This window comes from Scardinius erythrophthalmus (assembly GCF_964197995.2).
Source record: "Scardinius erythrophthalmus genome assembly, chromosome: 22".
NCBI classification, from domain to species: domain Eukaryota; kingdom Metazoa; phylum Chordata; class Actinopteri; order Cypriniformes; family Leuciscidae; genus Scardinius; species Scardinius erythrophthalmus.
The window spans coordinates 9,275,170-9,419,348 of NC_138242.1; the positions used below are offsets into that span (position 1 = coordinate 9,275,170).

The 144,179-nt window shown below is 39.0% G+C and overlaps 3 protein-coding genes and 1 pseudogene across 5 annotated transcripts; 2 read left to right on the forward strand and 2 right to left on the reverse strand.

Annotated features, from left to right (window-relative positions):
• Window positions 1-3,518: 3,518 nt before the first annotated feature.
• On the reverse strand, window positions 3,519-10,034 carry LOC308682815 (baculoviral IAP repeat-containing protein 2-like; annotated as a pseudogene). Its single transcript has 2 exons — window positions 9,980-10,034; window positions 3,519-5,137 (listed from the first exon to the last, which is right to left on the reverse strand). The product of its transcript is annotated as a baculoviral IAP repeat-containing protein 2-like (transcript).
• A 1,652-nt stretch (window positions 10,035-11,686) lies between these two features.
• LOC308683142 (enoyl-CoA hydratase EchA19) lies at window positions 11,687-39,355 on the forward strand. Of its 2 annotated transcripts, none has more exons than XM_081353440.1 (6): window positions 11,687-11,890; window positions 12,764-12,934; window positions 15,578-15,675; window positions 16,076-16,220; window positions 35,551-35,700; window positions 38,807-39,355. In XM_081353440.1, exons 1-6 carry the CDS (start codon window positions 11,755-11,757, stop codon window positions 39,040-39,042), a joined length of 936 nt encoding a protein of 311 aa, XP_081209566.1. In that variant the 5' UTR covers window positions 11,687-11,754; the 3' UTR covers window positions 39,043-39,355. The 2 variants fall into 2 exon arrangements, with proteins under 2 accessions (XP_081209566.1, XP_081209567.1); XM_081353441.1 differs by lacking the exon at window positions 11,687-11,890 and adding an exon at window positions 11,939-12,044.
• Window positions 39,356-43,464: 4,109 nt separating this feature from the next.
• bmp6 (bone morphogenetic protein 6) lies at window positions 43,465-101,846 on the forward strand. The gene is made up of 7 exons (XM_081353438.1): window positions 43,465-44,531; window positions 79,552-79,744; window positions 84,378-84,526; window positions 85,184-85,378; window positions 99,223-99,299; window positions 99,465-99,575; window positions 99,686-101,846. Exons 1-7 carry the CDS (start codon window positions 44,156-44,158, stop codon window positions 99,833-99,835), a joined length of 1,251 nt encoding a protein of 416 aa, XP_081209564.1. The 5' UTR covers window positions 43,465-44,155; the 3' UTR covers window positions 99,836-101,846.
• Window positions 101,130-117,248, reverse strand: txndc5 (thioredoxin domain containing 5). Its single transcript, XM_081353439.1, has 10 exons — window positions 116,892-117,248; window positions 115,630-115,782; window positions 114,741-114,846; window positions 112,808-112,904; window positions 109,854-109,969; window positions 109,681-109,767; window positions 107,785-107,934; window positions 106,992-107,074; window positions 104,892-105,021; window positions 101,130-102,795 (listed from the first exon to the last, which is right to left on the reverse strand). Exons 1-10 carry the CDS (start codon window positions 117,062-117,064, stop codon window positions 102,673-102,675), a joined length of 1,218 nt encoding a protein of 405 aa, XP_081209565.1. The 5' UTR covers window positions 117,065-117,248; the 3' UTR covers window positions 101,130-102,672.
• Between the last annotated feature and the right edge of the window lie 26,931 nt (window positions 117,249-144,179).

Below are 144,179 nucleotides of genomic sequence, written 5' to 3' on the forward strand. Positions count from 1 at the left end.
CGCCAACGGACAAAAACAGTGAGAAATATACGTACGCCAGACATGAAATTGGCGTGGAGGAACGCACATTCTCGCGTTAATTTCACTGTTAGTACATACGACCGTGAGCGTGAAAGCTGCCGTACGCAAAGTTTTTGTGCGTACGCAAGATTGATACATGAGGTCCCTGGACCTGTTTAACGCGATTTCTTCACGAGCCGGCGGATCGTGTGGAATATACGTTTCACTTGTCTGAAGGACGCGCGTATACATATGTTTATGACAAAATCAACAGAGAAGTCAGACTAGTTAACGTGGATAACGACGAACGATAGGCTACACCATAAATTCAACGGAGGACCCTGATTGGATTTTATTGTATACAGAGTATGGAGAGATTTAAAAGATGATGGAAGTGAACCGGTTTTCATAGCAGAGTGGGCTGGATTAACCACGGGTACAAGATAGCCTACCGACTTCTTGCGGATTATATATATAAAAAAAAACACCCAGAGGATTACGTTTACATACTTTGCAGTGATTTTGGAATGGATGTACCCGAATGTTCGTGACCTATTTCTGAGGATGAGCATTTAAAATAGCCCACTACGATTTAAAATTCATGTTTCAATTAATGGAAGGTTTTGGAACAGATTTTTTCTAAAATCACGTAGCTTTTTTAAATGGAGCGACGCATTTGGATCTGTTGATGGATATACGCACCAATAGGATTAACGGCTGCAGCGAATGGATACCCAAAGAAAAGCATCGATTGGCTGAATACATTTTTGTGATTATTTAATCCTTTCTACTTTGAATTGCCAGTGTATAAATTGTGTTATATAAATAAATTTGCTATGCTTTGCTTCGTCTATGTCACAGGAGAAATTATATTTAATTTACAACTCTGTACACTCAAACACCCACCTCACCTCACCTCACCCCACCCCACCCCACCTCACCCCACCTCACCCCACCCCACCTCACCTCACCCCACCTCACCTCACCCCACCTCACCTCACTTTTGGACTGAGCCCTCCAATGTGGGAAAATTCCCATGGTCCACATTTAAAGTTGTACTTTTCACAATCACATACAAAAAAGACATTAAAACAATGTTTATCACTAAAATACAAAGGGTGGTAAACACACATTTGTAAAATGTTAAAAAAGTTTGAATTGCAAACATGTTCTAGAATTAAAACATCTAAAACAACATGTATTAAAATTATATCAAGCAAATAGTTCTATTTTCTAACATACATTTGAAGAAAAGTTGTACTTTCACAATTACATAGTGTTTAAAGTCATTAAAACGTTGTATAAGTTGAAAATACATTTGTAAAATGTTAAAACGTTAAAAACTATGTGCTTTAAACTTTTTTTTTAAAAAAAGCAATGTATTGGGTAACAGATCAGCGACTTGTTTTTAATTAAAGAAAAGTTTTGTTTTCCATATATATGTAAAACTTTTTTAAAAACACTGTTTAAAGTTAAAATGCAATTGTTTAGTATTTGTACATTTTACAGCGTTATCTGAAAAAAGTTACAATGTGGTCCTTCACATACAGATTTAAAACCTGTTAAAAACTAAAAAAGTCAACGTTAAATCATTTAAAACAAGTTATAGAATGTCTTTCACGAATGACTTTTAAAGATAGCCTACCAGAAAAAATGGAAAATTATGTTCTTAAGCAATGTTTCAAATGTGAGCATTTAACATATCAGACAACAACAGTTAAAAAATACGTAAAACGAATAGTTTTTAAGCAAAACCTTTTAACATTACAAATCACACTAAACTTTTGGCATTAAACATGCAAAAGTAGTTAAAATATGTCTCAAACTATTTTTAAAAACATTAATACAACTCTTGCTTTACAAAAACTGGTATTACACTAAAACAAGGCACACAATTTAATATTTCATTTACCCCTAAAGTGGGCATAGTTATTTATTTATTTTTACAGACCTAAAATCATGATGCTTCAAAGTATGGATTGGAAGTAAATTACCAAAGACACAAACGACTTAAACATTTGTGTGTTGCAAAAGCAGAAGCCTATCTTCTTTAAATAAAGATTCACCTTTATTTATACTTTAATTTCTTAAAACAATCTGGTGACCTGCATTATTTCTGTGATTACTTGATTAGTAATATTGCGAGAGGTTTCCTAACACGTATAAAAACTCAGATGTGTTTGTGACAAACACGTCATCTTCACTTAGAAGACTTTTTTTTTTTAAATGTATGACTGAACCCATTTTTCTTCTGAACAACTTACATTTCATATGAATTACCTGAGCCATTTAACAACCACAGGAAATGCATGTTGATTTCTAAGTTTCAGACATAATGCAAACATCCAATGTTCGAGAAAGCTAATATTGGTGTAATCTTTGTGAGATCTCACTCACAAACGCAAAACTTTGTGTCGGGTGATCCACACATAGCTTTACTAAAAGAAAATATTATGGAAGTCATTTTCAAACTGTGAGGGGGCTATGCTTCAACATGTAATTATACCATATTTTATATATTAATATCATGGTTCCATGTTGTTTTAATGTTTGTTTGTTTGTTATTAACTAATACCTTTTTTAACTAACACTTCAACATCCTGCACAAATTAAAGAAACGTATGAGCTAAGGATGTTCTCTGACCCCAAATAAACGGGTAATAGAGTGTTCACAATCTACAATATACAGTTAGATATTCTCCTACTTCGTATGTGTGTAAATAGTTGTGCTTATGGACTAACTTTAAAACATAATCTTTATACAGAGTCACACGTGTCCAAAACATCCATGTAAGATTCAAAAGACCCAAACCTCTAAGAAAAGAGGCTTTTATAAATTCACAAAAGCATGCAAATGATGACCCTGTTTTACATTTTGTATGTTGGACCGTATGTTTTAGGTGAAGACTTTTCATTGAGAGCTGTCTATAGAAATAAATGACAATTAAGAATTTAAGTGATAGTCTTTCTGTTTGACTAAATTGATACTTCATTTAGTGCAACTTTTCCCTCTATGAATTACACAAAGTGCATGCTGTTTTACACTTAAACTATTACAACAGAATCACATCTGACTATTGCACTGAGAGAGGCATATTCATCCAAGCTCGAGGCTGTTAAACAAAGTTCCACACTTTGGTAAAACCTAAATTCTAGAGGTCAACTGGGTTAAAAGTAAATGCATCATGAGTCATTTAAAACAAATACAGAAAAGCCACTATAGTGATCAGTTTTAGCGTTTGAATTGACATTTTACACATTACACTGTTTACATCTTGTTTTTGTACTGTTTTTGCAAAAAGTGTATAGTCACAGAGCGTGGTCAAACATGTTCATATAGGAATGTATGAAAAACATGAACAAATATTGCATAAAGAGAATTAAATGACGGTCCTTCTAGTATGAGAGTGTTTAAGACTAAACAAATCATATTTATTTTAGAACATCTTTCTGCTATATACAAAACATTGACGTGAAAGTTGAGTATTACACTTTAAACTTGTCTAACTATTACACTTATTTTGTTATTATTACACAGTTATTTTGTGTGTGTCACTAAACAACATGGTTAAGCTAATGAATTACAGATGATACGTGGTATTTTTACGTGAAAGGAGGGAAAGGAATATTTAACATATAAAAATAAAAATATTTTAACCTATCGTCAATTTCAATTGTTAGATAAATCATCTAACAATCAACAGTTATATGTGAAACAATTAGAGTTGGTGTAAATTTGAACATCCAAAAACTGTTGTTACTTGGATGATAAATATCTTCACTTTATGATAGGAAAGTACGGACAGCGCCTTTGACCAATCCTCTACATATGGGGCACTTGCGCAGAGAAGGTGCACATTCTTTGCACACAACTAGGTGACCACAGGGGATGAAGACAATGTTCACTTCCTTATCCGTGCAAACTTTGCATGTGCGCTCCTCTTGAAGTCTTCTTAACTGTTCCTCCATAGGCAAGTCTGTAAGATCTTGACTCGGGGATGCAGCTTCACTTGTCTGGGCCATCAGTTCTCTCAGCAGGCAGACATCATTCTTCTTGATCCAGTTGCGGAAGACCTCTGCTGCTGTATTTCCTTTCGACAGGACTAACTCAATGAGCTGCCCTGTCTGCTGCTTGACTGTAGTGCAGTTACGAATAATGTCATACTCTTTCTGTGAGATGATGTTCTCCTCTAGAAGATGGTCCATTAAGCTCTGCACGCTTTTTAGCTGCTGTGACATGGCAAGATGATGTTTCTTAAGAAAAGTAAGAAACTCACTTTCTCGCTCCTCCTCTCTCTTCTCATCTTCAGCACTTAGTAAATCAGACATCAACTCTTGAGCGGTTTTGTAATTTTCTCCACTTGCGAGAATTTTGCTTTGAATGGTTTGCTTCACCAGGCCGCGCTCAAATCCCATCTCTAAACCAGACTTCACCACAGGATTGTTCATCATCACTGCATCCTCTGAACGGTCTTCTCCAGGACCCAGGTGTACAACAGGTGGATCAACAAATTCTCTTGAGTTGCTGTCTCCATTAGTCAATAGATGTTCAAATAGTCTTGGAAATCTTGCTTGAATCTGATGAACAAACTCTTGGCCCTTTTCTTCCAACAGGTATTCACATCTTGGAAACCACTTGGCATGTTCTACCCATGGATCATCACCAGGCTCCCAACATCTGAGTCCACCACCACAACAAAAGCACTTCACGTCATCACGACGACCAACATAGTAAAAACCAGCCTTAGCCAATTGGTCTGGTCGAACACTTATTCTTGAGGGCCAGTAGACAAATGTGTGCAACCTTTCTTCACACTGTTGCATTGCCGCGTTAGATACATTGGAAAGTTCGGATGGAGTTACTGTAGCAAGAGTCCAATTCTGAAAGGTGTCAAGGAGTTCCTGTTCCCAACGCATGTCAGGACTGTGACAAGCCGGAGGTTGCTGGTGAGACATATCCTGGTGAGACATATCCAGGTTAAAGTATACCCACCCCTGCTCCTCCGTTTGGCCTGAAACGGATGGCGTGGTGGTCGATGTTACGGGTGTCGCAGGGGCTGTAGGATGGCTACGTTGCGAAGCGGGGAAAAGGCAGAGTGAGAGGACGACAGGAGGTTGGCGGTGGGTGGGGTAAACTCTGGATGAAGACATAAAAATGTGACCACAGGGCGTGTCCACTCAAGCCCTTCTCTCTGCGGGACATCCCATGACTAGTAGTCATCCATGACAGAACACATAATCTTATTAAAAAAATGTAATGAACTCCTGAACAGATAGAAGGTCGACGTAGGGGGTATGTGGTTCCTCCCCCTATGAAGCAGGAACCGATGCTATAAGAACAAAAACGAATTTTGTTGAACACTACAAAATGTCCTTTCTTCTGTTCTGTTCTGTACACAGAGGGCAAATTAGTTGTATCATTTGAAAAATCACCACACATTTTTCAGAGACGCAATGTGCCTTGGTGGTCCGTGACACAGCGCATCCAGGCGTGGTATGGAAATGGTTGCCACCTCAGGAATACAGTAATTAAAATGCAGAAAACATTCCGCAACTCTTTACAAGGATCTCTGAAATATTTTATAAATATTTTTAATTATTCTAAATATTATTATTATGTATACTATTATAATAATATTTTTATGAGCTCAGACACAACAGAAAAGTTTGTCATTTTTTATTTATTTATTTATTTTTATTTCAACATTATACAATCGAGTATACATTGAAGTAGTGAAGAAAATGATAGACCGGCAAACCGGGGTTGTGTGCGAAGTCCTGAAATATTTATCAGGACAACAGCTCATCCCGCCCCGCTGGAGGGGTTGTCATCATGATGCCGTAAACAGCTGTATAGGATTACATATAATGCCACATTGAATCAGAAGTAGCGTCATGGAGAAGTTATGCATATGCCACCGAGAGATGTCTATAATTACACCAAAAATTTACATATATAAATATACATATATTTTTAAACATATGCATGGGTGAATTGTACGCCATAAGTTCTGTAACAAGCATGTAGAAACTAGTTAGGATGTATTTCATTTTGCCTAGGCTTTAAGTTCATTTTACCAACTATTAAGATGTTAAAGTTTATAGACCTTTAGCGCATTCAAATGAATTGAGTTAAAATTAAAACGTGATATCAGTATAGCATTACCGAATTCAGGGGTGTTTAGCTTCAATAGTTATCAACCACCTGCTGATTTTAATTTTTTTCTTCAAATAAAAGTAATTTCCTGATAAATCATTGTACACATACATGTGTTTTGTTGTATGCACAGATTTTGAGGGTCGCTTATAGAAAGATGTGCCCTTGTGTTTGTTTCGCGGTATTTTTAAAAACATAGCCTAGCTAGATCTACATAGATGTTTTACACGATAAGATATGTCAGAGAACCGTGTGCGGCATTCTATATCCGCATAAAGGGTTCAAATGTAAAATATACATTTTAGCGCTATTTAAAAACTAAGACGGTAGCCTATAATAATATAATGTAAATGTCTCACGTCAAGATGATGGTTTAAACCATAATTTTATCAAATCAAGTCAATTCATGTGAATACTGTCGTATATGAACAAAGAGAAGACCTAGAGTTCACTAACATTAGGCCTACAGCTAACCCAGCTAGCAAAAAGTCGTCTATTAGACGTTGAATAGACGTAAATCTTCAACGTCTAATTACGGTCCGCTGAAGGATGAAAATGAAAATTGAAAAGACGTCAAATTTGTCCGACTTTTCAACGTTGAAAACAGGTCAATCTTCAACGTCTAATTACGGTCCACTGAAGGTTGAAAATGAAAATTGAAAAGACGTCAAATTTGTCCGACTTTTCAACATTGAAAACAGGTCAATGTTCAACGTTTACTCGATGCCTATTGACAATTGTCAATTCTCAAGTCCCAACACATTACAGATTTACATTTGGCAGACGCTTTTATCCAAAGCAACTTACATTGCATTCAAGATACACATTTTGTCAGTTCTTGCTTTCCCTGGGAAACGAACCCATGACCTTGGCATTGCTAGCGCCAACACTCTACTGTTTGAGCTACAGGAAAGCTACATTAACATGCCATTAACCTGACATTAACATGCCAATTAACATTTTACATTTAAACAAATAAGAGCGAATAGCTTTATTATACTTAAAACAGCACATTTTAAATAAAATATAGTGCAATAAAACACAGATTTCACATTCCAAAAGCACATTCCAAGAGTCAACACAAAACACAACTCAGAAAATTTACAATACAAATGTTCACACTTTGCGACCTCCACCTCCAACTCTCCCGGGAGCATGTTTAAGTTTCTCAGCCATAGCAGCCCTGATTTCAACTTCTGTGGCAGTTTTACTCCACTTCACTTTAATGGTCCATTACTGCCGCCAGCTGGGGTGTGGTAATTCTTTCCAAGTATGAATCCTCATTGCACGTACAGTTTCAATGTATTTTTTTATAACTTTGACGGAATATGTAAAACTCTTTAAATTTATTTGAGATAATAATGCACATGGTTTGGTAATTTGTTTTCTCCGTTGTTTTAGCATGTAGGCCTATAACAGACTATCCTAGCTGTCTTAGATCAGTTGATAACACGTAGTCAAACAGTCCGGCCGAAACTACTTAGTTGAAATCACGTCGTAAACCAGTCCAAGGCGGACCGACTTATTTTCAACCATATTTCAACGTTGAAAGACGGTAATTGTTTACTGGGAACTGTAGGAAACAGATACGCCTCAGGTAATATGAAATGTAAGTTGGTCAGAAGAAAAAAGGATCAGTAATACATTCAAAAAGTCTAAGTGAATACAATGTTTTGTCACAAACACATCTAAAGCATTTTTTACTCGTATGAGGAAACCTCTCGCAACATTACTAATCAATTAACCACAGAAATATTGCATGTCATCAGACTGTTTTAAAGAAATTAAAGCATGAATAAAGATGAATCTTTATTTAAAGAATATAGAATTCTGATTAGCAACACACTGATGTATAAATGTTCAAAGTCGTTTGTGTCTTTGGTAATTTACTTCCAATCCATAGCCTACTTTGAAGCATCTTGATTTTAGGTCTGTAAAAATAGAGAATAAAAAAGAAATAACTATATGACTAACTGAAAAAACTAAGGACACAAAATTGTAGATTTAGTTTACCCTGTTTTAATACCAGTTTTTGTAAAGCAAGAGTTGTATTAATGTTTTTAAAAATAGTTTGAGACATTTTAACTACTGTTGCATGATATGTTAATGCATACACATTGTAGCGGTCACTTGGAGGATTTACGGCAATTTGAGGTAGAATGACAACTGCTCATGTACGTAGAGGGTATGTCCGTATGAGATGCGTGAGCTGTGCAGAAGAGATATAACGCTATACCGACTTTTGGTCTCTTCCTATTATTCGCCTTTGTGAACAGAGTTGGATGTTTATTTGTGTACTTGTATACGAATAAAACCCCACGCATGTTGACGACAGACGGCTCGTGCACCTAGAGTTATTATGTTTAATCATTTACCAACATTTAAATCTGTAGCTACCTCTGCACACGTGAATTCTGATGCGCTCGCGTTGGGGAGAGTGTTAGGTGGGCGGAGACTCGCTTCACAGGCCAGTCTATTTCTCATTCGTGTTGTGCTTTCGGAGCGCAAAGAGATATTTTAGCTAAAAACTAAACAAAACTTAGCAGCAAATCGTATTGTTAAAAAGTTTTACTTAAAAACGTTGTTTGATATATATTAAATGCTCACGTTTGAAACATTGCTTAAAAAACATAATTTTAAAATTTTCTGGTATTTAAAAGTCGTTCGTGAAAGACATTCTATAACTTGTTTTAAATGATTTAACGTTGACTTTTTAGTTTTTAACAGGTTTTAAAATCTGTATGTGAAGGAAAACATTCTAACTTGTTTTACATTTTTCTGATAGGCTACGTTTTAAATACCACACCTTTGTATTTTAACGGTTTGTACCATTTTAAAAAGTTGTATGTGAAAGTGTTACATGTCTGTGAAAAAAACTGTTTGCCTATCGCTTACGTTTCACGGTTTTAAAGTTTAAAGCACAGTTTTGAACAGATTCATTATTTTTTACTCCAAAACGCATTCTTAAACAATGATCAGATTTCTCCATTGGGAGATGTGGATTATCCTATCGAAGAGAGAATAAATCAGTAAGTTAGTGAATATTTGTTAACTTCACTAAAAGTCCAAAATGAACTAAAACATGAGTTTTTATTTTTTTATAAATGTTATTTAGTGTAATTATAAACAAATCTAGTGTAAGGCTCGGCTTCACACATGATCTATACTCATTCATGTTTCTAGCGTCGATGAGTGATGTATAATACGGAACTTAAAACTAAACGTTAGTAGCATATTGTATTTTAGTTGATGTTGTTTTGAACACTTTTTTAAATCTGTATGTGAAGGACCACATTCTAACTTTTTTCAGATAACGTTGTAAAATGTACGAATACTAAACCAATGCATTTTAACTTTATACAGTGTTTTTAAAAAGTTTTAAATATATATGGAAAACAAAACTTTTGTTTAATTAAAAACAACTCGCTGATCTGTTACCCAATAGGCCTACATTGCTTCACTTTTTAAAAAGTTTAAAGCACGTTGTTTTTAACGTTTTAACAGACAAGTGAAAACTATATATCACAGAATCTTCCGGCTCGTGAAGAAATTGTGTTAAGCATGGCCCGTGCGTTCCTCGTTTTTTTCGTGGAGCTAAAGTCAAATCTTCCATAGCTTCAGCAATGTTTCTCTCTGGAGTTTTCGGAGGGGCAGCCATTGCCATTGTAGATTATCTTGTAAGATCACAGGTAGTATTTCACTGTAAGTTTGCGCTCCTTTTTAAACATCTCATGTGACTGTGACGTTGTGGGGAGGGAGGGAGGGAGGGAGGAATTCCCACGTGACGTCATTTTTTACACACACCCTTAAATCAAAATTGACCTCTCAGCTTTGAGAGGGGTGTGTTAGGGGGTGTGGTCTCTTCGAGCCGTTGCATCGGTTTTCTTTGGTCATTTAAGTTCGGCCACCAAGATGACCGGATGTGTTTTCAATTTGGGAGCTTGAAGGGAGTGTGGGAGATTCCCACGATGACATCTGTTGTGGGTGGGATAGGGGCGGAGTTTGGGTCTGTCTCTCTGGAAGGGTCAGAGAGCTTCATTTCTGACTGGGCTCCGGAGTGAGAGGACGCTGTCCACTCTGCTCCACTACAACAAAACACTTTTGTATCTTTTAAACTCTGACTCCTTTAACAATTGGTATGTAAAAACGTAACACTTTTTAACAGTGTTTGTGTTTTATGTAAAAAGTTTTACAAAATACTGTGTGAAAGTTAAATGCTTACAAGTCAACATTTTAAAAATTATCTTTTTGTCAATGTTGTTTTAATGTTTTAACATCTCATTTTTTAATAACTATTTTTAGAGAAAAAATGCAATTTCAACTCATTTCATTAATGTTTTAATGTTTTTTAACCTTAAAAGTTTAACGTTTAAAGTGATGAATGTACATCTGTCTTCTTTAATAAAAAACACTGATCTCACACTCTTGACTATGTTTTTATTTCTTAAAAAAGTTTTAAATATACACTGTTTAGAACTACTGAGCGTGGGAAATTTCTCACGCTTCAGATGTTCAACCCATAAGGAGGTGTGGCGTAAGTCCGATTTTCCCACGGTGTGTACGTACAGCCCATAAGTGGGAGGAGCTAGCGTGGGAAATTCCCACGGTCAAAGGGGGCGGGGCTTAGAGGGTCATAAAGCAATAAACCTGTCAAAAGTTTGATTGAAAGGACCCTCCATTCTCTCTCACAGCTTGTGCAATATATTATTTACTTGTGTTTTAAAAACCAAATCAAAAACTTTGATTCACGCTTATTTTTATTTTTTTTATCCTTGACTACAATAATTTTGACAGGAAATGAATCCCATACACATTCTTAAATTACATACTTCATACACAGTAGTTTTTTTTTTTTAGTTTTGTTATATTACAAATTAATTTTCAATGCTGTGTTTATTCATGTGTTTCTCTGTTAAACCTGTCACAAAAATGTTCCATATTTTAATTAAATTTCATTTTAATTAAGTTATATATGTTATATTTTCACAGTTATATTATATCACAGTTATATTTTGCATATAGAAAGCCGTAAACTGTAAAGCATTTATACACATAATGGTAACATTTCTGTACTGCTTTTCTTTAATTTTTTTTTATATAATTTCAGAAAAGTAGTATCATCTTCAGATGGGTGTTTCTATATGACTGATTTTTATTTTTTTTTCTTATGGTAGATTTCATTTAATTGGTTTATTTAAAATATTTAATTTAACCAAGTATATATGTGAGTTTGTAATATAGGCTACCTCATAACAGACTGATTTTCTTTGGAAACAGAGAAATAATGTTTCTCTCATTTGTAGATATTAATGCTACCATATTTGGAATAAGAAGTGCAAGATTTTAGATTTAGATCTATTTAGATGCAGTGGAAGGTCTGTCATTTAATGTTTTGGAAACCTTTGGTGTCATTTCTTGGTAATTTTGGCAGTAAAATATAGGATGTGTGTGTTACTACAGTATGTGATTTATGAGTGACTTTTACTTTGGTAATCCGCAATACTGATTATTTTTACGTCAACGTAAAACAGTGAAGTTTGACACAATAAACTTTGCAAAACACAGATTAAAAGTGCTTTCAGCATTTTCCCGAAATTATGGCTTTAACTTTAGCGAAAAGGTCAGTCGATAAAGGCTTTTGGAGGGTAATCCACCACACGTGTTTCAACTCAGTGAAAAGACAAAGACTGTATAGCACCGTTTTAAAAGAAGAGAGAAACAGCGGTAACTCAGGTAAAGTTATAACCGTGTTTCCGTTTCTTAACAGTAGAGGTCAGTATAAATTTACTACACTTTACACTTGAAGTTGTTTTACAAAACTCTCTCTGTCATCATTGCCAGTCTGGCAGAGATTTTGTGATGCCAAAATCAGAGATTCTACACCTTGGTGTGTGTAAGAAAGCTACGGACTGAATTTGGAATAGTATACTATTTTAACGGCCACTTAAGAAGTAACGTTAGGCCTTGTTGTTGTCGCAGTAATGTTATTCTGATTTAGCTAAATTTTTGTTAAAACGAATATCACCTGTTACAAAATTGCCTGTGACTGCTCTAGCCTACTCTATTCTTGTGGAAGACCACAAATATAACTTAGCTCACTTCAAAGTGAGTATATGTCATGTTGAAGATTAGCAGACAGGAGATTTTGTAACCTCTAAAATTGACTTCCATTATTTTATTTTAATTTACCTACTATGTCTGTGGGTAGATATATAAATAAATCAAGTCATTATTTATGAGAGAATAGTTGTGGATAGTTATGAAAAAATAATAAAATTTTCTCTTGTAGGAAGCAGTTTTGTGGCACCTATATGTTGGCCTTAAAAAGCATTTGTACACATAAAATATGTGAATGTCATTGCATTGCATACATACAGAACAAAGAAAGTTAGCACATGCCCCACTTTTCTAGCAAGACATTTCACAAAAGAATGTTTCTTAGGTTTTAAAATGATAAAATCGTAGACATTTAAAATGAAACTTGTTTTAATATTTTGTTATCTAATATCTTAAGTGTCCAAATTTTTTTTTTTATCTACTGTATGTGCCTGCAGACAGATTCATTCTGCTCAAATGTTCATGTGTTTTCTCCCGTGATTAATGCAGGTACAGGTGGGACGGTGGTTTCTGAAAGGAGGGGTGCGGTGATGGTCATTGGGATTAACCGTCCTGAAGCGCGTAATGCAGTAAATCAAGAGACTGCTCAGAGACTGACCGAGGAGCTGACAGCCTTTGACCAGGACAACAACCTTAATGTGGCAGTGCTTTATGGAGTCGGTAAGTTCAGTTACACACAACTGTGACACACTGTGGAAAAAGTGGGCTGACTTCAGTTCAGTTTGATGGTCAGTGGAAAGAATGAAGAATGTCGTCTGATTGAGCAGTAAAGCAAAGAATAGTTTATAAATGCACTTTACCCGCATTTTACCCGCCAACTTTTGCTGTGAAATTTGTATAGACTTTATGGGGCACTGTTTGTTTTCTGTCTTCTGGTTTGTATTTCCACATCATGAAGGTCAGATCTTACGGCTTTATGAATGAACCGTTCCCGGTCTACTGACATTTGTTATGACATCCGCTTCAAACATTACAATGCTCATGATAAATATATCCACTTCACCAGCTAATTACTCTTCGACAGCGATTCCATTGGGTGCGTCTCATTTAGGTCCCTAGCTCGTGAATCAGTATATCGGGTTCACGAATTCAGGCACTGGTAAGGACAGTAAGGACCCTGGCTCTCTCACTACACATTGGGCCACTGTTGACTCTATTTCCGGCGACATGAGAACATCCTCATTGTACAATATCACAACTGTTTTTTTATGAGCAGCAGCAGAGCTGATATATTTCTAGCATTACTTGTAATGTTATTTAAGTTACATTATGATAAATACTTGACTTGTTAAATATACGTGCAACATTTCAGCTGTAAATAAAGTGTAAATTCTAGCAAGATGAATGTTTATGCTGAAATATAATAAAATAATGTTTTTTATTTTTTAAAAACATCTATCACGTGTCATTTTGTAGTAGGTTTGCTCACAGGATTTAAGTTTTGTACTTCAAAACTTCCGTTTAGGGGAACATAGTGAGCATCGATGCTGCCGGTTTTCACGGTGCATTGTGGGACTTTTTAGGGAGCAAATGTTTCAGTGCACTGGAAGGATTCTGCGATTGAGACAGCCTTTAAAATGGTTGACTCCCTGATCAGTGCCCTGACTACTGAACTAGGGAGCTGATTGAGACGCACCTATAGAAATAGAGATACTGCAAAAACTGAAGTTTAAAGACCAAATTCTAAGGATGGCACATAAGATCTAATGTAGATATTAAATGTTTACTTGGATATGTCTTAAACATATTAACATTGCTTTGCAATTTGCTGCCTTCATATGTTAAAAGACATGCACATGGCTGTAAGAGTCCTGTGTTATGTCAAAGTCTGTGATGAAAATATTACCACGTTGAAAACAATTATCTCAGGGCGTCAAATTGGACACGCTAAATAGAAATAATTTGTTCAACCTGGATCGACCATCCCTACTCAAATTTCCTCAGTCACCTTTATCACGAGTTAAACGAGAGGTTTTGATTTCTCTCACACTCTAAACCTGGATCCCAGCCAGAGGACCATCTGCAGGTGAACTGACCACAGCAGATAACATTACATTGACAACACATGTAAAGAATGTGTGATGACAGTAATTGCTTGAGTTTTTGAAGAAGTGTCAGAGTTAATGTTGGCCACACAAGAATTCCCTTATTTGTGTTAACATCTACTGTATTTCAAGACATTTAAATGAACATTAAAATGCAATTGAGCACATTACACAAGCTGACTTACTGGTCTAGATTTTACAAGTCCATTAGGAAGCCATTAGGAAAATTGTCCATGGCATGTTCGCATTTCAGCTAAATTATGAATAATTGCTGGTTCGAGCAATGATTTGTTCAAGTACACTGAAGGACTGTTTTAACTGGTAACTTTTTACTGAAGTGAAAATGACTTGTAATTAGCATGTGTTTCCCTGAAGAAGAGCGCTTAATTATTTTGAATGTGCATTTGTAGTGTACTTAAAATCTTTTAAAGTATATTTTAAAAAAAAAACTACTTGTCTTGCAGATAATATTATATTAATAAAATAAAAGGGTAAGTGTACTTAAAGGGAGTACATTTTGCAGTGTAATTATACAAATAAGAACTGAGTTAACAACATGTACTTACTATTTAGTTAAGGGTTAGGATTTGGTTTAGTGTTAGTACTTGTAATTATGAATAGTTTACCATAATAAATACATGTAACAATGACACATTAAAATAAAGTGTTACTTAAAGTGAATATTTTTTTAAATGTACTAAATGCAACTTAATCATTACAAATGTGTATGTACAAGTTTCAATAGAAATGACATTAAAGTATACTTAAGTTTACCTTATCAGAACAGTCAGCAGTACACTTTAACCATATTTGAAAACAACAGAAGTAATTATGAAATGAGTCATACTTTATAGGGTCAGCTAATTGCAATTAATATAAATTTAACCTATAATACATTTTCATTTAATTGAAATTAACTTGCAGTGATGTGTCTGAAAACAGAACATTCAGTTTGTACTTAAAGTTCTTATTATTGAAATTATATACTTCAAATGATTAAGTATGCTAAAGTGTACTTCTTTTTCACAAGGGTTGCTTTGTCTTTACCAAAGTGTATGCCATCGCATTGGTCATTCTTTCTAATGTGTTTTTTTCATATGTAATTTAGCACCTGAATACATGTCAAAATATTAATATAAGAATAGAGTGTGTAGGCCTGAACACATGAAAGGGATACTCATGCTATTAAATTATGTTATGCTGTCTGACATTCATGGTTTAATCTACTTTGTTGTATAATGGAGTTTGTTTGATTCAGGAGGGAATTTCTGTGCTGGATTTGATCTGAAGGAGTTGGCCCAGAGCCCTGGTTCCTTCAAACTGGAGCAAGATGTCCGCCGTGCTCCTGGTCCCATGGTATGGAGTGGTCCTTCACAGATGCAGTATTGCATATTAATACTAAAGGAGTCATATAATGCATTCCTTTTAATTCAGCTTGTAATATTATAACCAATGAATGTTTCTTGCAGCAAAAATAGTTTTACATGACCATTTTCCACCCTCTCTGAGCCTTAAGGCCTGTTCTGACAGAGACCATCGACAACTACCAAGAGTAGTGCAGACTGTGAAACTCACGCAATCTTCTGAATCATGTAATACTGTTGGAAACACTTACTAGTAAAAGCGAGTTAGCGGCTTCTGATGATTAAAAACTGTCACTGTAAATGTCATTCATAGTGGAGGGTTGAGTCTATAAACCTTGGTTTGCAGGATATTTAGAACAGAAATAAACTGATGTGTGTTGTTTGCTGTATAGGGTCCGTCTCGTATGAGGCTTTCAAAACCCTTGATCGCAGCAGTCGGTGGGCACGCTGTGGCTGGAGGTCTGGAGCTGGCCCTGCTGGCTGACCTGAGGGTGGTGGAGGAGAGCTCCATCATGGGCATTTTCTCCCGCAGATTTGGTAGGTATTGTTGTTTGTTATTGTTATTTCACATTGAGGTGTTATTTTGCTTAAGGTTGAGGTATGCAGTCATATCTAACGGAATTGCTCTGTTTATTAACTGCATTAAGCCTCAATTATTTTAGAGTTTTTTTTATTTGAACATTTATCAATGTACAATAACAAGAAAGCTTGGTAAAACCATGTTTTTTATTTAGACCAGCACTATTGTGATATATACCATGGTACTAAATTGGAGTGTACAAGATGTATAGTTTAACAGTGTTAAAGCTGGTGTTATTGAGTACGTCACTCACTTTGCAAACAAACAATATAAAAAACTTGCTTTGAGAGTGCCAGCTTACAATGCAGTTCGAATGACCCCAAAATTCGATATAGCGCAAAAATGCCCATGGTTTAGTTACTGTGCTTATGCTGTTTTTCCCCAAATCTCAGCACAATTGCAAAAGTGATATTGATTTTATACAGCATTTCAATATTTTTTGTAAAATGCAATAAAATCAAGAATCTGTGATTTTTGTTTATTCTCTTTAACCTTTATTTAACTTACAAAAGTATAAAGAAAAGATTTTCAAAGTTTTCACTGACCAACTTAAGTGTATTTAGTAAATATTAACAAATTTTGATTTTGGCTGCAGGCCTGCAGCACACTCCAAAAAAGTTGGGACAGAGGTATGTTTACCACTCTCACATCACCTTTCCATTTAATTACACTTTTTAATCCTTTGGGAATAGAAGATACTACTTGTTGCAGTTTTTCAAGCGGAATATTTGCCCAGTCTTATCTGAAACAAGACTGCTCGCTCAACAGTCTGTGGTCGTCACTGTCCGATTGTCCTTTTCATGATGGGCCTTACATTTTCATAAGAGACAGATCTGGACTGCAGTCAGGCACATCCCTTCTATGGTGCAGAGTGTCTAGAAACCACTCAGTTTTAGCATGTGCAGAATGAGGCCTGGCATTGTCTTGCTTCCCAGAAAAGATGCCATCTTGATGCCATTAAATGTTTCTGTATATTCCCAATATATGCCTCCATGTCAATAGTACCTTCAGACAAATGCAAGTCACCCATGCCGTTTGCTCTGATGCCCCCCTATACCAGGACAGATGTTTGCTTTTGCACCTGTCGCTGATGAAAGTCTGGATGGTCCCTTTCGTCTTTGGGACTGAGAACTCGTTGTCTGTTTTTCCCAAAAACAAGCTGAAACATTGACTCATCTGACCACAGCACACATTTCCACAGTCTTCTAGACCATCTGAGATAAGCTCGGGCCAGAGAACTTGCCGTCATCTCTGCATAGAACTGATATATAGCTTTCTCCTTGCATAACAGATTCAAGTGGCATTTCTTGATGTAATGTCAGACTGTATTCAGCGAAAATGGTTTCCCAAAGTACTCTTTGAGCACATGTGGCTGTATTTAAGAGAGTTGCATGATGGTTTCTCATGCAATGCCGTCGGAGGGCTCAAAGGTCACGCACATTCAACATAAGTCTCCTGCCTTGCCCTACACAGACTGAGATTTCTCTGGATTCCCTGAATCTTTTTACAATATTTTTTTATGATAAATGGTGAAAGACATCAATTCTTTGCAATGTTGCATTTAGATATGTGATTTTTGAATTGTTTGACAATTCTCTCATGATATTTGGCACAAAGTGATGAGCCATGACCCATCTTTGCTTACACTAAATCACGAGACTTAACAGTTCACCTGGTCATTGTGAACTGTTTCAAAACAGTTTAAATTATATATTCTGTAAGCTTTTCACTTTTATTTTGCCTTTGTCCCAACTTTTTTGGAGTGTGTTGCAGCCATCAAAATTCAATTAAAATTGAAAATCTTTTCTTTGTACATTTGTCAGTTAAATAAAGGTTAAAGAGAATTAACAAATAACAGATTCTTGATTTTTTTTTTTTTTGCATTTTACAAAACATCCCAGCTTTTCTGGAAATGGGTTTGTACATATACATGGTGCTTTAGATGCACATTCTGTGTCACTTATGCAGTGCAAAAAATGGATTTTGTTACTTTTGATTAAATGTAATAGGTAAGACTATGGTGTCTTATTCTAATAGATTTTTTCGATTTAAATGTGAGCATTTGACATATACGATGATGCAGAAATCTAACAAGGTTAGAAAAAATTGCCCTTATAAAGGTAAATTTGAGGTGGCAAATATCACCCCTTAATTAAAAAAGTAACCACCACACAGAATATGAAGAATATTAAAAGCTTTGAGAGTCAACTGTCCACGACAGACCTAAACCAGCCAATAAACAAGCACAGAGACACATTCAGTGAAGTATTGTCTAATTATCATTACAGACAAAATTCCAGAAAATATTGAGATATAATTTTTTCGTCAGTATTACCCTATTCATGAAGCTTGATATATCTGATACATTACTGTACAGTGATCCCACCAGAGTACTGTTTTGACGTCTACTGATTACTGTAAATGGCTCTATTACGACGGATAAAATATCAATTTCAACCCCAAAAATGTTGGTAAATTAAATCCTGGGCTGCAAAAATATTGCAGACAGACTAGAAACTACCTAGAAAGAAAAATTTGATGCAGTTTCATTCTGAGTGTACTAGTTTCTCTATGCTACAGATACAGTATGACCACAGTGTGTATAAATATGCCAGCAGTGCTATAATTTACTGCCAGGAACTGATTTTTCCAGCTGCTCATTTAAAACATAGAGCCATCATCATGACCCTCTCTCTTTCATTAAACCAAGCATCCGGGCATTGCCCGCATGTGCCTGTGAACCCGTTCCTCAGACTGTCTGCCTCTACTGCACTCGCGCCACCCAGAAAGGCGTGACGTCTGCTGTCTAGAAGTCTTTAATGGCACTCTACAGTAATGATTAGTGAAAATGTTTGTGTAATTTTTAGTGCTACTGAGCATTTTACTGTTTTTATTTAGAAATTTTACCAAACCTTTAACCCATAGTCATCTTGTGTTCAGGCCATTTCAAGTTTATTTTGATGTGATATAGAGGAGTGATAACTTGTGATAACAGAGGTGATAACTCTGGCAAACTTGATATCGAAGTGGGTGAGTTGTTTACTTACTTTTTAATTAGTCTTCCCATTAACGCCATCATTTTGTTCATTCAGACCGATTTGCGAACCTGCACGAAAAAAGAGGCAGGTTTTATTGCGTGAACCAATCATATCCAGTCATAACCAATCATATCCAATCATAGCATGATGGAGGTATTGTCTCCTCTCATGCAACTTTCTCACATTCAGTCTATTAACCCCCACCAAACACCCTGGCAGGCTTTAAAGCAACACTAAAGAACTTTTCCTCTTCCGTCCCCCTACAGGTTGTAAGCGGAATTGTCCATTACCGCTGTCGTAAATAATTTTGCCTACCGCAGCCTACTGTCGCACGCACACTTGCTGTTTTTCCAGCACCGGCTTTAGAATGAACGATGTCCACAGACAAGGTAGAGTATGTTGCATGATTCTATGAAAGTATGATGTATTGCGACATCAGAAACGAAGAAAAACTAAATAATGACTATTGTAACGCTTGCCGTAAAGCAAGTCAAATTTGTAGTTTCTTATGTCTCATTCGAACTACAGAAACGCTACCCGATCTCTGCATAGTGTGGTTATAGCAGAGATAGGGCTGCAAAGCGAATCCAGAAGTGCCTTTCACCCTGTTACGACTTGATGAACCACTGTAATGATTTTGGAAACATTATTTTAAGGTAAAAAAAGTTATTTAGTGTTGCTTTAAGGGGCCTGGTAAAACTCAATGGGCTGCTGGTGTTGCTGTTGGATAGTGTTACTTTAGAAAAACTAGTGATTTATATGCTTTTTATGTCACGTTTTATAATATTTGCATTGTTTTAATTTTGTAATATGGATTATTTTCTCATCCAATTTTTTTTGAGGAGGCTCTGCCTCCAATGCCTCCTCTGAGGAGGAAACGCCCCTTTCTACTATATAGTAGGGAAATATGCGATTTCGGATGCAGCCATTGTCCTTGAACACTCGAGAGCAAGTTGACTGCGTCCACTTGGGCTGTCAGACTGAAGGAATTTCTATTCCCTTGCGGTGAATTTGAGTTGCTCAATATCACGATCTGCAATGTTTGATATACACATGATATTTATTTATTTATTTAGTGCTATATAAATACTTGTTACGATGTGTTACAATGTGGTCAGCATGCATGAAGATGGAGATTTTGGCTTTATTAATAATTCAAACACACACAGAAAAATAATGCAAACCACACATGAGCTGACAAAGAACAACTGAAACACGGGGCTATATAAACAGGGATAGAGCAATGGAGAGTAAACTAGACATGTGAAACCAATACTACGAAAGCAAACAAGGATGTAATTAGTAACCAATGAAACTAAACAGAGCGAGGAAACAGGAAATAAAGGAAACAGAATAGAGTGTCAAAATAAAGGTCCACATAACGGAACATAAACCTGACAATAAGCTCATTGGGCTATTGTTTGTATCATGGTATTACAATATTGCGGTTATTGCGACAGCTCTAGCATCTACAATCACAGTTATTTGCATGTATGAATTTCTATATCTGCAATAGACTTCAGCAGATGATTTTCATAGGATTTAGTTTATCTTTAGCACAATACAACAAGACGAAGGCGTTAGCTAACACGACATTAAAAAGTTACCATAGTTTAAAAACCTGTAACATTGAGTTAACATATATAAAAAGACGCAAACCAACACATCCTCACTTGTGAAAGGTTGTCCCATTTCTTTGGGAATTTAAATCTCTGCAGTCAACCAGAAGCTGCACAATGTTGTGGCATCTTGGAAAACTCATTGATTTTCACTCAGAGGGGTTTGAACTTAACCAAGGGCTCGATTGCTGAAATTGACAGCTCACATCCTTGTTGAACTTGTAATTACAACTCTGAGAGCTCCGACTTGTACCACCTCACCTCTGCAACATTATGCAAATTTTGCGAAAACACTCAAATGCATTAAAATATAGTGTGTGTGTATATATATATATATATATATATATATATACACACACACACACACACACACACACACACACACACACACACACACACACACACACACACACACACACACACACACACACACACACACACACCACAGAGCTGTTGAATGCTTGATTCTGATTGGTTGACAAACCAATAGTATGAAGCTATGAAGTAGTTCCAGTTCTGTAGAACGCATTGCAGTCATATAACTTTATTATTTAAGTTAATTCAAAGATCCTTACAGTCTACATTACAACAGAAAATGGACCTAAGCAAACAAAAGGATAAAAATAAAAACAATTTCCATGCTTTTCCCACCAAATTTCCTTTTATTATTTATGGAAAGCATGCTTTGTCCCTCTCTCTCTCGCTCTCTCATGCACACGTACTGTACTGACACACTCAAAAACATACTTGTGCACAGAAATTTATTGTCAGCGCTGCCCTGCGATCGACTTTTTCTATAAAATTGTTCACAACTGAAAAGTTAGATGACATTTCTAAGTAGTGTGGTGGCAACGTCGTTGTTTTTGAAGCAGTTAAACGAACAGTTTAGCTATTAGTGGAGACACTGCTGCCGAACACTTTTGAGAGCCACACATACTTATGTTATGACACACTAGTTCTAAAATGGAGTTAACAATGGAGGCTTGGGATGAGATGCATAAGAAATTTGTTATGCGTACAACCGTTTTAATGACAAAAAACCTGACTAATATCTTGAAATAAAACATCTGAACAATGGGTCTCATCCACATAGCACGCGTATGCATCGTGAAATCTGCGTACAAAAGTTTTTTCACAAACAAATCATGATTCACCAATAACTTTCTTTCTAAAATATATTCTGAATTTACGTAAAAATCGTACGCAAAAATCACACAAATAAAATATAAATACGAATAGTGAACGCAATTATTAGTGAATAAATCCCAATATCTTGAGCTGTGGTAACCTGGATATAAGCAGTGTAAATGATTGTGGTCTGTTTAGCCTAATTATTGAAAAATGATTCACTCTGCTTTGGATCATGAACGCATTAGCACCTCGAGTGTGCATTATTTTTTAATTAATCAACGGCCCCATGTAAATTATTGCTTGCATATTTCTGTTTAACAATTGGTAAAATTGGCAACTGTTAATGTTCCCCTGTGGTGAAAATCATGTTTTTAATGTTGTTAATATATATCTATGTCAAGTCAAGTCAAGTTTATTTATATAGCGCTTTTCACAACATAGGTTGTATCAAAGCAGCTTCACAGTAATAAATTAAAACAATACATCAATGTTTGTTTCTAGTGGAACGTCCACGTTTGGTAATGCTGATCAATAGTATCGTTGATTGATTAATTCAATTAAATATCCTCAAATATCCCCAACTGAGCAAGCCAAAGGCAACAGTGGCAAGGAACCGAAAAACTCCATCAGGTGACCTAATGGAGAAAAAAAAACCTTGGGAGAACCCATGCTCAGTCGGGGGCCAGTTCTCCTCTGGCGTTTATGAACTAGAGACCGGATTTAACTGTAAGATTAAAAGTATTATATAAATGCCTGGCTGAAGAGATGCGTCTTTAATCTAGTTTTAAACTGGGAGAGCGAGTCTGAGCAACGAACAGTATCAGGAAGGCTATTCCAGAGTTTTGGAGCTAAATGTGAAAATGCTCTCCCTCCTTTGGTGGATCTGGATATCCTAGGTATGACCAAAAGCCTCGAATTTAGTGATCTTAAAGAGCGCGGTGGATTATAGGGCGATAGAAGATCGGTTAAATAGACTGGAGCTAAGCCGTTTAGGGCTTTATAAGTCAGTAGCAATACCTTGTAATTAATACGTGACTTTATAGGTTAACCAATGTAGTGATGATAAAATTGGTGTTATATGATCATATTTTCTTGATCTAGTAAGAACTCTAGCGGCGGCATTTTGAACTAACTGTAGCTTGTTTATTGAGGATGCAGGAAACCAGCTAATAAAGCATTACAGTAATCTAGTCTCAAGGTCATGAATGCATGAACTAACTGTTCTGCATCAGAAACAGATAGCATATTACGTAGCTTAGCAATGTTTCTAAGGTGGAAAAAGGCTGTTTTTGTAACATATGAAATGATTTTCAAAAGACAGGTTGCAGTCTAGTATAACACCCAGGTCTTTTACTGTAGAGGATGAAGTAACAGGACATCCTACTATGTTAAAGTTGTATTGTGAGAGGTTTTGTGGGTGGTTTTTTGAACCGATAAGTATTACCTCTGTCTTGTCTGGATTCAATAAAAGGAAATTGCGCGTCATCTAATCTTTTATATCTTTAACACACTCTGTCAATTTGGATAATTTAGCGTTTTCATCCGGCCGTGATGAAATATATATTTGAGTGTCATCAGCATAACAATGGAAACTAATTCCATGTTTCCTTATAATATTTCCAAGTGGCAGCATATATATTGAGAATAATAGAGGGCCTAACACAGATCCCTGCGGCACTCCATAGTTTACTGGAGTTATGATCGATTTTTCTCCATTTAAATAAACAAAATGGTAGCGGTCAGATAAATACGATCTAAATGTGGCGTTTTTAATATGCTTTAAGACAAACTATGTGCATATTCATAAGTCAACACCATTACTGAGCATTTTCTCCTTAAAACTCCAGTGAACCAAAGATAGTCACAAAAACGCGGTTTGAAATCGGTGTTGTTTCTTACGTCACAAACTACCTTGAAACCAATCACGTCAATGTGGGGGCTGGGTTTTTGCATATCATTAACTGGGAAGCAGTGGAGTCTCAAGAGAAGCCAGGTTATCCTGGTATTTTTTTTTTGTTCATGAAAAATCAGGTAGTTTAGCAATATAGCGGGTGAATTATGTATATGATGTATATTACAAAGTTATGATGAACTATATGCCTTTCTCCACTGATGTTTAAAGTTGTTCAGTGCGTTTCTAGGGATGCTGATTATTAGAAGGCAGACTGAGAAAGTGAATGGGAACATGGTTTGTGTAACATTAGCAACAAATTAGTAGCTATTTGAATACGTAGTCAAGCCAAAAGTCTCAGTTTTGGTCCGTTTACACTGAAACACAACCCCGGAGATTTCAAACGAAATCAGGATCTGTAGCATTTTTGTAAGTCTCCATTTTCGAGGGTCGAAAACGCTGGAGTAGTGTAGACGACAGGCGTAACCGTAGCAAAAGTGATGCATTTTAAAATGTTGAGTTAAGCGAGTGGATCTCTGAGCTGGAGTGAGTGAGTGGAGGTGGGGCTAATTTGAATATTCATGGTTCCGTATATACTAAATGAGGCATGGGTGTTGAGTTACATTCAAACTTTTTTTAAGGCATAAAGAACTTGCTCTCAAGTGCAAATGAACCTGATTTGACCATTCCAGTATGGCGGAAGGCTTACACATAGCTGCCCATAGAAGCAGTCCCTAATAAGGCATCTACATATACATATCTATGCTCAGAAGAGATATGCAAGCACATATCAACCCACAACACCCTAGCAACTGCACAGCAATATGCTAGCCTACATACCACTCGGCACATCGAAGTAACTGCATAGCAACTCCTTTGAAACCACCAATATAACCCTATCAACCACAAAGCAACTTGTTCAAACATACTCAGTACAGCTGAGCAACCACTAGCAACACCCTGACATTGTTGTAGTGACTTTTCCATGGACAGAAACCACACATTTTCCCCCCAGAAAATCTTATCTATCCACTACATTACATCTCTATAGTCGCATTACACTTCTGATTGGAGCATGTAGCATGTAACCATTCACTCAACTTACCAAAATGTTTTGTCAACAAATTTTATGTGTTGTTTTTGCCGCACATTGGTTCCTGTGGCCATTCTGCTATGATCGAGCTTAAATGAGAACTATCATTTGGAGACTATTTCACCCAGAACAAGGCTAAGCACTCTGACACTACCCACTTATTTCCTCTGCATTTTCCTCACTCTCTCCTGTACTTACCCTACAGTGCACAGTAGGCCCTTAAACACCATTCATCTCACATAATAGACGTCTTGGCCACCATCAGTGGAAAAGGGTTTATTTTAACATCCTGCTTGTCGGTTTTATTTTACCTAATCTTGTTTTGGCAGGTTTTAAGGCTTTATTTTTGGGCTGTATTTGGGAGACCAAGATGGGAACAGCCTAGGGGAATCCCTCATGGTGAGAGATGAAGAGAAATAAATGAGAAAGAGACGCGGGTGGGGGAGGCAACACTGGGAAAGGAAAATATGCTACCAAAACTCACTGAAATCTGTCTGATGTGGCCAAATACTTCCTGTTGTGTCTTCAGAATACTACATTGAACCAGTAAACTAAAAAAAAAAAGCCCTGAAAAGAATGTGGGCAAGCCATTTAAGTTAAGTTTATATTCCAAGGGAAATATTGTTTGACAGAGTACAGTTACTCAGTTTTTATCATATTGTCCCTATTTAATTTATTAATACACCTTCCTGGTCTTATTGTGCACTAGTGGTGTGCGGTGGTGTTTTAAAATGAGGCAAAGTCCTCTCTGTATATCAAATGTACATTTATGCCAATTACACTTAATTTTCCTGGTTAAATAAACATTACATTAAAAAAGAGAGACCAAATACAATTCTATTTAGTATTTTTTTGCAATATCTTTGAAGTATGATGAAATTTATACTTGGTTTTAATAAATAGAAAAATAGTTATTTTACTAATTTCTACATTTGTTCCAAAATAATAGCTAAAGGCAGTAACAATTTAAACTACATATATATTATTTGTGAACTAATGTTCAGCTGTTCTTTTTGATAGCCAACTTATTTTCAGCAGCCATCAAGCTTGTACACACTGGTCACAGACATGAAGATGTACCTTAATTTCCCCAAGCTGAATGCTCACTAAAACCCCTACACAGTCATCATGTTTTCAGGCCATTTCAAGTTTGATTTTGACGTGACATAAAGCGGTGATCTCTAAGTTGTTTACTTATTTTTAATTAGTCTTCCCATTAACGCCATAATTTTCTTCATTCAGGCCGATGAGAACACGCACAATAACAAGAGGTGGGATTTATCACATGAACCAATCATATCCAATCATAACCGATCATATCCAATCATAGTGCGATGGAGGCACTGCCTCCTCTCACGTGACTTTCCCCCTTTCGTTCTCAATTAACCCCATAAAATGCACTGCACGCATTAGGGTGTCTGTTTTAAGTCTGTTGTGCACAATTCATCAGTGCATGTTATACCAAAGAAAAGCTAAATATATTTTTGTGATAACTTTTCTTTTAAATGTAATAACTTTCTATGCCTTTAGTTTGACCTTTCTTTTTTGTTGACATCATCTATAGCTATTCAGGCATTGCAGGTAATTTGATAAAAAGTGTTACCATTGGGATGTATCAAAATGTCATGACCTGACTTTCAGCCTCCACGTCAAATAGTGGGCTACGGCAGAGTCTTGGATGGGAACTTCACATGAACTTTACATTCAGGTCTCATTCCTTTCTTGTAGAGGAGAACGCCCACTTTCCATGTTCCAATTATTTTTCCCTCTTTGAATATTCTGTTTCTCTTGGATAGTTTGTTCCCAGCTCAAATGAAATGCAGTACATTTATCAGAGACCAGAAGATCTGTGAAATCTGAGTTTATCATTTTTAAGAGGCCCTAACTGCACACATTGTATCTTATCCAACAGCCCAGGTGGTCAAAGCCACTTGTTCTGAATGCAATTTCCATTTGTTCACCTCAGCCACCGGAGCAGCTGCCAACAACTGAAATGACTCGACCTTTCTCCGATTTTACAGACATTCTCTTTCAACCGTCAGATCCTTCCTTGGCTTATAATGCTTGGACTCAGAGGTGAAATTTTCATAAAATACATTGATGGATTTGACTGATCTTGAGAATGAAAGACTTATACTCATTTCTTGAGCATCTTCATTTGTTCTAAGTTAAATAGCTTAAACTGAAATTAACTCAGGTTTAACCCTTAGGGATTTAGAAATATAATTAATAAGGCTTTGTATCAAGGCTTTGTCTTATTGGTTCTGATTTCACAGACATGTAGATCAGAACTTAAAGTTTAGTGTCCTCATTTAGCTGTTGTTAAGTTTGTGTAACTGAATATGTGTGTGTACGTGTAAAGGTTTTTTCCTGAGCTCTAGTGTGGTAACAGCATTAGGCCTACCCCAGCACCATTGTGTGTGCAAGCTTGCATCATAGGCTTTGTTGGGACTTTGATGTTCTGTGGATACCAGTATCACCAGCATGAACTCACACAGGAAGACATAAAAGTTCAACCGCAGGCTCAGGCTTACACAGACAGATCCATTCATTCAGTCGAACACCTGAGGTGAACTGAAATCACCCAGGTGCTAATGCTGGACTACTGACATGGAGTCATGCAGGGATTTCTGTAAAACCATTGTACAACTCCAATGTCGTGTGTGTGTGTGTGTGTGTGCGTGCACGTCTTTGCACAATAGTGAAAGTCTGAGCATGAAGGTAGTGGATTGACTTGATGAGATGTACGGGCTACTTTACCTAACTCTTCCCTCTGATGCATATTAAATGTGTTGGCTGAGATATTGACCAATCTATGTGCTTGCGTTTAAATGCAACTTAATTAATTTTATAACTGACCTATCATAAGTAAGACCCTTTTGTTACTATTGCTAACTCGGACAAACAAACAGAATTGCTAACTTGCTAAACCTTGTCCCAAGATGTTTTGATACATTTTGGACAAAGAAGGACCACCTCTCGTTGAGGAGCATGTGGGACTTAAATATGCCATGGAGGGATATATTAAAGATTTTAAAATAAATATGGTGGGTAACCAGATTAATTTGAAAGTGATCACACAAGTTTCACACAAGTGGGAGAAGCCCTTATGTTACGGTTGTCACGATCGCAGATGACAACGTCCAGGATCAACACTGTTCATGTACCACAGGGTAAATTAAATTAATTTACGTTTAACCAGTTTAATATGGAGAGGCATTAAATTGTACACCAGTCTGTACATGACGTGAGAACAGTTAGCTATTCAGGTTTGTACGTTAGCATGGACTCACTAACTTTATTTGTAACTGAATGAGAGTATGACAATCAGAAAATGAACATTTTCATTTCGTCTTCATTGGGATTGGGGTTGAATCCTTAAGGACTAGGTTACTGCTCCCACATCATTGGATTAATACACAGCTTAATCCAAAGCAGACATTTTGCTCTGTCTTGTTTGGGTTTAGGAAATGGAATAAAATAAATTCCATTGCCTATCCTCTCAGGATACCTAGAATCAGTGTTACAAGTACACATCGTTTTACCATTTTTGTAGCATAAACACCATCAAACCGATGAGAGCTTCGGATCGTCCAATGTTTCTCTATGGCGCTGAAACCTAAAGATGTCCGAGTTTGAGTTTATCATTTTTAAGAGGCCCTAACTGCACACGTTGTATCTTATCCAACAGCCCAGGTGGTCAATTGATACTCAACTGACATTGGCTCATCTGCGTTCGAGGGGAGGGGCTAATCACCTCCTTCAATCCGATTGAGCTCAATCCATCTGTTAGTCTACATAAGACCAGCAGTTTTATGTTTGGTGATGGGGATATGCTTATCCCAAGAACCACCATGAATGGATGGCCAGTCCATCACAGGGCTAACACACACAGACATGGCATTGACTTCCATAGTAGGAAAAAAAAATACTATGGAAGTCAATGGGACCCAGAAACTGCCTGGTTACTGACATTCTTCTAAATATCTTCCTTTGTGTTCAGCAGAAGAAAGAAATTCATACAGGTTTGAAACAACATGAGGGTGAGTATATGATGACAGAATTTTTATTTTTAAGTGAACTATTCCTTTAATCCATTTAACAAAAATAATTTAAGCCATGGAAACACTTGGATCTAACAACTTTCTCAATCGGATTCAACAATCTCACATGCAGTGCTGTGATGTTTACATATGGTACTTATGGATGGTTTATATTTTAATAGTTTTAGAGGGCATTATATATATCACAATTAATTCAGATAGAGGAGAAGATTCACATGAGCTGTGTCTTGTATTGGCTGTCACTCCCAAAAGTCGCTGTGCATTTGTATAAAGTTAAACATTTGTCAACTTTGTCTCGTCACTGGACATGCCCACATCCTGTCATCAGCGGTCACTGTCTGTCACCGGAAGTCGCCAGCTCTCCATTGAAAATGAATGGGATCCAATCATTTTGTCACTGCATGTCGCTGGTGGTGTGAGCAGGGCCTATGTTTAATGAATGTGCACTGGTCTAGGGAACATGGAGCTTTCAGAATCTGAAATCGGTTTATTTGGATTGGATTTGTTGGAAAAAAATGTGTATATAAACATGCCTGTTGTAAAACAAAATTTTGCAAAAATATATCACTGGGGCACTACCATCATGGGTGCACCTTTGTTCCTTATTTACCCTTAAAGGTGCACTAAGTAACTTTTTTACCTTAACCGAACAGCTTTGGAGTCATTGGAATAGTTATATGACTTTTTTCGGGTTGAATGGTGGTCGTCTCGCATCCCCCAAGCGCCTGTGAGCCGAAAAACCACACTTGCAACTTTGGGCCGACGGGCCGCCGGCCTCAGGGTCAGGAAGTATCGCGTGATATCAGGTCTCGCGATGTAACGAATTGCTTTACGGCACCGCACACAAAGCTAGGAAAGCTTTGTCGGAGGACGAAAGAAAGAGGAAACGGCAGACTGACCGAGCAAGGAGTCAGACTCGAGTAAATATCGTTCTTGTTGATGGACTAGTAGACATCTTCAGAGGTTATCTGTGCCTGTTCGATGTCCGACGCTTTGTAACGCGTTCTGTCAGGAGGAGAAATAGGGATAGCTCACAGATGAAGTTATTACAGAGGCCAGACAGACTCACGGAGGCGATTGGCATCTCACAACTTGCACTTTATTCCCCAGTCGAACTCGTGTAACTGTCTGTCACCCGTTCTACCATCCACATCTTTACTTGATAAACAAAAGTACAGTAGGATAAGAATGAGCATCAAACTGAAATAACCCGCATATGGGTGTTCGAGGTGCACATACAACACAGACTGCCGACGACAGTTCAACAGGGCGCGCGCAGCTCTTAAAGGGGCCACACCTTATTTCCACTCATTACAGCTTCCATCCTATTGAACAGGTACCGGTATAGAGGGCGGAAGGGATCAGGCCGTGAGTGCAGAGACGGCTCTGCGCGAGTGGTATTTACGACAGTAACGTTAAATACAAGTACTCCACAGCGACTCTAGGGGTTGCTGTTTGACAAAAACGGAAAGCTGCATAGTGTGCCTTTAAAGATAGCATCTGTACCCGGTTTATACTTCTTAACCCTCTGAGGTCGACAAACGCGCCGGCGCGTTTTGCTGGATTTTCTCCACATTGTAGCACTTTAAACTTAAATTTCTCCGTCATTTATGGTCATACAGAAAAAATAAATATAAAAAAAGAATCTGTGGTATTTCTACTTTTGTATGTGTCCACTTCCAATCAAATCAAAACATTGTGCTTTTGTAAAATAAGGAAAAAAAACAGTGTGTGCGTTCTGCCTCTCCGTCGCGGTGAACTTTTTTTTCTTGAGCACGTCTATAAACTGAAACAAAACTCAGCGAATACTTGTTACACATTTATGAGCCATACACCTTTATAAACATTTAAGTGTGTACTTTTAAATGATCGGATTCAAAACGAAAACAAATATTCTCTGTTTAAGTAATTTGTATAAAACCAACAAGATTTCCAGCTTCTCAAACGCTTCCTAATTATTTTTAATTCGGCCACGCCCACTCGCGCAAAAGATATTCACATGCAAATCTCCACATGGAACGCGATCGCCCTCATTACCTCAACAACAAAACACTTCACTTCACTTTTCGTCGAGTTTGAAAGACGTGCCTGAGCTTACATTGGATTTACATCAGAAGAAGAAGAACGATATTTGAAGACAAGAAAGATAAGGTAAGAAATTCTTACATATTAGTTTGCTATTGTTGCATAAATTTCACATTGCAGTTGAACTGTTGCTAGATATATGGTGAATATTATAATATTTAGACCCGTGTTTACTGTTACTGTGTTTGTGGATATCTGCTCAAACGTAGATAGGCTATGTATATGGTAGGCCTAACCATAGGTACTAATATGTACTCTTGAGGTATTAATATGCACCCTGTTGTAGGGGTAACAGGTACATATACCTTTGAGGGTACTGCCCCACTGACCCATAAACATTAATGTTTTTCTGATCTTGTATGTCATAGTCACTTGGAAGCATTGATTAAAATGGAGCAAGGACATAGAGGAACAATGCAAGGTTTGTGAAAGTGCACTGTATCTTACGACTAAAACTTTTGCTGGATAATGCTCTGACATTGACATCCACTGACTAATGAGAATTTCAGATCCAATTATGCTTTCCAAAGTCCACTTTGCTGTATTTCCGCTAGATTTCTAATGGACCTGGCTGTTTCTACAACCTCAAAATCATGACAACCAGACGTCAACTGTTCTTTATGAATATTGGTGATTTGTGGCTAATTGAGCTAACTGAGTAACTGTGACTGCTGGTGAAACAAAGTTGAACATAATTGCCAATGAGCTAGTGTAGAAAGTGTTTCATTTATGTATTCTACATTCTGCCTCTGCTTTTTAGACTAGACTCACCTTCTGAAACAGATGCACCTCATCATGTCTGTCATGTCAGCTGCATGTTCGCAGATGTGTAATAGAGATGGAGGACTGACTATCGGAACAACGGACTTGAGTAATGGGGTAAAGGAGCAGAGGAAATATGGAAGGATGTGCTCACTGACTGAAACTCCCTCCTACCTCAGCTCGGGCTGCCAGATGTGTAGTGTGTTGGACTGGAGGACATGTGATTGGTAGCAGATGTATCCACTCATTATCTCTCACCCTCTCAAGCCTCTATGAATAAAGCTGCATTATTTTAATAACCTGTTACAATAGGGCTGATAATTTTGGGAGAAAATGTCCTTTCGAGAATGTGCTAGTAATGATGCTAGTTTGAATTGGCAGAGATAGAGAGAGGTCTCTGTGTAGAGAGATTGCTGGCGATTAGACATGTATTCAAGACCCCTGTGTGTGTGTGTAGGTTTGTGTCAATAAGTGAAGGTAAAACAATGGCCTGTGTGCATTATGATCATTCACATAATACATAAGCACTCTGTGATTAATTTGAGCCAGATCCTGCTGGATCCTGGTCAGGAAAATGTCAGATTTTGCGTTCCGGCAGTTGTATGTTAACAAGGGCAATACATGGTGACAGCTTACAGTTTTTTGTTTTGCGCGCTGTGAACTGCGGAAAGTTTGGAGAGTGTATACCTGACAAATTATTCCAATAAAAATAAGTTAATATTGCCAAAAGGTCAAAAAGGCAGTCAAGCACATTTTCATTTTTCATATCCTTGATGAGCTGATGGTGTTTCTGATCAAAAGAGGTCCTGAATAGATGGAACTGCACCCCTAGACAGTTCTGCTAATAATAATCAGGATAGCCAGAGACACAACAATTTAAACAGCCAGGGACTGCAACGAAGGGGGACCTAGAGATGGCTAACGAGTTGAATCAGTTCTTCAACAGGTTTGATATAGGGCTCCAGGCTGCTCTCCAATGCACATCCCCCTACAGTTACTTCACTGTACCGATAGAGACCACCCACAACAATCATTTTCACCTTCAACTCCCCCAGCAGCTTCCCTCTCAGACACTCTTCACAGCTGACAGCTGTCAGGCCAAATTGACCATCACAGAGGACCAGGTTAAGAGGGAGCTGGGGAGACTTCACCAGGGTAAGGCAGCAGGACCTGATGGCATTTGTCACAGAGTCTTAAGAGCCTGTGCCGACCAGCTGAGGGGAGTGCTCCAGTGCCTGTTCAACTTGAGTCTTAGCCTGGAAAGAGTTCCGGTGCTCTGGAAAACATCTTGCCTTGTTCCAGTACCAAAGAAACGGCGCCCCGCCCATCTAAACGACTATAGACCAGTAGCACTGACTTCCCATATTATGAAGACCATGGAGGGGTTGGTCCTGGGTCACAGTTTGCCTACCAACCTCGGGTGTGGACGATGCCATCATCTACATGCTGCATTCACATCTGGACAGAGCTGGCAGCACTGTGAGAATAATGTTCTTTGACTTCTCCAGTGCCTTCAACAGCATCCAACTAGCATTACTGGGAAGGAAAATGGATGTTATGCAGGTGGACTCCTCCATAATCTCCTGGGTCATGGACTACCTCACAGGTAGACCACAGTTTGTGAGACTGCAGAACTGTGTGTCTGAGCGGGTGGTGAGCAACATGGGTGCTCCTCAGGGAACGGTTTTGTCTCTGTTTCTATTTACCCTCTATACCTTAGACCAGTGGTTCTCAACTCCAGTCCTCGGGACCCACTGCTCTGCACATTTTGTTTGTCTCCCTTATTTAACACACCTGAACCAGATCATCAGCTCATTAGGAGAGACTCCATGAACTGAACTGAGTGTGTCAGATAAGAGAGACATACAAAATGTGCAGAGCAACGGGTCCCGAGGACTGGAGTTGAGAACCACTGCCTTAGACTTCAATTACAACTCGAAGTCATGCCACCTCCAGAAGTTTTCAGATGATTCAGCTGTGGTTGGTTACATTGAGGGCGGGCAAGAGACGGAATATAGAGCTCTGGTCAACAGTTTTGTGAAGTGGTGTGGAGTGAACCATCTACAAATGAATGCAAATAAAACTGGTATAGAATTGGTAATTGATTTTAGAAGGAAAAAAGACCATCCCTCACCTATTTCTATTCACGGCAGAGACGTTGAGATAGTGGACTCCTATCGGTATTTAGGGATCCACATAGATGACAAACTTGACTGGACAAAAAACAAATTGAAGAATTTGCGAGAGCCCCCTGCAGACGTTGAGGGACCACCCGCTGCGACGAGTGAGCCAGAGCCCAAGTACAAGAGAACAGCACTCACCATCGCCCCGGAAGTGCAACCCCTAGCAAGTCTGACCAGGGGTGTGAGCCGCGACTCCAGCAGAGAATGAGAATGAGAACCAAGGACTGGCTGATGGACGTCAGTGAAGAAGAATTGATTCCCACCCAAGCCTACCCAACATCTAATTCCTCCTGCCTCGGATAACTTCGCTCCATCTCGGCCCGTCAACCTGATGGCTCTGCCTTGGCTCCTCCCACCTTCTGCTCCACCAGAGACCCTCGGCCTTGCAGCTTCACCGGGTTCCCTCGTCCCACCGGTTCCCCCTTGGTCAGTCGTTGCCCTACTTCTGTCCGCTGCGCTCCGTCCCTCCTCCCCTACGGCTGCAGTGGGTTCCTTCTTCCCTTTCGGGATTGCCTTTGTCCTCAGTCACACCGGCACCGCCCCAATCCATGGGTAATCTGGCTCCACCGCCGACGCTATTCACCACGGAATCACCTGGGTCTCCAGCACAAGCGATGTCGCTCAGCTCCATCGGCCCTCGGTCTGTGCCATTGCAATTCCCACCCTGTGCCATTGCAATTCCCACCACTCGTTAGTTTCTATGGTTACTGTCATTACTTAGTTTGGTTACCTGTGTTTACCTCGTTATCTTTTGTATATTAGTTCATGTCTGTTCCCTTTGAGTTTGTCCGGTCACTGTTATATTTAAGTGTGTGAACTCTTCTGCCTGTTTGGATTGCTACCCGTTTGGATTATATAAGTAAACTTTGTGTTGGAACCTTACTCTTCTGTGTCTTTGTCTGCCTGCATACATTTGTGACACTTATGCTCACCAAGGCTGCATTTATTTGATCTAAAATAAATATATATATATATATATTTAAAAAATGTAATTATTGCTGATGACAAAGCTGAATTTTCAGCAACAATTTTGTCCAGTCTTCAGTATCACATGATCCTTCAGAAATAAATTGAATATGTTGGTTTGGTGCACAAGAAACATTTATTATTATTATCAGTGTTGAAATCAGTTGTGCTGCTTCATATTTTTGTGAAACTAGAAGCACTTATTTTAAATATAAATCTTTCATAACATTATTAATGTATTTACTTGCTAAATAAAAGTATTATCTTTCAAAAAAAAAAAAAAACTGACGTCAAACAGTACCATATATCTCTGTTCATAACTCAACTTTTTCCAGTTAATCCTATGTCTATAAGAAAAACTAACCTCAAACAGTACCGTATATCTCTGTGTTCATAATTCAACTTTTTCCTGTTAATCCTATGTCTATAAGCCTCTTTTTATCTGTCTCACACAGGTGTTCCATTGATTGATGGGGGTACTGTGAGATTGCCACAGCTGATTGGTCTTTCTCGAGCTCTAGATCTCATTCTCACAGGCCGACCGGTGAAGGCGCAAGAGGCTTTAACATTTGGACTGGCAAACAGAGTGGTGCCCGATGGCCAAGGTACACATACAGTACACCCTGAAACTTGCTTTAGCATGATGAGGTGTATCCGGTCCTACTCGACCCGCTCTGAGTGGGATTTGAACCAGGGTCTCCGGCGTGGGAGGCAGGCGCACTAACAAGACGCTAAAGACCACAGCCGCTAGTGCGCCTTTTGAGGCCAGGGGAGTAAGGTTTACACGCACTGCTCTTACAGCCTAGGTCCGTTACATTCACCCCCTAAACCTCACTCCCATTCGGGTCACAGCACCAAATGTAATTGGTCCTACTCGACCCGCTCCGAGCAGGGTTCTAACTGGGGTCTCCGGCGTGGGAGGCGGGTGCGCTTACAAGGACACTAAAGACCGCAGCCTCTTGCGTCAGTCGCTAACGTGCCTCTTGAGGCCAGGGGAATGAGGTTTACACGCACAACTCTTACTGGCCTGTGTCCGTTAAAGAGGCAATTGAAAATCATATACCACTTGGAATAGATTTTAACCATGTTGAAGAAATGTCATTGATGGTGTCTTGCTTAGAAAAAAAATTGTTTAAAAGTTGTTCATGACCAATCAGGTTGAAACCTAGGTAGAGCCAGAGCTGCCGTTGGTAATACTTTATTTCAATGGTCCACCTAACACTAACCTAACAGTCTACTACAGTCTACCAATACTTTAATGAGTGTTAGTTGACATGTAGTTGCAAAATTACTTTTAGATAACAGAATGTCCAAAGTGTACCTTTGACATAAAGTGTAACCCTGGCGTTAAGTCAGTAGTAGATAACTGGTTTTTGATTATCAATGGCCCTAAGCACTTGTTAAAGACTTCAGTTGCAGTCCTAGCTGGTCCTTTTAATGACCATCAGAAGAAAGAAAGCCATATATGTTTATAAAAATGTGATTCTTTTAGACCACATGTGTCAAACTCAAGGCCCGCGGGCCAAATCCGGCCCGCCACATTATTTTATGTGGCCCGCGAGAGCATATGGGTGTCTTAAAATTAGGGATGCAACAAAATTTAGGCTGCCGAAAATTTTCGGACGAAAATAACATTTTCGGTTTTTGGCCGAAATATAGCCTACTAAAAAGCCGCCGCGCCCCTCCGTGTTCGGCGATGGTTTCACTCTGGCTCAGCGTGTTTTATGACTTTGCATGCGAGTCCGCTTCCGAAGATGCAGAACGATGCATATCGTTCTGTTCCCCTCGGTTCCGCTGTGTGTGTGCGCTGTGCTCTCCGCTCCGTGTCCACAGCGCGTTCTGCTCAATGTTCCGCAAGCAACCTCCGTGTGTGTGTGTGTGAGTGTTTGCGAGTTCTGCTCACGCTCATTGGAAAGGCAAAGTCCGCTTAAAAAACGTGCCGACATGAAATTTCTCTGGACTTGTTTCTTTTTGCAATAGTACTACTGTGCTGTAGCATGGTGTATAGCCGTGCTGGGCAACACTGGTAAAATTACACGAATCACGATCCTCTCGTTCACTGGTCCTCTCCCTGATCTGCTCATTCTCTGACAAAAATAGCTTTGTAGTACTATATGCCTACTTTATTTTGACAATTGGTAAAAAAAAAATCTGTTAAATCTGATTCTGCTGCATAGAACTGATTAAAGAATAATATATTGATATTTTATATTATTTTAAAATAGGTACCTGTATTAGCCTTTTCACTATTTGTATCACTCCGCTTGTCTGTGTTTGCGCCACTTGCATCATTAAGCCAGTAGGTGGCGACAAGTGACTGTCTTTAGGAGTGAACAATTGAACTTTAAACTGATTAGTTTTAAAAAGATTGCACTGGTTTTTGATTGAAATGTAACATCTATGCAAAATAATCCTTGAAAGATTTCTCATTTAAGGCCATTCTCGTTTGGAATATGTGATTGTGTATTGTCAACAATAAGCAGAAACATTTTGCATTTCCATTTTGTAGTGTGGATCATTCATTGCAACATTTATCCTTATTCTCATTTTTAAGAATCTGTTATTTTGACAAATAATTTATGCTACTGCCCACTGACATGCTTTTAAAGCTATTGTTATCCCCCAAAAAATTGGCCTTTAAACACCTTAAAATGCACATATGTAGGTCAGAGAAATCCAAATTTGATCAGGGGAGCATGTCCCCGAACCCCCCTAACTACCTCACATTTGAATACGCATGACTGTGTAGTAATGTGTGCTGGTGTGGCTGGCTAGTACAGTGCCAGGGCTGAATTTTTGAGCCAGTTTGCCCCTGCATATATACAATCATACAATATTATCTGTATCAAATCATTATTACCCAGCTCCTGATGTTTCGGGCTCATCCCCTGATGTTTTTAAAACCTAGAAACACCCCTGCAAATGCATATACAATATTTGTAACTTAAATAAGTAATAATCAAATAAAGAGACAATATTAACATTTTAAAAGTCTTACAGTTACAACCGGCCCTTTGAGGGCAGCCATAATGCTGAAGTGGCCCTCAGTGAAAATGAGTTTGACACCCCTGTTTTAGACTATATCTGTTTTTCCACAGCATGTCAGTGCATCTTTTGATGCTGTACTGAATACGTGTTGTTATCTGACCACTATGCGTGTGTTTGCATCTTTCATTCATCCACAGTAGAGTTCCCTTGAGAATGTTAGCAGATAAAACTAATGTAATGTGACCGCAATTCACACAGTCACAGTCAGGTTAGATGAGATGAGCTCAAAGCTGTTTAGAGATACCATCAAAGTAAACACTTCAGTTTCAAAGTGAGAGTCACTCGAGTGGACTTTCCATAAGAGATCTGGACAGAGGCCAGAGCTTTAATTTGCTACACAACATGAGTCCATATCAGAAGGAAATGAGTGATGATATGGAGGTCACTCAAGGTCACACATTGAAGTCATCATGAGACGGAAGTTGTGATCGTATTATCTTCCCTATTGTGACGTATATCCAAGTGAAACGGCTTTTTGAACTAGAAAAAAAAAATCTTGGTGACTTTAAGGTCAGCTAAAAATAAAAGCAAAACTTTTGGTCAGAGGTGTCACATCTATTGCTGAAATTTTGACCTCTTCTGTCTATTACACTTAGTTAGGAATGGACCCATTTTGGCAGCATGTTCACATCTAACAGTCAGTCTTGTGTGCGTTTGTTTTAGCACTTCAAGTGGCTCTTGAACTTGCTGAACAGGTCAGCGCATTTCCGCAGCTCTGTCTCCGTGCCGACCGTAACTCCACCTACCACGCTGTCTTTGACTCCTCCTCCTTCACCCAAGCCATGCAATATGAGTTCGACCAAGGTCTGCCAGTCATTCCAGCTGAAGCAGTCACTGGGGCAAAAAAATTCAGCTCAGGCGCTGGAAGAGGAGGGACATTCTCTAAGAGTAAACTGTAAATGGACAGCTGATTGGAAATTAGTCAGTGTGTGTAACTAAATAATACAGATATTAATGTACAGCGAATCACGTTAGAGTCTATGATAAAAAGTTGATTTGGTCCAGTCCAGGCCTGGGGTAAGATGGAGCCTGCTATTAATAATGGTTTGTTGTTGTCCATAACTTAACTGTGACAACTGAACCTTTGTCAAATATTTGTAAGTTTATATTTGTAAATCATAAGAATGTGCATTTGTAAATTTACCTCAGATCAAGTTCCCCTCAGTATATTTGTTATTGCTAATCAAATGTATTAAAGATCATACTGAAGACAATTTGACTGAAATGCGTGATTTCCTGTGCAAAATTCACTATGGGTGGGTGTTTACTAGCTAAAAATCAAAAGAGCCCACAAGCCCACCCACAAGATCTATAATATTCTGCCAGATCAACGTCGTAAATTAGTTTGCTTAGACAGCTCACCTTCTCTGCTGCTTAAGCTGCACAATTTGATGCATTATTTCTGGAGCACAAACAGGACAAGATATGTCCAAAAGTTAAATACTTAGGGTTAGGAGTTTGTTCAAATTACTAACCCAAGTATGAGTAGTAGTAATGAAATCAAAAGCATTGAATTGCTAACTGTTTATAATAAGATTCAATTTAACATTAATGAATGCATTACTTATCATGAAATAGCAATTAGTACAACTTTTTTTTTTTTTTTTTTTTTATCTAGGTTAATGCATTTATGCATATACTAATGCATTTTTGACATTTCAAGTTGTATAAATTAATATTAGTTATTGTATAACATTATTAGTGATTAGAACATATTGATAATGAACAATAGTATATTAATGCAGCAACATTAACCTAGATCAGTGGTTCTCAAACGTTGTGACTCAAAGGCTTTCTATTGTTGTATTAAATTAATAAACCACAATTCCACATCTTTCAAGAACTGTACGTTCTTCAATAAAAAAATAGTTATTCATTTTTAGTTATTAGTTTTTGATAGAGTCAGCAAACTTGATTACCAGCCCTCGAAAATGTGTTCTTCGTTAAAACCTTTACATTTACTGCGGGCATAGAGGGTTCAGGCAAACAAACAAAATAACACAGAAAATAGTATATATATATATATATATATATATATATATATATATATATATATATATATATATATATATATATATATATATATATATATATATATATATATATATGCATGTGTGTCTTTAAAGTGAGCCTTTGTCTAGACAGTATGATGACAGGAGAGTTAGTGTTAACTGACCCCACACAGAATCACGCACAGGTCATTCATCATGCTTCTGACAGCCGATTAGCGACTGACCCTTGAAGAATGGATGAGTTCTAACATGAATGCTGCACTTTTGCATTCCTTAATGTCTTTGACTCTCATCATTTCTGTGATCGGATCCCCTGAAATAAATGTACCATTTTTTGATCATGTCAAGTCACTTACAGCCATTTATGTTAAAGTTATCATTACCATGAACAGAATAGGTGCAGTGACATGCTGTGCACACACATTGTCTAATGGCTGTGTGCGAGTGTGTGTTTAACACTTTCAGCTACTGATAGAAATACATTTGCACAGGAATGCTCAGCTTTTATCTCTCTTATCCCACTTATCTTGTCAGTCTCTGTTTTCTCTCACACTTTAAAATTCTTTCTTTCTTAAAGGAATATTTCACCCATGAATGAAAATTCTATTATTATGTAGCGTGTTGCTCCAAAACTCTACAAAAAGCGAAAATCAAGGTTATGGTGAGGCACTTATGATGGAAGTGAAGGGGGTCAATTTATGGAGGATTTTATAAAAGCACCAGCACCAACTCTTCTTTTAAAACTTCTTTTTGCTTCAAAGTTGTTTAATTCTCATCATTCAGAGTTATTTTAGGGTTTTAGACATTATTTTGTCATGACGACCAAGCTTTAAAACTCAATGTAAACCAAATGGATTAAAAAACATACCAAACAGTTTTTTTCTTTCTTTCTTTTTTTTTTTGGAAATTCAAAAAATGGCATACGTTTTCTGTGATGGTTAGGGTTAGGAGATAAAATCAGTAAAAACCATTACGCCTATGGAGAGTATCCGTAAACCACAAATACAAGTGTGTGTAGGCTATGTATATTTGTGGTCCTGGTAAACTCTACGTTATGGAGACAAAATGTCCCCACAATAATGGCAATATCCGAAATTCTTATCCTTTTGGGGACATTTTTGGTCCCCAAAAAAAACAGGTGGAAAACAGCTTATAAATCATACTAAGTGATGTTTTTTGAAATTGTAAAAATGCAGCAGTTATGGGTAGGTTAGCGATATAATATACAGTTTGTACAGTATACAAATCATTATGTCTATGGAATGTCCCCGTAAAACATGGTGTATGTGTATATGTGTGTGTGTGTTATACATGATTTATGATGACACAAATGTGTAATGACATGGGTATTACAACATAAACATGGTTATGAGGACACTTCCTGTGTCCTTGTAAACCAAATGGCTTAAAAATAATACAAAATCATGTTTTTATTTTTATTTTATTTTATTTTAAAAAAAAAGCAAAGATTTTCTGTGATGGGTAGGTTTAGGGGTATGGTTAGTGTAGGGGATATAATGTACAGTTTGTACAGTATAAAAACCATTATTCATTTGGAAAGTCCCCATAAAGTGTGTGTGTGTGTGTGTGTGAGTGATGGGCTATCAGTGATTGGACTGATGAAGGGAAGGGAAGGGGGTGGCTGAGATTGGTTTGCATCTCTGGTCTTTGATGCATGCTTTTCGGCCCCGTTAGATAAGATTAGCCACTTAGAGATAACAACACTCAGCCCTCTTATCGATCTGAATCTCACCAGACACAACATAGTGTGTGAATGTGTGTGTGTTTTCTGAAATCGGTCTCCATAACATAAACATGTAAGCTCTCTCTCTTATTATAGTAAGTTCAGTGAGTGTCTCATCTTTAAAGCGCTGCACCTGACCCTGACCACAATCTCTAGTTTGCTGTCTATCTGTCTGATGTCTGTAATCTTAAACATCAGAGAACTCCTTTAAAAATACCTGAGGAAGACAAGTGATCAAGATTTCACACAAGATAAAACAATACAGTCGATTCAGTGCCTTGTCAATTATCCGTTTTTTTTATTCAGAAAAGCTATACTGTATATACCTTTACAAAATATGTAGGCTACATGTGGTGGTATCACGTACAGTTATAATATCAGATAGAAATACAATTGACTGATTACCATATGCACCATGATATAACATAGTTCTTAAAGGAATAGTTCACCCAAAAATGGAGATTCTGTCATAGTATTTTTTTTTTCCTACTATGGAAGTCAATGGCTACTGTCAGCTGTCTGGTGACCAACATTCTTTAAAATATGTGTTCAACAGAAGAAAGAAACTACTTGTTTGGAACTACATAAGGGTGAGTAAATGATGACAGAATTTGCATTATGGGTGAACTATCCTTTTGAGGCACTTTAAATAATATTATATTAAGTCCAAAAACAATCATGGTACATGTACAAAGAACATGATATAATGGTGCCATGTCCAAAAACATGGTAACCCCACTGTACTGCACTGTTAGCGCTGTTGTTTTCGTCAGTAACTTGCTGTAATTTTCTGTGTCGTTAGGGGTCACGCTTCGGCCATAAAATGGCTCGATTTACATTGCGCAAGTTATTAGATTTTGTAGTAACATTTATTGAAAGAACTATAACTGTTACTATAAAAAATAATTACTTGGATAATTACATTAAGCCTCATTTGATTTATGGCATCCTCTCACAATATAACAAGCGAACATCGGTCAAATGAGTTTAGTCAGCATCAGCACTGTCTACTCTTCAAGCGCGCAAAGCGCGACGCAACACGACTAGAACGTTATCCATTACTTGGTCAAACTGTTTACATTATAATCAATGCAGGACAAGACGGACAGTTATACTCATAGGAGGCGTTCTTGTACATGCGTGATGCGCACTGCGCGTATCTCGCTGGTTTTAGATGTCACTATTTTAAGACGGCGACAAACTAAAATAGTTTTACTTTTTTTCCGAGAGTTGCGCGTTCAGTTCCATTATGCGCGACAAAACTAAACACGAACACGAAACGCAACTGCTGGTCTTATAATGAACGGAGTTTTCTACATGACGTTATAATCTTGCACTGTTGAGTAGAACTGGAGCGTTACGGCCGCGTCGCGTCGCTCGTATGCAGACTATAGACACCTGACATGAGAGCTGATATTGTCATTGATATGCAAAAGAAGACACGTAGACGTGTACGTAAAGACGAGTTTGAGGATGTTAAAACTGTCTTGTAAAGCTCCACCTCTGGACGCGCGCACTGGGGCGGGCTCGAGACGCGTCTACCTGCTTCAGCCCCGTTATTTAAAAGCTTCTGAGACTGACGCGCTGTCCACTCTACAAACATAGGCTACTCTGTGGGGATTAGCCCATGGTTAAATCAAAGAACTCAACGGAAAATATATAGTAATATATAACAAGAAAAACTGTCTTGGAAGTGACGGATAACTTTTTCTTTATTCCTCGTTTTGAATTATAGCCTACACAAAGTAACTTTGAGGGGGCATACAGAACTTTCCAGCTGTCTTCTGTCCGGAACGAAGTATAACGCCGAAGAATTGATGGAGATTTTGCGAATTGAAAAATTACCTGGACAACTGCATTTGCTTTGCACAGGATAATACAGTTTTACAGAGACAGGTTACAGTTACGACCTGGTTTACAGCCTGATGCCATTGGAAACCCTATAGTCAATAACTTTTTTATTCTGTAGTTCTTCAGAAAACCATCTATGTACTGGTGCTTTAAAGAACCCAGCACACTGATCTGAAGATCCTATAATGTAACATAAAGAAACTTTTAATCTCAAGGGGATCATACAGGCAAAATGGTTCTTAATAAGAAAAAGGTTATTTTCTGAACAATTGAAGAACCTAAGATCCTATGGCGTGAAGCAGAGGAGAAGAGGACAGAACATTGTTTTCCAAGTGATTTTATATTTAGTAGTGATTACACCCTGATCATCATCATCATCATCATCATCACAGACTGGATGTAAAGATGCCAAGCGTCTGGTTTGCTCTGCTGGGCTTCTTGTGGAGCTCATATTTGGCAGGTAGTTCTGTACTGGACGGCTCTGAGCTTCAGCCCAACTTTATACATCGGAGGTTACGGAATCAGGAGAAAAGAGAGATGCAGAAAGAGATTCTGTCCATACTGGGACTGAACCACAGACCCAGGCCTCATCTGAACAGCGGCAAATATAATTCAGCACCCCTCTTCATGCTGGATCTGTACAACAGCATGTCCACTGAAGAGAAGAGCGACGTGGATCAGTACAGATCACTGTTTACCACCACACGACCCGCTTTAGCTTCACATCATGACACCGAGTTCCTGCACGACGCGGACATGGTCATGAGTTTTGTCAATTTGGGTAAGATGAACTTTTACATTTCCTATTTCACGCTTATCTATTTTGTTAGAGATGATGCGCAAGGATACGGGTCGCACTACAAACCCAGTCCGATTCTGTGCAGCTAATGACATATTTACAGATTCATTTCCTCCACAAAGTAATTCAAAAATGTATTTAAATAATAATGTTACCATTTCATTACTTAAAGGTGTTTCAGTTCTTTCATGTAATAATTTAAGATAGCACAAGCACTTCTCGGGCAATCATTTCGAAAAGAGGTTTGTAAAGTTTCAAATGATAGGCTGAAACAATACATATATATATATACAGTCATATATATATATATTATTAAATGAGCTACACCTATGGTTATTTTGCTTGGACACCTGTGTAGCCTATTTCAAGTGTAATGGCATTCAGATTTCAGGCATGTGTGGGACTAAGTGAATAAATATCTTTGTCTTTATTTTAAGCAGGATATCTACTTTTTTAAACATTTAGAGGCAGACAAACTTATTTTTGTGAAACATTTTGCTTGAATGTTCTTCTGCTGTTGTATTTGATACGTTGTTACCTGTGACATTTACATTTTTTAAGTGTGAAGTAAATATTTGTAAATATTTTGCTGGCAAATACATTTTATAAAAGAAACCTTTTAATTGATCGTATCCAAAAAAATGATAGAATTCCCCCTATTAGCGTATAACAAATGTCTGTCTGTTTTCTGATAGACTGTATTGCCTAAGATTTAAAACTACTTTAAGCTTCAAACTTTCTCAAGTCAATTTCAAAGTTTGTCTTGACAAACATTTTTTTATCTAGTTTATTTTATTATGCCGCCTGGAGTGAAAATTTAGTTTTCTGTGGCATTGTTTACTGTAGCTTGCAGGATTAAGGCAGTTGAATTTGTTTATCTATTATAACTACACAGAACATTAATTAAAGTGCACATTGTATTGTCAAGCACTTTGATATTTTGCTCATATACCACGGTAAGTGAAGTACCTTGGAGTATCATCATATGTCCATCTGTACCAGATGAATCAGCCTCAGTAGTTTTTTTTAAGGTTTTTGAGGGATATCGCCCTTCAACACTTTTTAACTGACATCTATCAAGCTCATAGTGACCCTGAGCACAGTGTCAGACCACAAGTCTGTTTATGCTCAGGGATTCTGTGTGGTTTGCTTCAGTAAACACAGACCTCATTAATGGAGGGAGTATTCGCATCCAAGATTCACTTGTTTATGTGAACTTCCCTCTACAGGGGCCAGGAGTTGCCCAATTAAGTTAATTATAACAATAAAAAAAACTCTTCTGGCTCTACTCACTGCAGCTATGGGCCAATTGTTGGGTCAGTTGCCAGAGATGCTTTTGTGTGAGTTGCGCCATTCTAGTTTTTGGTTGGGTTCATTCCAGAGCTGTTTTATAAGACAATACATGTGTGTGTTTTTTTCCCCTTTTTTTTTTCTTGATCTGGTAGCCGTCTTCTGCAGTCAGTTGAACACTTGATGGACACATGTCATTGACTGACATGTTGGCCACATTTTCTGAAATAAGCAGAATACCACATCATCTAACCACAGTGTGTTACCCGAGACAGGCTTGAAGTGGCTTTTCATATTTGCAGTGTGTCAGTGACGCGGTCAGTTATTGGATATTTTGCATTAGTATTTTAATATGGTTTTGTTCTGGACTCTTGCAATGTAAGTCATATTATTTGTTTTGGATGACTTGCCTATGACTCAAGTGTTATTTCTTCTCTGGTCAATTACGGCAGTCATCTGTCTAGAACACCTATGACTAGTCTCCAAATATAGCTGAAAAAGGAAGCATTGGTTTATATTGGAATACAGAAACTGACGAGTATTGCAACTCATCCAGAAATAGCCAGGCTTGTCAAAAACATTTGGATAGTCAATGCATGCTATGTGAGTCATCTTATGACTTTAGGAACAGTAGTGCAAATTTCCTTTTTTTATGGTGTGGTTTTATGAGTAGTAAGGACTTCTGCCTCAAAGACAAAACTGTATGGTATACCATTATTACATAGCCTAAATATTCAACCCAAAAAATATTACTGTCATTCTGACCCAAACATGTCAGTTCTGTCACAATTTACTCACCTACATTCACTCACATTATTCTAAACCCAAATTACTGTTTTCTGTGGAGCTCAATGTTTGGCAGGATGTTTACACTCTTTTTTATATACACTGAAAGTATACTATGACCTTTTCTAAAAAAAAAAGCAAAAAAAAAACAAAACACCATAAACGTAGTCCATAAGACTCATGCGCTAAATTGCTTTATGGTGGTTTTCTGATGCTTTACAATAACTTTGTGTAAGGAACAGCCCGAAAATTAAATTGTTATTCACTATATGAGTTAGTGTTGTCAAAGACCCGTTACTTCGGTACCAAGTCGGTACTACATTTTTTTTAAACTTCACGGTACCAGGTTTTCTCAAACCCAGTACTTGATGCGCGTGCATGCCCAAAGCGCGTGCAGTTGCGTCCTCTTCATAAAAGCGCCGAGACATGGTGACCGGCGGTGCTGCTGATGTGGTGGCTGTAAATCCCAGGGGGCCATTGTTTCAGAAAATACTGAAGCTTCCCCGGGCGCCGCCATTGATTAGCGGACCATCACCTGCTGTTAGCATTCCATTGACTCCCATTCATTTTGGCGTCACTTTGACAGCGAATAACTTTACATCCGAGGCCTTTAAAGACTCCATTTGTCCATTATTTATTTCTAAAGAAACACGGAGATGTATACAAGGCCCCATTACCTTGTATCTTACGTTATGGCCCCGTAGAAGCAGTTTTTGTAAAAATAGGCTAACGATTGTGTCATTACCACGCGACTCTCTGTCGCACAGTAGAGAAATTACCGTATGGACAGGAGGAGAAGCTCGCGGGCAATCGGGGGGATGTGGAGGCACTGCTCCTAGCTCATGGACACCTCCTACTCACACTCTCCGTCTCTGCAAGTTTCGGAAGGGAATGATTCCGATTTCTCTTGGCACAGCTACTAGAAGACAGACAGGTTGCTCATGTCACATCTACGTCGTCAAGCTTAATTTGAGTCTGCGCAGTACGCTCAGCCATCAGGAAGTGAGTGCTTCTAATTGACTTCACTTTTCTCTGTTGAATCCAATGGGGTAGCTGTGTCCATTTCTTTTACTGTCTATGGTAAATCCACTTGTTGATAAGAAAGGAGGAAAGAGCCACATATGGAAATATTTAGGCTAATGTCACGTTGCCATAAGGGGCCGTTTACATAGCGGGTTTTTTGCGCGTGCAGATTCGTTATTTCAAATGCAAGCGCGCTCGTTTTTCCAGGCACGCCTATGTTCATGGTTGCACAGCAATGACAGACGCCACTGGAGAGCAAGCGCTTGTGGAAAGGAGAAAGCGGTGCGAACTGCGCTCTCCATGATGACGAGGAAGTATCAGCAAAGAATTAATTGATTTCTAGCCCTTGCATTAGCTTTACTACTAGATATATTTATGGAGATGAGAAATAAAAAGCCATCATTATGTCATTAATATCAGTCCGTCAGAAAAGCAGTTCTAGGCTTATTCTTGGCTGGATAACTCTTAGCAGGTTTAAAAAGCCCTTTTAAAATTAAATATGAATGCAGTTTTGGATTAAATAAAAGTACGGTCAAGTCAAGTAAAACACGTTTTATCTCCTGTATAGTTTGGTAACACTACAATAAGATACCATTCATTAACATTACTTAATGCATTATCTAACATCAACACATTGAGTGAACAGTCTAAAACTTGATTTATTATAATAAATGCAAGTATGCGATTTGAGAGCAGATGTTCACCGAAGTCAAACTTTGAGTTTGACAGTATTGCGTTTGAGTGATCGTTGTGACAGATTCAGGAGCATCCAATGCTCTTGATGTCAATCCCAATTTTTCCAGACCAGTCTTGCTGTGTTTACAGAAGGGTAGAGGATACCCTAAGCTTTTCTTGGCACAGAGAATTTTGAGGAAACTCCCATCTCTTGTTTGCACTGGTAATATTGTGTGTTTGTCTTTTTTTTTTTCTGGATAAGAGGGATCTTCCAGTAATCCAGGGAAAATCCATGGGGGGAAAAAAGCATTTCTGTTTTCTCTCCTTTGGTCCATCATTGCTTTTTTCCACCTGGATCTTTTGTGTTTACTCACATTTTCTCCTATAACTCTCTCATACAAACACATACGCATTTCAAACTCATTCTTTTCCACGGCGCACATCTTAACTCTAGAGACAAGCTGTCATTTCCCCACTTAGCAAAGTCAACAGCCACCCAGGAGAGCACAGGAGAGCTTCTCTTTAGGCCTGTAAAGTAATAAAAGTGACCCACACATAGAGTTTTAGGGGGTTTCTTGGGAGCTTAACAAGGTCTAGACAATCCTGGCTTCTTATAACTTTATGAATCCTGTATTTCACAATGCACTTTCATTTTACTCTTCCGCTCTTAATAACGTCTTTCAGTGTGCTGAGCTCCAAATCTGGGCTTAGCTGTTTGTTTTGCACCACAATGTTTCTAAACCCACATTTTATCACATAATTAGTTTGCCGGAATCAATCAATTAATTGTTTGATCTTGGCAGGTTATGCACTACATAGATGACCTTCTGAAAGACCGCCTGTGGCTCACGGACACAGGAGGGCTGTATCACTTCTAGTCTGCATGCGGGCGTTAACATGGAAATTAAGGAAGGAATTTGAGTTATGCTTTAGCTCCGTAAAGAAGGAAAGGGATTTTCTCATGGGTGACTCAGCAGACTGATAAGAACTGTTGAAAACACACAGCAAATGAGACTACTGGCCAGACACAAATCAGCACACTTGTTTGCACTGACTTTGAAGGAAAATTGGCTACTCTGTGGGATGGATTTAGTGTGGCAAAATGTGTTAAATGGAACTGCACTTTCATTAGCAAATTTACATGTAGTAATTTATCTAAAACTTTCATCCAAAGTGACTCAAATATGGTAGCTGAGAACATTATCAAATTACCAAGTCATCATGAAATTGACAATGACCTATTTACTTTTTCAGTGCATGTACCTGGCCTTTATGTGCACAATTCATTGGTGAATGTTATTCTACCCATCAAAATATGATAAATTGTTTTGCCATTGAAAAACATTCTTAGCCTTCTAATATTTCTCTGTCATATAGAGACCACCATCATCCAATCAATTCCCCATTGATCAAATCCCTCTCAATAGTTTTTCTTTTTGAATATTGTGATTCGCTGCCATATATCTATATATTATATTATATCATATATATTACAGAAGTAAAATGGGTTGTGAGCAGAGTTTCAGCGTTATATTGTGGACTTTAAAGCTGCAGTATGGAAGATTTTTTTTTTTTTATTGTTAAAAATGAACAAACATCAATAAAGCAATTGCGTAAAAACAATTAGTGTCTCCTTGAATTACCCCGATTGTAAGTTTATGATATTGACTTAATAATAATTTGAGTTGTCAGGTTGGATTTTGAGGGCACTATTGGAGAAAGTTACTTTTAAAAGTATTACATTACAATATTGTGTTACTCCCTAAAAAAAGTAACTTATTGCGTCACTATAGTTACTTTTTGCATTACGTTACTTGAAATGAATAGGCCTCAGGCTGAAGGAAAGGGAAATTCACACCTGAACAATAGAGGGCACAGCTAAAAACAAACCTTTCAGATGTGCTACCATTCTGGATTGTAGAAGAGTAGAAAGTTCAAAACTCTGGCCACTTTTAGACATACACTCGTGAACTTTCCTAAGCACTTGCCCTCGGGGGAATCCCTACCACCATTTTGAAGAGCATTCAACTTCGTAAAGTGGGCGAGGGAAGGTTATTTGAGCAGACCCTCAACCCCTCGATTTTGACCGAGGGAGCGAGTCTACTCAACATGTAGACTTCAGCCAGATCCATAGACCACAATGCAACACGGTATTCACACTTATCCTACAAGCTCATCATCATCAGCTCAATCATCACTTTCCTTCTGACTGCTCTCCTCACTTTCTACTTTTCTCTCGAACATGGTAGATGATGATGATGTTTTATTTTATTTTATTAACATTAATGACTTAGACAACAGCAGGAATATTAGGCTGCTGTCACTTTAAGACCGAATGCACGGACCAAATATACTGATACTCATCCGGTTTCTTTCTAACCGAGAGAATACTTGCAGAGATGAGTATTTTGACATAATTTTGTGTGAATAGCCGCTTTCCGACCGGAGGAACCTTTTCACAGTTCCTAGAACTATTGGCTAAAGTACCCGGATGTCGGCGTGTTCACACCGCAGGAACTAGGAATGATTTTAGTTCTAGGAACTCCATTTGGAGGAACTAATTTAGGTCCTACTTCAGAGTAGGGTCTAAACCAGCACTATAGGAACTACCCGTGACGTTAGAGTTCGCTGATTGACTGAACGCACGCGGAACACCAGCACCCCCATTTTTAAAACAGCTAGAATGTAAACACACAGATTATAGCCTATATATTTATTCCAGAAACTAACTATACAAACATGGAAAACAGTGACAGATGGGTCTCTAAACCTTTATGCTGAAGAGAAAATCCAACGCAACTTTAAGGGGACCAAGCCAAACATGATTATGTTTATCTGCCCAGCTAGCAACACTGGACATCAACCACACGGCATAGGCTAATAACTTTTTTTTCATATACTGTCTATAACAGTTCTATCTAATAACATATTAAACAGTACTGTTAGACAGATTGCTAACTAATAAACACAGAGAATGCGAGCATTGTTTGCTCTGGCGTTCTCAGCGCCGCCAAAATAAAGGTCCGTCGCGCCGTCAAAATAAAAGTCACTGTGCTTGCGTCACTCCCTTACCCCTCCTACCAGTTCCTATGGCCACTTGGCCAGTGCGAACGCAAACAGCAAAACCGAGTTTGGGGGAGAGTAGTTCTTAGAACTGTTTAGAAGTGGACAGTTCCTAGAACTAAATTCCTGTAACTACTTGGTTGGAAAGCAGCTTATGTGTCCGTTCAAGCGCAAGTAAACGAGAAAGAGGAATCAATTAGTTTTTTTAGCGCTGTCTAAAACGCGCCTCTCTCAGAGAAACAGGGACACGTTTAGTTCCTGGAGTAGGATTTTTCTCCATCTCAGGTAAGATAGTATCATGATGATAAGTGTGTTCATTAATTATTAGGGGTGCAACGGATCGCAGTTGAACCGTGATCCATAGTCCCATGGTTCGGCACGCATGTGATTTTCGGATTAAATGCTAAGTTTAACCATCATAGAGTCAAAGGTTATCATTTGGATGTGTTTTGTCTTGCCAATTTACACATTCAAACGATTCTAAACACGGAAGAAGAGGCCAGATTCGTCACAAATTATTCCTACTCCAGGAACTAAACGTGTCCCTGTCCCCAAAAATGTTGGTACTATAAAGCGCTTCCGCCCACGTTTTCTGCTGCGCATCGTTTATATTTTTTACCATTTATGCACACCAGTTATGTGCACCTCTGACTATAGGGCAACATTATTGACACAATGGATTGTTAAAAAAAAGAAAAGAAAAAGGACAAACTCCATAATACAACTCGTATCAATATCAGACTGCTTTTCAGAGATAGCGACAGCTCCTAGACAAAGGGTTTAAAATTTACCCAAAGATGGCCTTTTTTTTTCTCGACTGGTAAGATATCTAGCAATCGTTATATATAACATCAGTGTTGTCTAACTTTTTTAATGTTCTTTAGTTTAAATCATTTTCAATGAATCAAATGAATAGAAATGTACCTGCTGTTGTTAGTGACTCTGATAAAATGATACCATCATTGTTCCTCCTTGAGCAACTTGCAGTTTTATGCCTCAGAAGGCATATAATTATTTTTTAACATTATTTTTAAAAGGGCCAAATCTTCCGTACTGCAGCTTTAATAAACAAACATACAAGAGGCGGATTTTGTGTATAACTTGTGCAGATTGTGTGTGAGGCTACTAAAAACGAATACGCCAATTAATAATAAAAACTTCAAAAATGATTTTCTTGCTCAGTATTTTTGTCTTGCTTTTTCTGTAAAATATCTAAGCATTCTTAAATCGAGATTGATTAGCAGATATTTTTTGCAGATTGACAGATATTTTTCCTTGTTTTAAATATAAACTCACTTAATTTTGAACATTTTCTAGAAAACAAGACTTAGGAACCATTCACACAGAACTCATTTTTCCATTCCACTATACTATTTTCCATTGTTTTTCAATGTACAGTAAACACACGCTAGACGGACATTTTGTATGGTATAACTTAAAAGAAATACTCATCTCCAGACCTTGTTTTTTTTTTTTTTTTTGCTCTACTGACCGCAATTAACAGCAAAAATGTGTTCTCTGTGAACCGGCCCTTAATATCTTGCATCTCAAGTAAATGTGTCTTGATTTAATAATTTTTAGATATTTGTTCTGGAAAGCAAGTCAAAAATACAGTCATTTTTTTATTTTATTTTTTCAGTGTAAAAAGTTGCCCACACCATACCGCATTTTGCACAGATTTTGTCCACATGGACCTTTCTTACATCAAAAACACTGGTTTCTTAGTTTTGTTGCATTTAATATATATATATATATATATATATATATATATATATATATATATATATATATATATATATATATATATATATATATATATATATATATATATATATATATATATTTTTTTTTTTTTTTTTTATTATTATTATTATTATTATATATATTTTTTTTTATAAACAAAATGGCTTTTGCTTTTCTTCTCTCTTAGCCTGGGGCCAGATCCCCTTGTTCTCTGAACTAAACATTTTTGGACCGTGATTATCTGACAAAGAATGTGAGTTTTAATCTCGGTTAAACAGACACGCTGAAGTTGATGATCGTGAGGTCAAGAGATAAGCTTCTTTCAGGGAACGTCCTCTTTGCTTCAGTCTTAGCTGTGAAGTCCCGATGCTATCTCTGCGTCTCACGCCATAGCCTTCAGACATGCCTTCATGGCCACCGGTTCCTGCGATCAGTCCTGAGGAATGTGCCGTTCTCTGCAGGTAGCTGCTGTCTTTGACTGAAGCAACTCATGTTATCAGGGATCATATTGAATGAGGAATGAATAAGGATCTCAAAACAATAAAACTTGCCGTGCCGTTGCCTCTGGCTGTGAATCTGTCAGATAACAGGGTGTTTGTTAAACCGATGGATAGGGATGTGAGAAGATACCACAGAACCAACATCTGATTACGTGATAAATCACTTGTCAGATGGATCACATCCATGTAGCCATTTAAAAGTGTCACGCCAACATCCGAGATAACCACAGAAGAAATAAGGGGTCACCCCTTGCTTATTCCTCCTAATCAAATGTGTGGTATTTTTCACTATAGCATGCCGATGGCCTGACGTCAAACACTTTTAAAGCCGAGGCTTGAACCAAGTCTGTGCTTGACAGCGAAAATTTATGCACAAAGTTAGAGATGTGTGGACAGCTGTGTGTGACCTCCCTGCCAATCCTCCTGGGTTAACCTTTGACCCCCAGATGAGGTCACAGCTGAGCCATCACCACTGGGTTCAGACCTATAGGTATGCAACATTTGTTACCATAATATGATGTTAAGTAATAGAATTATATTAGAATATTAGTAGATGTGATATTTAATTTAAGCAAATGAATACTAAACTGAAACTAAGACAGATGTTGACGGATGTTTTGAACCTGTGGGATGTCAGTTTTTTTTTTTTTTTTTTTTTTCTTGTGATATTATGGTTGTTCTGTTCCTGTTTCTGAGTATTTCTGTTCCTATTTCACAGTGCATCATATAAAACTAGAAAACATAATTTATGTATAACTATAGCAAATATTGATATTCAGCATAATTTAATTAATTATATAATTATTATATTATTCACATAAATGTAATGGTCTTTTTTATTTAATTAAATGTTATTTTTTATGAATGAAATATTATTATTTATTATTTAAAATGATTTAAGCGAATGAAGAAAAATAAAGAACTATAGTAATTTCTAGAATTTATTATAAACAAATCCATTTGAACTATTTACAAATAACACTTTGTTAATTTAAAATATGTACACATTCACTTGTATGCCTAATATGCTGAAAATGGTTCTGACTGTTAAATAACTAACATGTATAGAACTTAATGTAAATAAAGTGCCCCGATTATGGTTTTTTTTTTTTTTTTTTTTTTTTTTTTTTACCTTTCATTCAGTGTGTAATATAGCTGTTTGTGAATGTAAAAGGTCTGCAAAGTTTTAAAGGTCTGCAAAGTTTTAAAGATCAAAGTGCATGACAAATAAAGCTATTGTTTCCTAAAAGAAAGAATCGATTCTGCTGCTGAAATGAATCGTCAGCAATTCACTTCCTGTTACATGTACCTACATAACAATACAACAAATTTGCATAATGCCAGTTTATGGCTGCCCGCAAACCACGTCTAATTTGACCCGCTCATAAGCCTATTCGGACGGGACTAGTTTTCAAAAACGACTTTTGAGTTACAATTCTTATTACTCGACGTCTGTGATTTCATATACCGATTCGGACGGGACTAACATCTCTGTGTTTATAACAGAAGTGGTTTTCGTTTTCTAGACCTGGCCGTTACAGAAGGTCATGTGCTGTGCGTGTGTCACGTATGTCTTTTAATTTATTATTTGTTGATATGATATTAATTTATTATAATATAAATAAATAAACATTTAAGTAAAATTCACGAGTGTATAGCAGTGGCTGTTTAAGTGAGCAGAAAAATCTTGAAAAGTATCTTACTCTTACCTGACACTGATATTAAAATGGACCGTCTTTGCAGTTTCCGGGATTTGGCTCTTTTTTAATTGATTATATATGTCATTTTTTCATCGGGGACCATCCGTATTGAAAAAAATTTGCCCTGGAATTTTTACAGAGGTTGTGTTAGGAAAACACAGACTTGGCAGATTCGGATGGGATTAAAATCGCAAAATGTGTCTGTGAAACATGAATTTCTCTAATGATCCCCTGGAAAACTAGTCCCGTCCGAATAGGGCTATAAACACTGGTTGTAGCTGAAGCCTGGAAGAGTTTGGTTCGTGTTGTCGAGAATACACTGTTCTCTTACGAGAGGTTCTCTCGTATTGCGTAGTTACTACGCTACGGGAAAGCCTTTCTTTCTCGAGATACTGAAGCCAAAAATTATCCTTAATTTTTATAATCTTGTCAACGCAGTGCGGCAGCCTGCAGACCTAGGGCAGGCTTACTAGCGTGCCCATTGGCTGCCCTGCGGCAACTGCAGCAGCCTACCGCTGAGCCCTTGGCGTGACGTCACGACCAATGAGCGCGCTTGGCGCGCTTAATGCGTCACAGCCCGCGAAAAGGGGTGTGGCTTAGCGTATAAAAGCGGGGCTCGGAGGCTGCTTCTCTGATTTCTGTCTTTTCAGCGAAGCTCTACGCATCGCTGCTCTCTGAGGAAGCCGCCGTCGAATCAAGCGACCAGCACTCCGAGGATCTCAGCCTGAGGACGCCGGCCGCCTTCGCCGCCTTCAGCTTTCCCTGCCTGCTTCGCTATCCGGCGAATATATCCTTTTACTGCTCTGTGTTGTATGTGTTTGTGTGTTCGCCCCGCGACACACTTTGCATCTAAAAGAGCGCGAGGCGTTGTTGCAAATGCCTCGCTCATCCTGTGGCTCGTGCAGAGCCGCGCTCAGCGACGGAGACCGCCACGTGATCTGCGCTCTCTGCCTGGGTTTCGACCACGCAGCCCGCGCCCTTCACGGGCGGCTGCGAACAGTGTGAGGACTTGCCGATGTCGACCCTGCGGGCTCGACTCGCCATGTTTCACGATCCTCCACCTTCTCCGGCTGCCTCTTCCGGGCCGCGTAAGAAAAAACGCCGCTCTCAAAGGCCTTCCGAGCCGGTGGTTATAGCTGAGCGCTCGCCGGAGCCCCTCCCGCGAGCCTCGCTCTCTCCTTCTCCCCCGCCCTTCACCGACGCGCAGCGGCCGGCCTCTGCCCGCACTGCCGTCGCCTCAGGGGATGAAGCAGACCAGCTGGTTACTCCCCTCTGTCAAGCCGCGCAAACGGCGCCGCTCACAAGGGATGTCAGAACGGACGGTCACGGGCTATAGCTTCCTTTACGTTACAAGGAAGCTACCCCCCCCCCGGATGACGCACGCCCTCTCCCCCTCTGTTCGAGCCGCGCAAGGCGCCGCTCACAAGGGATGTCAGAAGTAGACGGTCACGGGCTGGCTTCCTTTACGTTATAAGAAAGCTACCCCGCGTCTCGGTCGCGCGCGTCACTCTCCGGCCACCTCCGTTTCTCACACATTTCTCAGTCCCCTCCTAGCTCAGGCGACTAGAAATATCTATATTGCAGTAAACGAGCCTGTTATACACGCACGCCTGCAAACAAACGATGTCACAGCACATAATGACATCTTCCCGCTCTCTCTCCCTTTGTTCGAGCCGCGCAACTGCGCCGTTCTCAAGGGATATCAGAGCGGACGTCACGAGCACCGGCGAAAGGAGGAAGAGAGAGTGTTTTCGTCCCGCTTAGGCCGGACTTCCTCCAATCCTCGCATATTTCTCAGTCCCCTCTAAGTTCAGGCGGCTGGAAATACTATTACTGCAGTAAACGAGCCTGTTTTAATACACGCGCGCCTGCAAACAAACGCTCGGTCATATGCTCGCACTGACTGGAAGCTCATGTGTGCCCCTGTGGCTCAGTGGCAGAACATTAGGCTTCCGCACCAGAGACCCGTGTTCGAATCCGGCTCTGGCAGCAGAAAAACTTTTTTCTGCTTGCTTCTCTCGAGCTCGCGGCCAGCTTTCTTACACACAGAAAGCAAACCCGCATCTCACGGGATACATATTTCTCAGTCCCCTCTAAGTTCAGGCGGCTGGAAATACTAATACTGCAGTAAACGGGCCTGTTTTAATACACGCGCGCCTGCAAACAAACGCCGAAACGAAACACGACGCTCGGTCATATGCTCGCACTGACCGGAAGCTCATGTGTGCCCCTGTGGCTCAGTGGCAGAACATTAGGCTTCCGCACCAGAGACCCGTGTTCGAATCCGGTTCTGGCAGCAGAAAAACTTTTTTCTGCTTGCTTCTCCGAGCTCGCGGCCAGCTTTCTTACATACAGAAAGCAAACCCGCATCTCACGGGATACATATTTCTCAGTCCCCTCTAAGTTTAGGCGGCTGGAAATACTAATGCTGCAGTAAACGGGCCTGTTTTAATACACGCGCGCCTGCAAACAAACGCCGAAACACGATGCTCGGTCATATGCTCACACCAACTGGAAGCTCATGTGTGCCCCTGTGGCTCAGTGGCAGAATATTACGCTTCTGCACTGGAGAACCGTGTTCAAATCCGGCTCTGGCGGCAGAAAATATTTTTTCTGCTGGCTTCTCCGAGCTCGCGGCCAGCTTTCTTACATACAGAAAGCGAACCCGCATCTCACAGGATGGTGCTTGAGTATTTATGAGCGTCTAAACATATGAGCCATCAAAGCATTTGCTCTATAACGCCGATGGTGTTACAAGTGTAGAAAATGTGCCCACTCCCATGTGCTCACTGCTACACACAAAACACGGTCTCCCCGGTAACGCCCACAGAGCGCACTCTCATAAAGCGGACACATGCCGCTTGAGTACTAAGTGTAGTAAATGTGCCCACAACTCTGTGCTCACACCTAGCTGCTGCCCGCTCTATCACACAGTTACCCCGGGTTGCAGATCCTCTAAAGCTCACAAACATTCCGGCTCTGGCCAAAGGTGTCATAAGTGTAGAAAATGTGCCCACTCCCATGTGCTCACTGCTTCACACAAACATGGTCCCCATGGTAACGCGCATAGAGCGCTCTCTCATAAAGCGGACACAAGCCGCTCGAGTACTAAGTGTAGTAAATGTGCCCACAACTTTGTGCTCACACCTACCCGCTGCTCGCTCTGCCATTCAGTTACCTCGGGTCGCACACCCTCTAAGCTCCCAAACACTGGCCGTGTCATAAGTGTAAACTCTGCGCCTGCTCAGGTGCACGCTTACTCACTTTTAGACATTACAATCCCCACGCCGCTTTCGCGCCAGGGGTGTTTGTCAGCAAATCGCGCTCCATCCTCTGGGACCGAGCTACCGAACGCTGTACAGCCGGCCAATACTGTTACCAGCCCCCGTGTTCGAGCGCGCACGCCGCTCCATCCTCTCTGATACAGGTTCCCCAATCCCGCGCAGCGCGGCGATCTGAACCCAGAGACCATTCGACCCCTAGCTATGCATGCGGAAGCATGGGAAGCAATTCAGGGCGCGTCAGAATGGGTGCTGAGTACTATAAAACACGGCTATTCGCTTCAATTCGCTCGTCGCCCTCCGCGCTTTCTAGCACAGACGGAGACGAAAGTGAGTTCAGAAGCTGCGCACCTGCTTCAAGCCGAAATAGCGAAGCTACTGCGCAAAAGGGCTATAGAACAGGTTCATCCTTCTCTAAGCGAGTCGAGCCTTTACAGCCGCTACTTCCTCGTACCCAAGAAGGACGGAGCGTTAAGACCTATTTTAGATCTGAGACATCTGAACAAAGCCCTCATGAGACGGCCGTTCAAAATGATCACAACCAGAAAAATCCTCGCGCAGATTCGCCCAGGAGACTGGTTTATCTCTCTCGATCTAAAAGACGCATATTTTCAGATCCAGATAACTCCCCGTCACAGGCCATTCTTGAGATTCGCCTTCAACGGTCGAGTATATCAGTACACAATCCTGCCCTTCGGCCTGTCTTTGGCACCCCGTACATTACGAAATGCATGGACACGGCTCTCGCTCCCCTGAGAAAACAGGGAATGCGAATACTGAATTATCTGGACGATTGGCTTATTCTAGCGCTGTCAGAGACGGAACTTGTGTCTCACAGAACAGCGCTTCTCAGCCATCTGGAGGATCTGGGTCTCTCGGTCACTGGACCAAGAGCTCGCTATCGCCCCGTCAGTCAATTTCCTTCTTGGAATAGAACTGGACTCGGTGGCTATGACGGCCAGACTGTCGGAGCAGCGCGCGCGCCGCATCCGCCTCCTCGCCGCATCCCTCCAAATAGGCAGCCGGGTTCCGCTGAGGACATTCCAGCGTATCCTGGGGCATATTGCCTCAGCTGCAGCAGCGCTCCAGCTGGGCTTACTGCGCATGCGCCCGCTTCAACGCTGGCTGAAAGCGCGCGTGCCCCACCGAGCCTGGGCGGCCGGCGGCTTGCGAGTCAGAGTGAATCAGAGCTGCATTTCAGCCCTGCAGCCCTGGCTGGCAGCCGAATGGTATCACACAGGAGTGACTATGGGAGGGATTTCACACCGGAAAGTTGTCTCGACAGACGCTTCCAACCTAGGTTGGGGAGCGCTCTTCGAAGGCAGACCGGTCTATGGCCACTGGTCAGACCAGGAGAATCTCCTACACATAAACTGTCTAGAGATGCTCGCGGTCGAGAAAGCGCTCAAATACTTCCTCCCATTCCTCCACGGTCACCATGTTCTAGTCCGCACGGACAATACATCGGTAGTGGCCTATGTGAATCGCCAGGGCGGTGTCAGATCAAAGAAGCTCTGCACCCTGGCGGAACGCCTCCTCGTGTGGGCTCAGCACTCTCTGCGCTCGCTGAGAGCCGCGCATGTGCCTGGCCACCTGAACGAGGGCCCCGACAGACTGTCCAGGGACAGCGTTCCCCCTGGGGAGTGGTCTCAACACCCCCAAACAGTCCAGTCACTGTGGCGCCGTTTCGGCAAAGCGAAAGTCGACCTTTTTGCGTCAAAAGACAACGCTCATTGCCCAGAGTTCTTCTCGAAGAACGAGGACGCGCTGGCCCAGACCCGGCCCAGCGGCCCGCTGTATGCTTTTCCCCCGGTCTCTCTGCTGCCTCAGGTCATCAAGAGAATCAGGGAAGCGCGCCACACAGTGCTCCTCTTAGCCCCATACTGGGAGAACCAAGCTTGGTTCCCGGATCTAATACAGCTGGCAGACTCAGCCCCCTGGCCGATACCGGTGAAGAGAGACCTTTTCTCTCAAGCCCGCGGCTCGATATGGCATCCCCATCCAGAGCGCTGTCTCTGCATGCGTGGAGCCTCAACGATTACACGCTGATCTGCCAGACGGGGTCATGAACACGATCATACAATCTAGAGCCCCCTCTACGAGGCGGCTCTACATGTCGAAATGGTCAGTGTTTAACAGATGGTGCACTGCTAAGGGGCTCGATCCACAGACATGTGGGGTATCGCGAGTACTGTGTTTCCTTCAAGAGTTACTGGACGCGGGCAGGTCCCCCTCCACGCTCAAGGTCTATGTCACGGCCATTTCAGCGCTCTCTGTTCAGAGCTGGGCCGCGCATTAGGAAGGAACGAGTTCGTCATCCGCTTCCTTAGAGGAGCCAGGAGGATGAACCCCCCGCGACCCCCCTCGGTTCCTATGTGGGATCTTTCACTGGTCTTGGAGGCCCTGAAAGCGCATCCCTTCGAACCCTTGGAAACTGTGGATATGAAATACCTCACGCTCAAAACCGTTTTTCTGATAGCACTGTCTTCAGTCAAACGAGTGGTGGAACAGCTCTTTGTTTCGTTTGGCGGGCGCACCAAGGGTCTCGCCGCCTCGAAACACAGCCTGTCCAGATGGATAGTGGACGCTATTGCTGCTGCTTATGCGTCTAAAGACCTGCAGTGCCCATTGGGCATTCAAGCTCACTCCACCAGAGGCATGGCCTCGTCGTGGGCGTGGTCCAGCGGGATTCCCATTCATGACATTTGTGCAGCGGCAGGCTGGGCCTCCCCCTCCACATTTGTTAGGTTTTACAACCTGGATGTTCCCGCCTTGCAGGCGAAAGTGTTATCAGTCTAAGTCTCGCGTATGCCAGCCCACTATCTGTGCGCGGGCTACGTTGTGTGATTTAGCTCTACTGGTTGAGCTGCACTATACAGGGAATTGTCAGTTCGGACCGGCCGTGCCGCTCCTAAACCCCTAGTGTGTGCTTATGTACGGCGCTAGCCCTCTGTGGGCCGCCCGGCTCTCTGCTATCACGTTCCCCGGGCTCTCCCTGGGACTCATTCAGTGGATGCTGGGCGCGCACGGCGTTGACAAGGGTGTTCCCGTAGCGTAGTAACTACGCAATACGAGAGAACCTCTCGTAAGAGAACGTTTCGGTTACTAACGTAACCTCTGTTCTCTCTAGAAGAGGGAACGAGTATCGCGTAGCCCGCCGTGCTCGCGCCACGAGCTCATTCGCTTCATGCGACAGAAACCAGAGAAGCAGCCTCCGAGCCCCGCTTTTATACGCTAAGCCACACCCCTTTTCGCGGGCTGTGACGCATTAAGCGCGCCAAGCGCGCTCATTGGTCGTGACGTCACGCCAAGGGCTCAGCGGTAGGCTGCTGCAGTTGCCGCAGGGCAGCCAATGGGCACGCTAGTAAGCCTGCCCTAGGTCTGCAGGCTGCCGCACTGCGTTGACAAGATTATAAAAATTAAGGATAATTTTTGGCTTCAGTATCTCGAGAAAAAAAGGCTTTCCCGTAGCGTAGTAACTACGCAATATTCGTTCCCTCTTCTAGAGAGAACAGAGGTTACGTTAGTAACCGAAACGTTTTCAGTGCTGCAAATCCACTTTGCATGCACTTTAAAAAGGTTAAAGACTTGTGCTGAAATTGAATATTTTGAATAACCAACGGCATCATTACTGTTCGTATCACTGTGTATCAAGCACTGAGGAAGTCTCTGGAGCTGAAATTTCACACGCGCTGTAAGCGGTAGACCAATCATAACAGACTGGGCCGTGTGACCAATCAGTAGGCTCACGGAAAGGAGGGGTTTAGAAAGACTGAATCTTCGAATAAACTGTTTTCAGACTCTTTGAGAAATAAGGTGAACCTTTAAAATAGCATAATAGGGGCACTTTAAAACGATTTAGTTCCTGTATTTTTAAACATATTGACCCAATTCTGGAAGAAACCGATCCCTCACTGACAATATAAACACACACTCTCCACCCGTGGCGGAATGTCACCCAGTGCCCTCCTCAAGTGAATAGGAAATGCGTGAGTGCTCTAGATTTATGGTTCCACTTCTTTCTTCAGGCAGCAATGAATGTGTGTTCATTTAATGGTCAGTAGCACAATGAAGTGTCTCGTGGTGTGCTGAATCAGTCATCTAAAAAGGTTACATTGTCAAAACATGCAAAAAAAGAAACATGAAAAGCATGTTAAAGGATTAGTTTAGATAAGGCCCTTATTCCTCGGCTGGGATCGTGTAGAACCCTTTGAAGCTGCATTGAAACTGCAATTTGGACCTTCAACCCGTTGATAACCGTTGAAGTCCAATATATGGAGAAAAATCCTGGAATGTTTTCCTCAAAAACCTTAATTTATTTTCGACTGAAGAAAGAAAGACATGAATATCCCAATACCTCTTTTGGAATGTCTCTCATATATCTCTCTTTCAAAAGTCTTTCTTCAAATCTCCCTCTTGTCTTGCTCACTCTCTCTCCTATCACATCATGAGTGTATTCACCCCGTACTGCTGATTGGCTACAAGTCTGTTGTGGTACTCGGTCCGATCCACTTTCAACAGCGTTTTTTAGAAATTGCTTACTGCACTTTTAACAAGACAGAAATGTGTGCAAACTACAACAACAATGGATGGCTACCTGGATAAGAGATTGTATGAGGAGGTTATTAAATATCCACATTTGTACAACTAAAAGATTATAAATATGTGTATATGGGTTATAACTAATAGTGAGATATATATGAATACACTAAAATATATATTGAAATACCTTTATTTTATGCTAAGTATACTACAAATACATTTACATATTTATGTACTTAATACCATACAATTGTGCTTTTGGTTTACTAAAAGTCTGCTAAATTGGAACAACTAATTTTGTACTCAATGCCGAGCTTCAACTTAAGATATACTTAAGTATATTTGATTGTACTAAAGTGTAACTGTTGCAAGTGTACTTAAGGTACACTTTAAATATATTGCATTTAAATTAAACAGTGATCTCACTATCCTTACTAATAGTGGTACACATTTTAGGCTTAATATTAATAAATGTGCATTGTGCAATAAATAAAATAAAGTTTAATTATAATATTTATATCAGTACGTCTCAAGCGATATGTTAAAATGTTTTTTTTTCGCCGCTAGGAGCGAACCTACCCTCTTACAGTAACAAAGGCGTAGGTTGATGATGCATAAGCATTAAGGAATTATGGATCTTGTCGTCAAGCTAATGGATCTAATAATGTTTATGGATGAGTGAATACATCAATGTTTTTAACATGACTGAAGCAGGGCGCGATTGCTAATGAGAGACAGATATCAGCGCCACACGCGAGTCCCGCGGATATAAAGGAATAAGGACACCGAATAAGTAGTTCGGTAATTCTACCGAACTACACGCAAGTGCTGGATTAGTCAACTACTCACACAGGTCAGTTTATTAGACGAATTAAACTTGTGAGGTAACGCAGTGCTGTTTCACTTGGTCTAACAGTTACACTATCACACTAAACTGCATTTGAGTGTGTTGAATATTATTCTATGTGTTAGTTTGTTGGCTGTATGAGACTAGCAGTAAGCTAGATCAACATTAGAATAACATACAGATCATATTCACACATGTTGAACTATATAACATTGATTAGTTTTATGTACATTTGCTCACCTGTCTAATAAAGTACATGCAACGCCACTCGTGTCTCTGTCAAGTCGAAGGTCGCGGATGTGGAGCTTTCGGCATCTCGAAAATAATATTGATCCTCGTTTTAGTCCTCTTTTTGTCTTAAAGTCTGCTTGCCATGGTCCAAAATGTTTGAACAAAACAACAACAGAATGAGCGTGCCACTAGGCGTAATCCAGCATGTCTATCGCCATGGTTACTATGGCAGTACGAGCGGAAACCGAGGTTAACGCGGATATGACGCCATTGACTGGCGACTCCCTCACACCTGCTCACACGTCCCGGTTCCTTGGCTAAAATCGCAATTTTCTCACGATTTACAAATAGTTGGAAACATTTGGGATGTTTTAAGTAATCAACTAAACAAAATATATAACACTGGCCTAGTGGTTTTTGGATATTTTACTGCAAAATTCTTACATAGTGTACCTTTAATGGATTTGTAGTATACTTAGAATGAACTATATGTATTTTAAAGGTCCCGTTCTTCGTGATCCCATGTTTCAAACTTTAGTTAGTGTGTAATGTTGTTGTTAGAGTATAAATAATATCTGTAAAATTATAAAGCTCAAAGTTCAATGCCAAGCGAGATATTTTATTTAACAGAAGTCGCCTACAAAAAACGGCTGGATTGGACAACATCCCTCTACTTCCTTCTTTAATGACGCCATTAAAACCGTGTTTTGACTAACCTCCGCCCATAGGAATACATGCGTATTGATGGCGAAATGTCAACAGACGTGGTTGATGTTTATCTATAATCGGATACCGCAAAAGTTTAATTCGAAGTTGTTAGTTTGCTCTGTCCATTTCACCACGGACTGTTTTTCTAACCTGGGATAATATCAAGCAGGCTTCTCTCAGCGTTTCATACTGACGAAGGGGACAATTTCAACTATATTCCAGAAAGTGGTAAGTAGTGATTTACTATGGAAGTAGCGATCAACTTCACATCGTTTCTCTTAGTAGGATGAAAATAATCTTACTTAAACTGTGATTAATATACAGAAAGCGATCAAAGAACAATCCCTTTCCAATCGCCCAAGCTGTCAATCACACAGCGCGAGTTTATCTGGACACTTGCCAAAACTCGTTATGAAATCAATGACGCTGTTACACTGCACAACAAAGCTCTTACTGTATTTATATACCTCATGTTTGCATTGGTGAAATCATTTGTGAGTGCAGAAACTGCGTTGCAATGATAAGATCTTCATTCACGCGACAGGCTGTCATCTGCTCAATGCTCATCACTGCAACCTTTTATGTGATGGGAATAGATCTAAATACTGTACTTAAAAAACTTCTCACGATTCGTTAATCCCGATAGCTGTAATAGTAAAAACGTATAATAGCTGTAATAGTAAAAGTATTCGAGAGAGTTCCACATGTAATGCTAGCTATTTCATATGCAAGCATGTCAGCCAATCACAGCAGAGGGCGTTTACATTGAAGTCTCACAGCAGACACGCCCCTTCAAACAGAGCGTTCAAATCAGGTGATGAAATCAGGCTAGAAAAAATGCCTTTTATTTCTAAATTATAAAAAAATGTTATCTAAAAAACATACTAACATTATAAAGGCACCCCAGGAAACATTATAAAATAATAAAATAATCCATGGAATGGGACCTTTAAATACATTTTGCCATATGTTTTATATCACTAGGGCATGCAAATATGCAAAATAAAACTGTAAAATATATTGTTTATATATATGTATATATACCAATGCAGAACCAATGCTGCTGAAAAAGTGGGCGGGCACTGTTGCTCTCCATTGTGGCTGCTGTGTGTCACATGACAAGCTTGATGCGTTGCCATGGAAAAAATAAATAAGGTGATACATTCTAAAATAATGGTCGCCTTAAAAAAACTCATGCTGGGGGGCTCAGCATATTTTAAACTTAATTGTGATGTGCGAAAGGGTTAATTGACAATGAGATCAATTATCGGGTTAGACTTGGAATATGTCAGAGTTTCCAGGAGGAAGAAATCTATGGAGGTGGATGTCAGAGGATACACACAGTGACAAAGGAGAGAGAGAGAGAAAGAGAGAGAGACTTTGACTGTTGTACTTTCTGCTCTGGAATGCAAGCCACCAATATTTTGACTTCTCCTTTGGAAACAGCTGCGTTTCCTTTTTCAAAGATATTTTTTCCTTATTTATCAGATCCCTTAGGGGAGATCCATCTCTACTGTCTGACACAGACTTCCTCCTCTAAATCTGTGTCTCTGGCCAGCCCTGAGCTCACACACACCTGCTGCAGCACACACAGATGGCTCTAACAGGTTTCCCTGCTTGGCATGCTCACACAGACACAGACACACAGGTAGCCACAGTTGCAGGAGACACCGCACACAATACCTCAATATGCACCATATCTCATCTGTACCAAATATGTACCAAATTAGGCATTCCAACCCCATAACTGACCCCCTAACTGAAAAGAAAATCGCCACCTAGGGTGCCAAAATGCAACTTATTGCTCGTGCTCGCTCTCGTGCACACGTAACGTGGAAGAGACTGAACGTGATTCAGTGCCCTAATATACTCTCTGCAAAGTTCTTTTTCATTCTTCACATAGAAGTTTAAAGAAGTTAGAAATACTTGAAATTGGTTCCAAGAATTGTGAAATGTCACTGGTACACTGAAAAAAAAATGATTTGTTGAAATGAATCAATTTTTTTTTATCATAAGTTGTTGCATTCAATTGATTTTATCTACATTTAAACAAATGCATTAGGTTGAACTTAATCAATTTTAGTTCAACTTAATGCATTTGTTTAAATGTAGATAAAATCAATTGAATGCAACCACTTGCGATAACAAAAATCTATTAATTTCAATGAATAATTTTTTTCAGTGTATCTAAAATGTTGGTATTCTAACAACCGTATATTTTATCAAAGAATAGTTTTTTAATTACTCATATCGTCATATAATATTTTGGTCATATTGACAACACCTGCTCTCAGTAAATAAATGAAATGTCAGATCATGTTGGTTGTTAAGAAAAGGTGTGCTATTACTTTTACAACTAATTAGACTTATTAATGTATTCCTGCCAGATGATAAAACCAGTGCTGCAGTTAAAAAAAAATATTTTGATATTCAATAAATCCGTCAAATATTATAGTTACATCTTTATAAAAAAAAAAAAAAAGATGATTACTTGTATTGCATTTATTTCCCCATTTTCTGCAACTGGATATCTAAAACTAAAATAAAATGGACAGATTTGTGTTTATGTTTTGATAACATTATTTATCTCCAAGAAAATAAGTCCAAGCCTCTTTGTTGTGTCATTCTTAGACTGTGAGAGTGTTGAGGCTTGCGCTCTAGTAACGCACAGAGTACCATTAGTCTATCCAAAATGTTTTGTCAGCTGTTCTCATGGATTATGCCTTTATTAATGTTTCTATATGCCGAAAAGAAGGAAAGAATGGGACTGTTTATTTTCCAGACCATTTCCTCCATTTTATGGAATTTCCTCCTTATACAAAAAAGACATTATAATATTTGTTGACAGGTCGTTGGCTTGTGTCGGCACTCAAGTGAAAATGGATTTGTTTTTCGCCTGTTAAAGACAGAACAGCTGACTCTTGTAATGTCTGTTAGCCTGTTGCCTAGGGTATTCCCTACGCCACATATTGCAGAACATAAAGTAAACAATTCTCCTTAAAGCAAGTTAACCTGACTGTGCCTGAACTGTTGAACGAAGAGACACACACACACACACAATTCCTCTCTATTCTGTATAATTCTTCTAATGACACACAGGTATGGCCATCTGACTGCTGCCATTCACTGTGGAGACGAGCCGCTTGTCTGATGTCCTACAATGTCTTCAGACATCTTTTAACAGTCATAATTATCACAAATTACTGCTGTTCTCTAAATACCCTGCAACTACAGAGCAATGCTGACAGATTTCATTTCTTCCTGCATGAAACTTCGGAGCAGTCAGATGAAGATTTGGTCCAGCACACTATAAAAATATATTTTCCTTAAGGTCGCTACCACAAAATGAAACTGACAGGGTGATTTAATGCAAAATAAACCTGACAGTCCCTGACGTGAAGCAGAGAAAAAATTATAAGGCAACTTGCCAACTAAATTAAATGAAACATTGATTTGAGTGTAAATTATTTTATTATGTGAGAATAAAGAGAGTGTGAAGTGATTTGAGAGACATGAAACTAGTGCAGTTATACAGGCAATGACTTGTTTGGAACAGCAGTCATTGACCAACCAAGTATTCCTGAGAGACGTTTTATGATCTTAATTAACTATGATCAGTTAGTGGAGGCCAATTTGCAATACATACAATATCATTTTACATTCCTTTATGTTCTTCATATCTAAAGTAAGACCGAAATACACGTTGCTGTAATTCATCATGAGGTTTTTCCGTCTTACTTTAGATTAGGGTCCAATTCTAACTTTTAACTAACTATTAACTATGACTTTTGCCTCAATAAACTCCTAATTACTGCTTATTAATAGTTAGTAAGGTAGTTGTTAAATTTATGTATTGGGTAAGATTAAGGGATGTAGAATATGGTCATGTAGAATAAGGCATTAAATGTGCTTTATAAGTACTAATAAACAGCCAAAATCCTAGTAATATGCCTGCTAATAAGCAACTAGTTAATCGTGAGAATTGGACCCTAAACTAAAGTGTTACCGGTTTTTCTTAATGAAAGAACATAATTACTTTTAATTATTACTTTAATAATATAATAATTACTTTGTAATTCAATATATACAAACTACAATGTGTGAGTGAGTGTGATAATTTTCCTAAAGATCTTTCTGACCTTCTCATCTGTGGTTTGCCATAAACTACTGCACCTCTTGCTGACCTTTGCTCAGAGGTCTAACTCCTGTAGTGGCGCCTTTGATGCTTTGTGTGGGTCAGAGACCTAGATCAGAGTTGTAGGAAATGCCCAGGGAATGCTGTGTCAAACCCCTGCCATCTCCCAGCTGCCCGAATAAAACCCCATGACTAGCAAGACTATTGGGAGGCCGTAATTTACCTACATGCAGTTACTGTATTTCAAAACTACACACTATTGGAACTTTATTAACCAAGCATTAGTCCTTGGGTTAGTAAATAATCTCGGGGTACGTTTCTCTAAAGCATAATTTGCAAAATATGGTTGAAAATGCCGTCATTATCATAGTAGTTCAACGCTTTGTGTCTCTCAAAACCATAGTTTCAGTTGTTACTAGCAAGTTAATTTTTCCAACAGTGCATTTTACTATGGGGAGAAATTTAACATTTGAGATTTAACACTGTAAACCCAGTGTTAACATTTGGACAAGACATTGAACAAGTAGTTTTAATTCTTTAATTAGCCACTTTGCTGTACAATTGCTGGATTGCCTTTTCTGGTAAATGTGCACACCTGCTGTTCACACAAGAAGGGACTTTCAGTCTTTTATTGTTAAGATACCACTCAAATGAGGAGAAACACTTTAGTTGCATCTAAATTATTAACTAAATTGCAAACATTTTATAGCTTTCTGAGTGACTGATGTATCTGTAAGCAGTGCCGAGTAACATCAAGGTTACTAGTGTAACCCCATTCCTTGAAGGAAGGAACTGAGAGGTTACTTCAGAATGACTGATGAATTGGGATCTCGCCTGATCCCTGAAGAGGCTGGTGGCAACCTTGTGCACATATCCAGGCTGAGGTCTCAGGATTAAGGTGAGAGTTGGCCGGCCCAAATTCCAGGCACACTTCGTTGACTGAAAATGTGCGTCAGTAAAGTCAGATCAATAATATTGCAAAAATGTTAGTGTCCCCTACTAAGCAAGCCAGAGGTGACAAAGGCAAGGAACCAAAACTCCACCATTAAAAAAAAAAAAAAAAAAAGTATGAAAAACCTTTGGAGAACCCAGGCTCAGTCAGGGGGCCAGATCTCATCTGGCCAATGAAAGATAAATGGTTCATTAAGATTTAGCGCTGAAAAGAAAACACGACTCACGGCATTTATGGAGGTCTTCTTGGTGAGAAGCACACCAATCAATGAATAGGATCCACTTTTAAGCATAAGCACACCTCTTAGAGGGGGCTCTAGCTAGAATGAGCGTGTCTACAGCTCCCAGGGGTAGATGACTTCAGGATGGTTCTATCAAAGACCACTTGTGGAGGTTACAGAGGTCTGAACGCGGGTGCCATATGGTGCCCCGTCCCAGACAAAACAGGTACTTCCCCATCGTGAGGTCGCTTAACGTCGTGAGGGTTAAACGACCTTAGATGCTTCTGACTCCAGAGGAGGAGATGCCGAGCAAGGTATACTTGTTCTAGGGGAACTCTTGCTCATAGAAAAGCAAGGTCTGACCACGACTGAAAGTTTGGGAACAGGTTGGTGTGATTACCTCCTGGTGTGTGCCACGGTGCCATGCCCATCTCGGGATCCGGCCGTGCAACCAGTGCTGAAGCGGTGTGAAGCATGGCTGCAGATGCCATTTGCCCCAGGAGCCTCTGAAACAGTTTGCTGGTTTCGCGGTTGACCCGGAGCCCCAGATACCTGAGGTGCTTGAGCACCAAGTCCCTGTGTTCCCACAACTGCTGGTCCACTGAGTGGTCCAGGATGAGACAGTCATTAAGGTAGTTGAGAATGCGAACACCGTGCTCCCTCAGGGGTGCAAGGGCCACCTCCTTCATGAAGATGCGAGGCGACTGGGACAGACCAAAGGGTAGGACCTTGTACTGATATGCCCATCCCTCGAACGCAAACAGTAGGAACAGTCTGTGTCGAGGGAGAATCGAGACATGAAAGTATGCATCCTACAGGTCAATGAACCTAGGGGGACGCCGGGTGAACTGAATCGTATAGTCGAGTCTGATAGTCCAAATGAGCCAGTGAGACGGGCTGGGAAGCGCTAGCCAGGCTTCCAGACGCCATACAAGCTTGGTCAGAGGGACTACTGATGTACCCTCAGTGGGGGAGCACAGGGGCCCGACCCAGAAGGCACAGCATCCCAGAATGGGGACAGAGTGTGTAGTGCGACACTTACCTGGCTCCACGATTTGGCAGGGGGATGAGAGTGGCAAGGCATAGCGTCGAACACTGCAATCCACGCCCTTTGGGGACCTAGAGATTGAGGAAACTGCTCTCTGAAATTTTGGGTACCACTGACTGTGAGGCCAGCAGCAGAACAGAAATTTGACAAATGACAGAATGACAAAATTGTCCGCCCAGCCCTCCTCTGGGGGAAGAGCCGCTCTGTCCATCTCCAGGTCACCTGTCTCGACCGCTTGGACGATTTAGCCCCAGCTGAGACGGGCATCGTCGTCTTCCTGCGAGAACATGGACCAACCACGAACACCGTCTCAGCATACTTGTGCCCAGGCATGTGAGACCGCGATCGAGGCAGTCAGATGAGGACAGGGAACGACCGCATCCAGAAAAGCATGGACAGAGAGGCGTCTTTAAAAAGATGCTCGCCATCCACTTGCTCTTTTAGGGAAAAGCTTTCTAAGTGCTGAAGCACACAGGGACGGTCGCTGCACAGCGTGCAAGACCCCCTTCGGGCAGTCTGCACTGCGGTGTGTGAAATACTCTTTTAGGAGAACTGCAATGAAAGCAGGGAAAGCGATCACCGCTGACGTGCTGTCACACCATCACTCTCTGAGGAGCTTCTTCCTGGTTCATTCTACACACTCGAACAATGATTGCAGAGCAGAATCGTGAGAAACGCTTGGCTCCAAAGTGAAAGCTTGAATGAGTGAGTTCAGCACACTTCCTTACCTGCTTTGTGTGGTGTGGTCCGCCCCTCAAATCTCACTCGCCAATGTCCATTGGCTTGTTTTGTGTACACTCAAAGGTGATTGGGCTCTCAGGCGAGATTCCAATTTGTCAGTCATTCTGACGTAACGTTGAATGTGACTGACTGATAGGGAACTGCGTTGTCACTGTCAGAACTTTAATTAGGCCAAATATTTCGGCTTGTCCTGACTTTATACATGCTAATAAAATGTTCAATCCAGGATCCACATTTTTCAGAATTTTCAAAGTGGCATGTCCAGTAAATGGTGATAAAAGCACTTTCAGTTTTCCCTGAAACAGATTAATTTAATTCTGGCAACATTTTATTTGCTGAAAGGCATGCGAAAATAAAATGTCCGGTGAGTGGCGCTAAAAGGTTAATGCTAAAAGTCTTTATTAATTAATAATCTGCCCCTGTAATCATAATTTGTGTGAAAATCAATAAAAGTTGTTGGTGTTTTACTGCCTCTAGTGTTAATTTTAGTTGGAAACTGCAGTGAAACGTATGCATATGTACATTTTTGGAGATTTTCAAAAATGTAGGTGGAGGCACGGTTTTCCAATGAGCTTATGTTGGAAAGTTACAACTTCCCATCCCAAAAGTTGCCATGCAGAACTCATTTACTGGTAGTTCTCAACAGCTTCTGTTCACACATGATCTCTAATCGGTAAAAAAGCTGTACAAAAGGCTGTATGTTTAAAAGTATGTCTGTCTGTCTATCTATGAAAATGACACCGCATAAATCCGCTTTGGAGAGCTTCCCAAAACAAGACAAACACAGAAAAAAATAAGAAATTAACTTAATTTCAATTCCCTTCAGAAGATCTTATGAATATTTAATTCATGAGAAAAGCAATGAGCCAATTTGTGATTGGTTTTCTGTTTCTAAACAACTCAAATTGCAGCACAGCATTTCAGACTGTATTCCTGTGACACCACAATGCAGTGTTGCTCTACTCAAAACTCTGTTATGGAGTAGGCTTTATATGCAGGGTTATATGCAGTTTGCTTAAAAGAGTTTTGGTTGGTTTGGTTGAGTGTTATAAAGTGTCATGCACTTTTTTAAGAGTGTCAAAAACAAGTACAGTCGTACAGATGACAAGCAAGTCACGGTAGCTTTTCATTACAAAAGTTAAAACAATTAGATTGTGGGGGAAGAGAATGTGAACGGGGATTCTGAAGATAATTACATAAACACAGATGGATTCTTCACATGCCTGGCTTCACAGCACATTTTATTGGTTAAACTGAAGGAGACAGCTTTCAAATCATCTGCATCTGAATGTTTCATGTGCTGCAAAGACGCAGGAAATAATTGCAGGCCTTGTGTACACTCAACTTTTTTTTTTCTCACAAATTTGTGGTGACTGATTTTGGATTGGACAGAGTAATTAAAAAGCTTTAGATATAAATTATGCCTTTAAGCCTTAACAGAAATGTGTTGGTAGTGACTTGTTTTGCACCAAAGTACTGCATGTATGAAGTGGATGTTGTTTATACACATTGAAAGTGTACATTATACAGTTTATTGTATACATTGAAAACCATCACATTTGTTAAAATCAGCATGATTAGTTTAAGCGATCATGTTTATAGTCATAAACAGACTTTATTGGGTCATTTACAACAATTACAACTCATTTCCATGTTTCCCTCTCCACATTCACTCAAGTTGTATAGACTATTAACTTTATATAATTTAAAAACTTGGAACTGTCAAATATACCGTCACTGTCCTGTAATGTTTGTAACATTGTTACATCTGGCCATCTGAGATACCGGTTTGAGAAATGTATTCAAATTGTTCAACCAGCTTTAAACTTACAGTCAAACTTACACAGTTTCTATAGCATCTCCTTTATACTTCATAGAGCAAAGATTCTGGAATATAGGTCAATATGATGTGTAGGATTGACATCAGTAGCGCCCCCTTTGGTCTTGGAGGAAGTGATTTTTTGTTGTTTATCTTAGTGGTTGTGGGCAGGGATGAAAAAGTCAAGATGTGGTGAGTAAATCAAATGCAAATGACCACCGGACTACTTCAGAGGATGAGATGGAAAACATTTAAAGTGTGACTCGCATGTGACCACGGACCACACTGAAGCCTCATTGCCCAGTCTATATAGCCATATGCCATATGCCACTGTGATTGCCAATTTTTTTTTTTTTTTTCTGTCTGTCTCTCTCTCCTCAGGTGTCTGTTTCTCTGTCTCACTTCTGCATGTTTTGAAGTTTTTCCATATCTTCTCTGTAGGTCACAGCCCACTCCTTGTTGTCCTGTGTGGGCTAATGACAATAGCACAGAAGGAAAGAAACAGATGTTATACAGGTGGAAATGGAGAATCAGCCTTAATTAAAATGACACAGAGCTTTATCCCAGACCCCTTTACCAACTTAACCATTTTACACTGTAACAAATGTCAGTACTTTTTACAAAATACAGTATATAAATACATTTTTATCAATTAACATTTTTAATGAAATGTTTTAAACTTTAATTCATGTATTTTTACTTCATTTTTAATTCATGGCATGTTTTATGTTAAGTTTGTTCCATTCAGAGGAGTGTTTCCATTAAAACAACCTAACTTACTGTTTAACCACCATAGTGCAATGCATCGTGCAATTTATAGGCGAAAATTAGTTTTTACGTGCATACTCTATGATATGATCCTATCTTAGGTAGGATTAGTGGTGTGGGGTACGTGTGTATTGTACGTTTGGGTAGGATTAGTGGTGTGGGGTATGTTCGTATTACATGGCATAAAGTGTGTATCATATGCATGTGAAAACTGCGTATCATGTGCACGTTCATTTTTGCATATAAATTGCACATTAAATAATATGCATGCTATAGAGACGCATTTCATGAGATCAGGCTGGATTATTATAGGTAATTTACTCAAACAACAGAAAGCCATTTTTTTTATTTTTTTTTTATCAGGTTAACATGCAGTATGTAATTGGAGTAACTTTACTCCCTTATATGTGGTTCATTCAGTCAGCAGCTTTCTCCTGTAATTTCTCTGAGATAGTGTTTTGTGTTGGTGTGGGTTTCCAACTGATTTTTGGGCCTCTCTCACCTTGACTAATGTCAAAATAGGATCAATGGCAGAGTAGCAAGGCAGAAACCAATATTGACCAAGAAAACATAAGCGTGCCTCACATTTACTAAGAAGCACCTCAATGATTCTCAAGAACTCTGGCTCAATGCCCTACGGATGAATTAATCAAAAGTAAAACTTCTTCTGTTCCACCATTATGTTTGGTGGAAATCAGACATTGCATTTCATGAGAGGAACCTTGTAGCAATAGTCAGTCATGGTGGTGTGGTGGTAGTGTGATGGTTGGTTTGTGGACGTTTTGCTGCATCAGGACTTGGACATTTTGGCATCATTGAATAAAAATCAAAGCAAGTCTTCCTCAGAATTGTTGACAAGTTTTGGAATGGCCTAGTCAAATTCCAGACATTAATGCGGAAGCTAAATATCTGAAATCGCGTGGAGCACCATAAGTAGTAATTTACATTTCAACATTATAAGATATTGAAATATTACAGTTATGAACTATAAAATATTTAGGCATAACATTTCACGAGTTCACACTTACATATAATTTGAATGGGTAAGTTTAATGCGTATATGGCGTGCTGTCCGGAGGGAGGGCTCCGAGCTCGGAGTTTAGCCCGAACCCAGAGTACTCCCCCCGTATGTAAGTGTTTAGTACTAGAAGTGTGGAGAAGGGGTGGTGAAGGGATGCTGCAAAACTGTCAATGGAATGAGGTGAGACTGCTGAGTATTTATACCTCTCACCATTGATTGATGAGTGCTTTCCACTTGTGTTAATTATCTGAACGTGCTCCTCCCGAACCTTGTTAATAAAACATCATTTCAGGCATTATGGGGTGGCAATGCCTGAAATTGCATGCCTATATATATTTTTTTTTTGTGAGATTCTATTTCCTTTTTTTTTTTTTTTTTACATTAAACTTAACAGAATTCACACAGTATTCATATAATTTTGCTTTGCATTTTGTATAAACCATTTCTCAGTGTATGTCCCTCTCCCTGGATCTTTCATCACCTCCTTGTCCTCTTTTCCTGTTAATGTGTGGGAGAAGAGTATCTGTGAAGATGATGAAAAACGCCAACACAATGATAGTCACACAAGACTTTCCACTTTGTTGCTCTTAAATGTTTCTTGCTCAAACAACCTTTTGCACTTTCACATTTTTGTTTAGTATGTGGCCACACAGTTATTGTTGTGGGTCCTTACTGGGTCTGTCCTCTGAAAAACCACATCAGTTATATCAAACCATATGGGCTCTGTGGTTTTGGTTGTGTTTCTTACTGTCAATGCCAAGTCCTTGATATAAGTATAATCTATCATTTTGTGAGCCTCATTTTTTCCATTATCCTTTTAAAAAGGCAACAGCATTTGCAGAGGACACATTTAGAACTCCTGAACAGTTGGGACCTTTGCAAATATCTACTTTCATAATTGTAATACAGGCAATGAAAACTTATAAAAAGAATTCCATTGACAGAATATATATTCTGCCAAATCTCATGGGTAGTCTTCAGCCACCCTATCGTTTTTAGGCAAAAGTGACTGTGTAATTTCCAGATCAGTGGCCCTCGATACTGCATGTGCGGTTGACCTATAATATATCTGTCATCTCTGATGTTTTTGCTGCGGAGAGACTGGCTTCTGTTGTTGGATCCACCTGTGAAAGTTGTTAATGAAGAAGTCTCAGCAGCATGTGAAATGGCCACATTCAAACCTTGATGTGCTGATGTTAAAAACATCATAAATGGGATCTCTGGAAATTGCTTTCAGTATGAATTACTCAGTCATATTGTGAGTGAGAAAACGCCTGATGTTAAGCAATCACCATGTGAACCTGAAGCTGGAACTGCACTAAAGAAAATTCTCTCTCTGCTCTCTCTATTCTATTTTTTTTTTTTTTTTTTTTTGTAGACCCTCACAGAGGTCAAAAGATTCTACCAGTACTCTATTTCATACTTTGCAGGTGGGTTTTCCAAGGTTAGTCAGTCAATTAGAGCAGAATATGTAGCACAAGGACAGGGTATCCCTCAGGGATCTGTCTTAAACCCTTTGAGGTTTTCTCAAGAGGTTCAGTTTTAATTTGTAACACATGTGTAAGGACAGCAGAAGAGTATAACTCCCTGTTGGAAGACGACAGATCAGAGAAGTTGCTCCCATGTGATGTTGGAGAACTTTAAACAGCTTCTGTAATTCACCAAACAGAGAAAAAGGGGTAGTCTTCACATTACCCCAAAACCCTTGGTGATCTCTAATTCATTCCTCTGCTCCACGATTTAGTCAACTCCATGACTTTCTCTTCCTCTTCACATGGAGGGAGGGCTTAGATGGAAGTGTGTGTTCCTCACCTAGGGAAGCATGGAAATACAATCAGAGCAGGACACCTCACCCTGGGCCCACAAGCGGGGCATCCGGCTGGACTTGTACTTATGGCAAGAAATACAGCCCATGGGTCATCCATAGGAACAAGAGGAAGGGTTGTCTGTGACGTGAGGGGAAGAGTATCACGGCAGAATGACAAAGCTGTCATCTGATGAGAAAACACACTCTGGTCGCAATTTCCCCTTTTTCCTTTTTCTGCATGAGTGAACTCATGCAGAAAAACTTAAATCTGTGGATAAATGAATTTCTGTGATGTCTTTTGCTGTGGGAACAGCTTGAATAAATAAAGAATTAGTATTCTACCAGAAATAGTGAATCATTATTACAGCACATGCCCTGCACATCTGGACGCTCTGTGAAGTGGTGCTGTAATATAAATGCGTATGTATAGACCATATGGGTGAATTAGGTCAGTCAATTATAGGCTATTATTGAGCATACCACATCTTTATAATGTTTAGGTATGTGAAAAGAAAAACCCTGGTGAAAAAGTTACATGTTGGTCTTTCACTGATAGTGTGCATGAATATTATATTGAATATATATCATTATATCATCATGTCATTGTATTGTAAAGAAACAATCTATTTTTTGCTCTCTCTGAAACAGTGAATCTTGGCTTGATTTTTTTTGTTCCAAATCCAAGTTTGTTTACACACACACATGCCCCTGGAGGTCTCTTTTCACATTGTAAATTTGCTGTTTAGCTGTTTTCCACTGTAGCTAGGCATCAACTCAAGATGTGAAGACAGTTTTATTGAAATATTTGTCTTTCTAGATTTACCACCAAATCTTTACACACAGAGAACAAGACTTGCGTTTGTCTGCGATGGATGCACTGCAAGAGATGTGAATAATGAAAGAGACAAGGAGCTATAATAAATGCAATGTACTATGTTTTTGAATTTCTGCATTAATTACTCATAATATATGGTCTGATCTAACAATTATAAACAAACACAATCTAACATTAACAATTGTACTTTTGTACATTCACATTGCACAGTGGAGAAAGTAAACCATTGAACCCTCCACCAAACATTTACATTTTCTGTAGATGCTCATAAGACTTTGTCACCGTTTTAGTCAGACTTTCAATGCTGTTTACCCTCTAAACAAAGCTTTGTGCATTTTTGCTAAAAAGTTTAACTTTTGCCTCAACTGTCCAAATAACATTTTCCCAGAACCGTTGTGAAACATCCAGGTGATTTTGCGAAAACATGAGACATGTCTCAATGTCGTAAATATCATGTTCAGTTTATTTCTGATTTCTATAGTGAACACATGAATAGACTTCTGCAGAGGTTAAATCATTTTCTGGAGTTTTTTGCTGTTATCTTTGGGTTCTTTCTGAGGATTGCCTGTTGTGTTATTAAAGTGATATTGACAGGATGTCCGCCCTGAGTAAAAACAATCCAGAATTTTCTACATTTGTAGGAAAGGTATCTTACCAGGCTGTACAGTGATAACAGGAAAATAATGCAACAAAGTTGTTTCGGCTGTACAGTAGATTTAGAAGAAAATTGTGTCATAGTCCAACTATGAATTTTCCATTTTCCACTAAGTAAGTTAAGTGATGGTTCATTTCTGTTGTAAAAAAGTTATTATGGACTGACAAATACTCATGTCTTTAGCAATGCTTTTGTAGCCTTTTCCAGCTTTGTGCATCTCTGTAATGTGTTTTTAAAATCATTTGAAAGCTTTTGGGATCTAGGCATTGGTTAACATTAACCAATTATTCTTGATAAGAACATATTTGTCAAGTGTGTGCCTTTATTTAAAGGTGGACACTTCCACACTTCCAATCTCATTTCCTTTATTGACACCGATTTTGGAGAAGTCATAACATAGAGATTCAGCCTGCCTTGTCAATGAAGAAAATTCTGATGAGATCAGACCACATTTAATGGGTCATCAGTGCAGAAATCCAGAGACCACAAACTTATTCTTGCCCCTGTTTAGTAAATGTGTGACCCAGAGTATGCAAACATGCAAATTATATGTCAATAGCAGTTCGTCAAGCACACTAAAATATCTCATTGTTCTTCTATGTGTCTTCACAGTGGAAAATGACAGGGAGCTGTCTCCACAGAGACGACACTATAAAGAGTTCAAATTCAACCTGTCCCAGATCCCAGAGGGAGAGGCCATCACAGCAGCAGAATTCAGGATCTACAAGGAGTGTGTCACCAGGGCCTTTCGCAATGAGACTTTCCTACTTAGTGTGTTTCAGGTGGTTGGGGAACACCCAGACAGGTAAAGAAGTTACATTTCAAAATGCTCTTCTATAAAGTTCCATATTCTTCATTTGTTGTCGAGTCTATCCAGTTGGGTATAGTCAAAGAACTTATAAAATCATGACCTCATAGTAATCATGATCTCTTTCAAAAGCACACATAGAAAACTAAGTTCACTTAGTTGGCTCTTCTAATGCCATTAAAACTCAGCAATGACTCTTTTAAATAAATAGCGCACCAGCATATAGTTGTGATACGTATTGCATTGTGGAACCTTGATTTAGAACTAAATGTAAATATGATCAAATTTAAGTATTAAACTGCTATTTTGAAAATATTTATTTGTTGCACGTTTTTCAAGCTGAGTAATTGACTGTGTTTTAAATCAAGCCCTGGCATCCCTCACTGAACACAGCAGAGGTTGTCTACCATGTACTTTATGTAGACTACGGCCATGACCACAACGCACTACTGAAATAGCTTTAGTTTGGCGTCTAAAAAAGAACCCACCAACACACGTCAAACATTGACTTTGTGGGTGGTGGGAGGGATATCTCCTTGAGAAAGGCAGATGGCGTGACCGGTAAAGTGTCCAAAACACACCAATAAGGTGTGACTATGAGACTACCCATCCATTTTATTTATGTTTTAACCAAAATAGGCACCAAACAAGAAGCCAAGGCTAAAATCTCTGGCTAAATGAACCACATGTTTCTCTCCCAAATAGTTTTCTAATGTTTATCACGAAGTGTTCATTTGGTGTACATCCTGAGTTGAACAATGGGCACACTGTTTTTCCACAAACCTGCAGTGGGATTCTTTTATTTTTAGTCATATCTTGAGATTATGTATCGCCAGTCATTGTATCACTGTACAAAAGGGTTTACCTTGATGCAAATTATAACGTGCTTTGTGGTATTTCCCTACATGCCACTTTCTGCCTGTAAATCCCAAATACTGTGTGGCTTGCAAAATGTATTTGCTTACAAACAGATTAATTTGCAAACTTGTCAAGTTCTAACAGCATAATTACTGTGTTTATGGTTTGTGATCTTTAAAAAACACATTGGTTGGGGAAATGTGGTATAGCTGAGCTAAGCAGATGCACAATATGGCTGAGAGAAACTTCTGAAGTGTGTAAGCCTTTAATCCAATGTGCAAAAAATAACTTGGTTATGGAGGTGGTGCAGAGGGGATGTATATCTGGCTGAATTTAGCCCATGTGGCAAGACGATTTGACCTAAAACAGAAGTATAGTTAACCTCGAGTCAACAAGCTTCACAAGGTCTTAAATGTAAAGAAACAATGGCTTGTAAGAGCATATTTCAATTGATTCCCAACAATACACACACTGTTTTTAGTTGTTTATCTAGACCATATTTAATATGTTAAAGGGGTTTCGTTTTTTCACCACTAGAAAAAAGGACTATTTTCAAACACTCCCCCATCTTCCATTATTTGGGTATGTCTGAAATGGATTGCTTGCATACTATTGTAGTCTATCTACAATTATTTTAATTGTAGGAAACGGTATACTTCAGTACATGGCATGTTTTATGTAGTAATTGGGTCTAGATTGGAAACAAAAACAATTATTTCATTGTTTGTGTCAAGCGGTCAGGTAATAAATAAAAAGTCATTCTCAGGCTTTACTTACTGCATTGTTGGAAACTGTATTCTTTATAATGTTCTCTGTTTTACATTGTATACTTTGGCAAATGTAGTAGGTCATCATAGGTATACTTTGCATAGCCTACATAAATCAGCCTGATATGCTATTTTAATATGTTGTAATTTGACCCTTCGCTGAGCCTGGCTTAAAAATGTCAGTTACTAGCCAATCCTATTTTTCTAATAAAGTCTATGGAGTATAGTTGTAAACACAATGTTATGGAATTTATCCAGAAATGCAATAAAGCATGTGACTAGATAGCCAAAGATGATGCAAACAGTATTTTTTTTTCTTTTCCAAAACTTTAAATAAATATTAAGAGATTAATGCTGTAGATTAAGGGGCCGTTTACACAACACCATTTGCAACATAAAAACGGAAAACTTTGTATGCGTTTTGGCCGTTCATTTACATCACAACAGCGTTTTGGGGGCCTGAAAAAACAAACCTTTGAAAATAGTTTTCAAAGTGCAAGTTTTTGAAAACGATACCATTATTTTCTTCGTGTAAATTACAAAAACACGAATTTGTGAAAACGGTGACGTCATGCGTCGGTGCATGTTCAGTCTATAGGGTTGCAGTGTTCTATACAAAGTGACATTGCCAACTGGAAGCTACTGGCCTGGCATGCATAATGCAACGTTTTTAGTCGTGGATCCGTGTGAATGGGGAACTTTTTGACAACGTTAAGTAAAAATGTTTCTGTTTTTAGTACATCATTGATGGGTAAGCATACCCTTAACTATTTGTCGTCCCTCATTTCAAAATAGACATGCAAAACAAAACAAAAAAATACAATTGAGTGTAACTAAATGCTTTTTAATTTAAAAAAAAGTTGTTCAGGTCGTGTTGGCTGTAAATAAAGAGTTCACAGTATCATAGTGAATGTGTTGTAGAAAAGTTTAGTTCACTTACACTACTCTTTTCACTTGTAACTTCAGTTGACTGTGATAAACTTTTGCCTTGATTTTGATTCACCGTAATCACATTACTGCATTTCTGTAGAGACAAGGGGCAGATTAAAAAGCTTTGCAATGTCACATTTCTTCCAGCCAATGTCAGTAATGAATGAAAAAAAACATTTGTTGTATTACAAAAAAACTTAGAGGTTGTATGAGAGCTTAGACATTTACATTTATGCATTAGGCTGGCGCTTTTATCCAAAGCCACTTATAGTGAATATACATTTTATCAGTGAATGCATTCCTATGTCATTATATTGGGATAGAACTGTTTTTGAGAAATCTGAGATGCATTTTAAAACACTGCCGGTTGTATTTATTTTGAAATCAGGTTCTGTTTTCTTGACGATCCATCAATACCTCGTGAAAAATCCAGCTTGCCATGACTGGAGAGTTATTACTTTTCTGTTTGTATATATTCTAATCCCTGGTTGTTTTCATGTACATCTGGCCTCCTTGGTAAACCCTCCCAAACCATATGTGAAGACAGTCCTATATGCATGCAATGGCAGCGTGAAGCTATTAAACTATAGGCCTATTTTAACGGCAGCCAATGACAGAGGCAATAAATGCGATTTATGAAACCAAAAAAAAATAAAAAAACCTAACACTTCTGACTTTATTATTCCAGTTAATTTAATGTGTCTATAAGAGGCTTTACAGTGGGGGTTTTAGAGTCGGCAGCTCCCCTATGGTCCCGTTCGGACCCCGTCCCAGGTGAAGTTGTGTGACTGGTGGCACTAAACAGAATGAGTCAGCATAAGCATGATGTGTTCATGTCGAATGTGACGTGTGAACCACCAGAGGGAAGAACCTCATATGGAGCTCCTTAGAGTGCGGCTCTAATTAATGAGCAATAAAGAGGGGCTACAGGGACATTCCCAGAACACCTGTGTGACCGACAGCTTTGAAGTGACTCGGCCAATGCTTATTACCATGCATAGTGTGTAATTATTATAATGGGACAGGCCTCCCTGTAAGGCTACTATACCTCTGTTCTCAACTCTGTGACTTGAAGCTCCACTGAGTTTGACAAACTGTTATTTTTTAACATTGTTTACTATTGAATACATGCCTTAAATTGATCGTAAAAAATGGGATGATGTTTGGAACAGTGAGATACTATAGTTTTTATACATATTTTTAATGTTTTTACTTTTATGGTTTCCATTTTCATTTTTTTAGTTAAAGGTTTAGTAATTTTGTTGTGTGTTTTACTAATTGTGTAAGGTCTATATAGTTTTATAAATTTTAATTTCAGTTTTAGTTTTAGTTATTTTAGTACATCAAGTTGAACTAAATTAAAATTAGAAATGTTACCTTGGCAAATAGCTGAATTTTTTATAGATATTTCATTTTATTTTATTTCAGTTAACGTTTATTTTATATCAAGCAACATAAATGTTTTTGTTTGGTTTCATTTTTAATTTCGGTTACATAATAACCCTGATGGAAACAACCACATTTTATTTAAATTGGAATTGGAAATATTATTAAAGTTATAAATTGAAGAGTTCAGATGCAAAAGCCTCTAAGTGCCATCTGAAATTTTCTTCTAGAATGATAATTTTTATGAAGCTCGTATATTTAAGTTCAGTAATTTCACTTAAATGGCAATGAAAATGACCTATTAATTGCCATTTAAGTGAAATTACTGAACTTAAATAAATGAGCTTGATAAAAATGATCATTCTAGAAGAAAATTTCAGATGGCATTTAGAGGTTTTTGCATCTGAACTCTTCAATTATACTAGAATATTTCTCTTTAAAACCAATCTGTTTGCAAAATACAGTTGTAATTTCATTACATATCTAAAGAATGCTGTATTTGCTTGGAAAGTTAGCATTTAATACTTATTCTTTCTACCATTTACTTACATATTATCATTACCATTTATTCCATATACTTTTACAGTATTATTTGTAATAAAGAATATAAAACACTATTAGACAGGTTCATTGATTCATGTATAAAGTGTTTATAACATTTAATGATCTCCAAACTTTCTCCTTTACAGGGATGCCGATCTGTTTCTGCTGGAATCTCGCAGGTTGTGGGCGGCTGAAGAAGGTTGGCTGGAGTTTGACTTTACAGCAACTAGCAATCTCTGGGTGATGAGTCCACAACATAACCTGGGTCTACAGATCAGTGTGGAGACCAGCAGTGGTAAGATTTAAGATGAGCAAGTTTAAGATGAGTTCAACCAATATATATATGTGTGTGTGTGTGTGTGTGTGTGTGTGTGTGTGTGTGTGTGTGTGTGTGTGTGTGTGTGTGTGTGTGTGTGTGTGTGTGTGTGTGTGTGTGTGTGTGTGTGTGTGTGTGTGTGTGTGTGTGTGTGTGTGTGTGTGTGTGTGTGTGCGTGCGTGTGCGTGCGTGTGTGTGTGTGTGTGTGTGTGTGTGTGTGTGTGTGTAGGTCAGGTGATTGGCAGTAAACTGGGCGCCTATGAGCCACCATGAGCAAAGATGGTGTTCCAAATAGATTATTTCTAGGCAGTCCATTGCCAGTGAGGTGACTGGGAATGTTAACAGATGTTTTTTGGTTGGGTATTATATAGTCCTCATTGGCTAGTTCAACCTATTCATTTTAATTTCCTTTGGTAACTTTGAGTTCAGTTAAGTTCTGTTCAGTTTGATTCAGTTTGATTTGCGACCAGTTCAACCAGTTCAAAGAAGTCTTTCAAAATAAACCATCTTTGGAACTATGAGTCCTGATGTGACCGCAAACAAACAGCACTTATCATGTCCTACTTATTGATATCTTTGCATCTAAAACTGGACAAAGATACCTATAGTACTTTCTTTTTCTTTCTTTTTTTAAAGGATGGAGCATCAGTCCCAAGGAAGCAGGGTTAGTGGGACGTGATGGCGCTCTGGAGAGGCAGCCTTTCATGGTGGCCTTTTTCAAAGTAAGCGAAGTCCGTATTCGCACTGCCCGGTCAACGGGCAGACGTCGTCAACAGAACCGCAATCGCTCCAACAGTCCACAGGAGGCGACAAAGGGAACCGCTCATACAGGTTAGCCATTTGTATTTCCCATATTGTGAAATAAGCCCCGCCCCTTCCTATATTTTTTGTTTCTAAACAACACAAGTTTAATATGCACTTTAAGGCAGAAATCAGCCGTCCAGTCTGTTATAATATTTCAGAAGATGTTGACCTGGATAGTCTGAATCTGATAAGTTTTATTGAGTCCAGATATACCCCTTCAAAATGAAAATCTGGACTCAATAAATGTCTTTAAGATCCTTTTGAGAATTCATTTAGGAAGCAGCACATATGTAGGCCTGACATCATTTGTCCTGATTTGAAGTCCTTTGCCAGGTCCTCATCAATGTAAACCTGTAAGCGATAAGTAGAAAAAAAATATTTTTTAATATAGGACCTAAGCTTTTAGGCATAAATTATACCGTACGTGAACACAAACTCTTCTAGCTAAACAAGCTTGAATTCATTCATTGTTGCATCACAAAATGCATTTAAAAACACAATGCAAGTACACAATGCATTATCAATAGGGGCACTATAGTGAGCATTAGCCTAACTGTCTTCTTTTATGGTTAGGTTTTTTTTTTTTTTTCAGGTCAACTAACCTAAGTTAGCTAAACTGTTGCTGGCATGTCTATAGCTGATTAATAACACATTTGGTTAAATGGCACAAACATTTAAAAGAAACTCAGTCGGCCTCTTGAGTGCCGAGGTTTGTTACCGCAATCTCAAGAATGCAAGCGATATACTTGAAAGCGAAATCGAAGAATGAACTGGTGTGACGTAATTTCGAACAAAATCATGGCCAAAAGGAAGTTTGCTTTGGGTTTGTTTCGGTAGTTCAGAACAGCTTGCCAAATCGAAGAAAAGTTTGCTCTGGCTGATAAACACCTTCAAACAATCATTTGTCCTTAGTGAACACACAATAGGTTGGTTTGGCTCTGAGGCTCCGCCTTCTTTGAGGAGGAAATCTTCTTTGGTTCATTTCTTCTGTTCAGTCTGTCATGGCATATGCAAAGTGAACCCTGAGCATGTTGTAGTCAAAATGTACATTTTGCATTCTTACAATAAGTATGTAATAATTTTAACAGGCCTAATGCCATTATAACTGAACATATTCCCAAATAATTCCATATTGAATCAAACTCAAAATCCCATCCCATATTCAATTGAAGGATAATTAGTTGAATACCTTAAAGTACCCCAATTATGCTATTTTAAATGTTCCTAATATTGTTTTGGTCAGCCGTCAGCCTACTCTTCTTTGATTGGTCAGACGCCCCAGTCTGTTGTGATTGGTCTGCCGCTTACAGCGCATGTCGGAAACGAAACTCATATTAACATATCTGAATTTCAGCTCTGGAGGTTTTCCTTTGCGTTGATATAAATGTTGGCTTTGTTTTTTCTGTATTAATGTCAGTGCAAGTCTTTATCCTTTTGAACTGCATACAAAGTGGATTTGCAGCTCCAAAAATAGCTTATTCTTGACACGTGGACAACACGAACCAAACTCTTCCATGCCTCAGAAGCAACTACAGTTTTTGAGGGCAGGTCAAAGTAAACGTTGTTCGCAGGCAGCCAAAAATCGGGCATTATGCAAATGTTTTACATTGTTACGTAGGTATGTAACAGGAAGTAAGATTGGAATTGCTTATGACTCATGTCAGCAGTTCAGAATACATTTTTAGGAGACAATAACTTTTTTTTTTTATCGTGCACTTTGCACGACAACTTTGCAGACATTTTAGATTCGCAAACAGCTATATTACACACAACATGAAAGGTAATATTCGAAAAAGCATAATAGGGACACTTTAATTGGGTACCTTTCTAGTTTAAATAAGAACAGTAGAGGACAGCAGGGTCTTAATCCAGTTTCTGCTTCTCATTATTGCCCTGGTTTTGGGGTGGTCTAAAAGCCTAGTGCTAACACCCCACATAATCCAGAGCTAATTGTGAATGTGAGGCCTCCAAACATAAAGGATCTTAGGGCTAAAAACTGTATATTTATCGTCATTTATCAAAGTTTATGAGTTTAATTCACATAGCTGGATACATTTGAATTGGAACTGTTTTTTTATGTGCTTTAACATGCTTATATTTTCATTTCTTTTGTCAGGAATAGTGATTTCTCTCTACTTTTATTTAATAATTATTTGTGTTTGGCAAAACATTCAGTGTATGTTCACGACTACAATACATTTAATTGACGTAAACACATATTACGCATGCAATGCATCCTGAAAAATTTACACCAGTGCCATATGTAAGTCAGACACCACACTGTTTCACCCATTTATACAGTAGTGATTAAACTCAAAGCTTCTAAACCTCACAAACTATGTGTCTTGTCTAATGAGGAAAATCTGCTTAATTTGTCCTGAAGGATTGGACTTTATGTAACCCAAAACATCAACCCCTCTCCTCGGCTCGACTTGGGATGTCTGGAGTGTAAATATTTATATTTGGAGCAGGAAGTTTCGAGGCCGTTGTGACAGCCGTCCCCTCGTGGCAGTGTTGAGAAGGCATATGGTTCCAATATGAAATCACTCTTATCCAGAGCCGATCAGCCCTATACGCACACTACGCAAGTTGTGTAGGGCCCCGAAAATTACTCAGGGCCCCTCCTCCCCCTCGTGTCAAAGCGCGTCAGTCAAAGTTTAAAGGGGTGGTTGATTATGATTTCACTTTTCTAACTTTAGTTAATGTGTAATGTTGCTGTTTGAGCTTAAACAACATCTGCAAAGTTACAACGCTCAAAGTTCAAAGCAAAAGAAGATATTTGCTTTTAAAGAAATCGTTTTTATACAACAAACGGCTGGTAGGGACTACACGACATTCCTCCTGGGTTAGTGACATCACGAACCCTAGAATTTACATAAACCCCGCCCCTAGGAACGCGATTTATAGATTATCATGACAGTATATGCTAATCAACGACTAGAAGATAGTTAACTCCACATTAGCAATATAAATTCATCAACTAACCATTCAGAAATGTCCTGTTGCATTCTACATGTTGTCACTTCTTCTTGAGTCTCTCCATCATTGTCTGACTCTGGTTTGAACATAAAAGCCTAAAAGTTTTTGAAATTTTGAAGTGTGAGGTAATCGGAGCTGCTAACACACAAACACACACACACGAGCTCTTGAAGCTCTGCCCGGAGCAGCAGCTCATTTGCATTTAAAGGGGCAGACACAAAAACGGTGCGTTTTTGCTCACCCTCAAAAAGTGAGAATTTTAACATGCTATATAAAAAATATCTGTGGTGTATTTTGAGCTAAAACTTCACATACACACTCTGGGGGCATCAGAAACTTTTTTTACATCTTGTGAAAAGGGCATTATACCACCCCTTTAAAACATTGATGAGAAAATTAAGAACTATCCTTCTGGTCACGAAAAGAGAGAAAAACAACAACATGAGAGTGAATTGCGGGAACATCTATCAGGTGGACTTGTGTTCTCTCCTCTCCAAGTTTGATGTCAGCAAAGAACAGTAATGTTAAAGGGATATTTCACCGCTGGAAAGATGAATGTGTATTTGAATTGAGTCATTTATGTAATAGAAATGTTAATTATTTTAGAAGTTGGTGCCTTCTAGACTGAGAAATGCCAGAAAATGTATTTTTGGCTCATGTGTATGAAAGACAACAACTCCCAGAATGCACTTGCTTCGCTGCCCTACGAGGCCACTCCCGAGCCACGCCTACCGGTTACAGAGGGCAGTATTGGAAGAAATGATACAGCTAGGCTACTAGTTGACTCGAAAATGAAAAGAAACTTTTATCGTGAGATCCCACCCCCTATGGGCAGGTTGAAAACATGCAGAACTAGCTCCTACTACTGGCTGTAGTCTCTCTCCTCTGGCCAAAAAAGCCTCTGTGACGCAAAATGACGATTTTTGCATCATCGGAGGTTTTACCAGACACACAATACAGAAATCTCTCATCTCAGGGGGACATGAGGGAGGGAAGCATGTCTTGCCTGCTAATGCTGGCCACTTCCAGGGCTGTGTTCTGTGACTGTGTGCCTGACAAAAAAAGTGAGAGTGAAATACAACTATTTATTACGTTTCATAAACGACAAAGGGCAACAGCGTTTGTTTATAAACTGCAGCTTGGAAAAGATAACCGTGCCACACGTTAAGATTCGTTCATATGCGCGTGCACGAAATGAAACATGCACTTTCCAGCAAAACATCTACTGTATGAGGAGGACCAGTACAATATGGGCGTGATGGCACTCCTCATTATAGGCGTACATACTTTTAAAACAAGACAATGATTATCTACTCTCCGAGTCAGTTTAGGTACAACTCTGCAGTAAAGCAAGATGGAAAGCAATGTATTGACATTGACTATTGATTTATAGGCTATATTGCATTTAAAATGTTGATTGGCTTGACATACTGGTCAATATGGATGCACATCCCTCAGTAAATAATAACCATCATGTATTGCTTTTATTATTTAAAACACAGCTATGGCAAGCTATTTTTGCTTTTATTCGTTCACAGGATGCATTTTTGATATCAATAATTAAATTTGTACTATTTAAAATGTGAATTATTGATATTAAGAATGTACTCTTTCTAGTAACAATGTCTATTTCTGATATCAGGAATTACGTTTTCATTAGTAGTTAAAGGAGGGAGGATTGTAGTGGGAGCACTGGGATGTCAGGTGTGTACGTGGCAATGGCAAATGGTTTAAATGGCTTACATGGGTTTGGTAGGAGGGCACCCTAACAGAATTTTGCTTAGGGCCCCAGGGAGGTCAGGATCGGCTCTGCTCTTATCAAAGCATTCATAGACTGCCTGTGAGCACTGCATCTTGACCCATATTGAGAGATACAAGAGCACTATAGTTATAGTCTCTCTAATTGCTAAATCCAATGTTAGGAAATAACTTTTGGGGTGGAAATGTGTTTCAGAGTCAAGATAAAAGAAAACAACAAATAATATTTAATATATAAAATATAACAACTTTTTTAATATAACAACCTATGATGATGATAATTCTGATAACAGTTATGATAAATTATTTAAAAACTAAACATTTAATAAATATTATGTAATATAGTTGTATTTGAGAAAAAAAAGTGTGCACTGATGCAGTCACTTGATTGTGTAATAAATGAACCATCCCTGTTGACATTACAACTGATTTCTTTCTTTAATATAAATCAGTGCTGAATAGAAATAAGCTGAAGTGCTAAAATGACTAAAACAGTAATAAAATAAATTAAAGCCAAATAGAAATATAAAAAATAACAAAAGCACATAATAAAATCACAAAACTTTATAAAACTTTATAAAAGAAAATATAAAAGTAAAAGCTAATTCAAAACATAGTAATACTAAAATAACACTGATATTGTTGATAGAAAATGATTAATTAAAAAGATACCCTTATCTATAGCCGTATCAAATATGTTGAGTGTCAGGACATTTAACTGTTTTTTTTTTTTTTTTTACAGCAGTACTGCAAAAACTTGATAATTAAAATGGCATGTCATTATTTTCAGATACAGTAATGACAACCGTATTTTCGCACTATAGTAATGTACTTGAATGTCATGAAAATAATGTCACAATGCAAAAAAAAATTATGTTTTTTTGCTGAATTTATCTTTTCTTTCTTTTGATTCCGGGCAGAAAAATGACCCTAACAATCTTCTTGACAGGTTTCACCCTTTGAAAATTCTTTCTGTCTCTATGAGCTTCCAATTCAGGCGAAGCACTTTACGTGCGATTAGAGCTTTGACACTGTTTCTAAAGCTTTGACTATTTGTGAAAACAAAAAAGCACATTAAGCGCTAATGCTTGGCTAGAGGTGTGCGGGGGAGCTCGCCGGCCTTTGGCCCGAGGGAAGTTAACAAGCGTCTAGCTCAGCTCAGTATGTGCCGCCCCAGCGCTAGACCTGTAATTACCTCTATGCTGTTATTAGGTGCTGGGCTAAAATGCCTGACCACGTTAACAGTATCGCTTAAAGAATTATAATAACACGGCACTGTCCAGCTGCGGTTTTTCATCTCCCCTCCCTCAGCCCTCCTTTTGTTTACCATTGGTGTAATTAGACATCGGCAAGCTCTGGGGATGGAGGTTTAATAACCACAGTGATGAAAGACAGGAAGAGAGATAAACTTCACATGGACGTAGACAGCACTCACATTCTCTTTCAAGTCATCAAGGGAGCGGGGTGAGACAGCCTCCCTGCCTCAGCTCTTTCCAGGATAGATGTTATTCCATGCGTAACGCCGTGTCCATTACTCCAGAATGCCGTCACCACCAGGAATGTCATTGTGTAATTGCTCCAAAGAGAAGCTTTTCGTGAGAGGCATCTGTGAGATTTCATTGCAGTCACCCATGTTTTTGTCTTTTGGTCAAGAATCCACGTGTGTATCTTGGCATGTGCTTTTGACAGCTTTTGGCTGTAAATGTCAAACCAAAAAGGCCATATAAAAGCTAATATAACTTTTCTATTAACAGTTCTTGAACATCTGCGTTCTTCCACCAATACTCTGAAAGTGATTCCTGTGCTGCAACAGAGCTGCACTCATGACTGTATCACAGTAATAAGAAATTAATTTATCATCTTCTTCATTTGTTAATTAATACATTTTATTCAGTATGTAGTTAGGTCTAATTATGATTTTATTTATTGTTTAGTAGAAATACTAAAAAAGAAACATTTATTGATCTGTTAAAGTGCCCCAATTATTCTATTTTTAGTATCTTACAATAGGTTTACATGCATCCAAGGTCAAAAAGCACTTTAATTTTCTCATAATATGCATTGCAGCCTCACCGCTTTTCTCTGTGTCTGAAACGGTTCAATAAAGGATTATCTCTTAACCCATCCTTTCCGAGAGCCTACTCTGCTCTGATTGGTCAGATGGCCCAGTCTGTTGTGATTGGTCTACCGCTTACGGAAACAAAACGTCCATTACCATATCTGAATTTCAGCTCAGGAAGCTTCCTCAGCACTTGATACACAGTCAAACAAACGGTAACAATAGTTTTTACCATATCAATTCAAGTCCGAGTCCTCAGCCTTTTAAAGGTCCCGTATTATGCCCCTTTTCACAAGATGTAAAATAAGTCTCTGATGTCCCTAGAGTGTGTATGTGAAGTTTCAGCTCAAAATACCCAACAGATAATTTTTTTACAGCATGTTTAAAGTGTCATTTTTTGGGGCTCAGAAAAACGCGCTGTTTTAGTGTGTGCCCTTTAAATGCAAATAAGCTGCTGCTGGACGACCCAGGGGGCGGAGCTTCATGAGCTCGCGCTCAGTCTCTCAGGACAATTTCATCTCACGGAATGATGATAATATCAGAACTGAGAGAACTGTAACGGTGTTCATTACGAGTCGGACAATAATGCCTACAGAGTCAGAGATGGAGATGGAACAGGTATAGTTTAGTAGTTTAATTATGGTTATTATAAGGTATTTGTCATCTGCTTGTATGTATCCATTATTTATTAATAGCCTACAAGTCTGCTGTTTCGGACCAGGTCCGAATGATGATCAAACATACTGATGAGTTTAATAAAGTTTATTGTACATCACACAAAAGATGAAGCGTCAGTTTTACTTCAGAAAATCACGTAAGAGTGCGCAAAAGTGAGTAAAAGGTGGCCAATTCGTAATTTGTCTAAACCCCAGTGATTGGTAGGTTTATGGACGGTTGTCAGGGGTAGGTCATTCGTACAAATTCATATAAATTGGGCAACTTGTAAAATATATACGATTTAGCAAAAATCGCACAAATTCGTACAAGTGAGGTCGTATGAATTCTTACGAATTCGCCACCTCGTAAAATTCGTACGAATTGCTGTGAGATCGGGTTGGAATTACTGACGACTCTTTTCAGACAGTTCAGAATCGGTTATTTCTTTTGGGAGACAATAACATTCACTTTGAAGACCTACATTCACAAACAGATAAGTTTACACACTACATGAAAGGTGATATCTGAAAAAACATAGTGGGGGCACTAGAATCAGAACTGTTTAGTAGAATCAAATCAGAAGCAGAATCATTAAATTGCTTGTGATAGTCATCCCTACATATGATAAGCAGGCAAGGGTCTTCATTCGAGGGCCAGCAGAGGCCCACAGGGACCCATACACAGCAGTAACAGTGTGGCATTAAATTTTACAGGCAGGAAGAGAAGCGCTTTATGGGGTACTACAAATCTGGCCTTTACACTCAATGAAACTCCACACTAAATATCTGCTTTACTCCTAAAGAGCCCTTGACAGTAAATACTGGCAGTAAATAAAGGAAATGTAGAGGTAAACAAAACTGGAGTGTGTGAATGTAGTCTGAATTCATTGTGTTAAGGCTGGTCCACACTAAGATCTCATCAGATTTTCAAAATGTGAGAGACGACAAACATGACGATAAAAAAAGTGACTTTAGAGTAAACAAACATGGCGGACGACGAGCAAGAAGAAATGGTGATAATATGTTTGGACTGAAAAATCGCTTTCACATGACAATCTACAATGTGCATGTTTGTCCTCGGCGTTCCCCACACACAACAAAAATTCTGATCGTAAATATTTAACATTTAACATTTGCGATCGGTGCTGTCCTGACGTTCTTCTGACCAGATTCAATCACTCTTAACACACATCACACCACAGGAAAATCTGATAAAATAATCTTAGAACCATCAAGATAATCTGGACTTTACCTAGAATTGTCATAAGGATTGGGCCCAAAATCCGCCCAGTTATCTTGTAACTTAGCCTTTAGTGGTGCCTGTTTTGGTTCATGGTTCATGTTCATGTTGAATACATTTAGATGCATCATATTTGGGTGACTAACAAAGACAGTTCCAGGTTAAGAAATTATATTCTGCATGAAGATGAAGCCTGTTTTAGGACCATTACGACTTCTGTTTTCTTGACATTTCTGGCACTGACATTTCTCATGTAATATGAAAAACACTATCATTAGCATTATACAGCCAGAGTTTCCCTTTTGTGTTTGGTTATAATTTTCATAATTCTCAATGATGAATACAGCCCAGACAAGATATAAACAATGACATATTAGCATTACTGGTAGTATGCATTGGTCATAAAAATGCCTTTGTTTTTTATGCATATTAAAATACCTTTAGATTTTTTGGGGGGAAATATGACCCTTCAGGAAATGTACCCATTTAAAAATACTTTAAAAGTCGATCAAAAGAAGAAAATGGCCGATATTCATCTTAAGCAATAGCAAAATGCTGTTTAAAGTAGCATAAAAGGGAGAATAGCATGTCACACCACAGGACATGTCAACTTCCCATATGTATGAGTTGTGTGTAACTAGTGTGTCAAAATCTGCCATTCTTTGGTTGTAGTTTGGCCTTATTCTCAGGCCTGTGGTTAGGTGTAGAACATTCTTGACTATAAATGTCACAGTTGGGGATCTGTGTAAGACAGGTTCACTGCTCAGGATCAGAGAGGAAGGGGACCCCTGGGGGACCGACTAAAAGGCCACTCGGGAGAGCTCGGGGGCCACTCCTGCTGGCGGATTTATCTCAGTAAATATTTACCCTAGTCCTGCCAGACAGAGTGAGAGAAATAAAAGAAGGGGTCTCACTTTGGGGGCTAAAGAAGGCCAGAGATTTCACACTGCAACTCAAGCTGTAAACCCATTACCTATAGTTATATATAACAGACATTCATTTGAAATAATCAGTTAGTCAATACTGAATATATTAATATTCTCTTTTAACTGAAAATGACAGCAAACTACAACAATGATTTGTTAATACTACAGGGTATACAGTGGGTATTTGACTGGGAAAATCAGCATTTGATTTTATTCTCCTCTAAACCACTAGATGACACTTATCGCAGTACTTTCCTAAATATCTGCGTTTTACTATTCACATGGAAATTTGTCTGATTCATGACTCAATTGGGGGCAGCAATGCAAAGTTGATTCTGTGTTAATTTGATTTTTTTTTTTTTTTATGTTATAGATTTATGTAGCAATTGACAATCGATAAAATTACCAAATATATTTGGAAACAAAGTCTTGATAATGATTTTCAGGTTTGATCAAGGTAATTAAATAATTACCTAGGTCTGGCATGAAACTCTAGATGGAGCAGGCTGATAGGTCTAACTCATTTGGGAGCATTCATTTCATTATCTACATAGCACAGCTGATTGGTTGTTGTTTCAGCGGCCAATGAGCTGCCATGAGAATCCTCCACCTTCCCCAGCTCCACCTGTATAGATCTGCTACGGGGGTTAATTTATGTATGTTACATACTGTATGCAGCAGCAGCAGCATGCAGCCCACAGCAATGTCTGTGAATGTATTGGCAGTAGCAAGTCTCGGTACTTTGGCCAAGACCAAATACATTAACATTGCCATATCCATTACCATGCCAATCTCTGTTACCGTGCCAGTCTCCTGAGATCTGTCATTACAGAACTGAAGAATATGTAAAAGGTATTTGGGATAAAAATCGCCCCTGCTGTTGGGGCTAAAGGCACAATAATTGACATGATAATAAATAGCTGGTTGACTTTTTACATTTATTGACATGACATTGGTAGATTCAGATGGTTAATAAAATGTATTAGTTGGGTGCCCAATGAACATTTTAATGACAGTGTTTTATTAAATACAATCACAGCTTTAAGACCAAGAAGCTTTTGCCAACCAGTTGCATCAACAGTGGATTTTCAACGAACTTTCTCTTAAAGGAGAAAGTGGGAAACACCTTAGGCCTGGATGATTGTTGATTTCTTAGGATGACCTCAGAGATTTGTCTACACACTCACCATGTGGTTTCAGTTACAGCCTTAATTTCTTCTCTACATTACTCAGAGACAATCATGTTGTTAATAAAGGTAGTTTTTTTAGATGAATAATGTGAACTGTCCAAAACATTCTTAATTTGAAAGATTTTTGCTATTATCTTAAGAAAAGCACACTTGTTATTTCAGAGATAATCACAATATATTTAAACACAGGAAATATGCAATGCAAATTTGGTCAGTTCTATCTAAATGTTGAGAGCCGTGCTTTAGTCGAATAATTTATTTGTAAGTCCATCTACATTATCAAGTATCATTTGACGAAAAAATAAAAAAATAAAATAAGTTTGTAATTGTTTTCATTTGTTTGTGTTTTTGTAGAATGTCTAGTTTAATTTTGAGCAAACATTAGAAAGAAACACCTTTTCTATCTTCATGGCTAGGCACTTTATCTGCATGTCTAGGCATAGCGATGTTATAGGGTGAAGTTAAAGAGGCCATATTATGCCCTTATTTAGTTTTAGGTTTTCATGCTTGAATGTTCAAAAACACATCATTTCCCACATATTTTACATTATTGTAGCACCTCTCTTCCCAGTCTGTCAGTAAAGCTCTGTTTAGTTCCTGTTTCTATAAATCCCAATCCTTCCAAAAAGATTGTTCAACTGCTTTGCGTGTTTTTTTTTTTTTCTCGGAAATATCACTCCCCTTATCATAACCGTGAGTTTCAACAAACTACTAACTCAACTCAACCTGACCTCGCCCCTTTTTAGCATATGCCCTGGGCGGGAATTATTTAAATGAGGAATTTTGGGACGTAAGCTCCTGGAAAGAAACCTAAAACTACAATTGAGGCATTTCAGGGAGTTCAGAAACTGTACTGATAGAGAATAACTCCCTTTGTAGTGGGCTTTGTGCTTTGTAAATTTAAAGACCTATTTCATAATAGGTCCTCTTTAAGCTCATCATTAAACCAACATAGGCTCATTGGAAAAATAAGCCTCTTCCTACATTTTTGCAGAACTCCAAACATGTACCAAAACATTCAAAGCACTGCACTTTACAGCTGAAATAAACACTCAAGGCAGTAAAACACCAACAACTTTTGTTCTTTTTCATGCAAAATTAAATAAAGACTTATTTTTGTGTGGTTCCTTTCACAGTACTATGTTATGACCTCAAAACACTTTTACCATATTCCATCATTTGTAAACTAATACATCGTAATGAACACTTACTGGACAGTTCACTTTGAAAGTGGAACGAAACATGCAATAGGCAATGTACCATCATTTTGCAGAAATGTGGCCACAGGCGTGATTTTCCAATGAGCCTGGGTTGCATTATACATTACCACCAGGTTCATGACTGACTTGGATGTTGTTAGTGTTGTTGAGCCCAGCTGGACTGTGATGTTGTGTGGAATTGCCAGGCTGGCTGAGTAGTAAATATTGTGTATATTGACAAGAAAAGGGGCCCAAGCATCGAACCCTGAGGTACCCCAGTCATTAGCTAGTGTGTTTTAGACACCTCCCCAGGGCGGTTTCCATCTAATGTCCTACAAAGTGTTTCCTGCAAATGTGAAACCAATGTACAAACTTAGAGGAACACATTTTGTGTGCTGTAAGCGAAATAAAGATTTGTTGTGTTGATCATATGGACATTATTATTATTATCAAACCATTAAACATTTATTTCGACAGGTGTATGTATTGTTTTTCTCAGCTGTATAATGGGTTTTCATTGTCAAGTTGAATCAACATATAATGTTTTGTCTTACGAGAGCAGTAAATTAAATTTACTTACATCATAATGTCATTACAGTAATGAATTACAGTATGGTATCATTAGGGAGGCTTCAGCAGCCTGTTTGAAAAGAAAACAAACAGTATAACAGCCAGTATGCTCTCAGACATGGCAAAAGTGTGGTGCATGGGATTGTGGGGGTTAGTTTGATCAAATGTGGTGGTACTTATTCTAACTACCTGTCTTGCATGGCATGTCTTGACACTGTTTTGGTTAGCAAGATCTCTGGATGGCCAAAGTTTTGCTCTTTGGGGGCGGGAACTAAAAAAAAAAAAAAAAAAAAAAAAAACAGGAAGGGATTGCAGCTGGACTGAACTGATATCATAGTTTTCTCTGTCCTCTCCCACTCCACTGCACTTAGCAAAAAATTACCAAAAAAAAGTGTATGAGAACACCAGTGGAAAGATTGTGTCAGAGTTTGAATTCAGAGCAGGAGTCAGTGCCAGAGATGACCTTCCCCTTCAGAAAACCCAAACCTACCTGCTGCTGACATGTGGCTAGTTCACTGGGTGGAGCTGTATGATAATTGAAATAAACTGTAAATGTTGCTGACAGCTGGTAAAGTGAAGGACACATTGTTGCAAAGCAATGTTTTGTGATGTTGACAGGATTAGCCGTCTCACTTTAAATATTGTCTTTATTCTTGTTTTGAGACTAATTTTAAACTGAGGAATTTTAAAGGCACCGTATTGGTAAGAAGTATTGGTTAGAAGTGCACCAAATATATTTCATGTGATTGACAAGACATGCCTTAGACACCCTCCTGTTCCAAATCTGTATGACGTTCTTCCTTACATGGAGCATGAAAGGAAATGTAAGGCTAAAAATAAAGCCTCAGTCACCATTTATTTTCACTGAATGGAATAAAGATGGAAAGAAGGTTTAAAAGTGAGCAATTTGGATTCCAAATTCAGTTATACTCAACTCTGAGTAAATGATGACAGAATTTTGATGTGTACTTTTGTGTTAGTAAGCACATCAAAATGAATGTCTTTTTTAAACATAATGATTTAAAATAAACTTTTAATGTGACTATTACAAAGTTCTGTACCTAATTTTAAGAATCAGGAAAGTGTACTCTCTTTAAGTACACTGAAAATATACATTTAAAAAATGTAAGATCTGAGGTAGGCTACACTACAACTGCACATTCAATACAATTGAGCACACTTTTTCAAAAGGGATCCATTTAAGAAAAATTCACCATTAGCATAAAGCTAAATGTGTTGTATGTTATACTGTAACCTAGCACGTGTTAATGTCTCTCTTCTCTGTGAATGACAGATTACAACAGCAGTGATCAGAAGACCGCCTGCAAAAAGCATGAACTGTATGTCAGCTTCAGAGAACTGGGCTGGCAGGTAAAGATGAAGGACATGCATATTCATCATTACAGATATCAGACTGGCGCAGGCTTCAGTAGCCATTTGCATATAATATAACTGATGATTATGAATGTGTGTTGCTTCTATTTTAAGATTATTTTAGTGTGGGCGGCCATTTTAATTTTAAATGTCTTTTGTCAGGACTGGATTATTGCACCTGAGGGCTACGCAGCAAACTACTGTGATGGAGAATGCTCTTTTCCCCTAAACGCCCATATGAATGCTACTAATCATGCTATAGTACAGACACTGGTGAGTTCTTCTTCATAAAATAAATACCAGCCCTAACAGAACACATCTATTTAAAAGTTTATTTCACAGAAGTAAGTTAAAAAAAAAAAAAATCTTGCTCCACTTTTCAGGTCCATCTGATGAATCCAGACAACGTCCCAAAGCCATGTTGCGCTCCCACCAAACTGCACGCGATCTCCGTGCTCTACTATGACGACAACTCCAACGTCATCCTAAAAAAATACAAGAACATGGTGGTTCGCTCATGTGGCTGCCACTGACACGGGACACGGGACACGTACCCTCCTGCTCGACCGCTGCATCGCAGACACTGACAAATGTGTGTAAGGACTGACAAAACGAAATGACAAACAAATGTGAGAGAATGTCTCGACAGTGGATCCAGGTTTGCTGCTTCTCCTTATCTTCACACACATGACCATTTCTCATGCGACATTTCAGATCCTCCAAACTGCCAAGAGGATGTACATCTGAATCTACAGAACAGAAGATGAACCCAAAGAAAATGTAAATTATGAGCAAAAATGCAATACGTATTTAAATTTGTGTTTTACTTACCAAACTCTTCAAAGGGGTCACGTCATACATAATTTAATTTCTGAGTTCCACTTATACTGTTATTTGAAAAGAGCCAAAATAGTTTTTATAATACTATTTTAAACTCCATCTCTGACCTTTGGAATTACACAGGATGTTTTTTTGATTTTTGTTTTTGCTGCTGCTGCTGCTATGCCTTTAGACATCTTGTTCTACAGTCTTTATCTGTCTGATAGTTCCAGAACAAGTTGTTTTTGCAACTTTCAGGAACTTCCTCCCCAATATAAATAGACAATTTAAGTTACAGTAGCTCTTTTATTTCAAAAGAAACTTTGGTTCCTCATGATATGACCCCTTTGACATCTAAAACGGTCCTGAAGTACGGAAATCAGAACAGGAAAGTTTCTACTGTTTTGTCTATTTTTGATGAAGTCACTTGAAACCACAGGACTCTATTTTAGGTCTCAAAAAAATCCAATTATTTTAAGTTTCTCAATATTTGCTCTGCACTACCTGTGGTTTGCATCAGTGAGTCAGAGCGAGTGGTTACACACTTCAACAGAACTCAGAGAACGGAACCATTATGTTGCTGTTCCAAGGATGGAACTCTTTCTTTTTTTGATGCCGTCAAACACCACAGATCTATAATTTCCCTGCAACACCTGCGCCTCGGATGGCTTGCATCCAAAACCTCCCACAAGACACAAGGACCTACGGATAATTCAAGGTTTTTCAGCAACAAAACAATATTCTATGCCAACATCCTCATATGGGCTGTAGATTTTCCTCCATCTCATGTCAATATTTATTGTTGAACTTTTACTATGCAGCTATCCATCTTTTTTTTTTCACTGTGAGCCGTTGAATGGTACAAAGCGCCTTCTGGACAGGCTACATACGTGTATTTTCATCATTGTAGCAATATCAATACCAATTTTCCAAACATTGTCATTTTTATGATCCTAATTATATCACATACCTCCCATAAACTGCTGTTTACATGTCTTAACCATATTTGGATGTTTGTGTGTAAATACTTGTACATTTTACAGTTTATTTATTGCTCCTTTTATGAATCATACACCACAGATATCATATAACAGGAGTAAAGGAAAAAATTAAAACAGCTATTTTTGGAAAAAGACATTTTATTATGAAATTTGTCAATGTGCCTTTTTTGTACAAAAACCCCCAGGCAGTGTGTGTACCTCTCTCACACAGGACAAAAATACTGCGTTTTTCACCGAGGTCGGCCTTGACCATGTGCCTCCCATAAAGACTGAATATATGTGGTTTCTCTGATTGCTTTTCCCTTCCTTCTCTTTCAGATCCAGTAAAAGAGAAAAATAAACATCTCAGTATGGGAACATTTAAAAGGAAAAATGTAAATTACATTTGTATAAATCAATGAAACCACTTGAGAGCATCAGAACACGTACAAGAACTATCAGCATTCTTCAAGCAATGATACCAGGCAATGCTAGTGCCTGAATGAAGTGGTTGACTGCATGTGAAAGCCATCAAGACTGCATTACAGAGACAAAAATGAGAAAAGAATGAGACTCAAACAGTCTAAAAAAAGACAAATCTAATCAAAAAGGATGAGCAAAAAGAGTCACATCTGCAGAACAAACTTTAAAGAAAAAAAATATGACTGTACCGTAACTGCTTTTACCGTTCACAACCTGTACTGTAATACAAAATAAACCGTTTTTCCATAAACTGTCACTATACAACAAATATGAACTATTCTGCATGGTTTCAATTTTCTGATCATTGGGAAAATTACCAAAAATGCTTAATATAAATGGCAGTATGTCTAAGATGTCGAATGCCTCTAAGAGCACTAAGAAGCTTTAGAAGACAAAACTAAACCATTCAAAGTAGTTACACCTGTTGCTTAAACAAGTCTAATGTGGGTTGCTGGCCATTAAGCTGGTTAGACTGGCCAGGTTAGATGATTATGGCCAACCATCCAAACCAGCTTGATCTTGGCTGATTTTCGTCTCCCAACCTGGCTGACAAACTACCTTAGTCTGGTTTATTTAATTTTATTTTAACCTCTGAACAGTAAAACCAATTCAAAACCTAATATCACAACAGAAACGCATTTAAATTCCAACTGAAAGTGCTTTTTATAGTATTTTACACTGAATTGAGAAAAAGGGAAAAGACAATCTTTAGATGGTCTCCCTGAGGTCATTTTTAGTCTTAGTTGATATAATGAGCTAAGCTGAATTAATTTCCTCATAATTGACATGTACAAACTATGCACCTTAAACGATGTAATGATCTGAAGAGGTGTCTTTTTCATACCCACAACTGATTCTTTCAAGGAGGAAGGGCAAAATCAAACGTGTATGGTTGCATTTGCTAGTAATCTCATCGACTGCTCGAGATTTAATCATGTACATTCACATTTTACCATGTGGAAGAGATTGTCCTCACTTCAGCAGGTGTGGGACAGAAATGAAGAAAAAGCAGTCCTTCTAACAGTATGATAAATGAAGATAGTGTTGTTTTGTAGAGGAAGCGTGGGAGATGGAAAATGAGGGAGGAGTTACAGCTCATCTCTTGCTTGCTTCATGACAAAACTGTGCAAGCTCTCTAAGTCCCGCCCTCCATTATGCTCCTCCCCCTGTTCCCCGGCCCGGAACATCAGGAGTGTTGGGTATCCACGCACCTACAGAGAACAATGATCAAATTTACATACATTTAGATATCCATTTAAAAAAATGGAGCAAAGACAAGTGCTCTTTACAAAAATGTGGTGAGCAGCCCACCTAGACAGCATTTGTAGGCACAAATAAGAGTAGAGACAAATGTAATTCAGTTTAGAAAAATAGAAATGGTTAAAACGAATTAGAAAGGTTATCTATGCAACATGTTAACATAAAAATCTACAGAAATCTATTGTAATTCTAAGCTGCATCCAAAATTGCATAAAGCCCCAGAGCGAAAAGTGTTTTGCAATACAAAATGAACACCAAGTACATGGTACCTAACAATTAATTTGATGTTTACATTTTATAAGGATGGTCCACTTTAGACAGTCAACTAATTTACTATAAGTAACTTTGAAACAATGTCAACAAACTCTCAGAGTATTAGTAGACTGTAGTAGACTTAAGTTAGGGTTAGAAAAATAAGTTGATGTAGTAGTTGCAAAGTTACTTATAGTTAGAATGTCTAAAGTGGACCATCGAAATGTGTTGCCATTATTTTAATATAAAGAAGGAACAAACAAGTATAGACTGTTTTAAACAAGATTCTACAAGCCTTCAAGCTTAAAGGGTTAGTTCACCCAAAAATGAAAATTATGTCATTAATGACTCACCCTCATGTCGTTCCAAGCCCGTAAGACCTCCGTTCATATTCGGAACACAGTTTAAGATATTTTAGATTTAGTCCGAGAGCTTTCTGTTCCTCCATTGAAAGTCAATGGACGGCATACTGTCCATGTCCAGAAAGGCAATACAGACATCATCAAAGTAGTCCATGTGACATCAGTGGCTCATCAGTGCGCAAAAAGTAAACAAAAATAATTCTCGTCGGATCCACTTTTTGCGCACAAAAAGTATTCTCGTCGCTTGATAAACTTAAGATTGAGCCACTGATGTCACATGGACTACTTTGATGATGTCTGTATTGCCTTTCTGGACATGGACAGTATGCCGTCTATTGACTTTCAATGGAGGAACAGAAAGCTCTCGGACTAAATCTAAAATATCTTAAACTGTGTTGCGAAGATGAACGGAGGTCTTACGGGCTTGGAACAACATGAGGATGAGTCATTAATGACATAATTTAAATTTTTGGGTGAACTAACCCTTTAAGGTTGCCAGATGTCAAGAGTTTAAACCCTCCAATCAGAGCTTTTCTCTCTCTAAATGAATACATTCCCTGCCCTTGAAAATGTAACCCTGGATTTACTTTATCTTCACAATCTGGCAACCATGCATAAGCACTCTCTCTACACTGCAGAAAAAGCTCAGATTATCTGAAAACGCAGACAAACCTGTAAACTGGATTTTAGTTTTTTCCACTGAGATATTCTCAACATCAAATATAGAGAGTGTGTTCCTTCACGTTTGCTGCAACTATACCTAATAAACTGTAATAAATCCAAACATGGATCTCAACCATATAGTTTGTCTTAATGGTAGCTGAATAAAAACAGCTTTTTTGTTGTTTTAGTAGAAATAGATTAACAATTTAGAATTATTGGAATTAATATTAGGAATTTTACAGTTTTAGCTTTTAAGAGAAGAGAAGACCGAGTCACACTCTAGAAACTAGATGAGTAGAAGAGTAAAATAAACCATGACAGACATTGCCAACAAGTTGACATTCTTCTAAATTATAGGTGAAGTGCAATAATTCGAATTAAATGAAGAAAGAAATTGTGATAATCAGATTAACCATTACACACCGTGGCTAAAAACATAACTTTTCCCTGCCTTTTAGTTCCTCACTTCAGGAAAGGTTGACCAAATCTAAAATTAAAAAGGACATTTGACACAGGACTAAGACTATATAAAAAAATGGCTGACAAAATCAACACTAAATGGAATGGAACCGAAACCTGTATCATTTGTTAAAATCTCCATTCCTGGTAGACAACACACTAGCTTTTCAAACTGGCTAAAGAATGTCCTCGTTCAAAAAATGACTTTCTGCCACTAATATGAAGTTATGTCGACCCCATCCCTCAAACATTCACAATCCCTCCCCCGGCAGGCCAGAATTTGTGTTCCAGACTATATGAGCGGCACTCACAGAGAATCTGTTGCAGAGTGTTCTCTCCACTGTGCAGTCCACTTTAGCAATCTTCACATCAGTCAGACCAGGGAACTCCTTTTTAGATAGATCCTCCCAGGTAGGGGCCAGGTTCTTGCAGTGACCACACCTTAAACACACGGACACATTGCGTGAGTCGCTGAACGACAGAGGAAAAGCCAATCAGGGAAAGGCGGATCTTTTGATCAGTTACTAAGGAAGTGTCAAGATGATCAGAGGAACAGATAGGGGAGGGAAGCACACTGTGTTCATATGTGCGTGCGAGGAAATATACACACACACGTGTCTGTCAGTGCGCAGGGCTTGGCAATAGAGCTTAAAAATAATCTCAATGTTTAGTCTTTTGATAACATTTGATCCATCTCTAAAAAAATTAATAAATCAGAGAGGAACCTCCATTTGAAAATGTTTAAACCTAAAATACAAAAAAAGTTAAAAGTAAAAAAAAAAAAAAGGTTGTTTAAGTTAAAAATTGGTTAAACAACATTAATTCAAATGTTCACTTTAATATTTGACAACTTGATAGAAATGCTACAGCCACTGGAATTTCTTGAACAAGCATGTGTGGACATCAAAACATGCAAACTCATTTTAGAAAGATATTGATGTATTCTCCTGTGTTGGCATAGGTTTATGAATGATTTACCTTACAAATCTGATGAAATTGTGCACATTGCGTTTCCAGATGAACGTTATAAGCAACCCAAATTCACAGCATATGCAAAGATGGAGTTTGAGACATGCTTCACGCATGGAAATAATAACAGTTCATGTGGAGCAGCATTTGCTGTGAGTTACCTACACGCATTAAATAATTAAAGTGCATATATTAAAATACATTGATTTAATTGAATCACAGTCTTAGTGAATTCACAACAGCACTATGCTATAGTATGGTTTTTAAATGGTTTTAATATATCGAGCAGCCTTAGAAAACTGTCTAATAATGCGGTTCATGGATTCTCATCTGTGGAATGCGCCATTGCGACGGGTAAAGTGTAATCAATTTGTTTTGTTTATTTGTTTTTAATAGAGTACTTGAATTTAATCGAGGAATCATGACAGCCCTAAATATTATTTAGATATTTTGACTAAGAGAAACACTTACTAAGAATCCATTTATGACAATGTACCCATTCACCCATACATAGAACAGTTCCGGTCCTCTAATCTAATTTGACAAAAATATTTCTATTATCCAATGTCAAATGTTTTACTGTTAGCATCAACCAACTTGATACTGCTTTGGCCTTTTACAGAACTATTTTCATTGGCCAAAAAAAAAAAAAAAAAAAAAAGAAGCTTTTTCTTTATAAAAAAAACAAGGAATTTAATCACTTCCAGAGCCGCGCGATTCAGGATAAATTAAGAATCACTTTTTTGTTTAAAATAGGAATCACGATTCTGAATAAACAATTAAACAATACAATTTAATTGAATAAATGTTCTAACAAAATTGGTTTGAATGAATGATTCAGCAGCTGGGATTCCATCCAAAAGGGAAGCAAATCTTTTCGCAAATTCGCAAAAAAAATAAAAACAAATGCAAATTAGGTGTGTTTCCATCAAGTTGTTTGAGCGGATGACGGTGGTGTTGGTAACCTACGCCAACAGTAAATACAACACCATCAGGGGAAACAGCCGATTAACATCTCCCATTATTCGCATCAACTCTTTTTCATCAAAGTCAAATTCCATCTCAAGCGAGCGTAAAAACCTTTTTGCGAATCAAAATACTTATTAGATGAAAAACATATTTTAGTTAGTTGCCAAGGCAACATTTCTAATTTATGTTTAGCTTAAGCACTTTGAAATTACTATTTGGGTATAATTTATTTTATTTGAGTTTTTGTATAAAAAAATTAAATAAAAAAAAATCTTTCAGAAATGATTACATTTTAATAAAAACTAGAAATAGAATATTAATACTGATGCTGCTTAGGTTTTATATCACAAACAACAGTATGAATGAACTATGAATTAAGTATTTTTTCATATCGGCCAGCCCCACCTGCCACTAAACCAGACCACTGATAAATGACCAGTCGAAATGTCAAATGAGACCCTACTAACACTCACCATGGGGCATAGAACTTGATGAAGGAGAGTCCTTTGGCAACCGTCTCATCAAAGTTGCTCTCAGTCAAGATCAGAACATTAGACTGAGAGAAACAAAATGAAAATGTTTCAGTGGCAGCATATTTTGTATGCATTTAACACTAATATTGTATTCCTTGTTAATTACATAATAGCACAAAATTTGTGTCACGGGGCAGAACAGCTCACAGCATAAACCCTAGAGAACCTCCACAGGTTATCATATCCTGCTGAAGTTTAAATACCTCTCTGGGAAACTGGCTAGTTTCCTTAATTACAACACCAGTTCTGAACACTGATTAAGAGCAAGGTCTCATCTCAAAGGCATCAGCAAGTCTAACGTTTTACAATCTTTAAAAATGATCCTCAATCTGAAAAAAATCCAGATCTATGATACAGCTCTTGAGGGACGTTCTTTAGCCATCCAACAATTCCAGCCAGCCGGAATCCCTTTATAAAAGACAAGCTTAGACAGGAAAGCCAATTAACAAAACAAAATAACAGCTCTTTTAAGTTCCCCGCCCACCCCTTCCAGTCCAGCCCACCAACCCAAGCGCACGCACACATGCACATTTGCATCAGCAAGAGGAAATAGCTGCTCTGCCCATAATTACTACCTCGGTTTCAAGATGCAGATTTGTGTCTACGGGCCAAAGTCTGCAGCTTGCTGTTCAAACATCTGCCCGCACATACACACGAATGAAATCTCTATGGTGCCAAGCAGAAAATTTGCAAACAAAACCTGTATTGTGTGAAAACTAAAACAGACACCCACCTCTTGTTCTTCAGGTTCAGCGCTGGGTGGGATTTTGTGAGCCTGCTCCTCCTCAATCACAGGTTCATCTTTAGATTCAGCAGCTTTCACTTGATTATCCACAAACTCTTTAAACGAGTCCAGATCGCGCTTCCCTCTGTATTGATCGATCTGAAACATACATGTGCACAGCTTACCATTATTGTTTGGTGTAAACAGTAACTGCATATTTTATCATGGTTTTGCGGGCAGTGATACGTGACATTCTGGTCTCTAAATATGGATTTGGTGTTTTTTTGTTTAATTGTCACCAGGTGAAAACCATAGAAATCGTAGAAAGATAAATGAATATTTGAAAAACAAGATCAGTAAGATTTTTTTACATGTTTTTTTTTTTATATGTATTAAATTGATCAAAAGGGACATTTTGTAAAAACGTACAAAAATACTTTAAAAGTGATGTAAGATTTTTGTTAAAATACATTCCCTTAACCCATTTTGTTGTTCATTATTAGAATGCCAACAATCAAAACATTAAGAGCGCTCTGCATAGATCTGTCAATCTCTTTACAGTTCAACCTATAGGCTAAGGGAAAGTGAAAAAGTGAAAGTGACATATGAAGGGCAAGTATGGTAACCCATACTCAGAATTTGTCCTCTGCATTTAATCCATTCAAGTTAGTGCACACACATTAGGAGTAGTGAGCAGTGAACACACACATCCTGCAAGCTGTGGACAAACACACCGGAGCAGTGGGCAGCCATTTTGCTGTGGCTCCCGGGGAGTGTTTGGGGATTAGGTGCCTTGCTCAAGGCCACCCCAGTCATTTCCTGCAGGTTTTTATAATCGAACCCGCAACCTTTGGGTTACCAGTCTGACTCTCGAACCATTAGGCCTATAGAGCGAGTTTGGGAAATGGCTACACAGTAACAAGCAGAGCCACAGGATGTTTAGCTGCTGTGGGACCATGACTGACGTATTACCTGGGGAGTGGGGAGATATTCAGCTTCGGGTACAGGAGACCAAGCCGAGTTCCTTCAAATATTAAACAGGTCATGAATACATCAAGGCAAACGGGGCTTTGCGACACTACAGGCTACAATGGACGCTTCAATACAACACCATAATGCACCAGTTCAGAAAGAAAAAATGACCTATTAATGTTACTGTGATGTGTCCAGTGTAGACCGCCTCAAACCATTGGTAAAACCATTTAAAAAAATATGTCCAGCACATAACATACGCTCGTGGTCTCTCAAGACAGTGTTAGCCTGCTCAATTCCTTACTTATGACAGATGGCAAAACAGTTAAAAGTACTCCTAATATGTTGGTCCTTTTATTGAAAGTAGCCATGTAGTTTTACATGTTGAGATATACTTTTACAAGCACCCGTAAGAGCTGTGATGTTTGAGTTGGGGGCATGATGCGCACAAGTGGTGTTTATTTTTGTAATTCCGCTAGGTGCCACTAGCAGAAACACAGAAACTACATACTTCACCTTTAAATACATGCAGTTCTTTTAAACTTTCTATTCAAAGAATCCTGAAAAAAAAAAAATCAGTTTCCACAAAAATATTAGGCAGCACCACTGTTTTCAACAAATCAGCATATTAGAATGATTACTAAAGGATAATGTGGCTGAAGACTGGAGTAATGGCTGTTGAAAACTGAGCTTTGCCATCACAGTAATAAATTACTCTTAAAAATAATGTTGTTAATAAGTTTTAAGTTGAAATCATTTCACCATTTTACTGTTTTCATGTATTCTTGAACAAATAAATGCAGTCTTGGTAATAAGCATAATAGAATTATTTCAAAAACATAAAAAACGTATCAACCCCAATCTTTTGAACAGTAATATTCATAAACATTAATATCCATTTTAAAAAAATTAAGCTACGCTAGAGGTCCTTACCTTCTCTCCATCACTGAAGAAGAGCAGCGTGGGATATCCACGAACCTGATTTTCTGAACACACTTCATAATGCTGTGTGCAATCCACCTTTAGCCAGCAAAAAAAAAGTTTAATAAATAATCAGAACATTTACAATGTAGAAAATGAAGAGAGAAACCATGATAGCCTCTCACCTTGCCGATCTTGACGCTGTCTGAATGCTCAAAGCTGGTGGCGAGCTGTTCCCATGTTGGAGCCATGGCTTTGCAGTGCCCACACCATGGTGCATAAAACTTCACAAAGTGAGAACCTGAAGAGAACAACAGCAGGGTTACAAACTCAAAATGATCCATGTCTCAAGTACTGTAGGATAGAAACAAAATGTTTAAATTCCAATGATACCCACCCTACTCAACAGTCATTGCCACCCAGCACCATGATGTTACAGAGCTATTTTTCAACTGAAATGCATAACGTATACAGAGTACAGTTCTGAATGTGGAAGTATATTGATTTAAGCATTACACAAATGACTGCACAATAAATAAAGATGTAAAGGAAAAACTTGGTGAGCACCACATTAGCTTTATGCAACATCTTTTACGTGTGCTTCCAACATCTGAAAGTGGGAAACATAAACAGCTCTGTCAAAGCTACAGCATCATTTCCTGCCTCTCCTCAAAACAGGAATCAGTTATTTGGCTAACGGACGGAACATGTAGCATAAAAGGGGTGAGAAAAGGGCTGAAACTGTACCAAAGCCAAGAACACAATTCACCTTTACTGCCAAAGTAATTGTCATAAAGAGAAAATTATGGGAACAACAGAAGGGCTATTGAAATCCTGATAATTTTATGGAAAACCATGTGCTATTTCCTGCTAAACCCATGCATAATGTTTGAAAAATATAGTAAGTTAGTTAGTTAAAATTGTATAAGAAATACTGATCATTTTATCTAACTTGCACCATTAAAACATAGGCTATATTTTAATTGCTAAAAAAAGAGTGCTTTCACCAGTTTGGGATTACTGGATAACCTTTTTTTTATAGACAAGAACAGGTTTTGTTCAAAATTCATGTATAACTTTGATGAAAGGTTGAGATCCACTTCAAATGCTGACTACTGTATATACATACACACACATATAGTCATTATGTTGGTTGTCTAGAGAATATTGAAAGGGAAGTAAAGACGAAATGCAACAATCCCTTCTACATAATTTTAATATTATGACACTTCAACCAAAAATGAAAATTATATAATAATTTTCTCACCCTCATGTCATTCCAAAACCTTAAAATGTAATTTTGGTTCATCTTTGAAACACACATTAAGATGATATTTAATGTAACCTAAGAGGTTTCTGCCCCTCAGTGGTAAGTCCAGGCTACCAAAACTTCAAATATTCAAAAAGCATGGTAAAACGAATTATGAATCAAGCAGTTTATTCCTAGTCTTGTGAAGAGATATACATTGCTTTCTAATGGATTTAAATTTAACTTAAATTCACATATAAACTTTAATCAAATTACATACATAGCCACATTAAATATGGCCAAAGGAAGCTCAAACATGCATGCGCGTTGTTACGTTCCACGTGTGTTTTTGTATTTTGTATTGTTTTTCTCTTTTGTGTTTTTGCTTTTATTTGTTTCCAAAAATTATTCTTAGGTTATGATCATTGTAAAATACGGCTGTGCATCATCATATACGTGACGTCACGACGTTCGACCAATCCCCTGTCCGGCAGGTTAAAAGGCCCCACTGACGAGGAGTGAGGAGATCAGCGCCATATCTCATTCAACATTAAATATTAAAATGTCAATTGAGCCATGATCACGTTAATGTTCGTTTATGCGGTGGTTTCGAAATCAACACACCTTCGGGTTTGTTTATTGTTGTTGCTGATGTATTATTGCACTGTTCTGAGAGAATGCACTAGATCACTCAAAACTAGTATTAAAGGAATAGTTCACTTTAAAATGAAAATTCTGTCACCATATACTCACCCTCATGTTGTTTCAAACCTGTATGAATTTCTTTCTTCTGCTGAACAGAAAGGAAGATATTTAAAAGAATGTCAGTAACCAGACAGTTTCTGGGTCCCATTGACTTCCATAGTATATTTTTTTCCTACTATGAAGTCAATGGGACCCAGAAACTGCCTGGTTACTGATATTCTTCTAAATATCTTCCTTTCTACATGAGAGTGAGTATATGATGACAGAATTTTCATTTTAAAGTGAACTATTCCTTTAAGTGCAGGTGTGTGCGTGTGACTTGTCCCTGTGTTATACGCGGATGATCTGATTCAAACGCGGTGTGTTGTAGGTAGTAGCTAACCACTTAGCATTTAGACTTGATTTTCGTTTGTTTCTTGAATTCGTATTCTACTGATTGTTGGCCTTTATAAATCATCTTCAAAAACAACGGCAGATAGCATTGTTTTTGTTAGTTAGATTAAGAGTGTTTGCCATCCACTGTATCTTTTCTGTTTTAGTAAGCATAGTTTATTTAAGGCGTCGTATACGCTGAAGATTTCGGGTTTTCTTTTGGTAGGTAGTTTTAGAGGTTTGGGTTTAATAGTTATGGGAATTATGTTTTGATTATTTCGTTGATTTGGCAACACTTGTTTTCTTGGTTCTCTGATTATTTGTCTTTCATTTACATTTATAATGTGTTTTGTAATGTCATTTGCACCACTTCAATTAAAACGTATTTAACATAAATTGTTCTGTTTCTTGGTTGTTTCTGCTACTTGCACTCATGGCAAAAGTTGTATCTCACTTAAATGTTGCGCAATCATCCCGTTAACATCTTTTAAGCACGTAACTGTCACGTGCAAGAACAAACCTAATTGTTTTGGTTTTTTTACATTAAGAACACACATTTGAGCTTCCAAAACCTGAATCGTATAAATTATTTTTATGTCTGTCAATGAATGGATTAATTGGAATATTAAAAATATCTTTATTTGTGCTATGAACGAAATGATAACAGTTTTCATTTTTTTGGGTGAACTATCCCATTAACCACCAATGTAATACTGTAAGATATATCACTTTGTAATTAAACTGCAAGGATGTATTCTTAATATATAATCTTTTCTTAAAGTGTGTATATAAAGACTGATAGTGGGCTACTACCTTTAGCGATGTGTGATTTGAAGTTATTGGCTGTGAGTTCATACAGGCCCTGTTTGGGTTCAGGGACTTTGGGTGGCTCGGGTTCACTCTGGGGCTCCTGGGGTGAAATGAGTGAAAGACAAAATAAGAACAAGTGTTGTAATATTGAGACATTTTAGAATTAAGGCCCGTTCACAACAAAAACAATAACTATAAAGATTACTACAACAATAACTATTAGCGTCCACACCAGCAGACGATATCGTTCTGTTTATTCTAAGCGGGTGTAACCCCTCTGGTTCTACTCGCACCTCTCTGAGCGGGATTCAAACCAGCGTTTCCAGCATGTGAGATGGGCACGCAAACAAGGACGCTAAAGACCACAGCCTCTAGCGTCAGTCACTAGTGCGCCTCTTTAGGCCAGGGGAGTGAGGTTTACTCGAACAGATCTTAATAGTAGGCCTCTGTTACACTCGTTCAGCAGTTATGTCATCTGCCGCTTTAAAGGTCCCGTTCTATGCCCCTTTTCACAAGATGTAAAATAAGTCTCTGATGTTCCCAGAGTGTGTATGTGAAGTTTGAGCTCAAAATACCCAACAGATCATTTTTTACAGCATGTTTAAATTGACATTTTTTGGGGCTCAGAAAAACGAGCCGTTTCAGTGTGTCCCCTTTAAATGCAAATGAGCTGCTGCTGGACGACACAGGGGGCGGAGCTTCATGAGCTCGCACTCAGTCTCTTAGGACAATCTCATCTCACGGAATGATGATAATATCAGAAACTCTCAGTAACGGCGTTCATTTCGAGTCGGACAATAATGCCTACAGAGTCAGATTGCTGTATAGAGATGAAACAGGTATGGTTTAGTAGTTTAATTACGGTTATTATAACGTATTTGTCATCTGCTTGTATGTATCCATTATTTATTAATAGCCTACAAGTCTGCTGTCTGAATGATGATCAAACATATACTGATGAGTTTAATAAAGTTTATTGTACATCACACAAAAGATGAAGCGTCAGTTTTACTTCAGAAAATCACCGTAAGAGCTGAGTAAACACAGTAGGCTAAGTTATAAGAAGTGTGCAAGTAACGTTAGCCAGTAGAGTTGAGGGAGCATTCCTGTGGGCGGAGGTTAGTCAAGAAACGGTTCTGGTGATGTCACTAATGCAGGATGTAGAGGGGTGTAGTCCAATCGAGCCGTTTTTTGTAGTCAACTTCTGTTAAATAAAATATCTCGCTTGGCATTGAACTTTGAGCTTTATAATTTTACAGATATTATTTATACTCTAACAGCAACATTACACACTAACTAAAGTTTGAAACATGGAATCGCATGCAACGGGACCTTTAAATGCTCAAGCTCCTAAAAGCAGGATGGATTCTTATTGGCTGTCAATGTTCTTATCGTTCATCAGCTGGAAAAAAAAATCATTATGAAAGGGATCCCAAAAATATTGTTTCTCTGTGCCATTGTCATTATAGCTGTGGTGTGGACTCTGCTATTCTTTTATATTTAGAAAGATTTTAGCCCTTAAAGGTCTTATATAATGCATGATGCAGTCTTGTGTAGGTGTTCATGAAGATCTGTTTGTCTCTCTCGTGTCTTGTGTCTCTATCTACCTGCAGTAATCTGTGTTATGGTGGTCATGTTCAACATAGATGTCTGTCTGTCATATGTATACAGATCAATTTGCAGAGCTGTTCGTTTATATCCTGTGTATTGTATTCTACAGTCGCTCTGTAATAAAAAATAAAAAAAATAAAGATTTCTAGAATTATATCTTTATATAGTTATCATCCTTGGTGTGAACAGGCCTTTTTACCTTGACCAAGAACTACACGAAGTGCTTTTAAAGTCAGCATTAAACTGAAGTGGCAACAGTTATTTCCTATTGTTTGATGAATATCCAAGTGAAACGGCTTCTCAAAGAAGAGAATCTTAATCTTACTTCAGGTTCCTCCTGCAGGGTTTTCAGCATCCAGCTCTCCAGGGCCTGCAGGTCTCTTGCACCCTGATACTTCACAGCCTCCTGCTCAGGTTTAAACAGCTTCAGGCTGTAACAACAAAGTTAGTCAGTCAATGATTATTCAAACCATATTTACCTTTTACCAGAAGCACATGACAGTCAAGTCAGGTGATTATAAATCATGCATATACACTTCTTACACACACACACTATTCGAGTCACCTTTATTTATATAGCGCTTTATTCAATGCAGATTGTTTTTTAAAGCTATAGATGACAAACATTGATCAGTGAACATGAACAGAAGCTCAATCGTACTTGCTTGACACGTGAGAACAAACGTCAAGTGCTGTGTAACACACATGAACCTTATTGGTTCTCGCATGTCAAGCAAACATGCTTGAGCTTCTGTTTACCATAACCGATGTGTGAGTTGATGAATGTTTATATGTGAATAAAAGGCTAAAATCAATCTGTTCATCATGTAAAGTGATTGTGTCTCTTCAGAAAATATGGACTCAACCACTCGATTCATATGGATTAGTTTTACAATCTCTTTAATGAAGCGTCCCTCCATTAAATCGCTGATAATGGAGGGACAGAAAACTCTCAGATTTTATCAAAAAGATATTGATGACAACTTTTATATTTGGCTGAACTAACCCTTTAACAGAATTAAATTCTGCTGCAAAGCAGTTCTAAAAAAAAGTCAAAAGTGTCATAATTTGGCTGTTCAGTGTAAAGTTCAAAGTACACCACACAACATCTGAGTCATTTTTACTCTCATTCTGTGCATGTAACATCTCAAAATGTGTCTTTTTTTTGTTTGAGGACCATGATGTGTAATAACATACGGAGCAATAATGCTTACGTTGGGTATCCACGGATCCCATGTTCACTGGAGCAAAACTTAGTGTCTTTTGTGCAGTCGACTTTCACAACATACACTGGAGGATCCTCCATACTGTTATACTTCTCTGCCAACTCATTCCACGTTCCCTGCAGCCTCTGACAGTGACCACACCTGCACACCACAAACACATTAAACACTTATAGCATACTGCATTACATATTATTCTGTCACATATTACAAAAGTTTCACAGCATAAGAGAGCAATGGGCCATAACTAACTAAAGTCACTTTTTAAATTTGCTAAAGTTAAGTTCATTGGTCAGGTAAAAGGAAATTGCCTTGCGTGTGAATCATTCTCAAGTTAAAAAACAAATATATTTATAATTTAAAAGTACACCAAGTAGGCCTACAGAACACAGACAGAACACCAAGAGAATAGAATGTTAATAAAATCAAGGAATATTGTTTAGTAGTACCTTCCAATTGGAGCCCTAATAATAAATTTAGTTCATGAAACCATTTTAAAGTTATGCAACATACAAGCTTGTGGGTAATAAGTAAACATTATTAATGCATTTTGTATTACTGTACGGTATTAACATGATTAATGCTGTGGTGGTACCATGGTAAAGTGAGTGTATAACGTGGTAAAACAATGGTACTATACATTTACAATCATTTATCAAAATAAAATTTGCATAGTACTCCTAAGTACTTCAAATAATGACATGATCCAAAAAAATGCAAAAATTAATTTTTTGGTGTTTTTGTTAGTGAAATTTAAATCATGGTAAAGCCCAAAAAATAACTAAAAACAAAAACATGATATCGTAATAGTACCATCCAAAACTGAAACCTAGTATTACCAATGCAAATTTTTAAAACACCATGGTACTTTTTTTTTTTTTTTTTTTGTAAGAGGATGAGGAGGAAGTGATGTATGTCACGGCTGTTCTTCTTGATCTGCCACGTAGGCCTACACTAAAACTTTATGACTGCAGGAATTTAAACTTTTCACCAAAGTCCATTATCATCAACATCACTCTAATATATAAAGTTGTGCTTTGAGTATTTATATGAACGTGCATTCGAAACTTTACATCCACTTCATTCAATTTTATTTAAAGGAGACCAGATTAAAGTGGCTAATGCATTTAGCCACTTCAAGCATCGCAGCAATTCAACCCATAACTAACAGAACGACACTGATCTCAATATATTTATCACTTTATGTATATCTGAATATAATGAAAATGTTTGATGAAGCTGTACAGTTTTACCAGGGCGCGTAGAACATGACGAAGTGTGGAGCAGTAGAGACGGCATCATTGAACATCTCCACCGTGTATGTGTGTTTAGCATGCTCGTCCTCTTCTGTGTCATTATCACAGCTTATCCAACTGCATAACAACGCCAAATAAATAAAACTCGTTAAAAACGGAGTCATGTTCATAACTGAGCAGGCCTGTGAATGAAGCGGAGCCGGGAGTTTAAATGAGTGAGTCTGTGAGTATGTGTACCGCTAGCAGACAGAGCTAATCTGTATAACATCCTAGGAGAACTCAGCAGTTGTGTGTTGACGAGCCGTATGATGTGTAGATTTGAGGACTGCGCAGGCGCTTTCATCGACGCTGCTCATCCGGGGCATTTACGGAGGCTCATAAGAGCCACGCATTTTTTTACTGTTTTTTTCGAGATCAAGAAATTATTATTATTTTTTTTTAAATGCATATATCTATACTATTATGTTTCTATTAGCATGTTATTTATTCAAATTAAACTGCATTAAATTTGCTTTTCTCCATTCTGTCAACTGATGGAGTTTGGGTTCCTTGCCACTGTCGCCTCTGGCTTGCTTAGTTGGGGACACTTAATATTAAGAATCTTGTGGATTTTACTGTATTAGCACTAACAAAACACAAACCAAATTTAGCTGAATAATGACAAGTCATCGGTAGAGCTGTTTCATAATTGATGAACTTTGCAACACTGACTGTTATTGAACTGAACTGAATCAACACTGAACTAAATTGACCTGCAATAATGACCCTATTGACTTCTGTAGACATGTTTATAGCTGAAATTAAGAGTGTTTTATAAACTTTGGACTGCTAGAACTGAACTGAATCAACACTGAACTGACCTGACCTGAATGATTATCCTCTATAGAGCTGCTTTATAGTTTAATTAAGTTTGTTTCACTGATGAACCTTTGCAACAGTCACATTACTGAACTAAACTGAATCAACTAAATTAAGCTGAATAACGGCAATGTTGTCTTTCTAGCTGCTTTAGTGTTGAAATTGTATCAATTTAATAATTGAAGGACTTGAAGAATTGTTCACCTTTAAAGGTACACTGTGTAGGAATTTCTCCTATCTAGCGGTGAAATTGTATTTTGCATTCAAACGAATAATGCTCTCTAGCACCTCGCTTTTTCAAATGCGTGTTGCAACTACGGTAGCCGTTATGTACCAAGAAACTATGACAACATGTCTTCCAATAGCATTCATCAAGTTTTCTTTCGGGTGATGAGGTTCGTTATTTCACTTTTTTGGCGACGAGGATTCCTTCTCCTGTGGCTCGGCTTAAGTATCCTGCATTATGAAATACCGTGCAGTGCAGCCTTTCAAATTTGCCGGGGCAGTGACAAGCGCCTCTCACTGATCTCCTTGTCTGTTTCAGCTGGTTTCAGTCACGTGACGCTGGCTCTGAACAAAAACGCGTTATGGAAACGCATTGAGGTAGGCTAGTGCTTTTTGTCCCTCTCTGCTATTATAGGTTTTCAAAATGGTGGAACGACATGGTAGCCTCATTGGACTTACCCATCCAATGTAAATAAAGATAAGAAATTCTTCGCTTACGAGGATAAGTCAGATCATTGGCAGAGGTAATTTTACACCAATTAGGACATATTTATGAATAAAGATATTGATTTTAGCTAATAAGATATTTTAAAAACTACACAGTGTACCTTTAAATTAACTGAACTGCTTCAAGTGAACCCAACCCAAGTACATTTACACGACAACTATGTACTAAAAACAGAAAAGTTTTTCATTTGCATTTTTCGCGCACAGGTGACAATGTTGCTGTCAAAACATTAGGTTACTGACGTAACCCCGGTTCTCTGATAACATGAAGTGAGGTATCTCACCTATAGGAACGCCTCTGGCGTGACCGATCGCGGAAGCACTAATGACACCATGTCTGCCAAACGTTGCAGACCAATCACTGCAGCGATCAGGGTCCCGCCTCCCTGGATATAAACCGCAGCCACCTGCTGTTTCGTCATTCTGTGCATATCTTTTCTCCATGCGGGACAGGCAAGGAGGGCAATGTTGTGAGATACCTCATTTCATGTTATCAGAGAACCGGGTTACGTCAGTAACCTAACGTTCTCTTTCTAACATTTGTTCGGTATCTTGCCTATGGGATATAGACAACTCCTGTATTGCCGATATGCTGACGAAGCAGACAAATGAAAGAGTGGGTAATATTATCTGAATCAACACTCCAGACAGAGGTGAAAACAGAATAATATGAGGAATACGCCCCTAATAAAAACTGCATTATACCACCTGACTTCACACTCCTAGGACGAGTGGGCCAGAGAGGGTTCTGTCACATCCAGTCTATAGAAACAAATAAATGTGTGCGGAGAATGCCAGCTGGCTGCCGCACAAATTTCTTGAATGGAAATTTTAAACAGAGCTCAGGAAGTAGCCATACCTCTAGTAGAATGTGGGGGCTATATATATATATATATATATATATATATATATATATATATATATATATATATATATATATATATATATATATATATATATACAATAGCCTCCACCAACCAATGGGAAAGGTGTTGACAAGAGATAGGTTTTCCCTTGTAAGAGTCAGCCCATGAGGCAAATAGCTGGTTGCTCTTACGAAGTGTGTGTGTTCTCCGTACATACACATACAGAGTACGAACCGGACATAAACAGTGTAACCCCTCCTCCTCTGGAGATGAAAAGGGTGGAGGGTGAAAAGCTAACAGGTCCACAGATTTAACTGCACCCGCGTGATAACACACTTTAGGCACAAATGGCGGGTTAGTTCTAAAAGTCACTTTCTGACCACCTGGAGCGAACATCATACATGACGGGTGAACTGATAAAGCATGTAGTTCACTCACCCTTTTTGCTGAAGTGAAAGCACGTAACAAAGCTGTCTTTAAAGCAAGCAGCTTCAAGGCAATGTTATCAATGGGCTTGAAAGGGGCTTTAGAAAGCGCGTTCAGAACCACGGACAAGTCCCAGGGCGTGACAAGCGGCTTCGCCACTGGGTATAGCCTACGTGCTCCTCTTATAAATCTACAGACGAGAGGGTGTTGGCCAATAGTACCCGAGGTAAGACCAATATGACGTGCCGAGATAGCGGACAGGTAAACCTTAACCGTAGAAAAGGCTCTGCCCTTATCTAGAAGGTCCTGTAAGAAGCACAGCAAGTCCGAAATTGAACACAAGAAAGGAACGATCCTCCTATCTGTGCACCATCCTTCAAACACTCTCCATTTGAGATTATATAAAGAATGTGTTGAAGGAGCCCTCGCATTCTGAATTACCTCCATCACTTTTGGAGGTAACCCGACTGCATTCAGATTCAGCCTCTCATGGGCCAGACCCAAAGAGCTATCTTCTGAGGGGAGGGGTGGAAAATTATCCCACGTTCTTGTGAAAGGAGGTCCCTGCGCACTGTTAATGGCCATGGCTGGTCGTAAAGCAGTTGTGCAATCTCTGCCACCCATAGTCTCCCCCTACCAGCATGGCGTGATCAGAATGACATGTAATGTCGGCTCGATCAGGCTCAACGGAGGAAACACGTAAAGTAATATGTCTGGCCACTCGTGGGCTAGCTCATCCACACCCAACGGTGCATCGTCGCCGGCCAGAGAGAAGACCCAAGTAGACCATTTCCTTTGAAGTAGTTAGACAACTCTTTGTCTGGTTTATTTTTAAACCTAATCCTTCCAAAGTTCTGAGCAAAAGCATTTTGAATTTGTATTTTCTGAGGTTTTTGTTGAGGACCCGTAAATCCAAAATGGGACGGAGACCTCCCCCTCTTTTGGGAATCACAAAATAACGGGAGTAATAGCCCTTGTGGCTCTCTTACGTTGGGATAACTCTTATCACTACTTTTCTCAATAAAGAGGCTATTTCTTCCTCTAAGACCCGAGCTGATTCCCATTTGGCCACTGAAATTACCACTCCATTGAACACAGGAGGTTTTACAGTGAATTGAAGTCTGTAACCTCTCTCTATCGTGGTTAAAACGGGGATGAACTGCACATGTGCGCCAATTCACTGCCTGAGCAGCGAGTGGGCCTTTTCCGACTTCACTCACTAGCAGTGCTGAAGCACACTCTAGTCGTGAAGGGGGGAATACCGCTCCAGTGAAGGATTCATATTCATCTTTATTTGTGTTTGTTTTAATCTTTTGTGGGGTTTTATTCTCTTTTTATCCCGCTCTGCGCCCTCAGAACAAACCTCATAGGTGGAGGGAGGGACACATCTCTGGGGGCGCACCTGAATAACATGGGCCGTACACACGCACACATTGGACTTTGAACTGTTCACATGAACCTGTTTCACACTTAAATTCCTTCTCCTTTTCCCCACGGGAGGGAGAGAGGAATCCTTCTGAAGGGATGGGACAGAGAAACTCTGGGTGCTGTCTCCAAACCCTTCCTGATGACAAACCAGCATCTAAGGTCGACCGCCTCTCATGGTTCCCCTGAGGGGTAGCCGAACGGTGTTTCGCTTCTGCTCTGTTTTCCCTGGCTGCGAGGCTCTTGTTGAAGAGAGAGCTGTCCTACTGCCTGGTTGCAGATGATTCGCCACAGATGTTTCTACAGGGGGGGATCTGCCATCCCCAAATCCTCCATTCCCTGGACGTCCAACCTCGAGAAGCCTTTAACGGGTACTCTGTGGGAAAAAGGTTTGTCCCAAAACCTCTTCATTTCAACCACGCAGGCCAGGATGGCTGGAAAAAACTGCCTCATTGGAGGGAGACATGACGGGAGTCTCTTTCCATCATACAGGTCTCTTTCAGTCCCTTGTCCTGCCGGTTGGGATGGCCAATCGATCGACAGTCTAGCCGCGGCCCTGTGACAGACCTCAAGTACTGTAGATCAGTGTCCGTCTGCACCGGGGAAGGTGAACTTGTGGACGGGACTGATTCGGGGGAAGAATAGCATCTTCATCCTCGTCCTCGAGGTTTGATTTGAGTTCATTCACACTGCCAGTGATTTTCCGGAATCAGAGAGTGCTTTCACACACAACCCGAAAAAATCACGTAAAGACACGTGATATCGATGTGACTTGTAATGTCTCAGCAGCATCTTAAGTTTGCTTATGAGCTGTGATTTCTCTCTCGAGAAACCACGCTTGAGCATTTTTTTCTCTGATTCAATCATAAACTTGCGCATTACGTACCGTTTCACAGCTGGCGAACGATCCCGGCTTCAGCGTCATCACTACGACACGGCATTATTAAGGCTTTTGTTCACACAGCGCGCATTCCGGGACTGAACACGGCAATGTTACTAGGTCCCCAACCCGGCATCGATGCCGGCATCAATCCCGGGTCGTATTTGCGTTCACACAGAAGGTGTTCTGGCAATTTCCCGCCAATTTGCAGAGATCATTGCGCTGTGTGAAAGGGGCTTAATTGACACTCAACAATTTAAGGAACTATTGCTTTAGGGACGTTACCTTGCGGCTCTGTATGTAAAGGGTTAAGCAAATAATTCTCAAAATCTGCTGAGGACAGCTTCTTAAAATCTTCCACGGGGAAGAGAGTGAGAATGACGAAATGGCAGGTGGCTACGGTTTATATTCAGGGAGATGGAACTCCCTGATCACTGCAGTGATTGGTCTGCCATGTTTGGCAGACGTGGTGTAATTGGTACATCCACGATCGATCACGCCAGAGGTGTTCCCATAGGTGAGATACCGAATGAATGTTAGAAAGAGAACAATCCCCGTTCTTGCGGATCCGCAAAAATTACTAAAAGTGCCTTGTTATGCATACCAGGCCAGTAGTTGGCGATGTCACTTTGTAAAGAAACACTACGCACCTACCCATAGGAAAGAAAAATCAAAAGTGATATCTCAAAAGTTTCTCCTAGACAGAAATGAGGTTACTTTACAGTAACTTCAAATGGAGTCTCCTGCTTCTCACACTTGTCTCCTGAGAAAAAAAACTCTCACATTTGTCTCCTTAAAAGTTTCAGAAGATATCTCAATAACATCACACGCTGTGCTCAGACTTTTCTCCAACTGTCTCACGCTTGTCTCCTCTAAAGTTTAGAAGAGATCTCAGTAAAATCACAAACTGTGCTCAGACTTTTCCCCTCAGCTCTCTGGATCTCTCACACTTGTCTCGATCCTCCAAAGTTTAAAAGAGATCTCAATATCATCACACACTGTGCTAAGACTTTTCTCCTAGACTAAATGCACCAATGGTCTCACACTTGTCTCCTCTTAAGTTTAAAAGAGATATCAATAACATCACACACTGTGCTCAGACTTTTCTCCCAAACTAAAGACTCTAATGGTCTCACATTTGTCTCTAATGTTTAAAAGAGTCAAGTCAAGTCACCTTTATTTATATAGCGCTTTTACAATACAAATCGTTTCAAAGCAGCTTTACAGTGATAACAGGAAAATAATGCAACAAAGTTTGTTTCTAGAAGAAAATAGAGTCATAGTCCAGCTTAAGTAAGTTCAGCGATGGTTAATTTTTAATGAAAAAAAGTTATTAATTTAGTTCATTTATATAGCCACTTAGGAGAAAACCATGATGTCATCGTCCAGCTCAGTTCAGTTCTCATATAATGGTGTCAATGCAGGCAGATCAATAATATTGATCACACACTGTGCTCAGACTTTTCTCCTAAACTATAGACTCCAATGGTCTCACACTTGTCTCCTCTAAAGTTTTAGAAGAGATCTCAGTAACATCACACACAGTGCTCAGATTTTTCTCCATATATTGTCAAAGTATACATATAGGCTGAAGTTTTAGTAATGGCTTTTCATATATCCAAAATATAATATCATGGCAAAAGTGTTTGCAACGTAAGACAAATGTTTGCTTTTGAGATGTTTTTGTGATATTTTGAATGCAGTGCTTCATTTTGCAAGAGATGTAAGGCATTTTGCGTGTGCAATTCTTGGATTTGTGTGTAAAGTTTTGAAAAAAAGAGGCAACGGTTTGAAAATGTGTTTGAGCAGTTGAAAAAACTGCAGTATGTTTACTTCATAAAAGCTTTTTATGCAACATCCAAGCTTGTGGGTAATTAAGTAAAGATTAATTAATTTTGATGAGAGCACAGCAATGGTAGTAGTACTTGCCAAACACCATTAATTAGAATGAAGGACAAGCTGTTTATTTACTTAATAGCTAAAATGAACAGATTATGGATGGAGATATTTTATTATTAGTCATGACATGTGTAAGTGAGAGAGAGTGAGAGCGCAAACAATGAGACCAGCCCGTCATGCTAAAAGAATGAAATAATACCACAAATGTCAGCAGAATTTCAGCTGTCAGTTACCATAACCATAGATACAGCACATTATTTTAATGTTTTTAATATTCAGTAATAAGTATTTCTGACAATTCATCTGAGAGTAGCCAAATAGTATTTTATGTATATAAAAAAATCTGCTTTTGTGGACCTACACATGGTTCATCATCTAAATTAAGCTAGACTGCCTTGTACTACAGGATTTCCTTAAAACATTTATCAACATCTGAAAACATGGTAGTTCATCATTGTTTCCCCCATGGAAAAACTGGATCAACATGGATCTAAATCTATACAATAATTAAGCATGCCATAAATATTTTTGTAGAAAAAAGGAAGTCGTAGCACCTTCTCGTTGTGGTTAGTAGGAATCAGGAAGCGACCGTTTGCTAGGAACGGATGCTGACAAACAGCTATAAAAGCCACCATGGGAAAATCCAGTACAGCGGCACAGGCCAAGCAGTCGTTATGGAAACAATCTCAGACAGGCTTTCATCTGGAATGGATGGTCACGGCACTGAGAGGTTACCATGGCTATCAGTATTGTATTAGGGGTTTATGGGATCTCTTCTGCTGAGAATGTAATCTCTAGCCAGAATTCTGCAGGAAATCTGCTGGAATTATCAGTTTTCCTCTCCCGTCTGGGATATATGCTGCAGGAATTCTTGAAAGATCAACACCTGTGTCTAGACAACCACACACACAGTTCAGGGAGGGCATGTGTGGAGTTTGGTACAGCGTATCTTGTGTTCTCCACTTGCTGTTGATTCTTGGTGAGCTGTGTTTCGTGGTAACACTGCACCATACTAAAGCCCTGCTCCAAAACCAAGAGCTACCTAGACTGCATTGCTGACTTCTAACATTGCCTACCTTCCTTTAGGTTCTAAAGGATTAGAATTGCATGACAGTTCTGGCAGCATTGCATGTTTCCTGGAGGGCCACTTTGCTGCTTCAAAATACCTGCCTGGAAGTTTCTACACTCCTGAAGACCTTGATTAGCTGGTTCAGGTGTGTTTAATAGGACTAGGGCTATACTCTATTGAAAGGTGACCCTCCAGGAGCAAGATTGGACACCCCTGCTCTAAAACAGTGCATATAGTATACAAGAACATATCGTGAGTGATCCCATAGGAAGTAGCTGATAATGCAGGCAGTGGACAGCAAGCCAGCTCACTCGATTTTGGAACAGAGAAACGCAGCTCCAATGACAACACAATCCGGTGAGCGGAACTCTGCTGTTCTGGGGCTCTTTATGAAACTGGCTCGGGACACCTCAGTAAGTTTATCTTCTGAGAGGAGCATTATTTTGGCTAACTACACAATCATTACTACTGCAGTGATCAAATTATGTAACAATTTTACAAAACTAGCATCTGATTAGTAAGTAGTAAACATTTTAAAGATTAGTTTAAACTAATAAAAAGTATAAACTTTACAAAACAAGACAATTTTCCACCACACAGAAGAACTTTGCAGCCTATCTTTGCAGGGGCTGCGTTTGATTCAGTTGTGAACAGGGGCGTAGTTTGTGGGGGGGATGGGGGGGAGATAACCCCCCCAATATTTAAATCTATGCATTACAACCCCCCCAATATTTATACCATGATCACAATATCAGGAGGCATACCCAAACTTCAACCCCCCCAATGTTCAAACCAAATCTACGCCCTTGGTTGTGAAAGCTGTGAATCTAATTAGGAACACACCTCTGAAATCAAGGTATGCCAGAGACTTACATAGAAGCAGAAATTTAGCACCTGCTTATTTCTATGAATACCGTTTAAAAAAAATAAATGATACCGTTATTGTCTCCATGTCAACAACAAAAATGCATATTTGTGAAAACGGTGACATAATGCGCATTTATATTACGTATTCAGGGCCCTATTTTAAAGATCTAAGCGCATGGTCTAAAGCGCATGGCACAAGTTCACTTAGGGCGTGTCCGAATCCACTTTTGCTAGTTTAACAACGGGAAAAATGGTCACCGCGTCAGGCGCATGGTCTAAAAGGGTTGTTCCTATTCTCATAATGAGTAATGGGTGTGTTTTGGGATTTACATGCGTTAAACCAATCAGAGTCTCATCTCCCATCCCCTTTAAATGCCAGTTGCGCTAGCGCCATGGCAGATTCGCTATTTACATGACGGAATTTGATAGTGGAAAGACCGAACGCGTCTCCAGAGCGCAAATGTAACTGCTTGTGTGCGAGGTAAAAGTGCGCAAGCAGACCATCTACGGGACAAGCCGGATTCCACCATATGTACACAATAATAATCTTTTACACTGTAATAATTTTATTTTAAATATTTGGTATGTTTGTGTGCTGCTGTGCATCCCTGTGTGTTTAATAAGCAGAGTGTACGCACGTTGCCTATAGGCCACATTACTAACTCGCTCATTAAATAACAAAAAAAATATTGCGCCATTGATTTTTCGCAGTCTATTTCTGTTGCCTCAAAATAGCAACGCGCCAACAATGCACCAGAACACACCTCGTTTTCAGACCAGCACACCCATGGGTGCACAAATGGGCGCAAATGCATTTGCTATTTAAACTACGTGGCGCAGGACGTGAAAATGATAACTGCGTCGGACTGAAACTAGCAAAAAACACTTGCTTCGCGCTTGGCGCTGCAATGCACCGGGTGTAACATAGGGCCCTCAGTCTATAGACGTGTACTATTTCTTTACAAAGTGACGTCATGAACTACTGGCCTGGCATGCATAATAGTGGAATGGAATGCACTTTAGTTGTTTTCGTGGATCCGTGTGAACGGGGATCATTTTGACAACATTGACCTCTGTATGCAAAAAAACAAAGAAAAAACTTTTCTGTTTTTAGTACATCATTTTTTTTTTACATGTCTCCTTAATCCAACACACCTGATTCAGGTTGTCAGCTCATTAGGGAAAAATCCAAGATCTGACATGAGTGTGTCAGACAAAGCAGAAACTCAAAATATGCTGTGTTGGGGAGGCTCCAGCAACAGGGTTATGAACCATTGACATGAATGATCAACCAGATTGAGATCTTGCAATATTGTATAAATTATTTTCTCTAGCAGATATATCAGTGCCACGTTTAGTGAGCAAGAATGCATGAAATTACTGACATTGGAAAGTCTCTATAGCATGCATTGTATTTATTGTGCAATTTATATGCGAAAATTAGTTTTTACGTGCATTTGATACGCACTGCATCGATGACGCTTTGGGAACGCCCCTGCATGATTGCGTCTGAAGCACGTGTCAACTAGTCCAATGGCGAGAGTAAACGTTACGGGCGGGTGACGTCACGACCAGGAAAGGATAAAAGCACATCTGGTTATCTCATGGGTGGGGATACACACAAGCTTTGTGTGATGTGTCTGGGAGCAGCTCATGCTCTGTCAGCCTTTGAGGGGCATTGAGCATTGTGAGAGGCTGCTGCTTCGCACGCTCTGCTCTTGCCTAGCTCTCTTTAAAGAGAGTGTTCAGGTGAGCGTTCCTTGCGGTTCTGGCCCAGCTCAGATTGTGGGGTTCACAAATGGATCTAGCGGAGGGGTTTGAGATGGGCCCCGCCCTCTCTCAACCTTTACCCGTGGGATCCAGCGCTCTCTCTCCGGCACTGGAAGCCCGCGCTGTGGTTCCTTCTGCCCCAGAGGAGAGACAGGTGCTTCAGCTGTCCAGTTCTGAGGAAGTGGATGTGCTGAGAATCGAAACGGGGGAAGAGGATTCGCCATATCTTTCCCCGGCATACGAGGAGCTGGTGGAGGTAGTTTCTTGTGCTGTTTCCAAATTAAATATTGAATGGCCAGCCGTGAAATAAGGCGCTCGTCCCAAAAGTCTATTAGACGAGCGCTTTCTGACATCTAATACAGTGCCTCCACCAAGGGGACTTCCATTTTTTCCAGACCTCCATAAAGAGCTTTCGAGGTCGTGGAACAAACCTGATTCGTCATGAGTGTTTAGTCCCTAAGTCCATGTATATTCAGAAATAAGGGGGCTAAAAGAATATGGTTATGGGGCGATCCCAAAAGTAGAACAAACGCTCGCGAGCTATCTGTCCCTGAGTTTGTCATGATAGATCTAAAAGATGCATAATTCCATGTCTCCATCCTTCCACAACACAGGAAGTTCCTGAGGTTTGCTTTCGGTGGCAAATCCTACCAGTATTGGGTTCTTTCATTCGGTCTAGCTCTATCACTCCGCATGTTCACGAAATGCATAGATGCAGTTCTTGCCCCACTCAGGCTGCAGGGTACATGCATTCTGAACTATATAGAAGACTGGCTTATCCTAGCAGAGTCGGAACAGTTGGCGGTTCGGCATCGAGATTCTCGCTTATATGAAAAAGTTGGGATTGAGATTGAATGCCAAGAAAAGCTTGCCCTCTCCAGCACAAAGAACTACCTTTCTTGGTGTGATATGGGATTCAGTGACAATGAGGGCCATGCTCTCGCCTACTCGTGTCACCACAATCCTCTCAGTTGTAAAATAGATAAAGCTAGGCCAGTCACTCACTGTAAAACAGTTTCAAAGGCTGTTGGGCCTGATGGCAGCCACGTCCAACATAATACCGTTTGGCCTGCTGTACATGAGGCCCCCACAGTGGTGGCTCAAGACCAAGGGGTTTTCCCCTAGGGGAAACCCACTTCGTATGATCAAGATCACGTGGCGGTGTCTCCGCGCCTTGGTTATATGGAGGAAACCTTGGTTCCTGTCCCAGAGTCCAGTGTTAGGAGCTCTTTGCCATCGAGTTACGCTCTCGACAGATTCTTCTCTCACTGGCTGGGGAGCGGTAATGGAAGGCCGCTCAGCTCAGGGTCTGTGGAGGGGTACATAATGGCACATAAACTGCCTGGAGATGATGGTGGTCTTCATGGCATTGAAACATTTCCTTCCAGACCTAAGGGGCCATCATGTGCTTGTCCGCACAGAAAATACATCAGTGGTTTCTTACATAAATCATCAAGGGGGGTCTGCGTTCACATCCACTATGCAAACTGGCACACCAAATTCTCTTGTGGTCCCTGAGGAAGATGCTCTCCTATATTCCAGGACATCAGACTGTAGGAGGAGACATCCTGTTAAGGCAGGGGCTGAGGCCCGGGGAATGGAGGCTCCACCCCGAGGTGGTAGAGCACATTTGGGAAGTTTATGGCCAAGCAGAGGTGGATCTGTTTGCGTTTCAGGATACAACGCTCTGTCAACTGTCCACTGTCCACCAACCTGTGGGTCTGGCCTCTGAGGGGGCCCAAGTCATAGATTCTGGTCTCTCAACCGAGGTTGTAGAAACCATACTCCACTCCAGAGCTCCGTCCACAAGGAAACTATACGCCCTGAAGTGGAAAGTGTTTACTTCTTGGTGCAATTTACGATAATGGGATCCAGTTAATTGCCCCGTGGGTTCAATACTAGAGTTCCTTCAAGATCAATTTATGGCAGTGTTATCTCCTTCCACACTGAAGGTGTATGTTGCGGCCACAGAAGCTTACCATGTCGCCTTGGGTGGATTATCTGTGGGGAGAGATCCTTGATAACACGTTTCCTTCGCGGTACTTTGAGGCTGAGGCCTACAAGTTGTACCAGAGTTCCAGCATGGGACTTTGCAATGGTTTTAGAAGGTTTATCTGTAGCTCCCTTTGAGCCTCTTGACTCTGTCTTAGAAAAGTTTCTGACCCTCAAAACTGTGCTCCTTCTAGCCATTTCTTCACTTAATGATGTTTTATTAAACAAAGTTCAGGAGGAGCACGTTCAAATAATCAATCCTATAAACTAGTCATCAACAATTACCATGTCTATCCTATCAGCACGAGAGGAAGCATATATATTCACTCAGTCGACTCACCTACATTCCTCAACAGTTTTTCAGCATGCCTCCACCACCCCGACTACTCACTCTTGGTTTATTCCTTCCACACCCAGGAATATGAATGGAGTACTCTGGGTTCAGGCCGAATACCGAGCCCGGGGGCCCTAACCTCGGACAGCACACCAAATATGCATTCCATTTATTTTATCTGACTTATTGTCACAGTGTCTGTTGTGTTTCCACTGGGTGTCCACTAGAGGTCCCTTCCTTCCTTTCTGTCTCCATTCATCCTGGAACCACATTTCCCATAATCCTTGTTTGTTCCCATCACTTGTGATTACACCCAGCTGTTCCCATTTATGTTGTTAGTGTCTGTGCATAAATACCCTGTTTGTGTTAGTTCATGTTACGGAGTCATTATTGTATGTCACTCGTCTACACTAAGGTCTGTTTCTAGTTTGTTCTTGCTTTTGTTCTTGCTTTTGTTCTTGCTTTTGTTCTGTTTTATTGTTATTCTGACGGATTAAATGGTTTTCGACACTGGCATGGACGACTACGATTCTGATTATTATAACTTAGACGCTTGCATGGATGACGATGATTTGGACTGCCCTGAGTACTGTGTTGCTGCATTTGGATCCACCCATTTCTCCGCTAGAAATCATGACACTTATTAGTAAGTGTGAACTCGTGAAAGAGAGTAGGAGATCTTCAGGCCCTATCGGTATCCCCTCGTGCCTTGAATTCGCACCTGGAATGGTCAAGGCTTTCCTCTATCCTAAGCCGGGATACTTCCCAAAAGTTCCAACCAATGTACTGCGGCCTATCGTTCTGCAGGCATTCTGTCCTCCTCCTTTCAAGGATCAAGACCAGGAAAAGCTGAATCTTATCTGTCCAGTTAGAGCATTGGACACCTACGTCCACAGAGCTGCCCTATGGAGGAAGTCTGTTTAGCTGTTAGTCTGTTTTGGGACCCCTAAGAAAGGGCTTCCTGCATCCAAACAGACTGTTAGCAAGTGGATAGTTGAGGCTATTTCTCTTGCATATGAGGCCTCTGGCCAGCCATCACCCTTGGCCATCAGAGCCCATTCTACAAGGAATATGGCGGCCTTCAGGCCCTTAATCTCAGAGATTTCCCTTCATGAAGTTTGCGACGTGGCAGGCTGGTCCTCGCCGCTCACATTTGTGAGGTTTTATGACTTGGACATGGGTGCCCCTGGCTTTCGAGTTCTTATGCTGTAACTGCAGTATTCAAACGACAGGTTCTTGTTCATATGGCGTTCTGGCATTCTCGTTCTCGATGACGTTCCCATCGATGCAGCGCAAGTTCCCTCTGACTGTAACCCTAGTTCCCTGAGAAGGGAACAAGACACTGTGACACTTTGCCATACTTCCTACATCCCTGTGATCGAATTGCTTCGGCTAAATCAAAGCTAACGCTAGTCAGACTGGATGTGCTTTTATCCTTTCCTGGATGTGACATCACCCGCCCGTGACGTTCACTCTCGCCATTGGACACATGTGCTTCAGATGCAATCAGGCAGGGGCGTTTTCAAAGCGTCATCGACGCAACTAGGGTTACAGTCGTAACCTGAGACGTTTTCTTGTGCATATGATACACACTTTATGGCGTGTAATACGCACGTACCCCACACCACTAATCCTACCCAAGGGGTTAACAGTCTGTGTCATATGCACGTAAAAGCTAATTTTCGCACATAAATTGCACAATAAATACAATGTGTGCTATAGTGATGAATTTCATGAGATTGGATTGTACAACACAGGACATGGTTGATGTTGAGCATTACTAGTACAATAAGCTGCGTGATTTCTATGAGCGGATGATATGAGATAAATATTTGCAATGTCTCGGACACATGTCTAAGTGTTTGAATGTACTTAATAGATTTCATTTATATTCTCTGTTCTTTTCAGCCCCTTATCTGTTCGTGTCTATGATATATAGTGATATACTTAATAATTAATAATTTAACAACACATTTGCATATTCATGGCCTCTGCTGATTAATGGTCTCATAACATGTGGATAAAGATATAAAATATTAAATTTTAGTTAAATTTTCTTTTAGTATGTGCTGATTTTTTTTATTTATAATTTTAACATTTTTAAGATTATTATCTTTTCATGAACTCCCTAACACCCTGTTCCTTCACAAACCACAGTTTGGGAAACCTTGATGTAATGTAAAGTTTAATGCCCTTCATATTGTGGAATATATTTTCTTTCTCTTTGTTTTTTAGCGCAATTTTCCACCGGACAAAATTGCGATTGTTAACTCATGATTTCTGTTCTGTCTGTGCGCACCAATCTTGCACTTCTATCTACTCCTCAACCAGACCACCTAGAGACTTCGGGTTTTCGGCATTATGTTAAGGAAGGTCTAATCTCGGGAACGCACAAAAAAAAATCCAGGAAAAGATTTACTATCTCTTAGTGTTGTGATCCCATGACGTGAGAAAATTGCGCTAAAACACTCACTGAGTTTTTATTACTTGTTTTTATATCAGCATGGAATCAATAAGTTTGTACTATTCAGATCAATATGATAAATAAGTTAGATCAAAAGTAATCTAAAAGTACCTAAAATGTAATTACCTAAAATGTGTAATTTAACATTACATTACTAACTACAATTTTCATCAATTAATTTGGAATCTGTAACAGACTACAATTTGTAAGTAATCCAGCCCACGGGCAATTTTACAGTATCCAATTCACATGTCCTGCATGTCTTTGTATTGTGGAGGAACATGCAAACTCCACACAGAAAGGCCTCCTGAAAGCATTTCACAATGCTTTAACCCCCAGTAAGCATGCAAGAAGCAACTGTGGCAAGTAAGACATTTTTTTTGAGGTTCTAGGTAAGTGTCCTTAAGGCTATTCCTAAAGCAGATAAACAGCTGTGATGAATGGATAATGTACTGTATGTGATATAAAGATTATGTACAGCACAACCTGATGTATCACACAGAGATTGTACAGGATGCTGATGTAATTAATGACGAGAAGCTATTATATCTCATTGCCTGATGTGACTAATAAAAACAGCCTCTGGTCTTTTGCTCTAAATGCAATAGCATGTTGACTTACGTTTTTGCATTTCTTCAATCAATGATCAATGCAGTCCCTTCATGCCTTTTCTTTTGCTGACGGTGGGTGACAAACCTCTTTTACAGCACCACAAAATGAAGGTCGATTTTAGGTCTTGGCTAAACATTTTCATGTCTCATCTTCAAACCAGAGAAGAGATGACACTGTTCAGAAAGGTCACTATGCTTATTGACTTTAACTCTACAGCTGAGGAAACTCTGAGGTCGTCACTTTAGTTCTGTTTATACATATTGCAAGACACTTAAGTGAGCCTACATGCATCAAGTTTGTTTTTATTTTCCCCTTAAAAAGAAATTGCAGATGTTGTCACTTACTACTCTCATGGAAAATGGCCCTGCCTTGCTGAAGTCAAGTGTGACTGTGCCAGAGAGAGGACGCCAAGTCTCCAAACAGATGTATTCTGTTTTCCTTAGCAATGATTTGTTCACTGCTTAGTACTGATACATGTCCAACCAAAATGGCTCTCCCTGCTCAGTGGAGAGCATAGGCTACCTAACAGTGCGACGATGAAGATGGGGGACGCTGTACAGTGTGTGTTATTATTTATTATGTTGTAGTGACTTATTTTGAATTTGAGAATGTCACGGTCTGGAAAGTTGTGCATAAACCTACACAGAGTGTATTAAACATTCCAAAGTTTAAACATTAATTTATTCTTTTGCCATCAATCAACTTTAGATTTGCATGATGTACCAGAGCATGTAAGCGTGGAGCACTTCCTGTCACAGGACAGGGGGGGCGATCTTACCGTAGCTGTTTGTTTCCAGTTCCCCACAGAAGCCATTAAGTTGCTCTGCAGGCGGAATAATGTATTTGAGTTGGCCAGGAGTGAGCAGCAGGTGCAGGGAATCGCAACCCCTGGCCAGCTCATTCTCAAACTTTGATGTGCAAGCCAGAGAGGCCCAGGGTGTGCTCTTCCAGAGGATACAGAGGAACATCATCTCCAATTCACTGTTTTCAGACAAGCAATATTCCCAGAAAGCAGCAGAGTACAACAGGAGGATCCTTATCCATAGATAGTAGTAGGCTGTAAAAATTCTGCCAGTGATAAATAATGAAGCATTTCATGAAAAGTGCCAAAAGAAGCAGAGGGATTTACTGATGCTTTACATTCCACAATAGTGTATTAAAAAGAGATAAAAGAAGGTATTTTTCTTAAAGTATCAGGTGCTTAACATTGAGAAAATGGAATAACAGTATTTACTTGTCTTGGCCAGCAGGGTCCAATAAATGTCACTTCCAAAAATGGTAACAGGGTTAAATTAAAAATGTTTAATTTAAATTTAATTTGAATTTAATAGATTGTCAAAATTATATGATTAATTCTTACCTTTAAAAAAGTGCATTCATTATGATCATAATTGTTTGATCCAGCTAACTCGCTGCTTAACTACTATACGATGCATTGTTAAAGGAATCAGCTAGTCACGACTGTTTCCCGAAACCGCATTGTCGCAAATTTGTCATTAAACCTTGTTGGTTAATGATGCCATATAGGTGGTGGATCAATAACTTTTTTTAATTAATCAATTTGATATCGAATTAATGCTAGATTTTTTGTAATTTTAACTAATTCTAATTAAACATTCTCATTTTTTCTCAGTTATTTTGCTTTATTTCCATCTTCCATCAAAGGCTTGGTCGTATAGGCCTACCAGCTCACGTAGGCTACACACATGCACACTCTTCAAAAACGGTGCTTTAAAACTTTTTAAAAACTTAAACTAGTAAATGACCTTTGTATATATTCAAAAAAAAAAGATATACTGTAGATTGTATTTGAATGTCAGCTTGCTTCTTTTGCTCAATATAAGGATTTATTAAGTCTATGTCATGCAAACAAGAAACTATGCTTCTAACCGGTCGAGAGCTGATGCCATTCCAACCACATAACTTTGCGATGCTGTTTGTGAATGTTCGTATAGACTCGTTGAACTATGCTGATATCTACGGAACTTGCCACAATAGTTGGCTAATGATGCTAATCTAAGTATTACCATGTATAGCCTACTAGAAACTTCTAGGCAGGTGTGTTGCACTGTAAAAAATAAAAATGGAAAATGTAGGCTACTGGTAATTTTCTGCCAGGACATTATCCAGTAATTTTACAGAAATTTCCATTAACCCTTAAAAGACAATGCAATGCGCAATTCAAAATACAGGTAAAACAAATGCAAAAACAAAAAAAAAACAAAAAAACAACAACAATACAGAAAATTCCTTCATATACAGTAAATTGTGCCCATTGTGACTTATTTTTACAGTGTAAGGCAATTTGGAGCCAAACTCATTTTTTAAATGGGCCTTTATTTGTGCCTTTAAATGCGCCATATTATCATTATATATATTTTTTTTAATAATGATATAAAAAAATTCTGTGCCATTTCTAACATTATGATTCTTTAGAAGATATTTAGATCTGTAGTTGCTCCACACATCCAGAAAAGTACAAGGTTTGGCAAACATTTAACTTTTTTTCTTCTTGTGTTTAATAGGAATTATTTTATCTATCCTGTGTCCTCCTTATTACCTCATTGTGACTGTATGGCCGCAGTTTCTGATCACCCAATCTGTCATTGGCATGTAAATGTGGGTGGTCGTGTTCATGTGTTCACTTTTATCACAAAGTAAGGTCTTATTCCACATCCAGTGTGTCAAACAAAGATTGTATAAAGATCACTGATGGTGTGTCACCAATGACTGTGTTCTTATGACAGGTGTTATACTCAACTCAGACATTACCTCATCTACATGCTAAATAGCATCTGATGAAATTCAGCTGTCCTAAAAAGAGGCTTTTTGTCCTCAAACATGTGGGCAGCAAGGAATCCAGTTAAATGAGACATGATTAACTGAATTTGGTTTCAGCACACTGGTCTTCTGTAGCGTTCATCTGATGATTTTAAAACCCCAGTAGAGCTGTTTTTACACTTGTTCAATGTGTCAGGATCAAAGGCTTTAGGAAGGATACCATAATTTCCAGAGAGGATGAATCTGATGTTGTCATGAGGTTGAAAGTAAAGTCGGCTCCAGGTAAAGACATTAGAGCAGAGTTTCTTTTGAAAGGAGAGTTCAAGCAAGGACAGACGTGTGTGTAATAAAGCTAGAGGAGACCACTGGAAAAGCTTGCACACACAAAGCATCTGCCAGGACTCTTGGGCCTTCTGGGTCCGGGGATTGAGTCAGCCAAGGTCTGCACTAGGGGACATGCTTTCACAAACACACAACGAACATTTATCACTCTTAATTTTAAAAAGACCTGCTTAGAAAATAAAAAGTGAGACTATGGGGATGGTGATAAGTTATATCAGTGAAAAGCAGTAATCACTTTACACCGGTAATCTCAGAATGGGATATTTATAATGAATACAAAACTAAAAGTTTTGCATTACACAAAATTGGACGTTTGTACTAAAAAAAAAAAAAAACATTAGCAGCTTAATGATGGATAGTGACAAACAATTCAAATAAAGTCATTGAACATGCTAAAGCATGCATGTCATAAAAGCACCCAAGAGCACTTGGTACATCATTGAATTCTAATAGCCATGGGAAGTGCCACATTACAAAGTTCCAACATTATTAAGGGCCTTTTGCATTGTAACAATTTCAATCCCTGTTTTGGAACTATGTTCTTCCTGTTTGTGTAACATAAGTCAGTAAGAGCTTTGTGCGTAAACCTCACTCGCCTGGCCTCAAGAGGCGCCTTAATGGCTGCGGACTTTAGCATCCTTGTTAGCGCGTCCGTGCTTTGGGTGTACAGTTGTATGAAAGCGCTAAATGCCTCATTCATTCATTCATTCCCACGCCAGAGACCCTGGTTCGAATCCTGCTCTGAGCGAGTTGAGTAGGACGGGTTACATTCGATTTCCTTTCTCATGACAACATTTCGAAATGGACCCAAATATGTTAAAGAATTTTAATTGAGAAATATGGTATAATACATCATTGTACTATAAAAAATATCCTGTACGTTTTTGAACTCAAAACTTCCTCATTAGTTCAAAAAACATTTTTTTATTGAAACCAAGACCCCAAAAAGAATCGTTTCTGATTTGGTCTCAGTGTGACGTCAAAGTGCGACGAAAGACCACCTCTGCAGAAGATCATCCTACTTCTACATCAATGACTCTTTAGCCCCGCCTACTGTTTTGCGCATGTCGTATTCGTAAATATAAGAGAGACTCATAGACAGGATTACTCAAGCAACACAATTATAGAGATGCCTCTGAGGACAAGAAGATGTTTTGCAGTGTCAAGTTGTGGGAAAACAGTCTTTGCATTGCCTTCGTGGTGAACCTAACATTAAGTTTGTAATGTTTGTTTCTATGGTTACTGATTTGATTTGAGTTTCTGTTCGGGTGTGTCTTGTTATTTAACTCATCAGCTCTTTTGTTTGCCAATGTACGGTGACCGGGAGGGGACATGTTCGGTTCACTTATTTTTGTCGTGGCCACAACATATAAACTCGTGGGAACGTGATATTAAGTCGTGGGAACGTCATAATATCTCATGGGAACGTCATATTAAGTCGTGGCCACGAGATCATTTTGTTGAGGTAACGACATCATTATGTCGTGGCCACGCGATGCAAAGTCGTGGCCTCAAGATCATATGTTGAGGGAACGATATATTTTTCTCGTGGCCACGAGATCATTTTGTTGAGGTATAACGACATCATTATGTCGTGGCCACGCGTTGAGGGAGCCACAGCGGCCAATACTGTAGGCCTAACCGTACCATAGACTGAGTTATAGCAGAGATGGAGATGACAGAAGAAATAACATTTTACTTTAAATTAGGAATGTCATATAAAGATATAGTGCGGTCTTTGCCATTAAGACATGGGTACGTTATAAGTGAAAGACACATGAAGCGCATTCTTAGACTTTGTCGCACGCATATTTAGGGACCGTCTCAAAATTACATGCGACATTGGCATAAACATTTCTAACTTCAATAGCATTTGAAGACAATGACTTACAGTCATAAAACCAACTGTACACTGTTCACCCAGGTCTCATGTATGAAGCACACCTTTTAGATTTTTGATATTTATGACAATAAACTGCTAAATCATATTGTAGGCCTATTTCACTACTGCCACATACCTGACACCTAGATGAACAATGTAGGCTACAGTTGGTTTTATGACTGTAAGTCATTGTCTTCAAATGCTATTGAGCTTTAAATGTGGTCATATTCTGTATATGATTCCACACAGTAGTGAAATACATAGCATTATTTGCATATGATTTAGCAGTTTACTGTCATATCAAAAATATTAAAGGTGTGCATCATACATGAGACCTATTTGAACAATGTACAGTTGGTTTTATGACTGTAAGTCACTGTCTTCAAATGCTATTGAGCTTTAAATATTGTCATATTCTGTATATGATCCCATACATTAGTGAAATACATAGCAATATTTGCATATGATTTAGCAGTTTATTGTCATAAATATCAAAAATCTAAAAGGTGTGCATCATACATGAGACCTGGGTGAACAATGTACAATTGGTTTTATGACTGAAAGTCATTGTCTTCAAATGCTGTTGAAGTTAGAAACGTTTACGCCAATGTCGCATGTAATTTTGAGACGGTCCCTAAATATGCGTGCGACAAAAAAAGTCTAAGAATGCGCTTATCTTTATAACATACCCATGTCTTAATGGCAAAGACCGCACTATATCTTTATATGACATTCCTAATTTAAAGTAAAATGTTATTTCTTCTGTCATCTCCATCTCTGCTGTAGCCCAGTCTGGTACGGTTACAGTATTGGCCGTTGTGGCTCCCTCAACGCGTGGCCACGACATAATGATGTCGTTACCTCAACAAAATGATCTCGTGGCCACGAGAAAAATATATCGTTCTCTCAACATGTGATCTTGAGGCCACGACTTTGCATCGCGTGGCCACGACATAATGATGTCGTTACCTCAACAAAATGATCTCGTGGCCACGACTTAATATGACGTTCCCACGAGATATTATGACGTTCCCACGACTTAATATCACGTTCCCACGAGTTTATATGTTGTGGCCACGACAAAAATAAGTGAACCGAACATGTCCCCTCCCGGTCACCGTACCAATGTGCATTTATCCCCTCAGTTACCCTAATCGGACGGGACTAGTTTAACATGGAGAGGTGGGGTAAAGTAATTATCACCAGAGCTTCTCAGTGATTTTAGTCCTGTCCGAATGTGCCATCTCAGTAATCATTACGGACAATGTCAGTAAAGATTACAGCGACTTTTACCTTCTGTAAAAAGGTCCGGAAAAAATACCTCAGGTAATACTAATCCTGTGCAAATAGAATATTCTGTCATTTCCTGTTTAAAAGAAGTTTTCCGCGTTTTTTAAGTATGGAGGGGCTTGAAAAAGCATTCAGTTGCATTCTAGATGCTGGGACAAATCTGTGGCAAAACTCAAGTGTTTTCCACATGCCATTCAGATCAAAAAGAAGATCGAAAGCACTTGTTAGAGGCACGAAACATGTGTTAGGTAAGTGCTTATTACCAACATAATCAACCAATCTGAAGTTAATTAATACATTGTTCGACCGGAAATAACTGTTTTATAAATATAAATATAGTTCTATGTGTTTGCGCACGAGATATCAGGAAGCAACGGTATACACACGACGTCAGGAGGGTGATGGCGGTGGGCAAATCGAGTTACCCCTCCCACTTCTGCTAGTTTTACTGAGATATCTTATCTCGTGCGAATTGACCATTATTATTACAGACATCCTGTGGTAAAATTAAATTACTCCATCTACCCTTGTAAAGTTAATCCCGTCCGAATAGGGCTTCAGTCTTGTGTTAACGTTATGATGTGTGTAGTACTACCCTGTTGGTCAGTAAATGTATCTTTAATCCTCTTCCTGTGTCGTACAGCTATATCTGTGGGTGCAGCACCGTGACAATACGTGGACCTCAAAGAATATTATAAATTTTTTTTTTTAAATGCAGTTCATGACACCTTTAATACAAGTCGTTCTATATTACTTATTTTTATTTTTACATATGAGTGGGAATCAATGTTGCGTCAGGACTGCAATTTTGCAATGCATCTGCATTAACCTGACATCATTTTCAGGTGAATATATACATTGTGCTGATCCACACATTTTACATCACCTTTGCTTCAGGTTATCCAATTCTTTCTCTAGCCAATAGCCTGGGAAAACCCAGACAACTTCCGGCAAATTTAGATTTGCTCTGCAAGTAAGTCTGGCATTGGCAAAGAGCTCATTCAAGTCCATTTCCCCATGCCGAGAAATCAAGGCACCAATCAGAAACGTTGAGGCTGGCTTTACACATGACGATCGCTCTGATTGGTTTTAGGTCTAGCCTATCGCGCCCAGAGGCATTTGAGCGACGTCCACTCCGACGTCCGTTGGTGAAGCACACCAACTTTTAAATGCATTATTATATTCAAATTGCAAACACATGAGGACAGTCTCCATGAAAGACCCACTGGCAGATGAACGTGTTACTACATTTCTCTCCGAAACGGTAGGAAATTAAATTAGATTTAATAGAGGATTTTAACTGTGACAAGATGATTGACAGGGCAGTTTACATGACGGGATGCACGCGACAGATCCGTCCGATAAAGATGACGAAGTAGTATGTCCCAAAGTTGCCTACTTTTTTGCGACACATTCAAAAGTAAATACATTTTCTTCACAAAAAGAGTACATATGGCGTAGTGTAACATAGGCGAATTGGGACGCAGCATATGGCTTTACACATGATGATCTCTGATTGGTTTTAGGAGTTTTAGGTCTATCCAATTGTGCCCAGAGGCATTTGAGCGACGTCCGTTGGTGACGCCCCTTTGGAAATGAGTTATTAAAGGAGCTTTGCCAGACCATAACTCAGTTACTACTGAGAATGGTCTGGTTTTAACCAGGCTATCTAGCCAAGCAAACAGTGGTGTCCACAGGGGTGGTTTCTTCATTAGGGCGATTGGGCGATGCACCACCAAAGGGACTTTTTCCAATCACATTCGCATTCAACCACAGAGTTACGCTACCAGTCAGTGTTGTTCTGCCTCTGGATATAGTCCAATCAGCGTCAAGTCACGGTCTGTGGAGTATCGCCTCTTTTTGGGTGAGTCTTCACAACCTTCACAACGACTTCCAAACAAAGATTATTATTTTTTCTTTTTCGAACTGCAGGTACTGCAATGCATTCTCTATTGGTTCCGGGAGGGCTCACACTAACGTGCTTTCGTCATCATACGTAAACTTCACTTGTGCAGCGATTGATGGAAACAAATATAGCCTACCTCTGTTAATAACCTTTAAGCTGAAGTGACATCCAATAATTTCCTCAGTGCATAACTTACATTCCAAGGACATATTCTCAATCTGTAAATGTTAGAAAGTCGAGAAAATATATCCATTTTGCTATCATGAGTGGATGAGCTTCTGCATGCTAAACTTCCGTGTCCATCATGCAATGTATAAAGGTATTGGTTCTTTAGTCAGTTAAGATGAATTGTTTTCTCACCAGATGCAAGCAGAGATAGTTTTTAATCGTTTCACCAAAAGGAATCATTAAATAATCATAGATTTCACGAATATTTGTGAGCATGTTCACATAATGACCTTATAAGCATATGTGTCAATTCCATATTATGTATGCAGCAAATAATCAAGAATATCTTCATTTTGTCTTATTGTGTTTCTGCTTTTGATTTCCCTTAAACAGTGAAAACAATACATTTGTAAATAACCATTCAAATGTTCATGTATATAATTTAGCAGTGGTTTTGGTGGCCAAAACATATTTTAGGCTTAGTTATGTTTCATGACATAAATCAAAAAAAAAAAAAAAAAAAAAAAACTTTTAATAAAGATGCTCAATCCAAAAAGACCATGGGGTCAAAGGTCATGTGTTACAAGGACATAATGAGCTCATGATATAGTGAGCAAATACAGTCATCTACAGATGTGATGCCAAGGAGAGGTTCATGCCCAGAGAAGTTCACAATAACTGTTCCCAAATGTCTGTTAAGTCAATATTCTGAGTCATAAATGAAAAATACACACCCATCATTATTCATTTACATTTTACATTTATTTGGTTAATATTTGTTTTACCCAAAGCAACTTGAGCAGCAAATATGGGCAGAAGCTATTAATCCTAAGGTGGAAATAATAAGAAGCGCTACCTGTCAGCACTAAGTAGAGCAGAAGTGCAGAAATGTGGAGAAGGCTATGGGTTAACATGAATTCAAAACTGACAACATTTACTTAATACACACTTCTGGTCTTATTGTGCATGATTCGTCAGTTTTGTGATTGATTACAATAGATTAAGATGTTCGAGTGAAGGAAGTTTGAGTCACTATTGAGGGACAGTGAGTGTGACGGTAAAATGCCCATTCACACCAAGGATAACTACAACGATTTTTTTTCCAGCAGATGAATGATAAAACACATTGCCAGCCAATCAGAATCCATCCTGCTTTAAAGAGCTCAAGCATTTAAAGGGGTAGAAGACACAGTAACCGCAGCATGCACATAGAATAAACAGAACAATATCGTCCACTGGTGTGGACACTATCTTGTCATGATTCATGTCTGTGTTCCCCTGTCTTGTCCCATGTTTAGCAGTTCCCCGTTATGTTGATTAGTTTACCCAGGTGTTTCTCATTAGCCACGCCCCCTTGTTATCTTGTTTAGCTTGTTAGTCTCTGTATTTAAACCCTGTGTCTTGTTTCAGTGTTTGTGGGTTCTTGACTTTGTAATGTTGTCTCTCTGTCTCTCTGTCTCTCTGTCTCTCTGTCTCTCTGTCTCTCTGTCTCTCTGTCTCTCTGTCTCTCTGTCTCTCTGTCTCTCTGTCTCTCTGTCTCTCTGTCTCTCTGTCTCTCTGTCTCTCTGTCTCTCTGTCTCTCTGTCTCTCTGTCTCCATATCTATTGATATCTGGAGAGATATCTATTGAGCCAATGGAGAGACAAAGAGGGCTATGATGTGGCTCATCTTTTACTGATAGAAGACCAGATGCATTCTCAATCTCCTAGCAAGGCTAGCTGGAAGGTCAGCTAGTAAAATGTTGCAGTCATCTAATTTTGAGATATAGACATGTGTAACCCTTGTTAAATAAGATTTACAAATATTATTTATTTGTATGCTGCTTGAATATAATATGATTTATTCATATATAAAAAATACATCTATATAAAAATACATCTATATAAATATATGTATATTTGATTGGAGTTCAGAAGTAACAAACAACAAATCAGAGTGCTGGGTTGTTAGCCCCGCCTCCTTGCTTACTGATCGCGTCGCGCAGATCACGATAGAAAGCAGATGCAGAGTGACGGAGAAATGTGATCTGACGCGAGAGAGAAAAAAATAGAAACATATGTTCTTTAAACTGTTCAAAGTTCACAAATTCCCCCCGAATAAATCGGAGGGTAACCACGAGATATTAGAGGATCCAGTGTGATTGTGCCGATCGGGCATTTCAGAGGTTACATGTTAACTCCTTGAGTTTACCAAATGTTATGATTAGCCTTAAAAAAAAACGAATGACAACACATTGGATGTGATAATGGTTTATTTGTTTTATGCATATGAGACAAAATCTGGTTATATTGTGATGTTGTATGGGTTGGATTGTTTATTTGCAGTGTGGTTGTGTCAGACCGCATGTAAGTGTTCACCACTGACGCCATTTTGAGTGCGTGTGCCTGTGAAAAAAAAGAGACGTGAGTGAACAGGTAATTGAATATAATGTCATTTACTATGATGATGGTATTCATGTATGTATTGTATATGTTTTCTGCGTTATATTTAAATGTTAACATCATTAAGATACAATATTGAATGCATATTCTGGCCTGTGATCAGGCCAGGTTTTTTTTTCTGTGTGAATGTTTTTTGTTCAAGATGGATTTCATTAATTGATGGCGAGCCTCCCACTTCGATTGAAAGGATCACGAGCTTAGAGGAAAGGACCGTTTTCAGTTCTATTATTTCTTCCTGAGATAAGTAAGAGAACCCATTTACAGAGACTGATATATTTTTT

What these genes read in the sequence shown, in the direction of transcription:
- txndc5 (XM_081353439.1), bottom strand. Translation starts at nt 117,064, where the DNA reads ATGAACATGACTCCGTTTTTAACGAGTTTTATTTATTTGGCGTTGTTA. An exon ending in TCTTCAGTGATGGAGAGAAG is followed by an intron (nt 107,935 to 109,680) that starts GTAAGGACCTCT and finishes TGTATGTTTCAG; the next exon opens with ATCGATCAATACAGAGGGAA. An exon ending in CTGAACCTGAAGAACAAGAG is followed by an intron (nt 107,075 to 107,784) that starts GTGGGTGTCTGT and finishes TGTTTCTCTCAG; the next exon opens with TCTAATGTTCTGATCTTGAC.
- bmp6 (XM_081353438.1), top strand. Translation starts at nt 44,156, where the DNA reads ATGCCAAGCGTCTGGTTTGCTCTGCTGGGCTTCTTGTGGAGCTCATAT. An exon ending in CATGAGTTTTGTCAATTTGG is followed by an intron (nt 44,532 to 79,551) that starts GTAAGATGAACT and finishes GTGTCTTCACAG; the next exon opens with TGGAAAATGACAGGGAGCTG. An exon ending in ATGCTATAGTACAGACACTG is followed by an intron (nt 99,576 to 99,685) that starts GTGAGTTCTTCT and finishes TCCACTTTTCAG; the next exon opens with GTCCATCTGATGAATCCAGA.
- LOC308683142 (XM_081353440.1), top strand. Translation starts at nt 11,755, where the DNA reads ATGGCTTTAACTTTAGCGAAAAGGTCAGTCGATAAAGGCTTTTGGAGG. An exon ending in GCCGTGCTCCTGGTCCCATG is followed by an intron (nt 15,676 to 16,075) that starts GTATGGAGTGGT and finishes TTTGCTGTATAG; the next exon opens with GGTCCGTCTCGTATGAGGCT. An exon ending in CATTTTCTCCCGCAGATTTG is followed by an intron (nt 16,221 to 35,550) that starts GTAGGTATTGTT and finishes TGTCTCACACAG; the next exon opens with GTGTTCCATTGATTGATGGG.